Here is a 144,179-nt window from a genome sequence, read left to right as displayed (position 1 = left end):
GCGCCGAGGCAGGAGCCCCCAAACCACACACACCCACGAGCGAGTCCCGGCAGTGCTGCCGCGAGTGTGTGCGTGCGTGTGTGTGCGCGCGTGCCGGGGGGGCGGTGGTGCGCGCCCCGGGGAGGGGGGGGGCCCGCAGGAAGCCGCAGCCGGCGGACGCGGCCGCCGCATAAATACCCGGGCCGGGCGCTCGCGGGGCTGGAGCCGGGGCGCAGCGGCCGCCGCGGAGCTGCACGCGCCGGCGTGTCTCGCGCTTTCTCGGAGGCTCGCGCTGTCTCGCGCTGCCGCTCCCCCACCCCGCCCCCCACCCGGATCTGTGTGCGGGTCTGAGTGTGTGTGTGTGTGTGTGTGTGTGTGTGTGTGTGTGTGTGTGAGTGCGCCGGCGGGTGCGCGCTCCGGGCCGCGCGCGCGTGTTGCCGGCGCTGCACACTGTACACACGCGGCGCGCGGGGCCGCCTCTCCCGCGAGGGGCGGGGGCGGGGGCGGGGGGGGGGGCCGGGGCGCCGCCGAGGACTCCCGAAGTGCGGCGGGGCCACTTGTTTGTTTTGTTTCACTTTGCCTTGTCGGTGCTGGTGGTCGGCGTCGTCCCCCCAAAGTGCTCTTGGAAGCGGCCGGCCGGAATGCCCGTCGCCCCCCCCCCGGGCCCTCCCCCGCTGCCCCCGGCGCCCCCAACTTCTGGACGGGAGGCGGGGCGGGGATGTCGCCGGCGGAGCCTCCTGGCTGACGTCAGGTCCACCTGCTATGTAAACAAGTCGGCCGAGAACTTGTTTGTTCGGCGCCAGGCCTCGCGCCACCCCCACCGCCCTCCCCACCTCCAGCTCCGCCTCCTCCCGCTCGGCCCAGACGGCGCGGCAGCGAGGGGGTGGGGAGGGAGGAGAGAACAAAACCGTATGCTGTACTGGCAGAGCCGAGTTGTGTCTGCTGCTTCTTGGCAGTCCCCAAAGTACGTCCCTCCCAGCAGACGGAGCTGCTGGCAAACGGAACAGGGGATTCCACGTGAAGTGCAGAAAGCCTCGAAGGGGTGCAAAGCCCTCGGTGGCAGGGAGTGAAAAGTGCACGGCGGTCAGAGCGGGAGGCCCGCGCGGGCGTCCGGGCGCTCGTTGGCCTTGGCGCTCCCGGGGCAGCAGGGAGGCGGGGGGCCCCGTCCGTCTCTCCTCATTGTTGTCGGGGCTCCTGCCTCCCTGGGGCCCTGGGGGCCCGGGGCTGCCGCGCCGCCGCTCGGCCCGGGTCACCGGCCGGGGCGCGGCTTGGGAGGACGGGGCCCGCCGAGCCGGGACTTGCAGGGCGCGGGCTTTGCAGACGGGGCCCTGCGAGCGCCCGAGGGTGGCCGCGGGGCCCGGAAGGAGGGCGGAGGAGGCCCTGCCCGCGTCCGCTCCGCGCGCACTTCTAAGCCACCGGCGGCGCCGCCGCCGAGGGATGCGCGGGCGCGGCCTCCGGGTCCCCGGCGCCTGCGGCTGGAGCGTGACCCCGCCAGCGGGCCCGCGCGGGACCCCGGGGGTGACGGAGGGAGAGGCCGAGGGGGGACCCCCCACCCGCCGCCCCCCGGGGAGCTGCCTGCCGCTCGCCTGCCCGGCGCTCAGCGAGGCGTTCCGTCCCGGAGGGCGCGGAAACTTTCTCCCCCACGGCCGCCGCCGAGAGGCCGTGGCGCACGGAGCGCGGCCGCCCGGGCCGTCTCCGGCGGCGGGGGGCGGGGAGGGCGGCGGGGACCCGGGGGCGGGCGGGCCGCGCCAACTTGTCCGCTGAGGGTCCCTTGGCTCCGAGAGCCGCGCGCCCTTTCTGTAAAGGGCAGCTGCGAGCTCAGGCGCACGCTGGCACCAGCCCTTCCCTCCAGTCCCTCCAGCGCCCGCAGGCCTCCCGGGGAGGAGGCGGCCCGGGCCCCCGCGTCCCTAAACGCAGCGTCCGCTCCTCTGGGGGAACCGATGGAGTCTCTAAGGCCCCGGGGCCCCGGGGGACCAGGAGCCGGGGGCGGGGGGGGGAAGCTGGGCTCTGAACTGCGGGGCTCTCCCGTGGGCCTCCAGACCCCAGGTGGCCCCGCAGGGCCCTGTCGGTGACCTGCGTTCTCACTCTTTTTTCAAAAAAAAAAAAAAAAAAAATTGTCTTTTCCGAAAAGCAGGCTGCAGAGTGGACAAGTAACCCAGGTTGTTTTTTTTTTTTTTTCCATCCTCCACCTCCGTCCCCCAAGATGGGAGCAGTCCCGAAAAAAAAAAAAAAAGAAACAAATCACAAAACGCGAGACCCGAAGGGCCCTGCCTCGCCCTCCCGACACGTTGGGGATCATTTCAGGTGAAGTGATTTGCGTGTGGGCTTCGCGGACGAGGCCAAGGAAAAAGCGGGCTCTCCGAATTGGCCTGCGACTGGTTTTGGACGAGAAAAGAGCGAACGGCGTCGCAGTCCCGGGAGGGCCGGGCTGAGCCTTCCCGCCAGGTTTGCGCCCCGGGGGCAGGCAGGTCCCCGAGCCCCGCTGCGCCCCGTCCTCCCGCGCGCCCAGGCCCGGCCCGTCGGCTCTGCGCCGTGTGTCCCCCGGGGTCCCTGGGACCCGAGCGCGCCGAGGCCCATCCCGGAGGCGCCCCGGGGCCGCTCGGAGGGGGGACAAGTTCAAGTCCCCAACGCGGGGCAGGACGGTCAGGCTCTCCCGCCGCGGAGAGGCGCGGGTTTGGTTAGCCTCTCGCTTTTCTGTACCCAGAGCCACGTTTTGGGTGAGATTCGCAGCCTCTGACGTTTGTGTCTCGTGAGTACGAGTAGCCGGGAGCCAAGAGGTGCAGAAGCAGATGTCTGTCTGTCTGTCTGTCTGTCGGAGCGCCTCTTCCCACCTGGGCCGCGCGCCCTCGCCAAGCGTCCGGGCCGAGCGCGGCTGAGCCCGCAGCCCCCCCCCTCCCCCGGGGTGGGGTGGGGTGGGGGGGACCCCGCTTAACTTCGCCCCATTATCTCGTCTCCTGCTGCCATTTCCCGGGCCACCAACCCTCCTTCCCGCAGGAAGCAGAGAAAGCAGGTCCCGCCGGAGCCGCTGCCCCCCGCGGAGCCCGAGCCTGCAGCCAATGGGCTGGGCCCGGGTTCGAGAGGTGAAAGTTCAGGCCCGGGGCTCGCCGCTCGGGCCCGGGCGCGTCGCCTCCCCCCCGTCCCCGGCCCCCCCAGTCTCCCCCCGGCCCCCCGGCCCCCGCCCCTGGCCGCGCTGCAGACGCGGCCCGGCTACGGCTACCAGGGGCTGCCACGGTGGCGCGTAGTTTGTTGATGGGTGGTCATAAAATATATTTATTTGCAGTTCCTTTACCGCGCCCGGCACCCCCGCCCCGCGCGGCCCCGAACACTGCGGGCTTTGTTCGCCGCCGCCGGGGCCCGAGCCGAGCCCGAGCCCGAGCCGGCCGGGGGCTCCGCGCCCCGCGCGCGCTCACTCCAAAAAGTTGAAGCGTAATAATAGGAAAACCGGGTTTCCGCGGCCGAGGGAAACGCCGAGAGGGCGAGCAGCGAACGAATAGTTTTCTGTTGCACGAGCCACCGGGCGGCCCGCGGGGTCCTGGCCGCCCTGCAACGAAACCCTCCGGGGCTGCCCGAGCGGGGGGAGGCCGGGCCGCGACCCCGGGGCGCCGCGCAGGGTCGCAGCCGCAGCTCCCGCCTCCCGCGCAGCGCAGGGGGCGCCCCCGCCCCCCCCCAGGGCGGCTCCAGGGGCAGGTGGGACCGGTGCCCCCCCCCACCCCGGCCCCCGCACGACGCTCCCCGACTGCACCTCGAAGTTCTCTCCCCAACGCGTAATCGGTTTCAAGTTTATTTCCCGGGGAAACCGCAAATCAACAAATTCCGAGCCGCTGCCCCCGTCGCGGTGCGGGCGAAAGATAAATTCGTTTGCGGGGGGTCTCCGCGGGCGCCTCGCGCGTGGAACACGCCTCCCACGTGGGAGCAGGCGAGGCCGGGGCCGCGGGAGCCGCGTGCGCCCGTGGCACGTGCGGGAGGTGCCGGCTCCACGCGTCGCCCCGGTGGGCCGCTTAGGCTTGTGCTTATTTGTTGCAAAAATACAATTATTCGCACACGGGCGGCGGGGGGGGGGACTGTTTTCTCCAAAACTTTCAGTTAAACAATTGCATTTTCCCCCCCCCCGCTTTAGAGCCTTTGCACTGGTGTCATTGTGACTAAATACCCCAATCAGGCTGATGGGAGACCAGCGCTGGGAGAAAGGGGTGGGGGTACGTTTGATTAAATTAAATTTTCCCCGTTAGCGATACCATCTCCAAAGTTGTACCACTCGCTTCAAATAGCTTGAAACAAAAGTCGCCTTTAAACGCAAGGTAGAAAAAAAAATTTTTTTTTTCTTTCACGCAACTGGAACGGGCAAGTATCCGATTCCTATTTTTGCCCCGTTCCCCACAGTTTTCTGAAGATGAGCAAATAAACAGACCCCTTTTAGGCATTTTCCTATCACCACTCTCCTCCCAGGCACATTTTAGGAAAAAGAGAAAATTCTAGTTTCACGGAAGTCAAATCAAGGGTAATCTGTGTTACAAAGTCAAATTGAATGGAGAGGTTGCAAAATTGGTGGAGTTACACCACCATCTGTCGTTAAGCTTCGGGACTACAAAATTTGGGACCTGTAATAAATCTTAATGAGCTTTCCCAACTTTCTTTAAAAAAAAAAAAATCACGGGCTATGCTCTTCGTATTTTTGTAACATACACACTAAATTAACTTGAATCCTAGAGCAACATAGATGCGTTCGTGTACTCATGCTTCTGAGATTCTCCAGTCCTCTCATCTTCAGAAGAAGAAAAAATAAATACCCCACATCTGCCGGCCTCCAGAATAAAGCCTTTTCAAATCGGCTGTGGACTTCAGGTTTCCATCACCCCTTCCCATTCCCTTGCTTCTAGTAGGCTGCTGGTAGAAAAGATGGGGCCTCCAATACAGGCCCCTGCCCCCCATGTCCTGGAGCCAATAATAGACTTTTAATTCTCTCTTGAATTTAACCTAGTTCTTTGTTAGTATAGCTACTCTTGAAACATAGAAAAACAGCCTGTCTCTGCGAAGAGGTTGGCTGTGAGCATCTTTGAAAATTGTGGAAAGACAGCGTCAGGTTCCAGTTCCGGTTAATACTGTTGCAAAGACAAAGATCAGTTGCTCTGGGATAAAATCTTGCCAGGGAAGGCTTTATCCAAATGAATATAGAAAAGGGACAACTACTGGAGAGAGAATTCTAATGCTGACCCCAAAGCCTCTATCAAGCAAGGAGGACTCTATCTTCTTCATGCGACACTGTGGTGGTACAGTTTATATATATTAGACCTATTTTCTTAGGGATCTTGAAATATCTATCTATGTATAAGGTGGCATCCCTCTCCATGTTAGAGACTTGATTACCAAGTTTCTATTTTCCAGAAAATAACTAATTAAAAAAATGTAAAGAATGTAACAGCTTGCTTATGTTGATAAGGCATTCCCTGGAAATAACCACACTAAAGTGAATCATACTAAACTATATCTGATCAACCTTGAGCCACACAAATAACAATTTCATATGGCTCAAATTAATAGGACCTGGAGTTTTTTGAGACGTGACCTATCTCTGTAAGGGTAAGTCTAGCCAAATTGTCAAATCCCTGATGTTTACTTCCCTACATATTGATTTAAATATGTTGAGTTGCTTGTTGCGAGAACCTTTTGCTTGATGATGTTTCTACTGTTAAATTAGTCTCAGGTTTGTATGTCTCTGAGTTACAGTGAAATTTGAGACCGGAAGGGGACTTCAAAATACTCTCGTCCAGTCCCTTCATTTTAAAAATCATAAAGCAAAGATTCAGAGATGACAGCAAGATTATGCGGCTCATTAGTAAAACTGATAATTATTATTGAACTATTTCATATGTCTAGACATACAATCATCCTCCTTCTTTGCACTCCACGAAAGGCATTTTTGTCACACACCTCCATCTCTTTACATTTTCTTCACATCCATCGAAACTGATGCGGCTTAGTGATGGCAATACCTTTGGATGTCGGTACAGTATTAAAGATGGTTAACTGTCATGTCATGTCCACTGTAATACACAGGAGGGGAAAAAAAAGTCTGATGACTTGTTTCTCTTGAAAGTCAATTAAAGTCTGCAAGATTTCTTCAATAGTGTAAAGAGGTTCATCACTGTTGATTGCAAGTGTTCATTATAGAAAAACTGATGGCAAGAGGTGCTAACACAAACCACGGTTTATGATGTTTTTCAGGGTTAATGATCTTCAGGGACTCCTAGGGGGCGAAACCCATAATCTCAGTAGCAGCTTGTCTTCACTACACTCAAGAAATAAAGGCTAACACGAGGCTGTGAGACAAAATATAACATTGATTTTTTTTAAAGCTATGAACAAAAATGAACTATATCAAGATCCTGCATCGGTGTAGATTTTTATTTTGGTTTAATAACCATATGGCTCCAGTAGCCATAGGAGTTTACCCAAAGAACGTATTGAAGTGGTTAATTGTGACAAATCATAGAAAAGTTCAGACATCTGCCCTCTTCCCCTTCCCTTCTGATTCTCTTTTCTTCTCATTCTCCTTCTGTTTCTTTCTCCTTCTTTTTCCTCCCTTTGCCATCATCTACATCACCATCCTCACAATGAGAACTTCCAAAACGCCCCACAGATATTTATCTCCTAAGCTCCGGATGTGTTTAATCAATTGCTTATTGATGGCACAGTTATGAATTGTGAAAGGGTACCAATTTGCCCTCTCTTTCCTTGGCCAGCTACTCCTCATGCACCTGGTTTACAGTTAATAGCCCCTCCATCCAACCGGTTACTGAAGCCAAGAAAACCCAAGTCACACGTGCTACCTCCTCCGTGTCCTCACAATCTACGCATTAGGTTTCATTCATTGTCACCTCTTTCATCGCCCATGGTCCTCTTCCATCCGTTCCCATGGTGTTGCCTTACTTCAAGCCTTCACCACTTCTCACTTGGTCATTCTTGATAACTTCTTCATCGCCTTCCCTACTTTCAGTTTCTCTTCATTTCAGTTCGGTTCCTCACTGCTTTCTAGAACACATCTGAAACACGTCACTTAGAATTTAGGCCAAGCTTCCCTTAGCCGGTGGAGTTGAATCTTAAGTTCTATGGTCCTATATAGCAAATATGTCTAGCAAATATGAGATATTTAATCATCTTCCTTGGAATGAATGAATGAATGTCATGCCCCAGACAAATGCATTTTAGATGTTAAATATATTCTCTCAGAACATTGTCAGATATATTTTTAGCTGTGTATCATTTTCAGCAGATCTTTTCGTCTATTTTGTACCCAATCATCTGGCTAAACTAGTTATAACTGAAGATTTTCATTATTTTTTCATACGAAAGAACTGAGCAGATAGATATAAAAGTATATTCAGTCTGGCATTCCAATTCCCAACTGCATTATGTAATGACTCAACAAATATTTATATACTAAGCACTGTGGTAGGTATTCCAAGAATTAAAGATGTATATGTTTCCGTCCCTGCCCAGAACGTACACTCTAGTGAGAACTAAAAGATATATAAGTGGATTACTTCAATAAAACATGAAATTCATGCAGCATAAGATAGAGGTATATCCGGGATATGATGAGACCAGGGAAAATATTTCTTAAGGCTAACGGTTCTTGTTTATTTTTTTGTTTGTGACTATAACTTAAAAAAAAGATCTAAGAATACATCTTTTATTTTTTTAAGTTTCCATTTAAATTCCAGTTAGTTAACATACAGTGTAATATCAGTTTCAGGTATACGATATACTGATGCAACACTCCCATCTGTCACCCTGTGCTCATCACAGCAAGTGCACTCCTCAATCCCCTTTCACCAGTCCCCCCACCACCGACCTCCCCTCTGGTAACCATCAGTTTGTTCTCTATAGTTAGGAGTCTGTAACTTGGTTTACCTCTCTCTCTCTTTATACGTCTTTTAATCCAAAAATTAAAATTTACCAAATAGAAGCCTCAGAAAACTTACTATCTTTGGGTAAAAGCATGAAGTTGTGGGGGGAAAAAAAAAGTTCGATCATGGGTTTAAGGACTGTGAGGAAGTATGAGGCAGTTCCCTGAATATTCATGTTACTCTTACATAGGAACACGCTTTTATAAAAAAAAATTACTTCTAATTTGTCCTGATTTCACCACAGGAAAATAACTTCATAATAGACAGGAACTGAAAAAAAAAAAAAAGTAAGAGAACATAAATGTTCTCAGTTTAGGGAGAGAGTCACATGTCTTCCTCTCAGCAGCCCCTCTGACTCTCAGACGAGGAAAGCAGTTACCCTGGCCCATAGGGTCCCCTAGGGACAGTCATAGGATATTGCATTCTCCAATCTCTTTTTCCCATGCCAATCACCTTTTTTTCCCCTACCCCATCAAGGCATACTGGTTCTGTGCTATTTCTCCCTTGTATACACTATTCCCAATTCAGTAAATATAGCATTAGGCCATACTTTCTCAGTTACATTACCTCCACTCTAAATTTCTTCCTTTTTTCCCTTTTCTGATTCTTTTTCATTTAACTCCGGAAAAGCTTCCTACTAATTCTGTCTCTCTTTCTCCCACTCTTCCCAGAAAACACACACACACACACGCACACACACACATACACACACAATCATGGTTGCTATGTTTCAGAGCAGAGCTAGTAATGTAAAAAGTCAAGAGATGGGGAAACTAACATGAAAATAGAAAAAAAAATTAAAAACTAGTCCTATTAGCTTCTAAAACCTCCAAGTCCCCAGATAAAGGAGCAGTAAAATACTCTTAAGCCCCTCTGTGAGTTAAATTGATACGATCCAATTGGAAAGCAATTTGGCAACTTGTGTTACAGCTTTTTAAATTAGTCCCTAAGCTAGATTGCAATCCAAAAGAAATTATCTGAAATGCAGATGGAAAAGCTTCATGCAAAAGCTGTAGCTGTTTATCATAGAATTATTTACAATAGTGCATATTTAGAAATGATTATATTCAACAATATATAATATAGTCTAACCACTAAAATATTATCATGGGATGTTTTAATAACATGTAAAATGCTTTTGTTATATGGTGGAACAATAGTATATAAAAAAACGTATAAAAAAAAAAGAGACCAGAAAGAAACGTACCACTGCGATACCCCTCAAACAGGCCCACAATCATCTCTACCTCTTGATGGTGACACACTTATGTAGTCCCCTTCCACTTGGTGCCAGGGTCCATCTATATGGCACAGGTGATAGTATATCACTTCCGAGCTTGGGTTATAAAAGACTGTGTGACTTCTGTCTAGGGTTTTGGATCTGTCTCTTAGATCACTTGCTCGGGCAAGCTGCCATGTTGTGAGCAGCTCTGTGGAGAGGCCAACATGGTGAGGAAGTGCTGTCTCCGGGCAACAGCCAGAGAAGAACTGAGGCCTGCCAACAACCATGTGAGTGAACTTGGAAGCAAATCCTTTTTTCCCAATTGAGTCTCCTTATGATGACTGCACCCTGGTCATCAGCTTGATTCCAACATCATGAGAGAATCTGAGAATCACTCAGGCAAACCACTTCTTGATTTCTGACCTTCAGAAACTATGAACTAAAATATGTTTGGCAATTCAAAGCCTTTAAGTTTTTTTTTTTGGGGGGGGGTAATTTGTTACACAGTGACAGATAACTGTACAAACATGATGAGAAAGGTTATATGTAAGTAGTGGAATTTCAGGTGATTTATTTTTTCCTTTCTGCTTTCATATTTTCAAATCCTCTGCAATAAAAACATGTTATAACTGGAAAAAATTAAATAATTTTAAATAACTATTTCACATTTTATATTTGAAAAGACAGTGCCCTAGAGTGCTTTATGGAATTGCCACAAGTTTAGTACCCCCGATCAATATCCTCTAATAAAACTGGATTTATCTCAAGTATAACTTAAAGATAAAATCACATTTCAACTTTACTTTTTAAAATTTACCCAGTAGTCACATTCTACATTTTGTTAATACAAATAAATATCACATAAAAATATGTACATTTCATGAACTAGCAGGGTATCTGAACACCATTTACAACATTGTTTCTGAAAAAAGACATTCCAGGATTAGACAAAGCTTTTGCAACATAATGTATTTTAACCTGGCATCTTCCTATATATGCCAATCAAAAAATCATATAGGTAAAAGACCTTTTCTGTTTTGATGATATATAACAGGAAAACCGTTAAAGTATTTTTCAGTCTTGCTCCAGGTAAATGAATAAAAACAAACTATGAGCTGATAAAGTAAAACTAGATTCTCACTTTATATTTAATCATAAGAAACAACCATTGTCTCTTGAGGTTTTCCTAATTAGGTTATAGCACAGTTACAGTAGTTGAGTAGAGGAGGTCAAATCAAGTTCTAAATTAGTTTAGCAAAAATTAGCAAGTCAATAAGTGTGTTTTTATTGAATTACAATAAACATGCTAAAACAAATGGATTTCCTAATCTGTTAATAATAATGCCTTCTGTCTTCATATTATAAAAACCCAAAATAACACTTTTTATGCTCAGCTGATTTCTTAAAAAAAATTAAGTCATGGAAAACCATACAAAGCCATTTCTGGATCCTGATAATATTTTATGCACAATCAATTTTTATAGTATCTAGATTGCCTTGTGAATTTAAAGTTGATAAAATAAAATAGGTATTTAAAATAGTTTTCATGACATAGGAATATATACTCAGTGTGGTAATTATTTAGTTTTTTGGGTTATATTCTCAAGTAACTTGAACACCAAGCGCATTGTTGAGTTTACTTCAAGAAACTGTTATATAGAATATTATCACTGGGTTCATGATCATAAATAAATATGGTTCCTCTCATAAGAATATATCGTATGTACTAGACAGATAAATTTCTGCTAAAGTAAGATTTCATTTCCCTATCCAAAGATTCTCACATTTTCTGACTTATTTTTTGAAGTTAAAAAATCTTTTCATTACTTCTATGATCCTTTGTCCATCGTGTTGTTGATTCATCTTCTATAACAATCCTCTTTTCCACCTCCTCACTAAATTCTGTGAATCAGGATCAAAGACAAAGATGTCTGAACTGGTGAAAGAAATGTATGATATTTTAACCAATTGAAGAAAACTCATTGATACCTTCCATGGTTTTTTCAAATAACTAGGTCATTAAGGATCATAAATCATAAAGTATCTTTGCTAGAAAAAAAATTGGGTATCTGTTAAGCAAAAATCCATGTTCATTAGTCCGTAATCCTATATGCAATCAAGTTCAGGTAATTTATTTTTAGATAAGAGATACAAAAACTCTATGTTGGGACATAATAATATTGGAGAAAGGACACTCTAAAATAAACCACTGAAGGCAATTTGAGCTCTAAAATATGGTATTAAGATCAGCTCTACCTCGCAGATTTTAGCAGGGAAATGTGGTGAACAAATGTAAAACTTTCAAAGGAGAGGAAGTTCATACAGCTGTTTGACTGTGGGAATTAGATAACCTGCCGTCATAAAATATAGACCCTTTTACTTCCTGAATTCAATTCAGTTCAATTCCAGCAAATATTTATTGAGTCCACATTGTTTGTCTGTCAATATTTAATATCTTAGAATCATAATCTTTGGGTTAGATGGGGGCTTCTGGGTCATCTAATCCAAGATTCTTCCTAAAGAATTTGGGTATGGATTTTTGTAAGAAGTGGTGTTTCTTGGAGTCTTTTCATTAAAAGTAGTCAGGAATAGAGTCGAGAGGTGACAGGCTGCCCAACCTGTTTCCCAAAATTCTTGCATGTCAGAGTAAATGTCCTCAGTGCTTTTCTTGACTGCATATTGAGCAGTTTACATCCTGAAATTTGTAGCCAACACTGAAGCTAGCTATACTTATTTCTTGGAATATTGCCCTTCCTGCTCCCCCTGCCCTTCAGGCAAAAGTAGACTTCCACCTGTCAGCTTCCTCAACGCTGACTTCTTCCTAAAAGTTTATAATAGAGCTAACTCTTGATCCCTCCAGAAGAATCTTGGGTCAAACTTCCCTTAGGTGACCTTGCTCTTGCGTTGCCTCCTCATTATTGGCCTTGGATAGAGGATAAGGTAGACCCCTTATGGTTATCTTGCTTAGCAACCATCCTTTATACTGATTCTCCTGAGAACTCTAGTTCTGCTTTAATCAGGTTCAGCAAGGATTTGATGCCTCAGAAAAATTTTTCTAATGTCAAGAGCTAACTCAGCTGGAAGAGAAAACAAGTGCCATGCACACTTACTAGAACAAGCTTACTGGTCCTGTTCTCTTCTCCAGCGAAACCTCAGGAAGCACTTCCTTGAGAATATCCTGGGCTGCAGGGGTGTTTCCTTACCTTGCTCATTCTGTGAGCAGTGCCTGTTTCTAGGGCACTTGTGGCAAGAGCAGATCTTGAGGTGAATAAATAAGACAATCAGGTACATTTGTTTCTCCACACATACCTTAGCCATGAAGCATAAAATGAGGTCTAAGAGGCTTGTAAGAAGAAAGCTGTGTGTGGAGATTTGGTAGAACAGGCTCAGTTAAAAGCATTTCAGGTGAATCCTGTCTTTACCATTCATAGGCATTGAACAGAATAGGTGTCACTATAATTTTGCCAACTAGAGACCTACATTTCTAAAATACAAACTGGAAACAGCACGTAAGAAGAGACATAATTGAACATATTCATTGTTTTTTGGATAATGATATAAACAAAAATAATTTTACCATGAAAAATAGTTCACCTCAATTAGAGAGATTTGAGATTACCATATAATCGCTACTAAAAATGTACTGAAAAAAGTACTCATTAGTTGACTTGATGCTGCAATTTTTCAAAACACATAAGGAAAGTATATTATTAATACATTTTCATTTTTCTTGTGTGTAGTATGACGTTTTCTACAGTAAAAATAAATCTATTTTCAGTTTTTGATTACTGATTCTGGTTTTGGTAGTTTTCTGATTTTCAAAAAAAGGTAATAAACTTATAGGTGTTTAATGTATTAATAGGTAAATGATAACATGGTTAATCTGGGTAATACTTATTTAAAGTAACTTGTTTACTTATGAGATAAGTCCTTTTGAGGCTAGGTTTTGATGGTTTCATTTATTTACAAAGTAAATTGGAAAAGCATCCAGAAAAGGGAAGGTTATTACTTGGACAAAAGTACATGTATATACTAAACTGATAGCCTCTTATACTAAAAATCAATTTGTAAATTGGACTTTATCAAAACTTTAAAAAAAACTTTTGCTCTGTGAAAGAACCTGTTTAAGAAGGTTGAAGAGACAAACTATGGACTAGGAAAAAATATTGGCAAGCCACATATGTGACAAAAAAGATTTGTGTCAGAACATATAAAGGACTCTCAAAACGCAAGAATAAAAAAAAAAGAGACAGTTCAATTAGAAAATAGGCAAAGGACATGAGACATTAAAGAAGATACCCAAATGGCAAATAAGCGCATGAAAAGATGTTTAACATTTCTAGTTATCTCACACCTATTAGAACTGATAAAATAAAAAAAAAATAAAGGAAATGTCAAGTGCTAGCAAGGATGTGGAGAGGAATGCCTGGGTGGCTCAGGGGTTTCGAGACTGCCTTTGGCCCAAGGATCTTCCTGGAGTCCCGGGATTGAGTCCTGCATTGGGCTCCCTGCATGGAGCCTGCTTCTCCCTCTGCCTGTGTCTCTGCCTCTCTCTCTCTCTCTCTCTCTCTCTCTCTCTCTCTCTCTGTGTCTTTCATGAATAAATAAAACCTTTTTTTTAAAAGAGGGATGTGGAGAAACTGGCACTTTCATACATTGTTGGTGGGATTGTAAAAATGGTACAGTCACTCTGGAAAAGAGTATGGCGGTTTCTTAAAAAAACGAAATATACACTAATACAACCAGCAATTGCATTCATTACTGTGCATTTATCCCAGAAATGAAATGAAAATTTAGGTCCACCAAAAACCTATACAAGAATTTTCATAGAAGTTTCATTTTTAATGTTCTAAAACTTGAAACAACCAAAATATCCATCAATGACTTGGTGATTAAAAACTGTTGTACATCTGTAGCATGGATCGCATGAAACAAAAAGGAATAAGCAACTGATACATACAACAACTTGCTTGGATCAAGGGCATTTGGCTGAGTGCAAAAAACCAATCTCACAGGTCGCCTGCTGTAGGACTCTACTTATATAACATTCTCAAAATAACCAAATTGTGGAGATAAGGAACAGATTAATGGATTCCAGGGGTTAAGACCCTGGAGTTGGTATGCCTCCAGGGTTTGGGAGTTAGTATGACTACAAAGGAAAGATCATCACTGTGATGGAACCATTCTATGTCTTGTGTGGTGGATACACAAATACACGCATAATAACATGTCATAGAACTGTATACACACATTGTTAACACAAACCAGTGTCAGCTTCCTGGTTTCAGTGTTACAATATAGTTCTATAAGGTGTAACCATTGTGGGGGACTGGATGAAGAGTACATAGAACCTTTCTGTATTATTTTTTAATGTTCCTGTAGCAATATAATTCTTTTAAAATTAAAAGTTTAAAAAATGCGTATAACTGACACAGAAAGCCAAGGATTACAGGAGGAGATAATGGATTGTAATAAGGCCAGCAGAGAGAGCTGCTGGCACAGACTGCAACAATCTATTTAGGTCCCTGGATGGTATTCAAGAAAAAAAAATTCTCTTTCCTTATTAAGGAAGTTATGCTTATTTCTTGATGTCTAAGCAAATTACAGATAAGTTTTTCTTGTTCTATAACTTCATGTGAATTGACTTATATGTATTTTAGGTCTGGCTTCTTTCACTAGGATAATGATTTTATGTGCATCCACATTATATGTATCAATAGTTCATTCCTTTTTATTGCCAAGTGGTATTCTACTGAACAGATGTACTACAATGTCTTATTCACTTACCAATGACTATTTGGGTTGCTTCAAATTTTTGGAGGTTAGGGCTCTCCGAATTTTTCATTCTTCAAACAGTTGTGCTTATGTTACACTGTATAAAAAGCAAAACAAGGGCAGCCCGGGTAGCTCAGCGGTTTAGCACCGCCTTCAGCCCAGGGCGTGATCCTGGGGTCCCGGGATCGAGTCCCTCATCGGGCTCCCTGCATGGAGCTGCTTCTCCCTATGTCTCTCTCTCTCTCTTTCTCTCTCTGTGTCTCTCATGAATAAATAAAATCTTAAAAACAAAAACAAAATGAAAGACCACCAGCAGCAACAACTGTAATAACAAAACTCAAAGCAAAAAGAGAACCCTTGTGTCATTCAGGAATTTATTTGCTTTTAAGCAATAGCTTATTTGAACAACAGTGGTTTAAACCGTAAGGGCATTATTATGCCTTAAGAAATCTGAAGATGCATACTTCAGGGTTGGTCCAGGGACTTAAACATGTTATCAAGTGACCCAGATAAGTTTTTTTTCTATCAACATGGGTGTGTTAATTCTTCACTTTACATTTGTGACCTGACGCTTGCAAAAAAACTCCAGGCCTTACATTCAAAGCAAGAAAAGGGGGGACAGGCCAGTTTCAGAATGTTCTCTCTCATGCCTTTTTATAAGAAAGAAAGCTTTCCCAAAGCTCCCCAGCAGACATCCCCTCATGTCTCATTGCTCTGAACTATGCTACCACGAGCTCAAGAACAGCTGGGAAAGAGGCAAAATTTTAATGATTGGCTTCCCTGAAACAATCACATTTCATCACTTGGGGCTGAGTCCATTGCCAAGTGAGACAAATTAGGGTTCTGTTAGAAAATAGATTAGAAGGAATGGCTGATAGATATGGAACGAATGCTGTTTGCCACAATACCTTCCCTTGAGCTTATTAATTTACATTTCTTTATCATTTGAGGTCTCTTTTGACTTCTATCTTCTCAGGTAGTTTTAAAGCAATGCACTTTTTCCAGTGGCACCGTGACGAGTATATGCCATGTTACCAGAACATGATGAATTTTTACTCATTTGTTTGGTTTTAAAACAGACTGTAGATGAAAAAAATGTCTACATTTGGGGCAAAATATAATTCTCTAAATATTTTTCCCTCTAATTGTGATGTCTTGTCCATATTGAAGAGATGCTCTAGAAATAGAAAGATTCCATCTCAACTTCACTCTATCCCAGGAAGAAATGTTCCCAGTCCTCTGTTCAACTTTTCCATACTTTTTAGACCAACCATTCTTGATATAACTCAAAATCTTATATTTAATGTATACCAGCTGTATAAGAGTAACCTTGAATTTAAGATAGATAGACTAAAAAGAAAAGCTTTTATCACAACTTCCTATGTACATTTTCATCAACTCATATGGTGCACATCTGGGCCTTTGATAGCTATGTGTTAAAAAAAAACTGATAGACTCAAAATTAATTTTAAAATCCTGTGTTTTTCTCAATTCCAGTCATTTCAAAAGATAAATATTATTAACATAATCATAAAGCTACCTATGAAAGTAATTTGAAGATAGTGATAAAGGCACATTCTTAGAATCTAAATGTTCTATATTAAAAAACATAATAACCTTATTGAAAAAGAAGACAGAAGGAAACTAACAATTATTGAACACTTAAGATATTCCAAGCAGTAAGCTTGGCGCTTTGTACACTGCCTTTGATTTAGTCCTTCCCAAATATCTGTGAACTAGATCTTATTTGCCATTTCCAAATGAGAAAACCAAGCCTCACAGAAGTTAAGTAATTTGTCGTAGGTCATGTTAAAAAAATAAATTCAGTCGTATGGATTTATTATCCAGGTTTTAAAAACTAATAAAGGATGGGCAACCAACCAACTAATCAAAAATCTCAGACAAGCCAAATCAATGCAAACATTGATAATATCAGAGAACTCTTTATTTATGTTGGACAAATGAAAAATAGAAATTAGGAAACCCAAGAAAACATAAAATCTGAATGTGAAAAATTCTCCCACTTCATCATCCCTGCCATCGGTAGCAAGCAGTTTTTAGTGACCTAATCTCTACCAATGTTCATTTTTATTCCACTGAAGCACATGCCAGATGGATGTAGAAAGGGCTAATTGAAGAAGATTTGTTCAATAATCAGGCAATTAAAATGGGCAGGAAAAATACAGAGTACCAGAAAAGCAATGTGAAAAATTCACTAGACTTTGAATCCGGTGAAAATGTAAAACGAATCTAAAACAAAAATGTCATACAATTTGGGCAGAGAAAGCACTTGAAGAAGAATCATCAAAGGATTTAACCCCAGTGAATTTTATGAGACACTGTCAGGCAAAAAGGAACTGTGATAAAAGAAGAGACAATAAGAGTGAGAAAAAGGGTGAGGGGGAGTGAGAGTATATGTTGGAAAAAAAAAGAAGAAAGGGACTGGGCTGTGTGTATAATAATGGAAAAATGAAGCTTTTTCCTTACAGATGGTGATCAGCGGCCAGAGCCTTGAACACAAAGAAAGGAAGGGATGATGCAATTATAACAGAAAGTTATTGGATGGATGAGAAAGCCTCACTGTGGTCAGAGTAACAGGCGGGCAAAGTCACCTTGGCAGAGGCCTTTACCCCAGTGCACAGCCAAGGAGCAGGTCTCTGCTTTGCAAATTGAACAGCAAGTAACTCTGGACAGAAATCGGGGTGTGTCTGTGTGTGTCTGTGCGTGTGTCTGTGTGTGTTGGGGTGGGGGATAAGGGTATCTTAAGGCATAAGAGAAATAGGACACATTTTCTTGAAAACTGAATTTTATCATCTGGTAAATAACTGAAATATTATTGCTAATCATCTCATGCTTTAGAATGTAAAATTCAATTTTTTTAAGGTGAATTATTTTTCCCAGCTTCACTGATAGATGATTGACACATAACATTGTATTAGTTTAAGGTGTACAGCAAATCGATTTGATACACTTATTGTTGCAATGATCACCACTGAGGGTTAGTTAAGATTTCTATCATCTCACATAATTATTTTATTATTTGTGGTGAGAACACTTAAAATTTACTCTCTTAGCAACTTTCAAATATGTAATAGAATATTATTAACTATAGCTTCCATGCTGTACGTTATGTCCCCATGACTTACTTATAATATTTTGTACCTCTTGACCCATTTTTCCCTCTGCCTACCTCACCTCTGGCAACCACCAATCTGTATCTGTATCTATTATCATCCATTGACACTTAGGATGTTTCCATATCTTGGCTATTTGCAAATAATGCTGCATTGAACGTGAGAGTGCGTGTATCTTTTCAAGTTACTGTTTTTGTTTCCTTTGGACAGATATGCAGAAGTAGAATTGCTGGGTCATATGGTAGTTCCATTTTTAACTTTTGGAGGAACCTCCATACTGTTTTCCATATGGTAGCACTGATTTACATTCCCACCAACAGCACACAAGGATTCCTCTTCCTCCACATCCTTACCAACACTTGTTATTCCTTACATTATGGACATTTTCACAATATTAATTCTTCTGATCCATGAACACAGGATAGCTTTCCAGTTCTTTGTGTCTTCAATTTCTTTTACCAAAGTCTTACGGTTTTTCATGTACAGATTAAATTTATTCCTAAGTATTTTTTTAATGCTGTGGTGAATGGAGTTGCATAGTCAAAGAAATTAGCACTCTCTCCTATGGTAACGGAACAGGTTTGAGATCTGGAGAACATCCATCCATCCATCTGGCCATTCGTTCGTTCATTCATTCATTGGACACATACTTTTATGACTGAAAACAAATATGATCTCACACATAAGATATTGACTTATATGTATTAAAACCCAAATAGGTTGGGTAGGAATCACTATTGTGTTCAAAATTCTCCTATAGCTCTGCCTAGATGCAGGGTGAAATCTAAAATCTTCTCCTTAGCACAAAAATCCATTGCATCTGCTGCTTCCACCTCTGGTCAGGGTTTGCCCTTTCTATGCCTTGTCCCTTCTTCCTACCTTCATGCTCAGGCTTTTCCTCTTCACTATTACTGTCCTACAGTTGCACATGGTGTCTCCTTTGCCTAGATTGCACTCTATCCTGGCCAGCCTGGGGGCAGGTTTTTTTATTCCTCCCCAGCGCCCACTGCACTTTGTTTACATTCCATTAAGCAAAGTATCTCCATGTCTTTCTCTGAATAGTTTTCTCTTCACTAGATTCTAAGCCTCTTTAGAGCAGGGATCAATTCCTGCTGTTTCTCTAGTGGCCTCATAGATTGTATATCCTATATGGACTGAACCTAATAAATATGTATTGAATAAATGCATTCTAATGAATGAATGAGGCCATTTAATACTATATTTCAATATAGACATGGGATAAAATGTATTAAATGAAGCCTATTGCAGAAAAAAAACCACAATTCATTGAAAACTTTGTACTGAAAGAAGATTCATATGTACTGAAAGAAGATTCAGGTTAAAAAAAAAAGTCACGTAAGTATTAATGATATGCCACATTTTGGCCCAGAATGTTTTGAAGAACATTTAAAAAATTTGAAGCAGCAGAACTTTTTCCTTCAAATCAAATCCCACTGAGAAGTGTAAACAAATGAGATCAAAGAATGCAAGCTTCCTCAAACGCGTGTAGATGTGGCTGTTTTAGGGATCCAGAGAGCTCTCCTATTGGGAAAAGCAAATGAGAGATGCACTGTCAAAGGTACAGAATATGAAGATCTTACTTTTACATGAACTTTTCAGTTGATAGAGTGCTTTGATACGTGTTACTTGAGCCTCAAAACAACATTGCTGAGGTTGCCAGGCAGAGTAGACATTACCCCAATTAACTAAATCAAAGAAGGTAAAGGAACTCTCCCAAATCTCGCCAAGAATTGCCCTTGCTGGTTATATATTGTAGCTTCTCATTTAAACCAGACCCAAGGGCTCCACATAGGATGTATCCTCTGGCATACAGTTTCCATTTGAACACACACATACACACATGCACACACACAAATGTCATTATAACCCTGGGAAGCTCCCAGTGAAGTCCCTCAAGTTCCATATCCTCTGGACTTCCAGTTCTCTTTATTCTTTGCCCTGTTGGCATGAAGTATGCTCAAACTACTGTAAGAGGGACTGCTGTCTTGTTGACTCTAGGGCAACAGCATTTTTATGCAGGTGGGTTTGGGTTATTTTTTTTTTTGTAAATTCTATACAGGCTCAGGCCATATGCTAAAATCTAGTGTGGCCACGCCCCATGCCAAACAAGGACACTTTTGTCAGTTATGACATTGATTACTTCCTAGACACTGAAAGCAAAGGCCAGACCTTCGGGCAATACCAAATTCTTTACCCCACGGGCCACAACCAGCCTTTGGCCAAGGCTCTCTTACAACAAAACAATTACATTTGTCTGAACGTCCACATTTGATATAGCATTTATGGCAGACACAGCAATATTATCATCATAAATATGCCTAACATTTGGAGGAGACAGTGTGGGGGTAGGGATAGATTTTAAGAAAAAAATGAGTCTGGGCAGCCCGGGTGGCTCAGGGGTTTAGTGCCACCTTCAGCCCAGGGCGTGATCCTGGAGACCCGAGATCGAGTCCCAGGTCAGGCTCCCTCTATGGAACCTGCTTCTCCCTCTGCCTGTGTCTCTGCCTCTCTCTGTGTGTCTCTCATGAATAAATAATAATAAAAAAATGAATCCATCCTCTAAAGCTATTACATAAATCTTCATATTTTTGTCCTTTGATCTATCACTATTTGTATCTTTTGATAAATTTGTGAGGAACTGTTTAGGGTAGTTAAGTAACTGTTGGTTAGCTAAATGCAGTTCTCTCTCAGGCGAATCATTTCCCACCAGTATTACATCTGAAGGAGGCTTTAGCTGGTCTTCCAATACACTTGACAGTCAATCTAAGTATTATAATCCTACCAACAATGCCAGTGTCACAGTTATACAGTGAAATAAGGTGTCGAGAGGTATTAGCACATCACTAGATTACTACTTAGCCATTAGCAATTAGTCCAGTCCCTCATTGTACTGTATGACCCAAATGTCTCCCGGAGAGGTGCCGCTCGGGTCTGCAGGCTTCCATTCAACCTTATAAGATTCCCAAAGCAGAAGTGGCTTCAGCCTTTCAGATACTTGGCACAATTAAATTAAGAGATGATATCATCTCTTGCTATGAGCCTTTTGATGAGGCAATGCAATATAGGATTTTCCTCACCGAATAATCCATTTGTTCATTCTTCTACCCTTATATTCTTCCTTCTGTACATGTATATCTAAGTGGGTTATTTTTTAAAGATTTTATTTATTTATTATGAGAGATGCAGAGGGAGGCAGAGACACAGGCAGAGGGAGAAGCAGGCTCTCTGAGGGGAGCCTGATGCGGGACTCGATCCCAGGCCCCTGGGATCACGCCCTGAGCTGAAGGCAGACCCTCAACCACTGAGCCACCCAGAAGTCCCTATAACTAAGTGTTTTCGCCTTTGGAAGGGAAGTTAGGTGCAGCCGCTGTGGCAGTCCAGATTGCAGTAGCAATACTAGCCTGGCAAGTACCTCCTGCTCAGCCCACATAGAGTGAGCACAGAACTAGTGGACTATGGTGACCCCTGGATGATGTAGCCGCCTTGACTGTCAACCCAGGTTTGCCAGGTGGGATAAAGGCACAATATACCTCATCAGGCCTTAGGAATTCTGACAGAAGCTTTAAAAGGTAGAGTTCCAGTTTCTTACCTAGGGATCATCCTTCGTCCCAGCACCCACAGTGACAGCCCTGTTACTACTGCATCTGGTTGGAAAAGGGAAAGTTGAGGTGCTGTGGGGGGAAATGAGAGAAGTATAGTCATCCCAATACTCTCCCTCCAGGGGAAGGATTGTACCATCACACTAGTATCCTCCCCCGCTTCCCCTTCCTCAGATCCTTTGGAACAGCTGTGGAATCTATCTCCCGGGGATCCTCTTCCAGCCCTCCCTCATACTGAGTGTGAGCACACACTTGGGAATGTGTGTAAGCCTGCCCTTCATGTCTTTAGTTCCACTTTGGTTTGGGAACCTGCCATTAAAGAGGCCAAGCAGATAACAAATATTTCAGTTATCCTTTCTAATCCTCTATCAAACCATTACTTGAAGGATGACATTTTTTTTAAGCCTGTCTTTGGACATTTATGGGCTGTAAAGTGTGCTGCTTGGTCTGAAGAAATGTGACTCAGTCCAAAATGGTGCAGTATTTTCTGTTCCAGTCCCTCTATATATTAATCCGATGATTTGCATCTACCACCAGGTAGCCCAGTTCAGAATAGGTGTCTGTTCCTGTCAGGGTCCATTTGTAGCCTCCAGGGACTATTGGCATTAGTCTGACTGGACGCTTAAGTGCTGGGTTCTCCCTGGAGCATCTGCACCATCATCATTTGTAGTCTCTGTCTTGCTGTGAGACAGAACAATTCTTATTGGCATTTTGTGCCTCAGCAGGTATCTAGATTCAGTCCATCTATGCATTGCTGAATGTCCCCAAAGTCCATCATTTTATAAACCCAGGTAAGTACCTCAAGGGAGCACACTGGAATATCTGCTTCCTGGTTCCCGTCACCTGCCTATCTCAGAAGGCATTATTCTGTTGGGCACCTCCACGGCCTACCTAAATGCATCCCTTACATTCCCAATGTCAGAAAGAGTCTCATCCCACCAGAGGAAGGAGCTGAAAATAGATCAGCAGTTTTTTGGGAGACTTGATGTGTCCTGTGTCACACTCTTAAAGGTCCCCTAAGCAACACTTATAATGCACCTGTGATGATAAATTTTATTCTCTATGGATTACATAAAAGTGTAGCAAGGTGGTTCTCAAACTTCATCAAAATCATGTGCACAGATTCTGATTTAGTAGGTCTGCCGTGCAAACAGAATCTGCAAGTCTAAGTTCCCAGGGGATGCTGATGACGCTGGTCTGCAGACCACTCTCTGAGAACCATTATAGCACATGGTTTTAGAAATCATCTATTTATGTCTCTTTCCCTGCTGGAAGGCAAGCTTTTCAATTGCAGGAACAGTTTTATTCATCAAGATGCTCCCATGAACTAACAGAGCATTTAAGAAGAAATAAATATTTGTTGATTTAATGAATGGTAATGTTTCCTGCATTATGCTACTTATATTTATACTGCTTCTATTGGTAAAATCACATGCATATTTGAGGATGGCAATATGACTTTATTTTTCATACATGAAGTGTTAGTCTCTTATTATTAGTATAAATATTAATAATAGGACATTATTTTATTATACTTTAATAATTTCAACATGATACATTGCTAATAGTCTTTGCAAAAACGTTTTTGCTAAATCATTAGTTATGTGTGTGTGTATGTGTGTGCTTGTGCTAGGATTAGAATACTATTTTTCTTTTATTATACGTGAATTGACGATATAAAATTGTTACATGAAATATTTGGCAGCTGTATACCTTGCAGGCAAAATTAATGAAAAAGAAAAATTTATAGAATCTAGGCTAATTTGAAAGTGTGATGAAACATGTCCTCACAAATTAAAGTTTGGAGAGTGGTAGGAAGTACAAAAATGCATTGATAGTCTTTCTGAAGATTTCCCCCCATTCTCTCTCCTGCTCATTAATTGTTAAATTAATATTCATTTGGATTCTGGTTGGCCTCTTTAATGCCAGGTTCCCAAACTCAAGTGGAACTAAAGGCAAACTACCTTAATTTTCCCTCTTTAACATCACTCTTAAAGTTTTTAGACTAGCACTACTAATTCTAAGAAATTAGCAAACCAACTTACCCTGGGCCATGATTCAGTCCAATCTCATTAGCTAAGTGAGGCCCAACCTCAGTGTTGCTCGTCTTACTTTGAATATGTAATTAAGACGGCCAGTGAAGGCAAAACTGTGGTTGAAGGTAAAGCAGAACTTCCGTGTGCAATAATCAGAAACTCCGGCAACCAGGATTATTTAACCTTACAAAACAGAACTTAAGTAAATAAAATCAAAATTTAATTAAATAAAAAATTGAATAAAATCATGAAAGGTGTAGCAAAAGCTGATAAGTCTCTCTCCACCCCCCTTTTTTCAGGAGACTCCAGGACTCATGACCCTGAGCTCAAGACCTGAGCCCAAGACCTGAGCTGAGATCAAGAATCCGATGCCTAGCTGACTGAGCCACACAGGAGTCCCGGATTAGTCTCTCGTTTGAACCAATTCAGCAACATATTGCAAATAGTCACTGGAGGATATTAATGGTCCATACATTTTAAACCAATAAAAAGATGCATATGTATCAATATAGCACAAAATCAAACTATGAAATTCTTAACCACTGAACATTTAGTGTTCAAGTCTATGATTAGATTTTTTTAATTTTTTTTTATGGTTAGATTTTTAAAATTATTTTAAAAATTATTTTTAGTTTGAAGTAAAAACTCACAACAGATTGAAAACTAAGATTTAAAGGGTATGTGTTAAGTTTTGTCTACTCCAAAGAACTAGTTTCTAAACTGAAGATATTACGACTTTTTGATAATTTTACCTAAGGTGGAAAAACCCATCATTACTGATAGATAAAAGCAATGTGAAATGTGAAATATCCTGGGTATGTCCTATTTGAGGACATGTTTACCAAAAAAAGTCAAAACAAAAACCCTTGATATTACAAAATATTTTTTTTCTTTCTTGCTGGGTCTCCAATATTTAGACCTGATTTCACTAGGTAATTACAACATTGGAAAATGAAAACCATACCAGAATTGGGAAGGTGTTTTGCAATCTGGTCCTAGTCAAAACTGTGAAGTAGGTGCAGTTTTTCTTTGGGGCTAGCCCACTTCCCTTTGGTGTCCAATACAGTAGTCTCATTCTGTTTCAGGGTTTCCCACTTATGGAACAGGCTTCCAAATCCTACAGGGACCAGATCTCTAATAGGTGATGATTTGCTAATCCTGTGAAGTAAACTGTGCTGATGTGTGCAGTTCCTACCAATTGGATAGGGTGCTGGAGACTATGCCTTCCTAACTCAGCTAGTGAAAACTGCAGTCTCTGAGGACTGTAGGAGCCCTTGGGGGCGACTTTCCACACGGTGCAGTGATCTCGCCCAAGTACCTCTTCAGTAATTGTTCAGCAATGGGAAGTCTCCTACTTCACCAGGTGGAGCATTTTCAGATGTTAAACAGTTCTGTTTTATATTAAGCCAGAAGCAAGAAGGATTAGGGTGTCAGAGGAAAGAACATTAACTTCGGAGAAGGTCCAAGGCCAAATTCCAGCATCACCATTCACTATCTGTATGAATCTGAGTGTGTGTGTGTGTGTGTGTGTATGTGTGTGTGTATTTGTGTAACTTCTTGGAACTCAATGCTCTGATAAAAAGGAATAAAAGAAAAATATCGAAAGAATCATAACAATATTAAGTATTTGTAAAACAGCATACAGTTCTGGGTAAATAGTGAAAATTCAATACATATTAATTTTATCTTTTCTCTTATTGTCTGATTCTTCCTATGTGAAACATAGATTTGTTCTGTTCCTTTTATTTTGCGACAACTTTCCAAATATCTAAACCTACGTGTCATGCTCCTCCTTGGATCTTGTGGTGCAGTCCAGAAAGTCCTTTGCTATTCTTTATATGGCATCTTCCTCCAACCCTTCCCTATCTTATTTCTTTTGTGTAAGTGCATTCTATTTTATAAATATCTTTATAGAATTATGATGCCTATAATTTGGGATGATTCTGTTAACAAATGAGTTAAGTAGAATAATTTTTGAATTATTAACTTGTTTTCTGTTCACGACATCATCTTATCTTCTTAGTCCCTTTGCTGAGCTTTGTAGCACCATATCATTATCAGAAATATTTTCGGGGAGCCTGAGTGGCTCAGAAGTTTAGCACCTGCCTTCAGCCCAGGGCGTGATCCTAGAGTCCCGGGATCGAGTTCCATATCAGGCTCCCTGCATGGAGCCTGCTCCTCCCTCTGCCTGTGTCTCTGTCTCTGTCTCTCTATCTCTGTCTCTCAAGAATACATAAATAAAATCTTTTTTTAAAGGAAATATTTTCATTAGTTAGCTAATTAATTAATTCAACAAATATATGTGTGCTTATTATTTCTCTCTCCTATTTGAATGTAAGTCTCATGATGGCAGGGCTCTAGTCTGCTTTCCTTACCCTTATCCACCATTGAGAGAATTCTTCTCCAACTGCCAACTCTGATCGACAAATGCAAGAGACATTTCCCACGTCCTCGAATGCCAGAGGAAAGTATAGCTATGGCCACATGTTGTTTTTGTGAAATGGAGACTGGAAAACAAAACAGAACAAAAACATTGTAGAAAAGTACTTTATAATTTAATGAGGTCATTGTTCAAGGTATTAAGGGGATGATTGAGTATATAACAGTTAAAATAAAATATCAGTTAAAATATTTTTGGTATTTGTTATTTTAAAATCAGGCTTAAAAATTACAAAATGACTTAAAAATGACTTCAGTGAAAATCTATTCTTCTGTTACACATAGAAATAAAACTTCCCAATCAAATATTAGTCATACATTAAAACAATGTGTAGCATCAAAAAAAAAAAAAACCCAAAGAAGTGGCTCTAAAGTATTGATTAAAGAAAATATATTCTTGGCAGGAATCATCTGACCATGATTTCCATGTTTGCGAATGAAATGGGTTAATGGGGAAAGGAAATAAAAGATGAACTTTTAATTTAAAAAATTACATCAAAGTTTTATAGGCTAAGGACTAGTTTAGTCCAGGGGTAGCCAAGTCAAATTGTCTAAAGGTTTTTGGAGGAAATGGAATTGAGAAACTCAGCCCATCCTAGGGCAAATGGGGAGGGCACACTCCATGGAGGTAGCATAGGCACTGCTTGGTGTCAGGGTACTGTGCCAAGGAATCTAGGCTTGGTATTGCCCGGTCTTCTGACTTTTAAAGAGAGGCTATAAATCCATATTTTTACCTTAACCTCTTAATACTTAAACACTGGCAAAATATATCAGATGTAAAATAAATCACTGTATTCTCCCCAGTGTTCAAAATATGGAAACTATAACAACAATGAACTATAATTATGCATCAGATTGGCAGAAAAAAACACCTAAAATTGGTAAATTTTAGAGTTTGAGAGCACAGAGAAAACTATGCAGTGTCATCACATTGTTGCTGAAAGTGCAAAGAATAAAAGTTTTCAGAAGCTGAGTGGTAGGTGTCAACATTTAGAAAACATGTTTATATGTATATATAGTATGTACATATACATATACTATGTCTACCCATATACACAGAATTATGTATGCATATACGTATTACACCATATGTAGCACACATATGTACGTGTGTATAGTATACACTCTTAGACTAAGATTCTAGGAATCTATTTCAGAGAAAGACGCGATTGTATGTACAGCAGTCATAGTACTAGAAGGTCACTTTCAGATTTACAATAGCAAAAGAAAAGTGACATTTGTTGAGTAGTTAAGGAATTCAGTGAATGTGTTGCATCTAAATTATGAAATGTCAGACAACAGCTGAAAAAATGTGGAAGATTTATGAGCAAAGTGTAATATAATGATCAAAAAACAATATTGGAAGAATGGGTATAGTATAGTTATGAATACATGAAAACGATATTTCTGTGTGTGCATACGTATGTGTGTTCAATATATAAAGGGGTTAAAATAGAAGAGTGGGCATAGCACAATTGAGTTTTCAAAAAATATTTCTATGTGTGTGTTAGTTCTTAGCGACGGGACTGGAAGGGCATACAACAAAATCTTAACATATGTTGTCCTTCAGATGGGAACTCAGAATGGGGAAGTGAGAGGTGACTTTGATCTTTTATATCTCTTGCTTAAATGTTTTTCAGTGAGGATATATTCATGAATTGTTACATAAATAAAAGGAATAGGTAAGATAAAACGAAATGAAGCCAGTAAAATGGAGTTTTTATAGTGATGAAAAACAAAGCATTACCTGTTGGTTAAAAATAATAATTACTGATATGAAAGCTATGCTATTAAATACAGAGCTCTATATTGGAATGATTATTTTTAAAGGTTTGTTTGTGTATTAATTTGAGAGAGAGGGAGAGAGAGTGCGGGGGGAGGACAGAGGGAAACCCAAGTGGACTCTGACTCGATCTCAGTCTGAGATCACAACCCGAGCGGAAACCGACTTGGATGCTTAACCGACTCCATGACCCAGGTGCCCCTATATTGAAATGATTTCAAATACAGGCTCCCTTCTCTGTCTGGGCTCAAATCTAAGAGTTAGCTGTGTGACTTTTCCCAAGACTTGTGTATATAACAAATCCCTACTATAGCATCTTACAAATAGTAATAGGTAATGGAGGTAAGTAAGATGCTTAGTGTAGTTTCTGGTACACTGAGTAAATTTTCTAAAAGTATTAGCCATTATTCTTATTCCTTGGAAATTAAAATTGTGAAACCAAATTAAGAGGATTTGCTCTAGCCATGTCTAGACACATTTTTAATGATATATTTTTAATCAAAATTCATGTTATTTTGTAGCAGGTCAACAACGGTGCCAGCTATATGGCTATGTGAAAATTATATTTTCAAGATGATAGTTTGTGGAATTCCCCCTTTTCCTTATAGCAGCTGTCTTAGTACAGGCAAAATCTAGGAGTGAAGCGTATAGCCTGTTTTGGAGACTACTGACTTTGCAGCAGAAGAAATTTCATCAGTTGCTTCCATGCATTTTTATAGACATGCAACCTATTACCTCTAATAATGCAGCTCTAGAGAGAGGTCACTGGCCATTGAAACCAATACTCACTATTGGTTTTCTTGTCAGCTTTATGAGGGAAACAGATGACACCCAAACTGAAGCCTAAGGGTCCATCACCTGGGTATCCTAACAAACATTAGGTGGAAGAGCTCAAGGATGTATTTTGTGGGTACAACATTTCCATCACTCCTGGAGAAGCAACTGCTGAAAGACCATTTTGGCTGAACATAATCAGAAAACCAAACTTGAACCTATTTTTGATTCAGGAAAGAAAACCACAAGTGATGACAGATACTGGAAAAAGAGATCGGCAAAGCAAGTGGAACAGAAGGGACTCCAGAGAAGATCTAGAGCTCTTTGGCTGTACGGTAACTTAAAAGACTTAACAACCAAAATTTATTAAAATAAACATTGCTTTTGTTTACACAAAAATTTATTTCTGTCTTAACGTTCTAATATAGTAAAAGTCATTCTCACTGGCAGTTAAAAATACCTGTTTACTATCGCCACTCCTGATTAAAGAAAACATCATTCAGTTATAATAAAAGGAAATGTGTCTGCATTAACATGTCATTTTTCTTACTGTGGTTTCCCTGGCCATTATTTTGTTTTTTTTTTTGGCCATTATTTTGAAACTTATATTTTTATTGGTAAATGTAGAGCCTTTTAATTAACTAATTAATTAGCTAAATTTGGAAGGAGGAAAGCACGAGTCTTTCCCAGATATGTTAGATTCTGATCCGGGGAATATACCCAAATTGACCTGATTTTCTTTTTTCAGGATGTTGAAGAAATTGGAAATGCATGCCTCTGGAAGAGGCACAAATAGAACACCTGCTAAGCCCTTGTTTTCTTCTAATCAGTAGTTTCTGATGGAGAAAATTACATACACACACAATATGTAGGTATTATGTATTGAAAGTGTTCAAGATAATGTATTTTCACTTACCCGTATTGAATTTAGTTCTCATATTTTTTAGTTGCTTGAAGTACAGGCAAGTTTATTACCTTGAGGTAGTTTTGTGTTTCTTTTAGATTCTACAAAAGCAAAAACTTATTTGGAACAATACTGATGATTCCATTAAAAACCTTGCCATTCAATAGTATTGTTTTATATTTGTTACCATTATCCACTTAATAACTGTATTTATAGAACTGCTGCAGTGTCTTGCAGTCTCTGATATAGTATCTTAATCACACTCAACATTCAATAAACTTTTGCTGAATGATAATCACAAGGGACTGTGGTACATAAAAACGGTGGTTTTATGCTATGATGTCACTTTCATTTTTCGTTTTTTTTTTTTTTAATTTGAAAGATTTTATTTATTTATTCATGAGACACACACTGAGAGGCAGACATAGGCAGAGAGAGAGAGCAGGCCCCATGCAGGAGCCCGATATGGGACTCGATCCCAGGTCTCCAGGATCACGCCTTGGCTGAAGGCGGGTGCTCAACTGCTGAGCCACCCAGGGATCCCTAAATTTCATTTTTCATGCGATTTTTGTAACAGACACCTATTGCTAGACTATCACTTCCATCAGTCGACAAAACTGAAACGACCCCGTGTTCTGCTAGTCCCTGTCTACCTTCCTACACAAATAAACACTATTTGTCGGATCTGAATTAAGGACCCACATTTTCAAGGAAATTCGGGGTCGTGAAGAATGACATAGGTGCTCTGGCAAGAGAAGCTTCTCCCCACCCACGCCTGTAAATCTCCCTCTGTAATACACTTCTTTTCAAGCCGGAAAATGAGATTGAATGGAAGAGCCTGGGACCTCGAACTTGGAGTTCATCATCCCGCCTAGGACAACCTGGTACATTCCTTAAGCTGCCAGGAGAGGGAATGAGGCCGTGGTCGTATGACTTACTTCCAAGTCCTGGGCCTCGGGGAGCTTTATAAATGAAAATGAACCCCTAGGATGCCTGTTGGAAGCCAGAGCTATGCACAGAGCATCCGTATAATGTGCTCTGTGTGGCTGGCATTGCTAAACAGACAAGCTGTCACATTCTGTACTAGCTGAACATTCCAGCGCTTTTCCTCTGTCAGCCAAGGTAGAGGACATGGCAGTAGTCAAACCTTGAGGTGACAAAGACCTAGAGCAGTGTGGTGAGCCCTGTATTACAGAGGGAGTTCACAGGCGTGGGTGGGGAGAAGCGCCTCCTGCCCCAGCACCTGTGTCACACTCCAGAAGCATCCTTGGACCCAGAACAGCACTACTGAAATAAAGGCACACTCTGTGATGACAGGGACTGACTCTCCGTAGAACCAGATCCTACATACACGCACACACAACTCTCTAGAAAGGGCCGTCTTAAATATTCCTAAATAAAATTTTTTTAAAAAAATGAGTATTTCTAACACCGCCATCATTTAGTGGAAAAAACCGAGTAACATATTTTGAAATCCAACAAATAATGTTACCATGAGTTTATTAAACAGGCTACGTGAATACATTTGGACTTGCTAAAAAGGAATAATAGGAAGTTTTATTTATTTAGAAAAAAAATCGTAGTCTTCTGTGCTTAATTCTAAAAAGGGAGCAACTAATTTGTTTTTGATTTTTGTAAGTTATAGGCAAAGAAAGAAAGAATGATAGGCCTTAGATGGCCTGTGGATGGGTTTAATGATACAATCTATGAATTATGGCTATTTGGTGCCACCTAGTGGCAGAGGGCTTTTAAAATCCGTTTAAGTTAACCTCAGCTTTTAGAACATTTGTAACGAAAAATAATTTATGGATGGCTGGATTGTCATCGATGGGATATAAAAATTAAGACAAAATTTGTTTGGCAATCCTAGACATTAACTAAGATCGCCTCTTGCTCTCAACACTGGAGAGACTTTGGTTTGACTGATAAAAAGTGCTTTATGAGTAAAAGATATCTAGGGTTGACAGTGTTTAACTCTATTTTTATTTCTATTTTTATTTTTTGTTGGGTAGGCTTGTTGATTTCTAAAGTCAAGCCTATATATCCAGGATTTGCATAAAATTAGAGATGCTAGACCATCTCAGAATTAATTATCATTAATTGTAATATTACCAACATAATTTTAAAAGATATAATCATGCCATTTTGTGGGCAAAGTGGAACCTTATAGCATACAGAAGGCTTAAAAGTGCCAGATAAATTTTTTTTTTCAGATTTCAGGAATGATGGAGATTTCGATTTTAGTGGTCATATCAACATAGCCTCCTGACCAAGCCACTTTTTTACAGAGAATCTATTCTACTCAGAGCATCCAGAAGGAGTAGATGCACATCATTGGGGTCTAGTTGATTGGACCTGAATGGACACTGGGAAGAAACTGAAATATTCTGATTCTCCCTTGTGATCATTCATTCTGGGAGCACAGGGGAGCTTAATCAAATGAACAAAGGTAAGGCTTTAATGTGAAGAGTCATGACAAGCCAAAGATGAGGCCAATACAGTGGAACATTAAAGCCATTTTCAAGTTACAGAATCCACATAGAAGCAGAATAAGCCAGTCTTTAGAGAAAGCAGAATAGTAGGGCTACATGCAGGGAAAATCGATCATGAGGGACCGTATATATTAGAAGAGAAAAGAGGGATCTTAATTTTTGAGTTCACTTCCAGCCTTCCTGTGCCCAAGCTTCCACCCTTTAAAAAAATTTTTTTTTGGTCCTTTCTTGTCTCTGATAATACCTTCAAATAACTTCCTTCTTACCTGACCTAGGAGTTTTTGATCCTTCCAACCAAATGATCCCACACTATAAAGTTTGGTGAAATATACTTCATCAGATTGGGAATGACGTCTTTCCTAAAACATCCATGAATATCAGATGCCACCAGGAAATTATAGAATATTTGAGTGAAATTCTAATTCTACACTGAATTTATACATCTTTGTGGTTTTGATAATATTTTAAGATGTGTACTGTCCTCCTGTATTTTCTTTTTCCTTCCTACCATTCACTAAGTGCCTACCTTGTTGCCTCGTAGGAGAGGTATGGGGTGAATGTACCAGTGTAGCTGGGTTGGGTTTCCAGAAGCCCTAGGCTGGGCTGTGTTTGTAAGGGGGTGTGGAGTTAGGATTTTATGGAACATGACGTGTGAAAGACTTTTCTAATCTAGAAAAATGTTACTACTGAAAGTGGAGAAGAAAGAGGCTTGTAGGTCGTCCCCTGAAGACAGAAGGGGCAGGCAGTTCAGTCCGGCTTTTTTGAAAGCTGTGCTGTGGGAGGGGATGGGTCAGGGTGCTAGGACTCCAGGAAGAAAGAGCTGTTTGACAATAGTCTAGGCAGAGGTGGCCACATGCAGCCAAGAAAGTCTTCCTGCCTCCATTATACCTCAAAAGAACCAGCAAAGGGCTCTGGGATGTGCAGGGCCATGTGGCCGAGCCAAAAGCCCTGTGCTGATGACAAGGGCCAAATGGACCCCTTCCTGGCCGCCTTGCTCCCGTGTAAGAACCTAGGACTGTTCTCCCACGCTGGATTGGTTCCAGGAAGGGCTGAGGTAATACCTTCAAGATTTAAGCAGAATGGGGGGTAGGAGCTAGAAATGAAGTCGTTCTGCAAAACAATAATTCTTGGATTCTTCGGTGCATGAGCCGAGATTCCACAAAACAATTCTAAAATACAAAGGGCTCTCTTCCTATTTCACATTGACCAACATCTACTTTAATTTTGCAAACATGTTAGGGGGTATCTCCAAACACTAGCTGCTTTAACACCAACCAAGTGTTGATTAAACACATCCCAATTCCCGGATTGCATCCCAGATGTGCCACTTTCCCAGAGTCGGGGCTCAGGGGGAAATTGTTTAAAGGAAGTGCCCCAGACTTTCTGGATTCTAACCAGCCTGGGAACCAACAGTCTTGCTGAGTGTCGCCTTTCAGTCCGTGGTTAAGTCAGTCTTTACTATTGAAGCCTCTTTTGGTTAAGTACAGTTCGTTTGGAGCACTTTTTATACAAGAGAGGAAAAATTATTTTCCACAAATTTACTTTAAAATCACTGGTGTAAACCATGCATTCATAATCCCAGTTATTACAGGTAACGGCTATATGGCTACATGGACTTCTTGACATAAAATACTCTCTGAACTAGAGAAAAACCATTTGAGACATGAAGCAGAGCAGACGTAGATTTCTCCTCAATGGTGAGCTTTTCCTTCCAGCCCATCACTGACCTTGTTCCAACCTTGAGATTTGAATGCCAGGAAAGAGCATTGGGTGTTATTCGTGGTTCCAGCACCTCCTACCGCTTACCTTTGAGTGTTGTGGGTAAGAATTGGACGGCACGGATGATTTGAGGGCTACTACAGGATCAAGCATATCTTTGATACATTTTTTTTTTCCCCAGAAGGGCACGTTGGGAAAAGAAAGATGGAGAAAGGAGATAAACTAGCAAAACTATTGGCTCATGGAATATAAACTAAAAGTAGAACATGAGAACTCTTTTTAGGGCCAAGGGACTGGAGTGGGTGGGTCCTAATATGAGTCACCTCCCTGGCAGGGTGGGTGGTTGCTGCTGGCAGTGATCTCAGAGTGCCCCCCTCACAGCCCAGGCACAACCAAGACTGACTTAATACAGAACACGGGTAGCAGATGGGGACAGAGTTCAGTCTTTCGAAGTTTCGCTTCTAACCACAGGGTCTGGGTCTTCTCACTCTGTATTTATAATATCTATAAGGTATCCCATGAAAGTCTACTGAATGAAACGGAATATAGGAGCCCCCAGGAGAGCTCATTTTATTGAGAATCCGGTCACTACTTAGGCACTTGAGATACAGAGATGAAAAATCTAGTTTCTGTCCTCAAAACGAACATCACTCAAAGCCTCCCATCTAACTTTATGCATATCGTGCCAGAGTGATTGGCAAAGTACAGCGAAAGACCACTAAGCCCACTTGAGGGTTTTGGGAAAGTCTTTGGATAAGGCGGCAAAGAGAAGTGAGTGTTGGCATTGATCTGGAAGAGAATGGGAGATGCACCTACACAAGGCGTCTATAGGACATGAGTTCTATAGGCACAATGTGGAACTCTGACCCTGACTGGGTGAGGGACACTTAAGCCAGTGCGGGTGACAAACAAGGGCTCAAAGCACGGGTAATAAAAATGCGAAGATGGATCTAAGAAGAATTGAGAAGGCAAAACTTGTAGACTTTGGTTGGTTGGGTATTGGGGGGAGGGAGGTCTCTTAGGATGTCTCCTGATTCTGCCTTAGAGAGACAGGGAGTACCTAAGGCAAGAGGGAGATTTCAGGCAAAGACAAGGAGGCATCTTAGATAAATTTCGTGCAAGGTGTCTAAGGGACATTTATTTGCCTACAAGAGCAAGGAACTGGATACAGAGGTCTAAAGTTCTAAGTAGATGTCAGGGCCTCTGATACACATTTGGAGATTTTACGCATAGGTAAAAAACACGAGAGAGGATGGATTTGTTCAAAGAAGTTTAGAATGAGGACAGCAGTGGCTAAAGGGGCAATGCCTCAGTTTACAGCAAAGTAGCTGCAGGCTGAGAGGTCCCACATTTGCCTGCAAGGGTAACTCATGATTCTCTTGGGCGCTGTTGGGTGACATGGTCTTGGTCTGTACTTGGTCATGGTCTGCCTGCTTCTCCTGAACTCACTGGCCCCCCATGCACCCTCAGGTTGCCTGTACTGGTCTAGACTTTCTAGACTCCTAGACCGAGTCTTTTCTTGTTTGGCTCCATGGCACTAATACTCTACCTGTCCAAACACTGGCTTCAGTCTGTTGACTTTCTAGAAGTGGTTGGAATTCCCACCCAGGCTTCCCTGACAAACACAGGGAAGGACACATGGTGGAATGTATTGTTTTGTAAACTTTTTTTTTTTTTTTTAAATTAGTAGGGTCAGTGATTCAAATGAGCTCTAATAGGTGAGACATGAATCAGGGCTGTTGTTATTAAAGCCAAGCGAATGTCCCAGAATGATGCTTTCTTAGGTGCCCCCTTATCCCTGCAGCAGCTCCTTAAGCATCTCCTCAGAACTGTTAGAGGGCAAACAGAAAGCACTTTCTGAAAACAAGGGTTTACACTCTGATTCTATAGCTCAAAGGTTATTTGTCTTTGGACAGATTGCTCAGTTTTTCTGAGCCTTATATTCCTGGGCTATAAAATATAATTATTACGTGGGCTTGTTAACATCAGATGAGATAATGTGTCAGTGCAAAACTCAAAAGGGCATGGGAGTCTCAATAAATGTTCATTTTTCCTCCTTTTCACCATATCTAGGCCCCAGTTGGACAATTTATAGAATCAAAATAAAATCATGGAGTCTTATAGTGGGAAAGGGTGGAGAGTTTTCTAGGCTAACCTCCCTGGGGAGCTCTGGCCAAAATGTCCACATCAGGTGGCCAGTTAGTAACTGCCCGAGGGTTACAGAGACTGGGAGCGTTGTGCTCATGCGTGATGGATTCTGTTTTACTAATGTAGCCTCAGACTGAGGCCAATATCTGACCCGTTATTCTGAATTTCATTTTTCAGAACAATACATGTAATGTCAGTTACTCAAAATTTAAAGCCAGATCACCAAGTGCTGTGTACATTGCAATACCATTTTGGTTAAAAGTCATAGAAGTGGGGGCACCCAGTTGGCTAAGCATCTGCCATTGGCTCAGGGTTCTGGGCTTCCTGCTCAGAGAGGAGCCTGCCCTCTTCCTCTCCCCCTGGCCAAGCCCTGGCTCGTGGTCTCTGTCTCTCAAGTAAGTACATATAATATTTTTTTAAAAAGTTGTATAAACATACTCCCGTATGTATGAATGCATGTAGACAGACGTCTGTAGGATTTATATAAAAATTTACTAGTGACTGTGCTTTATAGAAACACTTGATAAAAAAAACTCTGTATTAAATGCTTTCCCCCTTTAATTAGCATGTGCTTCAAAGTTATGATCTTCTTACCTTTTTTTTTTGTTGTTGTTGTTTTTAGTGTCGAGCCTCATACCTATTTTTAAAGACAGGTAAGGGACATGTTCTCTGTATTCTGCACCAGCGTGTGCACGCGCGCACAGACACGCACACCTGGAATCAGGGGGATGAAATGATTTTCTAGGAGTGACTTTCTGAGTTTTATTAGGAACAGTGGAACAGGAATTAGCCTCGGATTTTCTCTTTTTCTTTTTTTTTTTTTCATTGTTTTTGTCAGTGGTTAGTCTAAATGTTCCAGTTCCTCAGCTCTATCACTTTTGACATAATGCTCAGACTTCTTATCATTCAGGTCATTTTGCTCCAAATGCATTCCTGACTGTTAATTTACTAATTAAAATGAGGTATATAAAAATTAAAATAATAAAATAAAATAAAATAAAATAAAAAAGGTATATAGAAGTGTGTGTAATATTCAGGTATAATCTTAAAAACACGTAATGGAATGTATTACCTTCCTTGATTAGAACATTATGCATTTATTAAACCATTTATTTATGCATTATAATACTCTTATTAAATACTCATGCATTTCAGCTAATTAGTATTTTAAATTCCCATTATGACTGTAATATATGTTCCCTGTGAGACACTTGGTAAGTATAGAAAAAATAATTTTTAAAAATTACTCGTATATTCCTCATAGTTTGTCTACCCAAAAATAACTTCTCTGAATCTTTTGTGCCTTTTCCTACCAAAAAGGAAGCTGTTTGGGGCAGGATTTTCATTTGTTTTGTTCGGTTCTCATTTGGCGCCTAAGATTAGTACCTGTAATATATTAGGAGGCATTTAATTAAAATTTGTGGAAGGAGCAGATAATATATGTATATACATTTATATTTTTGAGTATATAAGAGAATCAGTAAAATTTTGTACCTTCCCCTTTTTTAGTTCATATTAAGTTATTTAAAGCATTTGCATTTTTATGTTATAACAAATACTTTCTAACTACCATCATGATTCATAAGGCTCATGGAGTGAATATGCTGACTTTTTTTGGACACTGCAGTACTTTTCACATTTTGTTGCAATGACAAATAATGCTGCTGCAAACATCTCTTTGCACATATTTTCATGATTTTTGAGAAATACCTTTATATATTTTTTCAAAGTGAAATTATTGATCCAAAGATGTGAATAGTTCAAAATAAACACTCTTCTTCCCCCCCTCCTTCTCTGTTACTCAGATTTTGAGTACATGTTGAATGTGTGGTCTTTTTTTTTTTTTTTTTGGTCATTGAACTTCCAGCTTTTGTTTTGTTTTGTTTTTTTCACTTCGAACTCTACATATTCACCAATTCACGCATGTTAGGTATGTTGTTCAGGCAGGTACGAATGCCTGGGACTTCCCAGCCTATGACTACCTGTCTTTTCACTGCCCAGCAGCAACCACTTCTTTCTCTCTGGTCAGAATTAAGAGGCAGTTCCATTTTGCTTCTACTACCTTCTGAGAGATGAAATTGTCAGCAAGACAAGTCAAGATTTTGTCTGATGCTCAGCTTTTTAGTGTAATGAGATTTCTAGCAGATGTCTTTATGGTGGAAGTGCCCCCATTACTGTTACATCTTTTCTCTGTGACAGATTTTTAATCTGTGTTAGGAAAGCAGTGCCCATGTCTTTTGTTGAACTGGGCAGTCAGTCATGGGCTCTTCTACTGTGATCCTTTAGTTTCTCTTTCTTCAGATGGCTTTCGTCTTTCCCTGTCTGTAGATGTCAGTATAGAAGCCATCCTTGTTAAAAACAAAGCATAAACATTTTCCATAAAAACAAGAACACAATGCATAGTTAGGCCTGTCTTAGAGGTTGTATACACCAACTATGGAAAGCCTAGAAAATGATGAAAAGTTTAAAGAAGAAACCACCAAATAACCCATAATCCCACAATTTAAAGATGGTACTTGTTAATATTTTGCCATAATTCTTCTAGATTTTTTTTCTGTATATGAGTATGTGTGTGTTAGATGTTACTGGAATGGGACTGTATGTTTAACTCTTATTCTGAGATTATATTTGACATTATATTATAAGCACTTTTTTGACTTTAAAACGTTTTGGGGGAACAAAAAGGTTAGTCCAATGATTATGTAAATTTTATCTTGGAAATAGGTTACAGCTAATTTAATCATGTTTCTGCATTTTTTCCCATTTGTTTCAATTTGTCGCTAATAAGGACAACTCAGCCACAAACATCTCAGTAAGTAAATCTTCGTCTACACAACTGCGGTGGTTTCCCACCGACAGATCCCTCCATGTGGATTTGCCTGGAGAATGTGCCAGCACTGCTTTAGCCTGTGTCCGTGGGATCCTGTATTCCTGCACCCTTGCCCACACTCAGCTTTTGTTATCTTTATTCATTTTATAGATGAGATTGAAGTCTTATAGTTTTAAATCTTATTAGACTATTAATGAGGATAAACTCCTCTTTCAGGCCATTTTCATTGGAGATTTGTTACCCCACGTAGCAACTCGCTGTGTCTTTCTGCTGTTCAAATCTTTTTTTGAACAATTTTATAGTTTTTAAGTTGACTTTTATTTTACCACATCAATTCATGCATAGTTTAAGAAGTCAAGTTGAATTATAAGGTTTATCGCCACCAACAGCAGTCCTCAGCTCACTCCTACGTGTCATCAACTCCACTCGATCACGGCATCCTTGTCCTTTAGCTGTGTCACCTTCTACTGTCTTCCATATTTCCAAATCACTGAGACAGCTATTTCAAGTATTTACAATTCAGATATTATTGACTTGTTATTATGAAGTTAGCTATCTTATACACTCCCCACCAACACTACTTCCTCTCCACTCCACCTTTCAAATATAGTTATAACACGATTTTTGGCTAGAATCAGTAATTGAGGTTTTCACTCATATGGCTATACACATGTTGCTTAGAGTTGATCACGTTTCTTACAAGTTCCAATTTCACGTTTTGTTTTTGTTTAGTTTCACATCGTTCATCGTTAACTTATTCTCAAGTCATCTGGAACTATGAGACTCTTGTCAATATGATCAAACACACCAGATAATTTTTTTCTTCCTTCTCTCGATGGCATCCTTTGGGAGACCTTCGGGTCTCCTGCTCCCACTGAAATATTCTCTCTAATCCTGCTGCATGTTTTCACCCAAAGCTCCTTTTGTCTCCCTCTTGCCTTGGATTCCATATTTCTTTTTTGGCTGACTCCCTTCAGCAAGAGGAAACTGTATAGGATATGCAATTTTTGTGATCTTCCATATTGCTTAATTTACTCTTATATTTGAGAATAGTTTGTTTTTTAATACAATGTTTATTAGAAATAATATCAACCCCGAATTTTTTTTTAGAAAGGCCCCATTGTGCCCTAACTTCCAGGGTTGCTACCGAGAAGTCTGACATGTTTCTGTCTTTCATATTCCACCTGTATTTTCTCTCTACGGGTAAGTTCTGAAATCTTCATTTTACTCCCAGTGTTCTGATATTTCATCTTTTATTTATGGTAGGGTAAATCAGCCACCCCCTCAGCTGTTCCTGGCGTTCTGTGTCTTTAATGTCTCCAGAAAGTAAACCTCCTGTGTTCCTCTGGGTGGGGAAAGAGCAGTCACTTACCTTGGAGGGGTTGCTGCAAGGAGAAGGAGTGGTTTCTTCTGAATTTTATTCATTAATTTGTTGATTCATTCACTTATTTGTTCATTCATTTTTGCATTCAACAAACATTTATTAAATACTGAAAATGTGGCAAGCATGGCACCTGGCAATACAGGGAGACATGTTTTTTCCTCTCAAGAAGGGTCTAGTCTGGTTCCTTTTACCTTTTACTAGCATTCTGATTCTGAGTTTTCAGTACTTTTACTTAAGTATTACATCCTAATATATCTCTATGCTTTGATGCTCATTTTGATTTTACCCCAACCACTTGGTGTATCTTATTTTTTCCATAATCTGATTTAACAAACACTTCTTAGTAGCACACTGTGCACTTTCAGTGCTTGGGGTCAGGGATACATAGCAGAAGGATGAAATCTCTGCCTATACATTGCTCTCTGGCTCTCTCTATTTGCCTCTCCATGCTTCAGAATCTGAGAAAACTCTGAAAGAGATTTCCTTTCCTCTAGGGCCCCTGAAAGTGAGCCGAGAACAAATCTCTTCTTTTTCTAGATTCATAATGTTGGATGGGGTTTTGTTACCTCAGTCCTCTCCAATTCCAGGACTCCATCTCAGGGGGTCTTTTATTCCTCCTCCTTCCCTGATCAGATGTATATGGAGTGTGCTCGTGGTGCTCAGAAGGTGGAATTAATGATGGGTGCTACTGAAAACAAAAACAAAAACAAAAATTTCCTTAGATGATGTTGATGAGACTTGAAAAGGCAAAAATTTGACAACTTAGCTCTCTATTCCCCCTTGAGATAATAAAGGTCAGGTTCAGTCATGACAATGGGCCGTGTCCCAGGGCAAAAAAGAAGAGGGAAAAGCACATGGATCAATGAAACTCCATTTTTCTCTCTCAGTCACTCTCTCCTCTCCTTGGGCAGCAGAATTAAAAAACGCCTTGCCAATGACTTGGCCTGCTCTGACCTTTGCAACACTACCAAAATGTCCCTGATTCTTGCATTTTCATTCTTTCTTACATGGGCATAAGTTTGGGGGATTCTTGAATTCTTCTACTTGTCTACCAAAATTTAGAATGTTTTCTCAGAGAATTCTTTTGTGTATGTGTTTCCAAGGAACATTTGAGTTAGGATGATCTCATATCACAATCTGTGATCATCTCTAAACTAAAGAATCAGGACAGAATATATTCATTTTCATCACAATTCATACAATAGACATTTAGAATAATTTATTTATATCTGCCAACATTTTTATTTCTTCTAGCTTATTTATTTTTAATAGGGTTAACTATTCAGGTAATTTATAATTTCATATTTCTCTGTAAATGAATTACATGATTTATTAAATCATATTTAACACCAACACTCATACTTTCAATATCATTTTCGAGTTTAGTCTTTTAAAATCCCCTTTTCATCATGGATCTATAATGAGTTCTTTAGAAAATAACACAAAAATGGGGATCCCTGGGTGGCGCAGCGGTTTGGCGCCTGCCTTTGGCCCAGGGCGCGATCCTGGAGACCCGGGATCGAATCCCACGTCGGTCTCCCGGTGCATGGAGTCTGCTTCTCCCTCTGCCTGTGTCTCTGCCTCTCTCTCTCTCTGTGTGACTATCATAAATAAATAAATAAATAAATAAATAAATAAATAAATAAATAAAATTAAAAAAAAAAGAAAATAACACAAAAATGCAAAAGAGGACACAAGTAAATGCCACTTCACAGTTGTGAACACTGATACATATTTTGCATGTTATGCTCTTGCCAATTTTTGATGGGAAAAGTTCTATAGATTTTGTAAGTTTTTAAACAAAGAAATGCTCTTTGAAATTTTGAACTTAAGACATGTTTTTAAAAAATGGACTGTATATAATAGTTAAAGAATTTTATGTAAGGTGAAATAGGAAGGATGAGACAACTTCAAAAATTCTTTACAAATTTAGATATGACTTCTGATTTTTACTTAATATTTTAAAAGTACCTAATTATACAGTATGATAGTAATGGTTCTGTATTCCATAAAATGTTAAATATCTAAAATGTTAGCAGATATGTGATGATAGTACAAACATAGGGAAATGACTTTTGTTTTGTTTTTGTATTACCTAAAACTTCAGCTGCATTAGGCAGTAGTGTTTGCCCAGAGATTCTCAAACATCAGTGCTTTCATTGCAACTTAACATGGTTATAAGACTAAGTTTAGAATCTATTTTTAAACAGTAAACGTCTGTTATAGTCCTTCTTTATAGCTCCATACATTCTCCCCACACTTTCTTTGCTTAGAAAGTCCTAGAAACTTAGCCACTGCTTCTTTGTTGGATTCCTATTTATTCATTTACTCCAGTCATTTTAGAGAAGTAAATGTTCTCCAATGAATGAGAGCTATTTATTCCACACTTCCTTCTATTATATGTTTAATAACAAATGTTACTTTAGTAACCAGAAACATTGATGAATGTGATCTTAAATGTGGCCAATATTGAGTCACTAATATTGTTCCCCATGTTTTCTGGAATCCATGATGCTAAAGATCATTATCTACTTCATTACCAATTCTTTCCTATGTGATTAAGCTACCACTTTCAGTTGTTTTGCCTGTTTCTACAAGCCTTTCCAATGTCCAAAACCTTCATTTTTTTATTTAGAATTATTTAGAAATATAAGAAATATTTAAATAATCATACTCTACTGATCATTTTATGCCTTCGTCAACCTTTCTCAAACTGTTTCCTCAGATGGATGGTGACTTTTACAATTCTGTTTGGCACCTGCATTCATGTGTTCCAGTTGGTGTTTCATTAACACATTATAATTTTGAAAATGTTTTCTGGTTGATTATCTTTGGGAAATAACATTACATTTTAGTACCATAGTATGCATACTGGTTAGGATTCTGTGGTTGAAAGTTAGCAGAAAATAACTAGATTCAGTTTAAGCAAAACAAAGCGATTTATTAAGTGGAGGTATGATTTTCTCAAAGACTCCAAGGATAGGAAGGGGCTAAAACTTGGAACTGGAATATTGTTAAGAACTTGGTTTTCTTGGCTTTGCTTTTTCCCCTTTTGTGACTCTTTCCTTCTCCTCTTTCTAGCCTCTCCTCTTCTCCATCCTCCCGACCCCCACAACACCTTCTCCTCTTTCTTTTTCTCTGTTGGCTTCTTCTATTTCTTTATTCACAGGGAAGAACTTTGCCAAGCCGTATCTCCTGAGTATTTGAGTTCCAATTGCATTCATACACAGGACTGTTCCCTGGTTCTCAATTCTGGCTTCAAATTACCAGAAGTATCTGACTTGTCCAACTTGGATGAGGTGACACTTCTGATCCAATTATTGATAGCCAGGAAGGCCCAGGGTACAAATGTACAAATATGGCTGTCAAGGGCTCACTTTATAAAATGGTGATCAGGTCCAAGAAAAAGAATGGGGCATTTTGGGTTGAAAACCTGAAGGGTTATGGTAATATACTGCAAAATAGCAATTTCTGAATTGCTATATTTTAATTTAAATTAAATTAATTTTAATTTTTTCCATCATATCCAAATGTCACCATTATTTCTTTGAGTCTCCAGAAAACATTTAGGTTATGGTGATAGGTCAAGTTAAAATCAACCCTAATTTTCATTAGTTTGTAGGAAAGTTATTCACTTCTTAATTTAGAAGTAAATAGTTACCATGAGTTAATAATATATGTTAAGCATTTAGAATAATGCCTGGCACATGGTAAGCACCCTTTAAGTGTTTGCTTTTATTCTTATATCCTAATGTTTATTTATTCATTATGTGTTTCTTATGTGCCAGAAATTATACTAAAGGTTGGGGATATAAAGTTGCATAAGACTCTGGGTTTTTTTTTTCTACCTTCAAGGAGTTCAGTTTAAAATATATCTAGAAATATGACAATTAAGCTTTTGCCCTAAGGGATTTAAGTAAAATACATAAGACTTTATAATTGGTGATAGATATGTTATTTGCAGTGTAAGATGTGACTAAACCTTGTAAATGAAGCAAGATTTACCTTTGATGCCTCTCACATCATCGTTCTGCATGCTGCTTTCTTTTCAGATCTTCCTGACTCTCAGTACTAATTATTTGTGACTCCAAAGTTGCACACACAGGACTTGTTTTCTGCCTACCCCATTAGGAGTTGAACCTTTACAGAAAGCTTCTCTCTTTCCTGTAGATGTTGTGTTTCTAATTGCCTGGATAAATCACTGACTATAAATGGTTGGAAAAGGTATTTTGAATTTTAAAGTGTTGGGGTCCATTGCCCACCCTTCCACGTATTGGATCTGGTGGGATATGGGGGAGAAGAGGGTGGAAGAGTCTATCTGAGAATAGATGATGTTAGAGAATCGAGCCAGAAGCTCAAATGGTGAACTTGAGAGAAGAAAAACAGATGTATGTCAAATCACGTACTGGATCCAGGTGTCAAATTGATGAGCGTTACAGAGGAGAGCCCTGGAGCAGGAGTTAGATTTCCTGAACAAGTCGAGCTGACGTGAACACTGGTTTAGGTGGGAGAGTATGATGAGCACAAGGAGGACTGAATATATGCCTGCTCAAGACTGAATCGAAAACCTCTCAATGTTCTTCTGTGTCCTTTTAGAAGTTAAAGGCACTTTGCTAGACAAGTGGCTATGTTACCTGAATTTAGACACTTTCAAAAGGATAAGAAGAGGCCTACACTGCAAAACTGTGGTTAGGAGTGGATGTGATAGTTTACAAGTGGGCCTCCACTCTGGGAAGGGCAAACATTTGTTGGCAAGGCAGCTAGAGTTCCTTGCTTCATGATACATTATGCGTTTTCTACCTTCTAATGGTTATTCTAACCTACCATGGTTATTCGGTTATTCTCTCTGTGACCCTGTCTCCTGATCTAATTCTTCTCTACTTTGTTGTTCATAAATGCTTGTCTTCTGCGTGTTTCCCTAACTCGATATGCTTCCATTAGAAGCTTCTCGTGATTTACATACCTCCATGAAGTGATGATGCCTGTATACATACATCCCTCACTGACCCAGTTTGTTTCAGAGTCCTGCATCGGTGTGACGTGCACTTCAAATAGATATTCCACATGCACTTCAGATAGAAAAGGTATAAAAGTGAATGTGTACGTGTCTTTCCGACCTTCCATCTTAAGCTAAATCTCAGTCAACTAACCAAAAAAAAAAAAAAAAAAACCAACCAAAATTCTTCATGTTATATCATCTTAATGAACACTAGCACTGGCTATCCAAATCCAACATTAGCAATTTTATATTTCTGCTTCTTCCTCACTACTTATGTATGATAAATAGCCCACTCAAGAAATATCCCCTAGATATTTTCTCAGATCTGTATCTTATCTCCATTCCTGCTTCCCTGTTACAGTTTCCTTAGATAAGGCCCTAATAATTTATTACCTTAAATTTATGTAATGTTTAATACATATGAATATATAGCATCCATGTAAGTTACAAAATCGAATAATAAATCAACAATCACAAACCTATGCCCAACGTAAGAATTATATCACTACCAACATTTTTGAAGTTATCTGTGTTTTTTTTCCTAACCCCATCCATATACCTCTCTACCTTCATAGAGAGTATCTATTACCCTGAATTGTGGGCTGATCATTTCCAATTTTTAGTAGTTTAAAAAATCATATATGCAGTCGTAAATGATGTGTTGTTTACTTTTCCTTGTTTTGAACTTTAAAGCACTTTGCTCTATGTATCTAGTCTTCTACTACTTGGTTTTTCACTCAAAATTATCCTTTTATGACTTATTCATGTGTGTGGAGATCTGGTTCCTTCTTTTTCACTGCTATATATTTTATTATGGAATATGTGACAATGCATTTATCATATTCTTAAGAACATTAGAATTGTTTCTAGATTTCTGCTATTACAAAAACCATTGCTACGAATCTTCTTATACATTTTATTTAAGGCTTACACCCAAAAATTTCTTCAGATTATATGGCTTAGGAGTGAAATGGCTTCATTTAAATGATAGTGCCTATTATTTTCCAAAATAGTTGTATCAACTTACCACTGTATCTTTCCCAAACCTCATGTTACTCAACATATTAATTTTGTAAGTCCAGTGCTCTAAATGCTATGTAATTTTAAAAATTTGCATATTACATATATTTTAATGATGTTGACTACTTTTTCATATGATGGGCTTTTACTGCTCCTTTTTATGAAATATCATTTTTTCAGTTGCTACTTATCCATTGGGTTGCTGGTCCTTTTTCTTATTATGTAGTTTGTCTTTTTACTTTCTTTGTGATGTCTTTTGGTGACCAGTCATTTTTTATTTTAATGTGGTGAAGTTCAACAATAATTCTTGTTAGGGAGGCATGTTTTATGTTTCTGTTAGGATATCCTTGACCACGTTAATTTTACAAAGACGTTGTCCTATATTTTATTTTAGAAATTGTAAAAATTTGGCTATCACATTTTTTTCAGGAATTACCTTTTCTTGGGGTGCCTAGGTGGCTCAGTTGTCTAAGTGGCTGCCTTCAGCTCAGGTCATGATCTTGGGCTCCCTGTTTGTCCTTCTCCCTTTGCCCCACCCCCTACTCTTGCTCTAGTTCTGTGTGTTAAATAAATAAAGTCTTAAAAAAAAAAAGAATTACCTTTTCTTTATAAGGTGAAGTAGGGATAGTTTCATCATATAGATAACCATATGGATAACCCAACAGTGTTTTTAAAAGTAATACATATTTCCCTAGTGATCTGCAATGGCCCTCTCCCATATATTAAATCTCCTTAGGTGTCTGAATCTATTTTGGGGCTTTTTCTTCTGTTTCATTAAGTTGTATATCCTGGTATCTTTTACTTACCATGTCTTAGTAATAAGCCCTAATATCTGGTATCTTCCTCTTCTTCTTAAAAAATGCCTTGGTTATTCTTGCGTTCTTTGATGTTCATTTTAGAATTGCCATGTCAAGTTCTACAAAATACCCTGGAATTGAAAATGAAATTGCATAGGTTATACAAGTCAATTGCAGTGGTGACAGGTACCATTAGGTTATCAATTCCTCCTATTCATTAACATGATAGAGCTTTCATTAAGCCTGCTTTATCCTGTTCCAATAAAGTTTTATAATTTTCTCCATACAAATCTTGCATATATTTTGAGCCTCTATAGGTTATTGTCTATCCTATTTTAATAGCTTCCTAAATAGTTTCCTATTTTAATTCCTTAAATCCATCCTTTCTACTGCCTTTTATGATATTTTTATAAAATTTAAATCTGTTATATTTATAGGCACAGAAGAACGTGTGATGTTTCAAGTTAAGAACCATGTTACCAAAGGCTATCTACACAACAATCCCTTTTTGGGCAAATTGCATATTTTAATATATATTCATGCAGGAAAATGTCTAGAACGAGGAACACAAAATCAGAAATGTTAAGAGTAATGATTTCTGGGCATGGCGATTCAGGATGCTTGTTTATCTATTTGTTTAGTTAGTTTTAAGATTATTCATTTTTGAGAGAGAGAGTAGGAGCAGGGGGAGGGGCAGAGGGAGAAGCAGACTTCCCACTGAGCAGGGAGCCTGACCTGGGGTTTGATTCCGGGACTCCAAGATTATGACCTGAGCCAAAGGCAGACACTTAACTGACTGAACCATCCAGGTGCCCCTTCAGGCAGCTTGTTTAAAAATCACTTTATTATTTTGTAAGAACACACTACAGGCGTAAGCACCACACACATACACACCGTATGTATAAATTACATGTAATAATACATCATGGTCTTCATCTTGCTTATTATTCCTCTTCACTAAGAAAGACCAAAACCTTCAGTTAGGACAATGTCTATCCTGATCCTGTTCTGATTTTCTTCTGCTCCCCTGTCACTGTTGAGTGTCTCTCAGTGTGACATTTGCCTTGCTGGCTGCTCCTTCTTAGCTTCTGTCCCCAATGGCCTAAACCTCACACATTAATCATGGAGTCTTTTTTTATGTACCATATTCCACTTAACCAACTCCCTTTCTGCATTCAAAAATAAATGAAGTGTGCAAGAGTTCATATATACAGAATGGTGAAATACGTAACATAAAATTACATGTGTACCCTCCATTAAGCTAAGAAATAAAACATTGCAAATACAGTTATAAATTCTGTGTGTATTCTTCTCTGCTCATGCCCCCTCACTCACCTCCTAGATCTCCTTGTTACCAATATACTGAATACGATGCTGATTTGCACAGTTATTATAAATAGCTAGATTGTACGGGTCCCCAAATGAAAATACAATATTTAGCTTCATTGATGATATCATATGGTATCTAATTCTCTACAATTTGCTTTTTTCCACCTCAACACTTTGCTTGTTAGATTATTTCCTGCTGGTACTTAAAGTAAGAGTGCACTTAGGATATAGCATAATACTATTCATTTTTGCATAATATTTAACTATCTCACATTTAATCAGTTCTCCCCTTGATGGGCTTTTAAGTTGCTTCTAATTTTTTACTTTTATAAATAATAGTCCTGAAACATTCTTGTACCTGTCTCCTTGTGTTCACTTATAAGAGCTTCTCTAGAGTACAGGCCTAGGAATGGAATTTCTGGGTTGTAGGGTATGTGTACCTTCGACTCCACCCATTTTTGTCAAATTTCTCTCCAAAGTTTTATACCTAATTACATTCTCACAGATGGCATGGGATAGTTCCCATTGCTCCATGCCCTTTCTAGCTCTTCTTATCAGATTATTTCCTGATCTGATGAGTGTGAAATGGTGTTTCACTGAGGTTTAGTTCTGCATTTTCTTCAAACTGAGCTTCTTTTCAGATATTTATTGGCTATTTGGGTTTCTGCTTATGTCTATTTTCTTATTTTTGTACTATTAATACATATTACATTCTTTTTTTAAAAGATTTTATTTATTCATGACAGACATACACACACACACACACAGAGAGAGAGAGAGAGAGAGAGAGAGAGAGAGAGAGGCAGAGAGGCAGAGTCACAGGCAGAGGGAGAAGCAGGCTCCATGCAGGGAGCCCGACATGGGACTCAATCCCAGGGCTCCAGGATCATGCCCTGGGCTGAAGGTGGTGCTAAACCGCTGGGCCACTGGGGCTGCCCACATTCTTAGTAAAAATAACAGTGAAGGAAAAATGCAAGTAGAATCATGTTAACTTTCTCTACCATCCCCAGACTTTCTCCCTGCCACCCCCAAGTCCATGAGCCTGATCAAACCATCACACCTTCCCTGACCTGTGCTCTGCCTCCTTTCATTTGGTCCTCTGTTTATGCATCTCCCTCTGCTTGACTGAGCCTCCAAAAACTCTTTCAAAATGCCCCTTCTTGGTGTTTCTGTAGATCTGCTCTTTTAACGTATGAGGCACATTACATTAAAATGACTTATTTTCAGAATTACCCCATTCTTGGCTTTCCCACCTTCCTGCAGTGGACTTTAATCTCCAGGCATCAGGGGTCAAATGTAACCAGCTTTTGCATTCCCAGAGCTCATCACAGCATTGGACAAGCATTGAATTTACCTCTATGGAGAGGTGACTAGGATCCTAGGAAAAAAGCGTGCCAGCCGCACAGTTGCTCCTTCGTGACACAGCAAGGAATCTGTGAGCAGATGCCATTTAGTGATGCTACTGAAAAGGGTAATGCTGAGTAGTTATACTATTCATAGAACTAAGATTGGTCTAGGGCAGTGGTTCTCAGGCCCGGCTACACATTAAAATCACCTGGGAACTTTTAAAAATACTAACATCTGAGTTCTACCTCTGGAGATTCACATTTAATTGGTCACAGGTATACCCTTAGAATTGGGAGTTTGAAAAGATTCCCAGGTGATTCTAATGTGACCACAGTTTTTTTTTTTTTTTTTTTTTTTTTTTTTTTTAACAGCTGTTGTTCTCAGGGCACTTGATTAGAGTTGGCTACAAGGGCGGCTATTGGTAGCTGTCAAAAGCAAGGAAGGGCCACAGTGGCAGGCAAGGGAAAGGCCCAGAGGGGCTGCAGCTGGGACCACCATCCAGCGAGGCAGAGGAATTGGGCCAGAAATCCACGGCTACCAAAGGGACCTGCTGCCACCAGGTGGTCAGACCTCATTCACATGGCATCGTCTCTAGACTGGGGGGACCAAGGCATCAAGGTTTCTCCTCCTCTTCTATTCTAAGGAATAACACACAGCAATGAGGCAGATGAGAAAATCACATGCCTTCTCTGGTGGCAGTTTATCCTGAGACTCAGAGACGATCTGGAGGGTTATTTGAAACAATAAAAAAGAATTTAAATCTTAAGTCAACCTTCAGCTGTCCAAAGAGAGTGGATGAATTCGAGGAAAGTGAAGTACATTGAATGCAGGTTGAGTTGAATGCTTAACACATTCTTTTTTTTATATATATAGTAGTCAAGATTTTTTTTAATAAATTTATTTTTTATTGGTGTTCAATTTGCCAACATACAGAAATGTTTAACACATTCTTCAATAAATTTCATCTAGTCATGAAATATTCTCTTCTCCGCCATCTCTAGGCCTGTGTCCTTACCTAACAGATGGAGGGGGACAGGGGTGTGCTTTATGGTAAGGAAGGTGGCAGTCACTTTGTTGTTCTCATATATTGCTGAGTAATCACCCCAGAAATGGAAAGTCTTAATAACGGCAGTTTGTTATTCTCTCTCATGGTTCTGCGGGTTGATGAGCTCACCTGGGTGGTTCTCAATTGGACTCTCCTGGGGGATACCTGGGCTTCAGGCAGCTGGAAGTGAGGGCTGGCATCTCTGAAAGGCCTACTGGGCTGGATATTCAGATGGCTCCCTCACCTGCTCGCTGCTGGCTGTCAGGAGGGAGCTCAGAGGGGGCTGCTGATAGAAATGCCAACACATGGCCTCTCCAGGGGACCTCGTCTTCTGACAGCATGGCGGCTGAGTTCTGAGAGGGAGAGCCCTAAGACTGCGTGGAAAGAGGCGGGGACCCGAAGCTGCCACTGCTGTTTGGACTTGCGTTTGGAGTTCTCAGAAGGTCACTTTTGCCTCATTCTACTGGTCAAAACAGTTACAGTGTCCCCTCAGCCTCAAGAGTAAAGAGATATCCCCCCACTGATGGCAGATTTGCAAGGTCATGTTGCAAGTGAGCAGCTGACCATCCTGAGAAACGCACAAGAGCTCTGTTTGTAAATGTGTATCTCAGTTAAAACTTTGATCAAATAAATGCCAAAGCATTATGGGAGTGTTCAATATGAAGGGCTGAACCCACTAAGTGATTAAGACAGTATGTGAATTGTAATGCGTTGAGTTGCCTTCACCTTGTTATGAAATCTGGAATAATAACTCTTAAGCTTAGGAATTATATCTCGGGATCAATTTTTATAAGTGAATCTCAAACAGATATTTTATGTATTTAATTGACTAACTTAGAAATTAATTTCTTTTCAGTAACATTATTTAAAAAGTTATACTTATTATTAGCCTTTAAATGTTCAGTATATTATCTGGCACATTATGATGGCTGCATTATCTTTTTATGTGGGAATTGGGAAATCTGAAATGTTTGGTGGGGAATTTACTGCAAATATACTACTTTTTAAAAAGATGAACTAGGAATTGTAAACTGATTTATCCTCATGTCTTTAGACTCAAAGTTAAGCTATGGGATGGCCTCAAATATATCTCTTTTTTTTGGATGAATTATACACACACACACACACATATATATTTTGGAGATACGTCTTCTTGGTATGTAAGAACAAATTTGTTGGATTTATTAGGCCAATAATTGCTCCAGTAGTCAACTGACTAGTGCTCTGGTATTTTATAATTGATGGGAAGCTACAAAATTCCCACATAACTTTATGTTGTGATAAGATTGCAAAATGAAATACGTAATTGTTCAATGGACATTCCTACTTGTCACATTTTTCTGTCAAAAGAAAAAAAATAATGTAACTAAACTATATACTCCTTTTCCCACACCCTCTCTATTTTGTTAATCCTGATGAGTTAAAGACATTTTTGTCAGTATGAGGGGATGGGAATAGCATTTTGGCTATGAATATGTCAAATTAATGTGGTTAAGAAATGGCTGTTTATGAGACAAGTGGTTATTCTCCGAAGTATTTGGAATAATGTGAGAATTGGGAGCAGATAGGTTAAGAAATCTTTTCATATATGGCAAAAGCAGAGAAGTTTAAAAATAAGTTTATTTATAAGGTCTAGGTGGGCACTGCAGGAAGTAGGAGGCCAACCATAAAAACAATGAAATAGGAAATACCTTGGCTTTCACACCCTGTTTTACTCAACTGATTTCCCATTTCTTTCTCTAGCAGAAATAAGCTTCAAATCTTAATGAAGAGCTCTCATTGTCATCCCATGCATTGAGTATTCCTATGTGGGGCACCTTTGGGAATATCTAGAAGCTAGATGCCATGTAGATGTACATTCAAAGGTGTCATTACTCCTTCCTATTTTCAGAAAAGAGAAGCAAATGTATTAGCAACAGGCAATATCTGAAGAGCTAATAAGAAAAAATAATCAACTTAAATACAAGTTTGATAAGTTGGGTCAAAATAGTTAGAAAAATATTTATAGCTTTTAAGCATCTTTTTTTTTTACATTTCTATCTTTTTGAGGAGAATATTAAAATGAAATTTGTTCCTTAGGGTATTCAAATGGTTTGTAAATACATTAAAAATTTTAAATTATCATTGGTTTTAATAATAGTGGGATTGAGATATAGGTCATATACCATAAAGTTCACCTTATTAAAATTTACAATTAAATGCTTTTTTGAAGTATTCACAAAGTTGTGCAATCTTCATTACCATCAATTTTAAAACATTTTCACCATCCTTCCTCCCAAAACTCATACCCATTAGAAGTCACTCCCTTCCCCTGATCTCTTCTCCCAGCCAGAGGCCACCAGTGATCTACTTTCTGTCTTCATAGATTTGTCTATTATGGACATTTCCTATAACTAGTGTCATACAATACAGTCTTTTGAGACTGCTTTCTTTCCTCCCGAATACATACTATTTGCAAGGTTCACTGATGTTGAAGGATGTGTCAGAACTTCATTCCTCTTTATTGTCAAATAAGATTCCATTATATAGATATAGCACATTGTATTTATCTATTCGAGTTAAAATACATTGTGGCTCTTTCTAGTTTTTGGCCATTATGAATAATGCTGCTATGAACATTCATGGACAAACTTTTTTAATGAATATATGTTTTCACTTCTCCTAGGTATGTTCCTAGGAGTGGAATTGCTGGGCCACATGATAATTACATTAAATCCTATGTTATTGCTGTTGTAGGTAGTTATACAGCAGAAAAAAGTCCAAAGCTGGGAAACTGTAGAAGGCCAGTGGAAAGTGAGTACTGCTAGTGTCAGTGATGCCTGGAGAGGCACAAAATAGTTACACACAGTGATATATAGAATAAGAGAGAGACAGAGAGAGAGAGAGAGAGAGAGAGAGAGAGCCCATGATATATGAAGGGAAATTCTGGAGCTCAAATTATTTCTGCTGGCTAAATCTTAACCTCATGCATCAGTAAGCAGATTCTTGGTTTTGTTTTGTTTAGTTTTTCTCCTTTGGGAGCATGAGAAAAGTATGAGGATTATATGTCTATAAGTACAGGGCACATATCAAAGCTCGTTTGAAAAAGCAATTAAGTTTGTTCATTTATTCATTAATTCACTCATCTCTATATTCATGAACACTTATTATATGGGCAAATCATTTCTAGGTGATTGGGATACATCACTGAGCAAAACAGGCCAGTATGCCTGACCTCACGGAGCTTACTTACATACTCACAGGGAATGGAGCTATGTGTTATGTATGCATTCCCCCAAAATGGTTGGATGGAAAAAACAATATAGTTTAGGCAAATTGGTGAAAAAAAAAAAAGACAAAAAAACCCTTCTAATTAAGTACTCAGTTGTGTATTAAAATAAAATTAAAAGTACCCCATTCATCCGATGTTCCCCCACCATTCTACTCTGTTCCTTAGCAATGTTTGCTTCTTCACATTGTATATGCTTTTTAAAAGTATGAACCATGATTCCTTGGTTCGAAGAGGTCACCGATGATAAAAATACACCATTCAAATATTAATTATTTTAGCAAAAATATATCAATAAAAGAGACATTACCAGAATAAATGTCCACACTGATTATAAGACACATTTCAGGGGGGGAAATGCACTTATATTTTAATAAATATAACCCAAAGATGCTCACATTCTTCACCTTTATTGTACGTAGTGCAGGGAAAGCCCGTTCCCTTGCTGGAGTCACTCCAAACTATCTCTGTATTTTACTGTTGATCACCTCAAGCAATCTCAGTCTACCTGTTAGTAAAGATGTACTTAAAGCTTATTGGTCACTTTCTACGAGAAACTATGGCTTTCCAAACAGTCACTGTAGACTGCATCTAGGACCTACTGACTTCCTCTAGAAAGCTCTTTTTTTTTTTTTTTTTTTATCTCCTTGGTTTTCTCAGGCTCAGTGTCCCAATCTTCTATCTCTTTAAAGTCTACTGGGAAAATGACTACTTTGTAATGTCATTTAAGATCCTCCTTTGAAAAAATAAAAAGAAGATCCTCCTTTGATTCAAGTGCATTATATTGGGGCCTAGAAAGAGAATTCCAAACTGTAGTTAGCTTTTAAAATATGAATTTTCCTAACTTCCATGTATGAAGTTTTCTATTTATTTTAAAAACCAGAAAATGGAATCATGTAACTTATTCTGCTGTATGTATATTTTGTATAGCAAGATATGAGAAATTACCTTATTTATTTTATTTGGTTGTATAGCATTTTATTGTACAAATATCTAGAACACTAATTAATAGCTACTTAGGTTGTTTCCACTTTATTATAATATTGCTACAATGAATATCTTTTATACAAGCACATATGTAAATACGTGTGTGTGTGTGTGTGTGTCTTTGGATGCTAATGTGAGTGTATTGGTTGGATAAATAAATGAATTTATTCGTTGAATACATTCCTACAGGTGGATCTGTTTGGTCAATAAATAAAGATATTCAAAATTTTGATATTTTTGGCTAAACTATTCCCCATTTAACTCTGATAGCAACTCCAAAGTCCTTGGGTAGAATTCATAGCTGACATTGCCTCTTGCTTTGAAATATTTGTCAGGGACACTGCATTAGGTGAAAAGCATTAAATGTCCTTTCTTGGAATAGTAGTATGTTGGTGAAAAAATCACGGACAATGGGGTAACTTTGGTTTAGTGATTTGGAACATCAAAAATAAAGGTATTCTACTGGAATTGTTTTCTACTTGTCTGTGTTTCTAAGACTAAAGAAATGTTACTGTCATGGAAAAGTATTTGATAGATATGGATAACATCTAAGTGATTTGGGGCATGCTGGTAACAATCATGAGCAAAGATTCAGAGGCCATATTTTAGCCCTATCCCACTTATGGAACCTATTCTTATTGTATTTGTTGTGATTGTATACTAACACAAGACTTATTGATTCCATCTTTTTCTATTTTCAAGTAACCCTCTAAACATGCAGATAATGGCAGAAAACCAGCTTGACACAGGTATCTATGCTTTTGCAGTGCAGCATACTCATCAAGCTGACTGCTGAATTATTTCATGATAAGATAATTTTCCTTCAAGTCTTAATACCATAGAGGTCATGTGGTCTGGTGAAATTCATGAGGGAACTGTCACTTTCAGGCTCCTAATATCAGTCACTCTTCCATCTATATTTGGTTTATGGATTCAAGAAAGTCTGATAGCAGTTATTAGCTGCTCTTGGAAAGTTCTCTTGCAAGAGAGATTTATTTCCTGATTAATGATGGAAATGATCCAGTATTAATTTCAGTTTTTGGTATCAACAATTTAATGTTAACATCATTCTTGCTATGTTCACCTTTCAAATTACTATGATCATTCTAATGATTAAAAAGCTATTATTTGATTTAGATTCACTCTGCAATTACCAGCTGCAGCATTTCTGACATTTCTTACTAAATTTGGGTACTTGAGGTTGTACCTCAACTAACAAAAAATTTTCCTAATAGAAGCTTTTTTTTTTTTAAATGTGCATTCAGGTAAATTAAAGCATAGAAAACTAGGGAATTAGTATTATTCATAAATGTTATTCTATTTGAATATTATTTTTGATAGGTGCAGTGGAGCTTGTTTTATTATTTTTTACCTTTGAAATTAGAATACCTTATTCAATCTTTTGTTTGAATTTATAGTTTTCTTGACATTTGTTTTACAATAGCAATTTGTCTTTTCCATTACTCTGTTTTCTGAGGTGCAGTCTTACGCCATTTGACTTTTATTTTCCTTGTTATTCATTATGATTAACCAGCGTTAGATCTTTTAATTACAGCATAAGAAAAATATTCTCAACTAGTGCCCAAAAAATGTAATAATCACCTTAAGAATTCTTCCTTTTGGACATGTCCTGATAAAGTAAATCAATGAAAGCAGGAAATAATTTAAAAACTAGAAAGTACCGTACAAGACTTCAAATTCCCTTTTGCTTAGTAAATTCTGTAAATGTAAATGACAATATTTGTGAAAACTCTTGAAGTATATTTTTACTTACTGCACTTCATGTTTGTATTCTATTGCAAGTCCCTCCCCTCCCCTTTTTTCGGTAATACCTTAAAATCTCCTCCAACAAAGTATCTCTTTTCTATTGGTCATTTTATAAGGGTGAAGTCAAATTAAAAATGTTTCTTTTGTTCTGGCAATCTGAGGACTGCAAATAATGTTTATGAATATCCTCAGGTCATTTGCACTTTACCACAATTTTAATATTGGCCTTGTTTCTTTTGAATTTTCATACTCTGTTTTAATTTCATTAAATAGATCATCTACAGTGAATCTTCACTATGGGACCATCTGGACTAAATCTGATGGTTACTTTTCTTTACCTATTGGATTGTCATTGAATTGAGAATTTGAAGGTAACTCAATCAAGTTCCTTTGAGGTCAGTCTGAGTTTTGTGGTTAGATGCCCTTAAAGAAGGAAGGAACTAGATAAATAATTATAATATCATTGCGATTAGGAATAGAAAGTATTTTGGGGGAAGTTTGTTCTCTAATAGTATTTCTGTACGACAGCAATTGAGCATGCCATCAATGATTATCCTTGATTTTACTCAATGAGATCAGTGACACTGGTTGTTAACCCCTGAAATGTTCTCTGAATATTACTGTGAGAAATCATTACCTGATAAAAACTGGTCTCCATGCTAGATCAAAAAAGCCTTACTTTAAACAAAACAAAACCTGTTATGTCAAAGAGAATTTTCCATCCACAAACAGTAAAGGAAAGGCCAAACTTACACTCTGTCTTATTTGAGTATACTCTTCATCCCCTTGTAGATTTGAAAAGAAAGTGAAAATAGCAATTTAGATCACACCATAGAGGACAATTTAGAAAAGAATGCTTATTTAGTAAAGATATTTTTAATATTCAGAACTCTCTTTAGAGTTGATTGATTTCTGGAGTCCAGATCCAGAGGACATTATCCATCCTCTTACATTACACTCAGTTTATTGACTCAAAAGAATGGAATTGGAAATGATTGCAAAAGGTTCATAAACTTTAATAGATGACAAGCTGGGTTAGCTACTTACTGTTAGAGGCAACCCTGAGAATCCGTTTCCAGCTTCTTAGCCAAGTGTTCTATTACAAATGCTGCTTTGACTCTTTCTAATCTTTTCCTCACAAAACCTCCCTGGTTTGTTTCACACAATCCCCTGAATCTCCCTTTGCTTTTGTTTTTTTTTTTAGACATAATCATCTATCATTAGAAAGTACATTTAATGTTAAAATCCTCATGATGCTACTAAGTTCATTCTTTTTCCTTTTTAAAAAACTTTACAAAAAAACCTTTACAAATACTGGCAACATAAACTCAAATATCTTCTCTTCTTCCTTTGATCCAAGTGATATTTTATGATCCCGAACTTGCTCTACGTTGCTTTTTCTTTTAGGGATCTTGAAATAACTATAGGAATGTTATTTAATAATTTTGAATATAAAATATTTCATTCTTTTCCTTTTCTTTGTAAAATACGTATAATAGTGTTAATAAACAGCACCACGTGTATGTTTATGGTAAAAAAGACTGTTACATATAATATATTTTTATTTCATCTCTAGACTAAACTCTGGTTTATAGACTTTCTTCCAAATTTTGCTGTTCTCCACTGACAACAGTATGTCACAGATTTTTCTTTTAAATAAATGGCATTTCCTTCCACCAACATTTTCACTTAGTCCATACTCTGTGCTCCTTCAGAGAAGCACTCCACCTAGAAAACATTCCTTCTACTTTATAGGAATCCAGTTTTCTTGTCAATTGCTGCATTATGCTTTATAGAAAACATACAACTGTGGACTCCTCTGGTGACTCTAGCTTCTGCTCAGCCTCCTGTCGGAATCTATGTGCTCACCTTATACTGTGTTCACTGGTGCAGCTCGTAATGTTGCTTTATACACATACCTTTTCTTTAGGTCGGTACGAGCACCTCATGTGGAGTCCATCTCTTTGACCAGATTGTAAACTTTAAGCTGAAGAGTCACATCGTTATATGAGTTGCTATACTTTTTCTCCATATCCACCCTTCTGCTCCTTGTTTCATTACTCAAAGACGTTTGGCTTCAGTTCACTGAAATGTAACTAAGATTTTTCTCATTGTAGATCATTGCAGTTTGTCATTGCAGCAGAGGAGGCCAGTTCCACATGTGGGATAAATGGCTAAGACGAGAAAGAAACCATAAAGACGAACTGAGGAATTACACAAAATATCAATAGATAAGTATATAGAAACTCTATAATCGGTTTCCTTCATATTCAATAAGATACTATGGATTATTATTTTTAAAGAAAATATATGTTACAGAAGCAGTTTATCTTAGTTTTAAATGTATGGTGCTATTTCATTATTTCATTACATATCCAGCATCACTAGGAGTATCACTGCTAAAATTAAAAAAAAAAAAGGCAGTTTGCAGGGCTGGCTCGTCTGAGCACAGAGAATTTCAACCACAGCACTTGGTCTCCGTCTTGGACGTTTTGTGAGGGGGAGGCTGTGAGAAGGTGCCTGGCCCTGTGTGCAGGTGTGGCTGGACCAAGTGCCCTCCTCTTTAACACGTTCAGTTTCATCAGCCTCTCACCAACCTCAAAAAAAGTTGCCCGCTCATTAAAAGAAAAGTTACAGTTGTCACAAGGCAAGTTTTAAATATTTTATATTTTATTACATTTTACCACATTGATTTGCTCTTAAAGGCAGTAGTGAATATTCCTAGGTACTGTTAAGTCAGTTGTGGTCTATTAAACAGCTTGTGGGTACAATTGGCCCAGGTTTGAGATTAATTTTTACTGACATCACCAACTGAATGGCAAGATAATAATGAAGAAAGATTTTAAAATTTTACCTAACTTACCATCTAATGGCATAACCACCCTGTTTACTACATATTTATTTATAAGTAATTTTTATGCATTTTATTAAACAATTAACAGCACATGTTCTATGTAGGAGGATCTATTTGCTTGTGTGTGCTTGGAAAGCATTAATATTTAAAATTTAGTATTAATGCTCCTAAGGCATGCATTAAATTGGGCCCTTGTTAATTCCATAAATAACGGCATAGAAGATATTGAGGATAATTAAAAACTAAGTGTAGAATCAAGAAAATTATCTTTATATTTTTATTTTGTGTTATCTGACAAATAAAAATGACAAGTAAAAATATTTATGAGGAATAAATCCTTATGGTTATTGATTCTTATTTAATTAGAAGGAAATCATTTTAATTAAAACTATTTAAATGCATTGTACTCTACAGTAAGGTTTTCATCTATCTAGCTCATTTAAAACAAATGTTCCAAAGAGCTGTATACTGTTTGTATCTTAAAAGATATATATCTATACGCAAGGAGAAAGAAAAGGAATACAATTAAGATAAGATATAAAAATTATAGTTGCCTATATGATTAAATTTCCTATTAATTATGGCTCAAAAATGTTAGTTTTAGGTTATATAGTTAATAAAACCTTCACGGCAAAAACTTAAGTAGTTTTTCTTAGTCTTCATACCTTAGTGCTAATGATGATAACTTTGTTCCAGATAAAATATAGTTGTTTTTACATTTGAAAAATGTATTTTAAAATATTGTAATCTTAATAAACTATTAAAATAAGTTACTTTCCACATAGGATCCAGGAATTAGGAGTGTACTTGGTGAAATATATCCTAGCATATCTAGAGCAAGATTTCCCTAGAGAACCAAATAAATTTTCTGAAAAGATGTCACACTCCCATTGTTGTCTCCACGTTCTTGATTTTCTCTGTTGTCTAAAAATCCTTATAGAGAAAGTCATCAATGTGGCTGAATAGATACTCCAGTAATTCCTCTTCCCATCTTCACCTCCTCCCACGTTGATAAAGCAGACATGCAGGGAGATGTTGTGCCTCCCATATCTCTGTCCCTGGTTCTGGTTCTGGTGGAAGGGAAAGTAGTCCTTAATGTATGTAAATAGAAGCTAAACTCCCTTTATTTGCAAATCATGTGAAAATGGCTTTTGAATGAAGGCCAAAATGAGATAGAGATGACTTTCTGACAGAACTTCTTCATTTGCACTGTTTGAAAAACATTGCTTTGCAAAAAATTCAGAAGTGACACCAATAAATGAGACTCCAGAAGCCACCTGAAACTCCTCTTTCTCATGAACACTGACTGCTGCCTTTTTGATCATTTAGAAGTACATCTTCAGTTATATGATACAAATTATCTGATTATACTGGTTTTTCTAACAGTATAAAATAAATTTCTCAGTCAATAGACTGAATCTAAAATATTGTAGAAGTCAATTTTGAATACTAGTGATCTGCTTGAGCAGTAGGTCATCCTCTATTTATAACAGTGTTAGGTCAATGTACTAAATAGTTAGAACTACTAATGTTTAAAAAAAAAACACTCACCAGAACTAAAAAATTATAATACAGTAAGAATGAAGATACACAAGTTTTTAATTTTTTTTAGGTTTTTAATTTTTTAAAAAAGATTTTATTCATGTATTTGAAAGACAGAGAGAGAGAGAGAACAAGCAGGGGGAGGGTAGAGGGACAAAAAGACTCCCTGCTGAGTGCAGAGCCCAGTGTGGAGCCCAATGTGGGGCTCAACCCCAGGACCCCGAGATCATGACCTGCACCAAAATCACATCTGATGTTTAACTTATTGAACCACTCAGGCACCCCTGAAGATAAACAGTTTATAATGTTAGTCTTTCACATTTTTTTAGTCTTGGAAAGAACACTTCAGAATTCTCCACTGGGGTACTTGTGTGGCTCAGTGGCTGAGGGTCTGCCTTTGGCTCAAGTGGTGATCCCAAAGTCCTGGGATCAAGTCTCGCTTCGGGGTCCCCGCAGAGAGCCTGGTTCTCCCTCTGCCTGTGTCTTGCCTCTCTCTGTGTGTCTCTCATGAATAAATAAATAAAATCTAAAAAAAAAAAAGAATCCTCCATTAAAATCTCATTATTAATTACAAAAGGATTGTAGATGGATAACATAGCAAAAGGATCATATCCTTCACAGACATGTAGAACAAATGAAAACCATGGTTTCCATTTATGTATTCTTCACTACATAAACATGCAGAAAAATCCACATTTGTTTTATTTAGTTAAAAAAAAGTAACAAGAAAAAAAATTCTGTGAAAGTCTATAATAAGTGTTGATTAAACATAAAAGAATAATTGATGTTATTCCCATTTCTTGTAGGTACAACTATCTTAGTGCCGAAGACATTATCTACAAAGTGACCAGTATTGTGGTATGTATCAAAAATTTCTTGGAGAAATCGAGAAACAACTACTGCAAACCTTATATACTGAAGTGGTATTTGGTTTTGGAGTTTTAACATTTCAGGACACGAATGTGAGGAGCAGGAGAAAGAGAGACAGATGGACAGAGAGAGGGAGAGAAACAGAGTGAGAGACAGAGAGAGGGTGGGAGCATGGGGAGAGAAAGAGAGAGAGAGAGAGAGAGAGAGAGAGAGAGAGAGAGAGAGATGAGAGGTCCAGGAGGTTAATTTCATTTTTCAATCTTGAGGAATTAATGCCATCATTTCTCTCAACCGTGTCTATTTTGACCACTGTTAAACATGGAAGTGACTCATATGCTCTGTTTGCCCCCACAGTCTTATCACCCTCTATGCTGTGCCTTCTTTCTTTTAAAAATCTCATATTTTCCTGGTTTTCTAACTCTTTTATTCTATCCTAAAATTGCCCAATTCTTCCTAAGCTCCACTCAACTTCTATCCCACTTTGTCTCAGGGTGCTTTGAAACATTCAATAAGCCCCTAAAGACTCTTGGTTGTTTGTGTGCATGTGTGTGTGTGTGTGTGTGTGTTTGTTTTTTTGTCTTTTTTTTTTTTTTTTTTACATTTCACAGTATGGCTATTTCAGATCTCACATAAGAAGCAGTAAGAGAGAGTTTGTTGCTTTCCTCCTAATCCTTGATCCACATTCCTGCTTTCAGTAATATTTCTGAGAGGCAAAATTACTTTATCCCGACCAATATTGGGATAAATTCTAAGCTTCTTAGGATGACTTTGGAGACTTTGAAATGACCTTGAAGTCATTCACTCAACCAGTACTTATTAAGCACCTACTACGCCTAGTTGCTGTTCCTAGTACTTGAGAAACATCAGTGAACAAAACAGGGAAGGGTCCCTGCCCTCATGAAGATGACATTCTGGTGGTAGGAGAGAGATAATAAACGATAAATATAATATGTAAGTGACTTACCCAACATATTAGAAGAATATAGATGCTATAGGAAAAAAAAGTAGATCAGAAATTCTGGGAGTGGCTGAGGCAGGTTGCATACCCATGGCACGGTCAGGGTCAGCCTTACGAGATTTGAGTGCGTGTCACCGCCGCATAAACTCTAACTTCCCACCATACTTCACTCTCTTCCTTTTCACAAATAGCCCTTGTTCTGTCACTTGTTAGTACTTTGGTTTAACACAAAATATCCAATTTTTATGGGAGCCCTTTCTTTGCCCAGCCCATTTCTACTTCTGATTCCACATTCTGCTACAGCATCATTCCCTCCCCCAGTCTATCCCTGACGACCCCTCTACTCCCAGATAAGAGTTGATTGTCCCTCTTCTTTATTCATCTATATCACACACTTTTATATTTGTGATTGTTATTATTATCTGCTAGGTTATGCCGCAGCAACAAAATTCCCTAAATTTTAGTGGTCTATTTCTCATGCATCACATGTTGGTTGCAGCAACTGTAGGAAAAACTGCGGCTCTGATTCATGAATTCCCTCTGTTCCAGGGGTAATCTACTTCTGGGCCGTGTCTTTTTCATGGCAGAAAGGAAAAAGGCATAGTCGAACTAGGCAATGCTTCTTAAAACTTTTCAGGGATGGCACATATCACGTATGCTCACATTCTCGAAGTCGATGGGGTGGAAAAGATTCCTAGAGAGAGTCTCTGCAGGTCATGTGACAATGGCTGGGTCCTAGGGTCCTTTTATAGAAGCAGTAATTGTGAGCTATACAGTCTACCACACTTGTGTATCTCACACAGTGGGCTCCGTGTACCCTGTGTTCAAGTTCCGTGGCTTTTATCACCAATATATTTTCTAGCACACCAACGCAGCTTGGCAAAATTTCTTGAGAAATGAAATCAGGAAAAAAAAAAAAAAAAGGACAGGAGAGAACAGCTAGTGTCATTGTACCAGGCACCGCCACACTTTATTACTTCGTGTTATAGACTAGGCAAATGGGACTCCCAAGTAAAATAATTTGTGCGTAGCAACAGTTCTGAAATGAGAAATACAGCCTGTGTGACTCTACAGCTGCTTCCTGCTTCACCACCCTGCGCTTGTAGACGTCTATAAGCTACAGCTCTTATACAGTGATTTCTTAATATGAACATAAAGAAAAGAGACAGATATGATAGTGCTATGAATGGTGATTCTATTTCTGCACCATATCTTGCAATTTCACCTATTCTTATCACACCTCCCACCATTTTTCTATTTCAGGCATTTGTTACATCCCATTTAGAGTTCCATAATAACCTCTTAATTATTCTCCTCTCTCTAGGTTCCATTCTACACCCAAATACTGTTCCCAAAGCATATCTTGTATCATGTCATTCTTCTCTTTAAAACTGTTTCACGGTTTCTAATGATCTGTACTACAAACTTGAGTTTGTGCTCTTAATCTACACTGTCTCACTGTTCTTCTGCAAATCCCTCTGCTGAACTGGTGACATGTTTAATCTTCACTTTTACAAATACAAACTTTGCTTTCTCCGCTCACTCCACCTGGAATAACCCTCCTTTTGCCTTTATTTATAGAAATGTTTTTCAACTTGAAGGCAAATGCTGTTCATTCAATTAATATTGCTCAGGTCCCCACAGGAAAGAGGTCTTTCCTTCCTGTTTCCATGGTGCTTTGTAGCTGTAAGACAACTGGAGTTATTAAGAATGTTGAGAGTGGATGTTGATATGAAAACTATCTTTAGATATTTGAAGGATGGTCAACTGGAAGAAGGATAAGCTTACTCTCTGAAGCTCTAAAGGGAAGAACACAGACACGCAGATACATGATGGGGAATAGGTTGTATCATCTTCAGTATCAGCCTCAAGAAAGAGTAAATTTTTTTTTGAAACTAAATGTTACAATTTATTCCGTCTTCATGATTACAGACATTGCAGGGCAGGGTGGGTACACAAGGCAAATAAAACAGACTCTTGTCCCATTTAACCAGATGCAGCGTTTTGGCAGTTTAATGATAATATAGGTAGACCTAATTAATTGACTTGGGCTGAAAGCTGGGAACAGCAAATCTCTGCAATTTAGGATCTTATTCCATTGTTACTCCAAGGATCTTAATTCCTAAACTATACCATGAGCTCTGAAATGGTGTGTACTGCAACATTCTTCAAGCTTTCACACCTTACGCAGAAATCTGACACCTTTTAAGGCAAGGCACTCTTAAGGCTGTCTTCCTCTTGGCTAACCCGGTCCACCAGCAATCTTAAAAATTGTTATATAAAAATAAAACCGTACCCCAAGCATCGATTAAAACCATTGTGCTGGAATCCCTTTTCAGAGCCTTAGCTCCCTGAGAGAAGAGAGATCCTAACCAGTTGCTTCCATGAATAATAATAACCCTAGTACAATCTACCTAATGCCCTTTGAAGCAAACTCAAAAGGCCAGGCAACCCTGATCATCCTGACAAGATCATCAGTATTTACACACAAAGGATATTTAAAGCTGATCCTAGACCAAGTATTGGAACCATAATCCCAAGAAATCATTCAGTTTTAGCAGGTGAGGTTTCCGCAAGGTGCCACAGCACAAGTGAGAAGTAGTCTCAAAGCAAAGAGTGATGGTTCATCATCTTTTACAAGTGAGAGGAAATCAAGGAAAAAAGAAAATTCCCTCCTAAACTCCTCATCAAATCGATGGCTATTTTCACAGCCTTAATTGATGAAATCCAGTGTCCTCAATTTCCTGATTGGAGGAGTCTATTTTCAAGGTGACTGTCAAGTTCAAGAAGAGCTTTCAGGCTTTTCTTTGCCATGGGCCATGAATTCCAGTCCTTCAATGGGAATCTCCTTCTCCTTTATTGCTTTCTGAATACACTGCCGATAGCATTTGAAGAGGTCAGTGCAGGGGTCTCCAGAGCCATCCCCCTTAAGGAGCTTCTTGGCAAACCAGCTATTGAAGCACTGGTTGGTTGCGCTTCACGTCAGTGCAGGCCTCCCCTACGCTATTCATGCCCTAATTCTTTTCTCAAAGGAAGCGTTGAAGCAAAATCTGGATGCTCCTTGATTGTGGATATTATAGGATTTATGATTCAAGCATCATCGTTTATCGTTTCTGCCCATGGTGTTTTGTCTACCAGACTTGTTTGGTCTTATTTATATTTGTGCCTCTCGTCATATTTTTTGGATTGGCTTTGTTATGCAAAAGGGGTATGGTTACACATACCACATGATATAGCTATAAAAATATTTTTTTTTTAAAGAAAAACTTTCAAGCAGAAAAAGGAGAGTGCCTATCATCCTCTAAATTTTCACAATCCCAATAGAGGTAGGTTTTAGATTGGGCCTAGCTTGGCTGCATGGACCCAGCTAAAGGGGCCTTGGGGATAGAAGTGTTCAAGTGTAAATTCCCTGCTAGAGGAATTGGCCTGAGTAGGAAAAGGAGGAGCCTCTGGATCTCAGACTTCAATATCAACCTATTCTCACTGAAGTAATTCCTTGCTAAGTTATCAAAAGGGAGGGACAGATGAACATAGGGGAAGGGAAGGAAAAATAAAATAAGATGAAAACAGAGAGGGAGGCAAGCCATAAGAGACTGACTATAGGGGACAAACTGAAGATTGTTGGGGTGATGGGCATTAAGGAGGGCATGTAATGTAATGAGCACTGGGGGTTATATACAACTGATGAATCACTGAATTCTACCTCTGAAACTAATAATAGAGTATATGTTAATTAAATTGAATTTAAATAAATTTTTTTTAAAGGGAGGGAATGAATCATCAAGACACTCAGTTCTATTTCTTCTTATGCTCATAATGCCTTTGGCATGAAGACAAGTACTCCCTAACTGGTAATAAAAGAGAAAGAAGGTAAATGGATCTCTACCATATTCATATATTTATTTGGCACCAGAAGAGAGTAGAAAATGGAAAGAAATCTTTGAACTTTTGTATCCAGTTAGAAACTAATAATTCATGTGCCCAGTGGAAAGTGTGCGAATTCATCATCCATTGTAAGAAATGCAAACATATGCAAGTGACTGCGTGGCTTATTCAGTTAAGCATTTGACTTTTGGTTTTGGCTCAAATCATGATCTCAGGGTTGTAAGACCAATCCCAGAACAGGACTTAGCACTGGGCATGGAGTCTGCTTAAGATTCTCTCTCCCCCTCTCCCTCTGCTCCTCTCCTTCTCTCTCTCTCAAAACCAAACCAAAAGCAAAGCAAACCAAACCAAACCAACTAACCAACCAAACAAACAAACAGAAAACAAAATGCAAACCAATAACTACCTCACCACTGGGAAAAAAGGAAATGGGAAAGACTGGGAAGAAGGGCACGACCCACATATCTGGGATGACTGAGGGCTGGGCATGTCAGATGCCAAAAACCCGGCAGGAACAGAGGAATAGAAACAGAAAGCTAGGAGAGGGTTGGGGGAAGAACAGGCTGGTCAGCACTGATCAAGGCTACACCAGGGATGGAGCCTGAACATATTTTGCCAACTGAAAGAAGTCATACACAAAAGGCCACAGATTGCATGATTCCATACATGTGACATACCCAACATATGTAAATCCATTGAGGCAAAAAAGCATACCAGTGGTTGCCAGGGGCTGGGGAGTGGGGAGAGTGGGGAGTAACTGCCTAAATGGGTATGGATATGCCAAACACCTTCAATGCGATGAATATGTCTCGGAACAAGATAGAGGGGACAGTTGTACAACATTGTGAATGTACTAAATAGCAGTGGGTTGTACACTTTAAAAAATGGCTAATGGTTAACTTTATGTGGCCCTTGTAAGATTTTACCTCAATTACAGAAAAGAACAGACTAGTTGAGACCACTCTGGGAGGAATGGAATTTTAATTGTTCTTTATTTCTTTTTTTTTTTTTCTTTCACTTGTCCAAGATTACAGCTTCTTATTTCGCCCAAATTTATGTCATATACCTTCCTTCTCATTATATGGAGGCAATGTAAGAAAGTATCCTCCCCCGAGGCTTCCTAGTGGGAGGCAGGCCTAGGAATTTCATGGACCACCAAGATTACAGAAGATGAGGAAGATGTAGTTTTCCAAAAGTAACAGCGATGCTGTTAGGAAGGGGCAGCGGATATTGGGCATATACAATATCCCTAAAAACTCTCTATTGGAAGCCAAAAAAAATCTGTAATCAAGCATAAAACAATCTCTGTAAGCAAAACTAGTAAGATGTCTTGAAGAATTAGAATCCTCAGATATATTTACTACTATTTTTAGAATTCAACCTTTTAAAATACATGTGGTTGCTTTGTATGTAAAACAAGTGCTTTGGAATATACAAATAGTTAAAATAAAACTCTTTTCCCTTTGAGGGCATGTTGTGCAGAATTCGGAGGATAAATAGAACTGGCATTCAGTCCCTTTGAAGTCCACTGGAATGCAACACATATTTTGAAAACAGTATGGGAGAAGACACAGCACAACTAGTTCTCCGCTTTTCATTAATCAGAGTTCTTAGGATTCTTTGTGGGATTGCGTTTTTGTTAAAACTTGGGAACTTAGATGAATTTCCTTGAAGTGTTTGAAGAGGAATTCTTGAAACACAATAATAAATTGACACTTCATTTTTAGAAGGCAAGGGGTATAAGGAATGTACTTGCAGTTCATGGCTGGGTCTGTTCCTCTATCCAGTACGTACAGTGTGCAGCGTGATACTTGTTCTCTGGGGCAACTGAGAAGAGTTGTGCTGGAGGAAGCATTTAAACATTGTGCAAAATTGAACATGATCAGACCAACATGGTTGTCTGATGTATTAAGGAAAAAGCTTAGTTAGTCAAGATTCCTCTTTGTGATGGTTTTTATTGCAATGGGAATTTACCTGAAACACAGATGACCTGAATGGTACATTTTCTACCCTAATAAAATACCAGGCAAATATTCATTCAAACAGGGAAGGAATGAACTTCAATACAATTTCTGCTCTCTCTTTCTTTCTTTCTTTCTTTCTTTCTTTCTTTCTTTCTTTCTTTCTTTCTTTCCTGGCATACAGGTCAGAAAATGTATAGGCTTGGATATAATATAACAAAAGAGAAAGATCACTGGGTACGGATTCCAAAGACTTGGATTTAAATTCTGGGTACCAGTCTCTTTGTGAGGCCGGGCAGGCCATTTGAATTCTCTTTAACTTAGTTTCCTGCCTTACAGTGATGTTGTGGAGGGTATCAAACAAATGTCATCTATGATATATTTTCTTCTTTTATTTGATGGAAACTTTCTCAAGAGCCAGCTACATTTTCTCACAATACTGCTCATGGTTTTAATGCTATTTGAGATAAAACAAGGGACTACAGAAGCTGGTTAATGCCCCAAGTTACCAATTCTAAGAATAGTCTTATCTGTAAAAAATCTGTCTTCCCATTGGCATGTCACATATTTGTTTCCGTGGTGGGGGAGTAGGCAAATCAGACTGAGGATGCCTCTTCCTGCCAATCTTCAGCTCTCATATTCTCCTCACCATACACTTTAGTCACAGTGAGTTTATTTAACATTGGGTCTTAATTCTAGCCAAGCCATCCTCAGTTACCCAGTCCCTGATACGAAAATAAATAAAAACCAGGACACAGAAGCAGCATGAAATCTGTAGGTCACAGAGTACAATAGTAGGACGGTGGATATGGAATTGGTTGATATTAAATACTAACAGATGGAAGGTGGTCAGCATTCACTTATTCTATGGGATGGTGAGAAATGGGGTGGGAAATAGCAGGTGTGCGTGCAGTGGAGGGAAGGAAAGAACGATGAAGGAAAACAGAGAGACTGGCTGAAGGTGAGGAATGGGAGGACAAACAGTATCTGTATCTAAGCACAATTGGGTGTACTTAGATTCTATTTTAGATTATGTCAAATAACACTTTTCCCCATGTAGCTGTTGGGAACTGACATTTAATTAGTGAATGACAAGCGTGAAATAGCAAGGTGACATGGAACCACTTAAGAATAAAGCGATCATGATTTCTCTTGCAGTTTATACCTGCAAAAGTATTGTACTGTCCTTTATTAAACCTTCACAATATTACTGTGAGAAAGATAAATAACAAGAACTAGCTGTTCACTCTTCCTTGTGGACTAAACAAAAGGAATTTGGTTTAAATTGTAGTCAAGTAAAAACGTCTTGGCTAAAAAAACCCATATCTGTGCTAAAAAGGTATTTCTTAAATGAGCTACCCATTTTAGTCAATAGCTATGGAGTTTACTACGTTTCACTTTTATGACACTTGAAGCCAGGGTAATTACACTGGAAGACATACACATAGAAGGCAAAGTCAGCTTTCTACATGGGATCCTTAATACTCCTGTGCCCTCAAATTTTCTCCCAAAGGGCTGTCACATTTCCTGAAATTTTCACATTACTGGCTCTTTGAGAGGAGTCGCTGAGGACCTCTGCAATGGCAAAGAGTACATGGATTGTACCATACATTAATTTTAACCATTTACATTCACTTAGATAATTTTCTCAAGAATAATTCCCAATTATCTGGAAAAACTCCAAGAAGATGGAAAATGGGACATAATTTTCAACAGACTGGGAAGGTGACTCAAGAATCATTTAAGACAATAGTTACTGGCAGCAATTCCCTGGTGGTGGCTTGTGAACATGCAGATCCCTTAGTGAAGGAGGCCAGCCATTGTGACAACACAAGCCCCATCTAAAAATTGATTATTCATTCAACAAACATTTATGGAGCCCATATAATAATGCAACAGGCACTGTTCTTGGTACTGGGGCTAGAGAGTTAAAAAACAGACAAAAATCCCTGTCCTCAAGGACCTTAAATTCTAATGGGAAACACAGACAATAAACAGTGAGAAGTGAAAAGGATGTGTAGCCTGTTAAATGTTGATACGTGCTCAGGAGGAAGCTGGGGAATGAGCCATCAGATATCTGGGCAGAAGATCCTTCAAACAGAAGAAATAGCCAAAGGCACTGGACAAGCTCATGGAGATAAAAGGAAGGAAACATTCCAGAAGGAAAGATAAAACACTGACATTGCTTCCTTAATTGTTTTGTTTAATGTCAGTCTTGCCCCTTCGAATGAGCACACAGACATCAGTCCCTGTGCCGTCTGTCTTCCCACTCACTTGTCACCCAGCCCTTCCATGCTTTACTCAAAGTATCATTCCCTACTGGCAATCTTCTAGAAATCTCGTTTCTTCTCAGCCCACATCTTCATCTCCCTCTATCACCATTGACTCTTCATTTCTCTGTCTCGGGAGGTTGATTCCTCTGTCAACTCTTGTGACTCTACTATTGTTTCTCCAGCATCCTTGGTTTCCAGATCCCTTACTCTTCCGGCAGAATCAGTCTCTACCTGCCAGCTTCGTGATTAGCCCTGTCACCTTCTCCTTAGATGAGGTCTTCATCTATCACCTGGTTTATGGTAGTTTCCTAAATACCGACTCATACTTCCATTCTCTCTACAGCTGGTCCTAGCCCTTCTCCCCATGTACCCACGCTGGGCACTAGATGCATATGCTCGTATGTGTGTGGGGTGGAGGACCAGGTCAGGACCCCAGAACTGCTTCCTGTTGCCACATGGAGCTGCGCTCAGGCCTGGCCCTCCTCTGGCCAAGTAATGTTTCTTTCCGGCACAGTATCCTCCAAGCTGCTCCAGATCTTGGACTCAGTGACTTACAGGGAAGGAAATCTCATTTTCTTCTGGAAGTTTAAACTCTGTTCTCAGCTTTGTCGGCATTTCCAGCATGCTGGCTGACCTCAGGAATGTAGAGTTAGGGTTAGTGCCAGAATCTGATACCTACCTGGGTACAAACCCCTCAGAGGAAAGTAGGTAAAACTTTTCTAAATATTTGAGGGTTTTAGAAAAAAAAAAAAACTTTTCTAAATATTTGAGAGTTTTAGAAAAAAAAAAAAAACCTCTAAAAGTTTTTTCTAAAACTCTCAAATATTTTTCTCTAGATAGTGGGTTTGTTTGCCTGCTTTACCAAGGGAGAATGCCCTTAGGGATTCCATGGTAATTTGTCTTCCCAGGCGAAGTCTAGGTAGGCGGACTTGTTCAAGGATGCAAAGGGCCTTCTGTGGCAAAGCTCTCAGTTGAGAAAGTGAGAGAAGCATCCTCTCTTCTCCCACCCAAACATACAAATTTCATCTCTCATAGTGTGTCCAGCCTCACAAGAATAAAAATAAGAATTGTCCTAAGTTCTTAAGGAGTTTACAATCTAGTTGAGAAGTCTAGGGTTAACTTACCATAAGAGGGAGGATATCTGGGATCCCTGGTGGCTCAGCAGTTGAGCCTTTGGCCGGGGGCATGGTCCTGGAGTCCCGGGATCAAGTCCCACATCGGGCTTCCTGCATGGGGTCTCCTTCTCCTTCTGCCTGTGTCTCTACCTCTCTCTCTCTCTCTCTTTCTCTCTCTCTCTCTCTCTCTCTGTCTCTCATGAATAAATAAAGAAAATATTTTTTTTTAAAAAGGGGGAGGATATCTCTTTAGTCTTTAGCCAACACTCCCAGGTATTGCCGAGGTTATGGCTGTACAGCAACTAAAAGAAAGATGACGTATTAAGTTTCAGAGTTATAAACTATGTGAAAGTCCATTCAAGTGGAAACATTCAAATAAACAGGAAAGATAAGTGAGGCATGGGTGATTTCTTTGGATTTGAAATGCAGATTAGGGTGTTATCTCTACAGTGATGAGAGAAAAGTAGAAGGAATGTCCTGAAGGAAATTAGTTCTAGGTAAAGATTATACTGCATGAAGTTTTGATGTGTAAAAATAGTAATAATAAAAATTAATAATAATAAAAAATAATAAAAATATTTACTCCTCTGAAGTTATTTAAACCTCTCAACAATCTCATGGGGTAGATGGTATTATAATCTTTATTTTACAAATGAAATTCACAGTACAAGCGTTACTCTTCCAACATCATATAGTCGAGATCAAATTGGAACCTAAAAATTTGAACTTCAGAGATTATGCATTGAAGAAGAGGAACAATTGGTTGCTTCTGCAATTTTGTGTATTGTTGTATATTGTGAATTTGTTTTACGTATGTATCTGTGAATGTGAATATATACATATATACGTATATACGCATATATACTTGTTTAGTTCTGCTTCGGATCCTTTAACTAATCTTGTCCCTACTCGGGGGAAATTTTAGGATCCTAGGCTCACAGCACAGGGTCTCACGTTGTTGTCTATTCTTGATTCATTCAAGTGTTATACCTAATTTTAGGGACTGAGCTTTTGCCTTGTGATTCACTCCCAGGACCTTTTTATCCAGCTGTATTTCCACTTTGGTCACATGGGTAGCATCCCCCTTCTGAATGCTATTCTGTCTTCTGAATGCTATTCTGCTATGAAATTAAATATTCAAGCTGTGTGAACTTGAATAGTTGAATCTTCCAAGTATTTGAATTCACATATGGCTCAGCTTGATTTACCTCTCTACCACCTGAAAGCCGAAGTTCAAGACACTTTTCAGATGGTAATATCTACTGGCCCTGGTAATTGATTGCATCAGGGGTGAGGAAGTACTATCTACATTGCTACTATCATTTTCTCTCTAGCTAGATAGATGGGGTATTGGACATGAGCCTGCTGTACATTTCTGGCCTGAATCATTGAAAGAACGCTGATGCCTCCATATGGGATATGGAAGGAATTAATAATTGAAGATGAGGCCATGAAAATAATTAAGAATGAACCCAGTCTGATGGTTAGCTGGCTGCTGGTGCCATCGACTAAAATAGAAAATCTGGGAGAGAAAAATGTTTGAGGAAAGCGTAGTAAGTTATAAACATAACATAGATTTGGACACAGAAAGCTTAATATGCCTTTGAGATTGAAGGTAAATATACAACTTTTGAGTTTAGAAGAGCGTTAGCATTAGAAAGATACAGGAGTTATCCAAATACGATTTCACGTGTCTACAGTGGCAGAGCCACTGAATGGCTTGGGGAGAGAAAAGTGTTAATTCTTAACCATATTTTAAATTCTATCTTAAATAAAAAGAATGATCATTTTTCATGTGAAAGGTCTATGCTTTCTTACATTTATATAAAGGCCAAATAACATTTTATAAAATATTGATATTTTTTAAAATTGATATTTTATGGATTATTTTATAGTCCATAAAATACAGAGCAGTGTATTTGCTCTGGATAGTCAATAAAATAGAGAGCAGTGTATTTGCTTTGTAAATGTAGCTTCAACACAAGAGCCCTGGCTTAACTGGATTTCTGCCCTAAGCCCACACATATGTAGAATTTTGAAGCCACCATTGTATGTCTAATGTATACATTTCTGGACTCTACCTTCATTAATATATTCAAGACTTTGCTGGATACAAATTCAGTATGTTTTAAAAGGAAAAATACTGAATGTTTTTTTTTGAGATTTTATTTATTTATTCCTGAGAGACACAGTGAGAGAGGCAGAGACATAGGCAGGGGGAGAAGCAGGCTCCTTGTAGGAAGCCTGATGCGAGACTTGATATCAACCTTGAGGTCATGACCTGAGCCAAAGGTGGACTCTCAACCACTGAGCCACCCAGGTGCCCTGAGGAAGTTCTACTTTTATTTACTGTTGGACTATGTATATGATAACTAATTTTGCCCTAAAATCACAGAACAGAAGGGAAGTAAAACATTATGTGTTTCTGAAACTCAATCTTATGTCCACCATTTGCAGTAATGTTAGAATTTATAAAATGTCAATTTAAAAATATCTACAAAAACTTTCCCAATCTGGGAAGGGAAACAGGCATTCAGATCCAGGAAATAGAGAGATCCCCCCCTAAAATCAATAAAAACCGTTCAACACCTCGACATCTAATAGTGAAGCTTGCAAATTCCAAAGATAAAGAGAAGATCCTTAAAGCAGCAAGAGACAAGAAGTCCCTGACTTTCATGGGGAGGAATATTAGGGTAACAGCAGACCTCTCCACAGAGACCTGGCAGGCCAGAAAGGGCTGGCAGGATATATTCAGGGTCCTAAATGAGAAGAACATGCAACCAAGAATACTTTATCCAGCAAGGCTCTCATTCAAAATGGAAGGAGAGATAAAGAGCTTCCAAGACAGGCAGGAACTGAAAGAATATGTGACCTCCAAACCAGCTCTGCAAGAAATTTTAAGGGGGACTCTTAAAACTCCCCTTTAAGAAGAAGTTCAGTGGAACAATCCACAAAAACAAGGACTAAATAGATATCATGATGACACTAAACTCATATCTGTCAATAGTAACTCTGAACGTGAATGGGCTTAATGACCCCATCAAAAGGCGCAGGGTTTCAGACTGGATAAAAAAGCAGGACCCATCTATTTGCTGTCTACAAGAGACTCATTTTAGACAGAAGGACACCTACAACCTGAAAATAAAAGGTTGGAGAACCATTTACCATTCAAATGGTTCTCAAAATATACCCTAAAAACTATAAAACACTTCTGAAAGAAATTGAGGAAGACACAAAGAGATGGAAAAATATTCCATGCTCATGGATTGGCAGAATTAATATTGTGAAAATGTTAATGTTACCCAGGGCAATTTACACGTATAAGGCAATCCCTATCAAAATACCATGGACTTTCTTCAGAGACTTAGAACAAATTATTGTAAGATTTGTGTGGAATCAGAAAAGACCCCAAACAGCCAGGGGAATTTTAAGAAAGAAAACCATATCTGGGGGCATCACAATGCCAGATTTCAGGTTGTACTACAAAGATGTGTTCATCAAGACAGTGTGGTACTGGCACAAAAACAGACATATAGATCAATGGAACAGAACAGAGAACCCAGAAGGGGACCCTGAACTTTATGGTCAACTAATATACGATAAAGGAGGAAAGACGATCCACTGGAAGAAAGACACTCTCTTCAATAAATGGTGCTGGGAAAATTGGACATCCACATGCAGAAGAATGAAACTGGACCACTCTCTTGCACCATACACAAAGATAAACTCAAAATAGATGAAAGATCTAAATGTGAGACAAGATTCCATCAAAATCCCAGAGGAGAACTCAGGCAACACCCTTTTTGAACTTGGCCACAGTAACCGGAGAAGGACAGTGTATGTTCTCATTCATTTGGGGAATATGAATAATAGTGAAAGGGAATATAAGGGAAGGGAGAAGAAATGTGTGGGGAATATCAGAAAGGGAGACAGAACATAAAGACTTCTAACTCTGGGAAATGAACTAGGGGTGGTGGAGGGGGAGGAGGGCGGGGGGTGGGGGTGAATGGGTGACGGGCACTGAGGGGTACACTTGACGGGATGAGCACTGGGTATGTTGGTAAATTGAACACCAATAAAAATTAATTTATAAAAAAAATAAATAAAAATATCTACAGATGATAATTTTAATACTTTATTTACCAGTTAATCAAATACAATTTATGTATTTAGTCATGACATGCTTACTAAGTAAGGTAGTTTTACTATCTGCCTCATTTCCATTTATATCGCATTACTTTGTATTCAATAAGATGACTTTCAAATAAAAATTAGACCAGGGGTTAAGAGAAAGGAGACTCTTTATGAGTGGAGAATGATTATATATTAAATTTTCAGAATTGTATTTTGTAAAACTCTCCTAAAATGCTATGAAATTAAGGAATAATTAGTATGTAACTTCTTTCTTAGAAACTTCAAAATATCTGTTGAACATTCAATTAAGTCTCAGTGATCACTGAAAGCGTAATTTCAATAGTAAGCATTGTGCCAAAATATCATTTTGTACCTATAATCTTTCAACAAACTTTCCTGTACATATATTTGGTCATAATCTTTCAGCATCTTTCTTCTTATGGAATGCTGCCAATGGGACCCTCTACACAGCCGGATAGGTGGGACACTAGTATAAGGATTAGTCCTGATTTTACTATGAGATGTTTAACTTCCATCATTTGGAAAATTATTTTTACACTACTTAGTGGCTATAACTCTTCTTCTAAGATGTATTTGCCCTTATACATCTTTTTTTCAATAATATGTTTGTGTGTTGCTTGCCTGAAGGGAGTTCATCTTTTCATTTTTGGTAACACCTGGTACAATTCTTAGCGTGTAACAGGAGCTTTATTTTAAGTGTGAACTAGTGGAAGAGGTTTTTTTTTTCCATATTTATTGAGTATGATTCATGATTCTCAAGTTATCTTGTTGCCGTTGCTCTGTATTCTCTGGTGTTACAAAAACGTACCCACTTTAGAAAAGAACCACTGGCTATGCATTTTTAAACTGAGCCACCCCTAAGAATATTTTAACGAATATTCCTTTTTTCCTTTTAGATTCAGCTCAAATGTTATCTCTTCTGGGAAGCATAATTTTTAAGTCAGAATCAATCATTCACCTTTAGCTACTAGGCAAATGTGTAATGGGATCTATATGTTGAATATTATTAATGTGGCTTACCCTTTTTGCCTTTGTGAGTTCTAGTCCATTGAAGAGATCTTTCTGCTTCGATGTAGGTTAAGATTTCTTCCAAAAGGAATGAAAAGAAAAAGACAGAAGTAATAATTAGTATTCAAGAGTAGATGTACATCAAGGCACTAGCCTTGATTTCAGTGATTGAGAATTGGACTTTCCAAATTCCATTATGTCTATTGTTAGCACAGTCTTAGGGACCTAGTCCATAGATTTTTACATACATTTTCTAGATAGGAAGAGGACACAGAAAAAAAAGTCCCTTTCTAATCCTAAAGAAATGTGACAAGAAAAGAGAGAATGGGAGAATATGATGAATAGATATATCCCTTGTATGAGTAAAGATATCACTATGTCGAGCAAGACTTTGCCTGATTGAGACTCTGGGTAGAGGGCCTCTCATACTTTTTCTTGTACCATCCTGCCTGGAGCTCAGCCATAATAGAGTAATTTTGAAGGCATTGCCTAAAATTTTATTTTTCCAATTCACTCTTACCCTTTCCTGTGTATTATAGGCCCCCTGGGTAGCTAAGAATCTGATTGGCAACTTGCCAACACTTGGCAGTGTGATGTATTTCTATGAGTGGACCACCTAGGCTGGTACTGAATGGGATACTCAGCTTAGTGTTTATAGCAGCAATATGAGCAAAAGTGAGGCTGAACCTGCTAGGGGAGCAATCTGCACACTGGAGAAGTCAAAAGAATGATTCACCAGTTTCTTGCTCAGATTTCAGCATGGAGGGACCATAGAGTATCCAGAAACTAGGAAATTAAGGAGCACCACTAGGAGCTGGGGAAGTCAGACAACCCTACCAAAGGAATGCCCCACCCTGCCACCCCTGCTCTATACACAGACATCATGTTGGAGAAGAACCTGGGAGGTGGTACAGAGAGTAAGAAATCTGAGAGACTAAAACGTTTCCCAGGCTTGCTGAATATTACCCAAACATGTTATTTCAATTGCCATTTTGGCCTAAGTATTAAAATAGATTGGACAATTACTGAATGCTTCTCCCAATAAACCACAGATGGGGCCTCTTGAAAACCAGATCAGCTATAGACAAAAATAAAGAAACTGTATATTCTCTAGGAATTAAATTTTGTGACCCATCTTCATATCTTTATTAAAGTAAAAATTTATTCCTCCCATATATTTGTGCACTATTAGTTCTTTTCAATTCTTTTATAGAAAATGATATATGTACCTGTCTCTGAATTAGTCTGCTAGAACTACCCTAAAAGGATACTATAGACTGGGTGGCTTAAATAATAGAAATTTATTTTTGCACAGTTATGGAGGCTGGAAGTCCAAGATCAAGGTGTCAGCAGGGTTGGTGTCTACTGAGACCCCTCTTTTTGGTTTTTAGATGGCTGTTTCTCACTGTATTTTCATAGGATCTTTTCTCTCTGCATGTGCATTCTTAGTGCCCTTTGCTCTTCTTATAAGGACACCAATATTACTGGATTAGGACCACTCTTGTGACCTCAACTAATCTTAATTGCCTCCTTAAAGACCCTATCTCCAAACACAGTCACATTGAACATTAGGGCTTCAACGTATAAATTTGTAGGGGGCATAATTCAGTCCCTGGTGTCTCTATCACGGTGTCAGTTATCCGAAAACAGATACCTTGTCATTATATCCCTAATCCCTAGCAAGATGACTGACAAATAGTCAGTGCTTAATAAATGATGAGTAGTAGATGCAAAGGAAAGTAATACGTGCACAATGTAGTATAATGTGGTGAATAAAGGCAGACTTTTGAGACTTGGGTTCAAGTTCCAGCTATACCTCTTATCCAGACCCAGTTTCTAAATCTGTAAAATAGGCATAATAGTACCTCTCTTTTTTAATTATTAGAAGATTAAATGCATGTCTAGTAAATTATACATGTTCCATAAATATCAATTATGATTGTTGACATTTAACTGCTTCGTTTGATCAACCTGCTTGCATTTGCATATCAGCTAAAGCCAACACCTCCCCTGTCTGACTAGCAGGGTCAGAGCACCCCGGGTTACCATCAAGGGCTGCAGGCATGGCAGGAAAGTGAGCATGTCACAGAGACATCATCCCAGGCACTTGTTCTCTAGGGATTGTTTCTGTCTGCTTGGGGGTGATATTTTGGCCCTCGGGATGGGTAATATTCTTAGTGTTTTCAGGCAAACTTAGGCTGAATTAATTTTAGAACTGACCCACTTACATATTTTTAAACTTTAGACTACGGCAGCTGAACAGCTAAGTTGGACAATTTACAAACTGTATTATGGCTTATATGGGGCAGGCTACTCTCGAAATAGGACCAAGAGGCTCAAGAGTGAGTCCAAGTGAGTGGTTCTTGACAGATTCAAAATATCAATTGAATCCTTAACCCTTTGTCATCTGATGGAAGTCTGGCAGTTTAGAGGGAGGTGGAAAGAAAACATGATTGAGGAATCAAAAAATAAAAATTAAAAATCAAATCCAGACTATCATAGAATAGTTAAATAAATGGAAGTTTGGGCAAGTTCCCATTACACTGAACTATAATTATTTGCCAAATTTTTATTTTATTTTAATACCTGGATTAATTTGGTAAACTTGCAGGCCTTTTGAATGCCCAGGAAATGGTATAAGATTTATTCTTAATGGGACAACATTTGTGGAATTCCTCCATGAATCTTAAAACAATCCTTTGAACTACAATTCTCTCCCCTAAACTCCTGATTAGAACTTTGTCTGTATTCCTCACGTTACTTTTATCGTTCAGCGCATTTGGTTTGTTTTACCTCTTCTTCCTCCCTCACCCGGCTGCCTTTTTTGAGATAAAAGGTGGTAACTGCCCTATCTCTATATCTCCTGCAGTGATGTCAGAGTCCTACACATAGTAGGTGCTGAATAAATATTAATGAAATCCAGCGTAACCAGCATGTATTCAGAGTTTACTCCCTGCTTCTTGCTCTCATTCAAGATTCTACTGTAACATTTTCCTACTGAGTTGAACTTGGACTTACAATTTTTTTTTCAACACAGTGCTCCAGAGAGCTACTATCTGCCAGATATGTTTGGTATGAGAATGAAACATCTTTGCTATTTTGGCTCTTCAGTTTCCAGCCAAGATTTTGCCTTGAATTGTAGTCATTCATCTAGGCCCTTATTAAGGATAAATGAAGTGAGGTGTTCTAAAATGAGGTCAAAGCTATCATTGGTGGTTAAAAAATAACTCCTATATTCTATGTGTACTGATAAGAGGTCAGGGACACTATTTTAACGTGGGAAAAACAACCAGTTCCTATCAATAGTTGTGACTCAGAAGTGTGAAATAATTACTATCAAGTATTCTGAGTCACCTTAAGTCAAATCAATTGTTTTGATAGTGAAACGTAGGAATAGCCTTGTTTTTGATGGTTTTTATTCAGTTCAGTGTGATATAATTCCAAGATATTGCCCTACCACTCCCACTGGAAAAATTAGTTTATTGACCACTGTTTTAAAGATAATGGTGTTTTCCTTTAGTCTTTATTTAGTTTAAATTATTTTAAAAGGGGGCACGTGGGTGGCACAATGGGTTAAGCATCCAACTCTTGGTTTGGGCGTAGGCCATGATTTCAGGGTCATAACACTGAGCCCCATGTCAGGCTCCATGCTCAACCTGGAGTCTGCTTGAGATTCTCTCACTCCCTCTCTCTGTACCCCTCCCCCCCATGCATATGTGCACTCTGTCTCAAATAAATCTTTATAAAAAGATAAAAATGATTTTGGAAGCATTTGACACTATTATACGGTTTCTAAGAGTAGCTATAGACCTTTGCTTCAAAATAAATTATTTCACTCTTTTAAAAATTTGGACAATATTTATCTTGTTAACTTACTTTTATGTGCGTGGAGATCTATTTCTCTTATCGCTTCCTGGGGGAAACAGTTGTGATCATGTATGCGTGGTGAGGGGAGTTATGAACACTTGGCCACACTCAAGGACATACAGTGGAGGAAGCTCTTTGTGACTAGATTCTACATTCTCTTCTGATCAGAGTTAAGAAGACTACTCTTGTTAAAATTCTAGTCAGGAGAGTCTGTTTGGGGTTAAGTGGAGAAGACTGTGTAAAAGATCAGCTACTTTCCACATTCTGTGATGCCTTTATACATGTCGACCCGAATGCTACCATTGCTTTGATACAAGAAAGAAAGAAAGAAAGACAAAAGATTACCCGGTCAAGAAAGAATAATGAAACCAGAATAAATAAATGCTCATAATCAAATATGAAAGTAGTAGTATATCTTCAAAGAGCTGCAACTTACATAGAAAGTTCTATCCGTTTTTCTTAGAAGATATATTACACAGCAGAACTATATTAACTACATATCTAATATCACAAAGAACTACTGTATTTAGAAGGAAATTTAAAGATATTAGAATTTCGTCTCAGCAACCAAACTAAAGAATAAATTAACTTCATACTAGGATTTATTTATTGGCAAATAGTTTCTTCCTGTCAAAATTCTATCAGGATCTGATTTTCTAAGCCTATTAAAAATAATAGGTAAATCAATAATAATTTAGTGAACTTCTTTCCACTGCAATCTCCTTCACATAAAATGAATGAAAACATTCCATGTAACCACTTATTGAAAGAGAAAGTCATAATTTATTGACAGAATCAATGTCTCTTGTTTTGCCTGAGTCCTGCTTTTTTTAATCTAAAACAAGGAGATATTATCATGTGAAAATATTTTTATTTAAGTACCTGTATTTTAAAATTAATTGTAAGGCTTTCTATTCAACTAGAGGTAAGTCATAAAAGGGACACTTTATGGCTGCCAACATTTTGTTAATAGTGAATACTGTGGTCAAAAAACCTGAAGTCATACAAATGTTCCTCAGTGTTTATCAATAGTATCGAATTTATATCTGATTATGGGTTACATTTTGATAGCATGTTACTAGTAACAGATCTATATAGTTCTAATACCAAGAAAATGCTTCAAGGATGTGTTCGCAATTACGATGACTTACTATTTATTATCTATCTTGTGTGAGAAACATTTCCAAAATATTTATCAATATGGATTAAAACCATTACTCACTAATGATTGATGGAGAAAATTGCCTAAAACTTTACACTTAACAATGACCAAACAAAAATTGTGTAATTAAAAAAATGGAAGCATAAATTCCATTCAAAATGGAAATTTCTAAAGAAACTTATACAAACCCTTTTCCAAGTGCAGGCTGTTTTTGTTCCTAATAGAGAAATCATGGGATAATAATTCATTTCATTAAAGTATCAGTATCCCACGTCTTTAATCTCCCTTAGAAAAATAACTGAAAACTAAAATCGCAGCAGTTCCCAACTTTGTGTTTCTGTAACTGTTGAGAAGAAAAAGGAAAGTACTGCATTGCTTGTATGCCTAATGAGACATTGGGAATTTTAATGTATACTAGTTGTAAAGTACTATTTGATAATTATGCATGATATTTTTATAATTCTTTAGGTAGGTGAATGAAATGTATAAAAGACCGAAGGACACCAAACGACTTTTGCACATCAACATTCCACTCCCCTATGCCTGACACCCTGCCTTGCTTTAAGTCCCAATTCTATTTTCGGTTCTGTCTTTGTTCTTATGACATATTTCGAACTCCGTATGAAGACCTTACAGGGAGTCCATGCGTGGAGCATGCCTGCCACATGCTGGGCAAATAGAACTCACTGTAATTATCTCTATTTTATAAGGGATGAAACTGAGATGCAGAAAGGTTAAGCCATTTGTGAGAAACCACATATAAGTAAGCATTCTTTGAGATGGAGATAGAAACCTTTAATCAAGAAGAGGTTAAAATGTCACGATTCCAAATCTGAAATAGATGGTCTGAAATGGCAGATTCTTAAGAGAGAATAATTAAAGGAGTTGATGCCTCATTGTCTTTAACGATATTCCTTGCTGTTCCATCAAACCATTGAATAGATAAGAGGTGAGCAATAAGTTTCAAGCTGATCTTTTGTATAGCCAGATAATTTAGACAAAAGCTTATAGGGATGGTGTGGAAAGTAAATTCACCTACCTGGCCTCCAAACTCTAACTTTCAGTAGAGGGTGAATGAGTGACACCAGGACACATGGAGCAGAGTAAAATTACTCTGTATATTCTGGTTTCTTTTCTGAAATTTGCAGTGTCAGGCCACAGACCATGTATGCTATGATAACTGTAATAATTTAAGCCTTGGGAACAGATTGCTATGCTACTCCTGAATTTTAGACTGGACAGATGAACTTTGTTCATATTCTATTTTCACCCCATCTATGCTCAGAAGATTTAACCTATAATTATATAAGATGGTTAATCCTAATTCTTTATTACAGTGGCCATAATTTTCAGTGTTTAAAGGGCAAAAGAAAATATCACCTTCCAAGTAGGCTAACACATATCTTTTGACCCCTCTCTCCATGTCGGGAATGTTCTGGATAGGAAACCTTATGAGGCACTTCCCCACTCCAATTTAAATTCTGATGACTCTTGTGGGAACATGAAATAGGCCATTCCTAAATTTAAAATTTTTGCAACCAGGGGGAAGTAGTGACAGTATGTATTTATCACATCTCCTCTAATGGTTCTAATTCCCTGATATCAGTTTTTAATGGATCATTTCCCTCACATCTTTATATTTTATGTGAAACTATACTTGAATATGATCTAATGTTAGTCTACTTGTTCATGGATTCATAACTCTCTTTTCTTTTGTGCTCTACTGTTCTTTACGGTTTTTTTTTCAAGTGAGTCTGTATAACGCATGATACAAATTTATCCTATAGGGCTTCTTATATAAATGAATATTAGCAACTTCATATATATGAGAACTTTTATGGTGACTGTTAATAACTAAACAGACTAAAGCCTGTTTAGTTGTTCTTTTAAAGAGGTTATTCAGAAAGATACAAAACACTCTTTTTTTAGACTCCAGATAGGTGGTGGAGAAATCACCTCCAAGTGAGAATAAGCAGAGGGATGATGATATATCATGGATGTAGGACTCCTTTGTCAATTGAGGAATCACCTTTGGACTTTCTCATTGCCATGGAGTAATAAAGATCCCAGTGTGATTGCTTGGATAAAGAGGATAGATACCAATTCCTTTTAGGGGACTTGACTGATCCTCTGAGTTAAATTTTACATACTATCCCAGTCTTAAGTATGGATGCAATAAAAAAATTAGAAAAGAAGGGTTCAGTCACTTATGTTCAGGAGGAGTGGCACAGGGACACATTTTACACACTTCTTTTAATTAGCAAACAAGATCTACTTAAAGAGTTTGAGGAGGAAGATCACTGAATTGTGAGCCAGCTGACTGTTAGCTTTGCCCATGCTGCTAGCACTCTAATAAGAGGAGGGGGAAACATTGCCTTCTTCCTTGTAGAGGTTCTACAGACTTTCTACAATCCCTTCCAGCTTGTATATGCTCTAGTATGCAAACATCTTCTGGTAAGCCTCTCCTCTTATAGCGGTGGGAGACACGAAACCATATAAATTCTTTCCCAGCCCTTCAATAGGTAGCTCTCCTTTACTTCATCTGATGAAAATAGTATAGAAAGTTAAGCTGGAATGTTTGGCCAATCCTGCAATAGTATGCAAGTAATGAAAGGGCTCAATACTGCTGTCTGATCTGAATTTGGTGAGGACTATGATACTCCATCTTCATGGTCTGTTTTCTTTTTTTTAAGATTTATTTATTTATTCATGACAGAGAGAGAGAGAGAGAGAGAGAGAGAGAGAGAGAGAGAGAGAGAGAGGCAGAGACACAGGTGAAGGAGAAGGAGGCTCCATGCAGGGAGCCTGATGTGGGACTCGATCCTGGGTCTCCAGGATCATGTCCTGGGCCAAAGGCGACGCTAAACTGCTGAGCCACCCGGGGATCATGGTCTGTTTCTTGGGCACACAGATTGCCTGTTAAGAGTGAAATGCCATTCACCACAGCAGCCTGGTGTAGTTCAGCCAGATGGATGTGTGATGTACACAAATTACCTAAATAATGTATGGGAAGCTATCCAATAAAAGTTTTACAAGTAAAAGACACAGGCTGATAAACTTTTAAGAAAGTAAAAGGATGAACACTCCTCCTTATATATAAAAATTTTTGTCTAATTCACAATGGAGAAGTTACACTTTCTGTGATAAATTATGGTCCCCTTGAAGGCAAGGGCACCATCTCACCCACCCTGGCACAGGGTAAAGGTATTAATGAATATTTACTGAAGTGAAACTTATCAAATGGAAGTTTGGGGAGTCAATCGATAGTGCCTGTCCCAACACACACATTTACTCACATGATGAACAAACAGGCACAATTCAACACACAAGTTTAAGCACATTACAATAAACTTCATGGGGCATAAGAGTCAGAATTAGAAAATTAAAAAGAGACCTTGGGGATCATCTAATTGTTTTATGATATTGAGCTTTTATTTTAATGAGAGAACATGACTAGAAATCACATTCTCATTCTTTGGGAGCTAGGGATGTGAAAGAATTTATATTTAACCTTTCTGAGGGAATTACCAAATTAAAGTAAGTTTATATTCCAAAAATGTGGAAAGGATAGTATCAGATCCTTCCTATCCCTGCCTGCTTACCCTCTGGGCCTCTAGGAACATCTTGAGTGCTGTTGAGTGCTGCTGGGTTAGTTTGGTATGGTTTGGGGGGTATAGGTGAGTGTTTTTCAGATGGGTCGATGGGATTTGGGGGTGAGAGACAGAAATACCAGGAGTTGCCATCTTCAACAGAAAAAGACACAGCAATTACAACTCCTCTTTCTCTTCTGTGGTTATTCAAATACGAAGTAAACACTGTAAGCTACTGTCTTGAAAAGGAAGTTATAAAGCAGAAAGAGAGCATTTATTATAAAAGCAATAATATCTAGAGAACTTGTGCTTTGAAAAATGGGATACTTTACACAAGTTTAAAGTGATACATTACTGTTTTTTTCATTTCAGTATGTTATTGTGAACCGAACAACAAACTGCTGTTTGCTAGGCACTGTGCCTGACCTTTAAAAAAGATATCATCTCATTTAATATTCATAATGTTACTGTTATTATTTGTGCTGTACATGTATAAAAAGAAAATGAAGATCCTTTAGAAAAGTCAAATACTTACCCAAGGTCACATGACTGACAATGTATGAACCATATTTTAAGTAGAATTTTCTTGACTCAATTGCTCTTTTCATGATGTGCTTTCTCCCCAGTGGATGTTATTGAATTGAATTTGTAGTAAAGTGGTGAGGAGATGAAGGGTCCTAGCTTTGGGATTAATTCCATCCTCTACTAACTAGATGTGATGAAAGAATTTGGTTCCATTTAAGTTAAGCTCAAAAATGAGAAAACTAATCAGTGGTGTGAGAAATCACAATAATGGTTAGAAGATATAACTATTGGGAATGGATATGAGAATGGATTTCTGGCTGGAGCACTGGTAATCTTATTTTTTGGATTAGTTGGTGGTTAAATGACTAAGTTCACTTTTGGAAAAATTTAATGAGCTGTACACTAATGATTTGTGAACTTTTCTACATGAATGCAATACTTTAAAAGTTTTGGTTCAGTTGACATAATTCTTATGAAAATTTTGATTAACACAGTACATTTTTATAAGAACATCAAATGCTGCTTCCAAAATAAAAATAAAACTAAAACACAAAGACTAATATAAACTCGATTGTAGCACAAAAGCCTCTGACTTTTTATTAATTTTTTTTTCAAAAGTGGAATGTGCTACCTTATGAAGCAGTGAGTTTGCTATCACTAAATCTATCTAAGGTAAAGATAGCAACATTCCTATTAATAAATCTTAATGGAGTCATTACAGGGTGGAGGTGGACAGAATGATTTCCAGGGAACTTTCTAACTCTAGGAGATATAATTTTCACCTTACAATGAATAAACATAAGCTCCCAAATGTGTTCTAACAGATAATTTTCCAAACACTGTTCATCAGTGAGCAAATAATTTAAACTTTCGAGCTGATTCCACCTGAAAGAACATATATTTCTCACTTCCTTATATATTAGATAACTCTTTGTTATATGATTTAAAAATATAGATGACTAAGCTACTAGGCTAAGCAAGAGATTATGCCTAGACTTCTTTTTCATTCTTAAGAAAAATCTTTAAAAAATCCAGAACAGTTGACTACATTACTGGTAAAAGATGATTTGCCATAAGAAAATTTTAAATGATGCTAAACATACTTACTCCCTGTACCAGGAATGCCTTATGAAAAATTAAAGTTCTATTCATTTCTCACCTAAGTAGTCAGATCAGATATGCATAATATGTGTTCATATAACCATCATCATGTATATTTCATATTACATAGCAAAGGGATCTTTAGAATGGATACTGATTCAATTTGTGCTGAATTTGAGGTTCATGAAAGGGACGGAGTCTACTTTTAAGTCACAGGACTGTCTTCTCTTGATTGTCAAATCATTTGCAGATAGCAATCATTCTTAAAAATTTGGTTCAGAAACCTGGGAGGTAAATTTTGTACACTCAACACAATTAAATATAGCCATGCACAAACTTAACATATAATTTTAGAGAATTTTCAGGTCCTTTCCCACCCACTTACCCTGCAAGGTCAATATACGACAGACTCCAAGCTCCTAGCCCGGTAAACTACTATGTACAGTTGAGACAACTGCAACTAAGTAATGCTGACAGTCTTGCTGGCTTTGTTATGATATTAAACACTATTAGTCACCATGCCCTGCAAGGCAAATTCAGCCTGAGATTCTTTAAGTTGTAACCGGGGCATTAAGTATTCATCTTCACCTAAAATTGTGCCAAGCGTTGCATAAAGCAAATATATATCTCTGGAACTTTGGGAGAAATCCATAGTTAATGCTAGATTTTTGCCTATGCTAAGTAATCCAAATGGCAGAGGACCCAGAAAGGTCAATTAAAAATTTACTATTATTAGGTTATACCTGTCTTTGAGAAGCTTACATTTTCTTTCTAGGGCTAATGCTGGATTCATGCACACCCCAAGGTAAGAATCTAATTGACCACGTAGATTTCAGTGTTCTATATGAAGGATGAGAGGTTAGCCTTGATGCTTGCTTAACAACCTTCAACCTTCGAACTCTAGATTTCTTTAACTCTCTATTTTTTTTTTTCAAGTTCACAAAAGAACACTTTATTTGAGGCAAGAAGTCTGGATGAAAGGGTTACCGTTCCCGGCAGCCAAAATCCAGGTGTTAGTGGCACTATTTCAACTTTGTAGATTCAACTTAGTCAGAAAAGGGTGCCGGGGTCCTACGTTCCCCAGCTGGACAAGAAGAAGGCCAAAACTGGAAGAGGCTCTAACCTACTGAGACTGCTCTTGAGACCCAACAGCTCGTGGGCCGAGCACTCATGGGCTGTCAGCAGGTCACGGACCCACCACCGAGGGGCAGAGGCCACACTAGGCTACGTAGGAGAGGAGGGATGTGGGGCACCTGGGGAGACAGGCACCCACAGCTTAAGAACTCCCCAGTGAAGGGATAGTCCTTGTGGGAGGCATAGACCCTCCAGTTCCCATTGTAGTTGAGTAAGGCAGTCATGTCCATGCTGCTCAGCTCGAAGTCAAAGACCTGAAAGTTCTCTGCAATGTGCTCGGGTGTCACGGACTTGGGAATCATGACCAAATTCCCCTACATGGGGAACCGGATCAGAACCTGGGCTGTGGTTTTATTGTGCTTGGCTGCACAATGGCTGTACAATCAATGGCTTTGATCTGGGGATCCTCCAACAGGGAAGGGTCCTCAGGCTTGGCCCAGGGTCTGTCGGGGGGCCGAGGGGACTGTAGGCGGTCACCAGGATGCCTTTGGCCTGGCAGTACTGGATTAACTTCTCCTGGGGAAGGGTGGGTGGCACTCCATCTGGTTGATAGCAGGCTTATATTTTAAGACAGGTTGGTTAAGATCTTCCCTATTTGGAGATGGTTGAGGTTGGAGACTCTGATGGCTTTCACCAGCCCTTCATCCACCTCCCCCGTGTCCACAAAACTGGTGTCACTGGGAATGACATAGCCTTCCCCATCCAATGGGAAGTATTCCTGCCTGGCCTTGAAGCCCGTGGAGCAGTGAATGAGGTAGAGGTTCAGGGGGTCGAGCCATGTCACCCAGCATCTTCTGCAGGCCCCCTTCACCATGCTCTTCTCATGGTACGTGCGCTGCAACTCACTGAGGATGGAGAGGTCCTCACGCTTCATCCCCTGCCTCTTGAGCTTCTCCTGGATGGCCAAGCCCACTTCACGCTCGTTCTGCAACTTGTGAGTGCAGTCGATGTGGCGGTACCCAAGGTCCATCACGACCTTCACAGCCTCGGTCACAGGTGGCCAGGCCCATGATGGGCACCTTGGTGCCATTGCCCACCACGAGGTGGCTGGCCAGGACCGCTGAGCTCTGCAGACCTGCGCCCGGAGACCACCTAACTCTGTATTTATATGTTTTTATTTCAATCAAAGGAGTTTAAAGCACATTATTTAATCCGTAGAAATTAAGCACTTGGTGCTTAAATATTATACTAGTTTTTCTATTGTGAATTAAGCTAAAGAATGAGGATGCTACCTTTGGTGACAAAGTCTTCTGCTGTAACATGATCAATTACCTACACTGAATCAATCATTAATCTCTCCATGAGATAAATGACACATACCTTTAAAAATTTATCTTCATCTGGCAAGGTTTCCACTTTCTTCTGATTTATCTGTGCATCCTCTATTGGTAGATGTGCACATTTGCAAAACATTTTTTTCAGTAATCGGCATCTGATGAGCCAATCTGTGTCTCAAATTATGTTTGAAGTAGTGTCCTTTAACTAATAGTCCTTTAAAATACTAAGTATCAATATCAGTTCTAAAAATATCATATAATTCATTTTTATAACTTAATAATTCCCAAATAGGAGTATAGCAGAATCTCGGAGGGAGAGAGAGGACAGTGTAAGATATTATATTTACCAAAGGCAGCAAAGGTTAAAAAAGGTTGAGCGACTCTGTCATAAAGAAAAATTATCTGGACACTCTGGAGATCTTCCATCAAATGGAGAAAAGAAAGTTCACAAAAGTTAATTGATTTAAAAAAATAAACTGGATCTAGAACAAATGAATTTTAATGACTATTTAAAAAAATGATTACTTTGTTCATTTCTAATTCTAAAACTAAAAGTTGGTGAATGGGTGGGATAATATGGAGAACACTGGACTGAAAACAAGAGAGATCTGAGCTCAAGTCCCAGCTCAGTTACTAAATGATGGGGCCTTCATTGTTTCAGATTTCAGTTTTCTTATGTGAAAGTGAGGGGACCAGCCTAAATGATCACTAAGTACCTTAAAGTTCTACTAGTCTATGACTTTACTAAATTTTTATATCATTTTTTATAAAAGTATTTTATAGACTCTGTATAAGAAAAGCCCGGGGGTGCCTGGGTGGCTCAGTTGGTTAAGCATCTGATTCTTGATTGTGGCTCGGGTCATGATCTCAGGGTCATGAGACGGAGCCCCACATCAGCTCAATGTGGAGCCTGCTTAAGATTTTCTCTCTCCCTCTCCCCGTGCCCCTCCCCGTCACTTGTGCATGTGCTCTTCCTCTCTTTCTCTCTCTCCTTAAAAAAAAAAAAAGCACATAATAATTGAGGGATGATAGCTATGATTCTTTCTAACTAGACATAAGTCCCTGACTCCCTGGCCCTATAGCCAACAGACTCACAGATCATGCATCTTCACCAATCTTTACCAATCACTTGGGCAGTATCATCAATCTGGAAGCTCTGTTCAGTAGATCTGATGGTGCACCTGAGCCTGTGTAGTTAGAGCACCTCTCAGTGATTTTGATATGTATCCTTGGTTGAAAAATCACTCTTCCAGGCTCTCTTTTGACAAAATGTTTCTTGGCTTTAGATTGCAAAGACTTATGCCAACAAGGGAAACAAATGTGAAGTTATAATTAAGCTCAAAAAAGTTTATTTATTTCTTAGCCATCTGAAGATAAACTCAATATTTCTTTTTTTTTTAACACAATATTTCTGATTCATGACTTCCACTGGATCGGAGTTTATAAATGCAGATATTTTAAATTTTTTCTGTGACGGTCACAGGTAATAGGAACTCAGTTGGCATCGAGATAGAATATGTGTTAAGCAAGAGGAACACATATGGATATTTTAAGTTATATGTTTAAAAATAATATATAAGCACATAACAATAACCAAATAATGAACTTTTAACCTCTGGTATCTTTCTTTGCTCCTCGAAATTCACTTGCCATTTTTTTCACCCTTTTCCACCCTGCTGTCTGTGTTAGGAGACTGAATCATAATGGCCCCTGTATCCTCTAGCCAACACGTAGCCCTTCTAAGTCATCACAGGAAAGGAGAAGAATACAAATATGTTCAGTGTATTTTTGTTCCTGGATCTCTCCTGGCAAAAGTCTTATTTGGTTGGCTGTGTCCCTTGATCAAAGATCACTGTAGGGAGTTCATGGCACTCTTTGCTTTCAGGTTTGGATGATTGTCTCTTTCCTCATCCCTTGGAGGATGGTAACAAGAATGATGCAACTGGCCCCCAGCCTACTGCACTAGCCCTTGTGGCTTCTCTGCACTTATACTTTACAAACAGACCCTTGTAAATAAGACCTTCTGGAAGAAATTATCTTATTTTGAGCTTGACATCAATCAATTTCCCAGTTTCTGGGATCCTGACTGATATAGCCCTTTATGTTAAAGGTACATTTGAGAATCTTTGATTAATACAAAGAAAGTAGAATATGTGAAAACTTGAGCATTGTTAAGAAAAAAGCCCTAGTTCTGTAGTTCTGTTTAAAAAAAAAAAGGACGCCTAAGCAATTGAAGAAGAGTATTATGGTAAAAGTCATGTTAACACTGAGGTAGTGGTGAATATGAGAAAATGGGGTGTTGATCTGATCTATGATATAGAAAAGAACAAGGTGATGTGAATTTTAACTGAATACAAACACCAAGTCACAAGGCTGAAACCAGTAGTGTTTCTTTACATGCTCCAGAGACACTTGATTTGTGATATTGCATTCATCTGGGGGCAGCTCATTAACAGAATAATATAGGTAAACTGGAAGGAGTTCATGAGGAGTAACCAAATGATAAAAAGCGCTGGAGGACCGACGTGTGAGAAGAGATTAAAAAGATGAAATCACTGGGCTTTAGCTAAATGGTGACTAAGGGGGAACATTCAACTGTCTACAATTATGTAAAGGTTATAAACTTCAAAAGAGAGGCAGCGATTACCACAAATCAAGGCAGCGCTCTGTGTAAGGAGACAAATTAGGAAGGGAAAAGCTCAGTTCAAATAACAGGACCATTTTCTAATGTAGAGATATTTTGCGTCTTATAAAGTTAAGTGTTACATACTAGAGTCTTTGAAAAAATTCAAATTACAAATTACTTCAATATATATGTGGACTCTCCATAGTTTATTATCTATTGATGCAGCTTAGAAATCAGCCGTTTGCAAGCATATTTAGAAATAAAAATAATGCCTGTTACTATAAGTTTTGTGCTAGACATTTAACATGCAGCTCATTTAATTGTTAACATTGCATTTTAACAATTAAAGAAAATGAGGGTAAAAAATTTTGAGCAAAATTCATAACGTCAACTAGCTAGTAAGTGGCAAAGACAGAATGCAACCCCGGGGGGTCTTTATCTCTCTGCCTCCGCTTATAACACTGGAATACTTAGATTACTTTGGTAGATCGCTGTATCTATAAATTTTCATTCTTCTATTATTTACACAACTATATGGATTATTGACTAATCCTGTGAAGTATCTTGTTACTGATTTCCTTGAATACCTAGTGATTTATTTTAGGTACCTTGGAATATGGCCACTCAAGGTTCATGGTCATTAATTTTGCAAGGGATAGCCATTTTCCATTCTTGAAAAATCCATAAGGTCACCACTCATTCTTGCTACGTGGATGAGGTAAAGCCCAAATAATCTCATTTCCTTATTCTTGACACCACTCGTTTTTAATTTTAAAAAATAATTTCCCGAGCCACTATTTTATGCGATTAAAATTGTCCAGTAAGCTATAATGTATTTACAAAGCTGTAATTTTAAAGAAAGGCTATTAGGCAGCTCTCTTTTTCTTAAAAAGATCATCACCTCTCAATTTAACTTAATTGAAGAATAGGAGTCTTCTTTCCCCTATGACCCTCAACTTCTATGATCAGAGATACTGCTGCTAACCATTTCTTCGTGTCTCTCCAGGAATTTTCTATATACATATCTGTGCACACTTTCTTTTCTCACTTAGCCATTTATCTTGGTTATCTTTCTGTATCAATATATAAAGTGTTACTATAGCCTTTTTAATGGCTATAAAGCATTTTATTGCATGGGTGTCCCATTATTTACCCAGTTTTCTGTGGATGGATATTTGGATAGTTTCTAGAGTATTTAAAATAATTCTGTTATGAACATATAGATATATTTATCTTCGTGTACTTATACTGATAGAATAAATTTTTGGCTAGAACATTTCAGGGTCAAAGCCCATGTATGTTTACATTTTTTAATAGGCATTTACCTGATTGTCATCTCTACAGTGGGTTTTACATTAACACAAAAAATATGGTGGCCTAAACAGGCTACTCACACTTTAAAACTCACATCAAATTCCCAGGATATCATTGTATTAACTTCTGCTTTGTGGGCATAAAAATGGCAATTTGCCAAAGATGAACATTTTATTCTACATAAATATTTCACTCCTCAGCCAGACTTACCATTGCCCATTTATATTCTCAAGTCAATAACACATTACTTATGTATATTTTTCCATAGCTTAATTAAAAGAAACTTGCTAATGTTTCAAATAACGGATTTGACTAATTATTTGTTCTAGGCCTTGGCTCAGGCCATTTCTTCCACCTGGAAAATCCACCTCACTCCAGCCCTGCATGTCTATATCCTACCTACCCTTCATGGTTTATTTCAAGTGATACCTTCTTCATCTAAATCATGTTTCCTCAGGACTCCCAGCACCTCTATTTAACCCCTTAATAGCTCACATTTTACACTGTAAATCCCTGTTAAATAGTAGCTATCATTATTAGGCAAGAGATTTTTCTAGCTCTAGAAATGTTCTTTTTATTTTTTTCTCATGTCCACTCTTGTCTGCTTCAATGGATTGATTTACCTCAAACTACATATCAGTATTGTGATACTACTTTCATTTTCTTTTAAAATAAGAGGTCCATGTTTTTATTTTTAAGATCAACTGGTTAAAACATTTTTTTTAAATTCTGAAGTTTCAGATTTTTCAACATAGCAAAAAAAAAAAAGATTTAAAGTGTCTTTTTGGAACTCAGCTCATAAACACATGCAACTTTAAAAACTGAGAGTTAAATCTGAAACATACTGGTGAGAGTAACATGGATACTATATTAAAGGCCTTTGGAGGCAAGCTAGCATAGTTTACACGCCATTGAACCTATTTATAGAGCTGACTTCTTTCTGCAATGTCAACTGTAACATAATACTTATTTTAAGCTTCAGTATCTCAAATATCAGCCTCTACTTGTTGTACAGTCCTCCTTTATTTGATATCAGAGAGCCCAATGGAGCCTTCAGAAGAACCTAGTCAGATTAGCAAAGATAACTTTTTAGAAGTTCCTAATTTATCTGATTCTCTTTCTGAAGATGAAGAAGTTAAAGCTACTTTCAAACCTGGCTTCTCCCCTCAGCCTAGTAGACGAGGTTCTGATTCTTCTGAAGATCTATACCTGGAGACTTCATCTTCAGGTACAAGAAGAGTTTCATTTGCTGACACCTTTGGATTCAATCTTGTGTCTGTCAAAGAATTTGATTGCTGGGATTTACCAAGTTCTTCAACCAGTTTTGACTTAACGAAGGACATTTTTCACACAGAAGAATATGTTTTATCTCCACTATTTGATTTGCCTTCTTCAAAAGAAGATCTAATGCAGCAACTTCAAGTACAGAAAGCAGTACTGGAGTCAACTGAGTATCCTCCTGAGTCTACAAGTATGAAGGGCATTATTCGAGTTTTGAATATTTCTTTTGAGAAGTTAGTATATGTGAGAATGTCCTTGGATGACTGGCAGACACATTATGACATTTTAGCAGAATATGTCCCAAATTCATGTGATGGTGAAACTGACCAGTTCTCCTTTAAAATTTTATTGGTTCCCCCTTATCAAAAAGATGGCAGTAAAGTTGAGTTTTGTATACGTTATGAAACTTCTGTTGGTACATTTTGGTCAAATAATAATGGCACAAATTATATATTGATTTGTCAAAAGAAAGAACAAGAGCCGGAAGCTGTAAAACCACGGGAAGAAGTTCCTAATAGACAAATTAAAGGCTGTTTAAAGGTAAAATCAAGGTGAGGATATATCTTACATTCTTTACTCTTCATAATCCTAAAGTCTTTTTATGTCATTCTTTATTTCATGTGTTGTAAGAAATAGCCATGCTGTTTAAAAATATGCTGCTCATTATATATAAGACAATGGTGCTATGCTATATAACAAGGTCAGTGCTCTTCAAATAATAGCACCACGTTATCTCTTCACCAAATGCAAGGAAAAATATGGATATAATGTAGTAGATGGAGGAGCAGGGGAACACAATGTGCATACTGCTTGCCTAATGACTTACAAATTGTTAAGTTCAAACCATGGAATCTAGATTCTTAACATGTAAAACTTCATCTTGACATTTATAGTATATTTATTTTCAGTGGGTTTTAAATGTCTTTGCTGTACTTCAAAACATTTCTGATGAACATAAAACTGTGCTTCAAAATGCTCTTAGTGCTCAGAAGTTGGTAGGCATTCCCCCAGACTTCTTAATGATTGAGTCATATAAAGGTGTCTGGAGTCCATGTGAAGGTAAATCATAAGAGCTAGGACTTTAATGACAAACTAAGAGAAAGACAAAAGTACATGAGTAATGCATAAATTATGCATAAAATGTTATAATTACAACCAAATGTAACATTACAGAACACAAAGTAGTATAAATTAGTGAAAGCAAATGGAGCAGAATTTTTTAAAATGACCCAAATAGAAGTAAGTATATTCAGCTTTATAGATTAGAGATTTGGGATATGATTCCTCATTAGTAACCCTGCTCTCTTGTTAATATAAAAAAATAAACTACATTCCGCTCTCTCTATTGTAAAGTTGGCTAATTTCCATAACACTAGGTTAGCAGATAAAACATCCAGGAGGAGATAAATTCCTTCTGCTCCTCAAAGTGTCTCAGTGGGAAAGTTCACATTATTCCACAAGTGGGATTGGGATTGCCCTCTGGGTGGTCCATCCTAACTATTAGTGGACCTAAAGATTCTAGCAACTGTACCAGAAGTGGTGTAATAGGATGAAGAGGGAACTGGATTAGGAATCAAGACACTGAGATTCTAAGTGGAATTTAATGAAAAATGTAGGGAATGACACTGGAAAAATGTTAGCCTCTTTATGTTTTAATGCTTAGGTCTGTTATTTGAAAGTAAATAGTAACTACTAAGTGCATTAGTCTAATGCATTAATGAACTAAATATAACATAGGTGGAAGCAATTCAGTCATACAAAATATTTCTATTTTCATTATCCTTTAAAGTCTTTTGAAAGATTGGCTCACTCACCCTTGTGAATTTTGCCAACTTTCTTAGTTCAAATAAAACTTTCTCAGATTCTAACTGATGCTATTAAGGGAATAATATAACCATAATCTCTACATGTGCTAAAATAATAACTTAGACGTTTATGAAATTACTCAGCAACATGTTAGCTATATAGACAAGCTCAGTCCTATTTAACAAGCTAATTTATATACACAAACATACACGGTAAATACTTTACAAAAAGAGATCATCATCAGTGAATATCTATTATATGAGCTGCAATTTGCCACTTGCTCTCTCTGTTAGAGAAAGGCAAAATTCAGAGAAGTCACAGCCTTACTGTTAAAGAGCTAACAGAAGAAGGAGTATTTAACTAGGAGGATTTGTCTGAAGTTAAAGATGCAGCTTTAAAATTACAAGCAATACATTCTGAACTATGGTAAAGATAGGAGATTCCTTTGATAGACCAAACCTGACTGGATACCAAGAACAAAAACAGGCAACTGATAGGCCTAATCTTCTACCCCACTCATGATATTATTGGAACTTCTCCTAGTCTAAGATATGTATAACTATATATATCCATACACACATTTGTATTCAGAATAGTAATCATTGGATTCATAGCGGACACCATTCAAGTTTTAATATTGCTTTGGGGAAAAACCTGAGAAGAACTAAACCACAAAATGGTCTAAAGGCCTGTAAAGTTTCCTAATGAGTTATAAAAATGGAAAAAATCTCTCTCCTTCAAAACCACAAATACATTTTCTGCACTTCTATAACTTAAAAATGACCAACATAATTCAAACCACATTTTGAAAAAAGCATTTGCCTCTGGAGGAGGCCTTTTGTGCTGAGTTTCAGTCCAACATGAATTTTTACATCTGATTTATATACCACTCAAAATGGAGTATATAAAGGAAATCCTGACAGATCCTTAGAACAGCATGTGCCGTAATAGAATATTTATACAGCTTTTCCATGATATAATTTATATGCAATGGGGTTTCAAATATTCCTAAAACTCACACAAGAGAGCATTATCAAATTTCTAAATGAATATTGCAGTTGGGCTTCATTGTGAAGAATTTAGTTAGGGAAAAATAGCACACCTTATTAGTTTTATTTTACAAAACGTGTAGTTGGCTAAAATAAAAGTGAACTAATACTTATTTGATCAAAAAATTATAGTTTCTAAAACATCCTCCTCCCTCCAAAGATTTACAGAATTTAAATGGGTCTTTTTTGAGTATTTCCACACTTCCTCCGTGGCTTAATTTAGAGGTCACTTCTTCCAACAGATAAATACAGAAGAGAAATTTATGTGGATTTTTGCTTCATACATGCAAGCAATTAACAATAGTCTGTTACATAACTCGGAGTTAAAGTGGAAATAAACGGTCCAAATGTAGACAGTAACATTTACCTTGAATTCATCTTAATACCAAAGCTAATTTGCTGTCAGGGTTCTGGAGATTTTATCTTCTGAAAGTGTCAATAATCCCTTCCAATAAGTACAGGACGGACTGTGGGAACACATTTAGTGAGGTAGAATTTCTGTTACGCGGATCACTCTAGGCACCATGCTTTTTCTATGGAGATCTTTTTTCAGGTCAGAGTTTGTAAATCTCTACATTGATGTGGTTGTCTATTTTCTTTGATGTTTGTTAATCTATCCACTTTGACAGAAAGAAATGTCTAAAGGGAAAGGAAAGCAGAGTCTGTTACTTGCAGGCATGTGACTGAGAATGACCCAGAGGTATTTAATTGCACGGAAAGGCATGCATCATGAGATACTTGATAAGTGTCACTGCATACAAGGCACAGGTGTATGTGCTAGCAAACAAGCTAAGCAGATTTCTGATCTACATCCCATGGGCTTTATTACAAAATAAATGACCAAAAGAGATAATTGACATTGATATAAATGACATTAAATGTACATAGATAGATAAGCAAAAAATAGCATGCAGAAGCAGTTACAATTATGGGCTTCAGAATTCAACATATCTGGCTTTGAGTCCAAGCTCCACATGCTAGCTGTGTGACTGTGGGCAAGTTGGGCCTGGTTTCTTCATCTGTTAATTGGGAATAACAATAGGACTACCTAATAGGGTTATTTGGAGATTTCTGTGAAATAATACATATAAACTTTTGGCACAGTGTCTGGAACATAGTCAATTATCAGTAAATGTTAACCAGTGTAAAAAAGGCACAATTAATTAAAATTAATTTAGATGGATATCAAAATCCTTAGAAAAGCTCAACCTGCTCAAAGTCTCTTTCCTCATTCCTTTCAAGGTTCCTAAGTTTTCATCTTTGGAGAGCCATTTTTTGGCCTCTTGCAGAACTTTAATCAACAAGCAAAACTAATTAAATTGTAAATTTTCTTGAGATCTGTGTCATCTTATATCTGAAACATCTTAAAACTGGGTTATCTTAATGACTATTAAAATTTCCACATTTACTAAGTGAAAAAATGGAGGACCAGATGGGAAGGGGTAAAAAAAGGCATAAATTTTGGCACTGAACAGACATGCATATTAATCCCAGTAAAATATATACTTAATAGCTATGGGACTGTGGACATATTACTTTACTTCTTAGCGCCTCAGTTTATTCATCTGTAAAATAGGGGTGATGATGCCTGCTATTATGATGATTCAATTAACATAAAATTAGATATTTTTTAAAGCTTTAGTAAAGTGTTGGGCACATATAAAGTAGTCCTCAAAAGCCAACTAAAATTGCTTTCATCATTATCAAACCTTGTTTAATGTTTGCTAATTTCCGATTCATGGACTTCCATGATTTCTCCAGATATTATAGTCTACCTTGCTCAGTCAAGGTTCCAAAACTCATTCAACAAGTGTTTATTAAGGACATGTGTGTTGTTAGGCACCAATACCCATGAGAAACATGGCTGGAAACATGACCCTGTGAAGACAAGGAGAGGTCCAAAGGAAAAAGGCCTGGCAGGGACTGAAAGCAGAGAAAGGGACAGAGAAAGAACATCAACTTCAATTCTTTTATACCATGGAAACCATGAATAAAAAAATAAGAACCATTTACATTATGTTTCAGGTTTTCTAGAATATGCGATCTATAACTTGTGCCTGGGCTAGGGGAGTGGCCTTTTTTCTCTCTCACCAGCTGCTAAATGTATGTTCCCAACCATTGGGTACACAGACTGACTTCATCTGGTTTTGTATTTTATTAAGTGAAACCAATTTATTATTTTAAGTAAAGAAATGGCATGATATAGGTGTTGGATGGTATTTATAACTTGGCCAGGTGAATGCAAATAAATTCCTGAAAGACTTCAATGCTAAAGGAGAAAATTGATCGGTCTTCAATTTTTGTACCTGAGGAATAGAACCCAGGCACATTCAAGAAGGGAAAAGAGAGAAATACTTTCTAAAGCATGATTTTAAGATTACAGAGAGTTTACCTTTCAGGGTGGTACAAAATTGTTAAAACGAGGCCAAGAAAAGCACTGGAAAATGGAGCATAAGATATGGTAATGTTGCATGTTCCAGTCAGAGCCATTGGATCGTGAGACTTCCTTAATTTACACTTACAGTATAATCTGGGATCCTGGAAATAGTCCAAAGAGGTGTAAATAGCCCCATGAGGCCTTTAGGACTTAATGTATTCCATAACTAACTTGTTGTGAGTCCGTACTAATTGTGGAAGCCAGGTCTGCTTAAGGGGGGGACCTCTGGCAAGGCCATATGGAAACATAAAACGCAGCTGCACAGGACCTGTCAAGAGGACTGTTTGGAAGCTGCCAGCTGGCTGACAGCAAGGAGCCAAGTAGCTTAGTTTCCTTGGAGATCTACCAGGGCTTTGTGGCTTCCTGGTTTTCTACAAATCCATACCCCTAGAAGCCTAAACTCCATGGAGTAGTTTTGTAATCTTGTCTAAGAGAGGGGAAACGAGGGTCTCATCATTCAGGGCATTTCTCAAGCTCTAGCTGAAAGGAATCACTATGGATGCCATGTCTTGCATGGATCCTCTGGATCTCCATAAGCTTTAACTTCCCAGCTGAAGCCCATCTGCAAGCCCATAAAAATTCTCATAGGGTCCAAGCACTCTGAGCCAATAAGGCTCCAGGCAAAGAAAAAAAAAAGATTATGAATTGGGATACTTATTTTTTCAACTTCTTGCAACTTTGCTGACTTTGACTGTCCTAAGTTTTTACTCCAACACCCCAACAGGAACAACACAGGAGAAATAATCTCCAAAGAAGACACCCCAGGTAGGCCTGACTGCTTAGTGACCTGGCAAACTTAAGGGATCTTCTATGCTCTGACACTTTGAAACCATGACCGAAATTTTTATATATATGTACACACAAATACACTTCCCTTCCTTAAATGCAGACACATCTAGGATGGCAGGAGCTATCCTTATTTTATACTCAAATAAGGTTGTTGCACACAGGGGCTTTAAATTTGGATTGATCCGATGGAAATGACTAATTTTAGAGCAGAGAGCACTATGGGATACAAATCAGGTTTGAGTACAAAGTTGTAGTAAAGGCTCCAAAGAGGCATGAGGACTTTGGGGGCCTGGAGTGTGTGTGTGTATATTTAGGGGAAAAGGTGGATTCCATAAACAGTGAGGCATAACGGAAACAGCATACCCTTTGAGTTTTACTTACCCTTTTTGAAATCTGCAGTAGTAAAAAAGACAAAATATTCCCCAAATTTATATTTGTAAAGTATGCCAAATAGTCGATCCTTTTCTTAATTATGTGAAACAGATTTTATAGCCCATTTAACACTGATGGTATTCTGATTTGTTTTACAGATTTAAGCCATGACACAAATCAAATAGATTCTAACTCTATAAGAAAAACTCCAAGCTTATTTCCATCCTTAAAAATTACTGTGGATGTCTTCACACAATTGTGAATCAAATAGAATTGTGCAGGTAAATTTCAGCTTCATAAGCCATATAATGAAATGAAGCTGGGAAAAATACATTTTACTAATATCTCCTTCGGAGGATAAATACTTACAGATAATTTTATAATGTACTGTTGTAACTTAAATCATCTGGGTATTTACCAATAAAAAATTACACATTTTTTTAGAAGCCACATTCAGGTGCAGAAAAAAATGTAATCTTCAACATATATTCTAGTAGGTGTATAAGACTGTTGTGTTTGGTGTAAATAAAAGTTCAATCATTGTTTCCAATGTTAATAGAACGCTTGATTTCTGAATAATCTTCAATAAATCATATAGTTGCAGAAAAGATCATTTAATTTTTTTTAAAGAGAACTTTATGTATTTTTATTTTTTTAAATTTTTATTTATTTATGATAGTCACAGAGAGAGAGAGAGAGAGGTAGAGACACAGGCAGAGAGAGAAGCAGGCTCCATGCACCGGGAGCCCGACGTGGGATTCGATCCCGGGTCTCTAGGATCGCGCCCTTGGCCAAAGGCAGGCGCCAAACCGCTGTGCCACCCAGGGATCCCTAATTCTATTTTTTGCTTTGAGGCAGAACTATTTCAAAAAGTACCGGAGCCAAATGGTTACGTATTCTCTTCTGAATCATCTTCTGGGAAGATGGTGTTCTTCAGCAATGTATTCTATAAGGAATAATATGTCTTTTATGTGGCCATTCATACTGTTCTGTGTCTTTAATCTTGTCACTTATTTACTCTGATTCTCAGTTGAATTAAATGTTGGAGTCCCTATTCTTACAAAGTTAAGCAGAATCATATTGTTTCTGTGATTGATTTCTATTTTTTATGTCAACTAACCTAATAATTTTAGAATTGTGCCTGAGGTCCTAACTAGCAAACCAATAAACTAGTTTGTAGTATTTTAATGCAAAAGTAAGAGAAGAAAAAAACTCACTGCCAACTAGATTATCTGAGGGGGTGGATGGCTGATATCACTGTTACAAGGACTGTGCACTGCAGGCACTAACGTTCCGGGGCTGCAGGGAACAGCAGGCCAGCTAACAAGCTCTCCCAATCCTGCCATCGTTAGCTTGGAGTTCTGAGTACTGGAGGGATTGTTATGATTACTGTACTTCCTATGGGGGCCCGGGAAGTTACAATATCAAAAATATTTCAGAAGATTACTTAGTTTATTTCTCAAGTCTACCTAAAAAAGATAGCTGTTAGAATTTTTGAAACCCTCTTAGACCAATAATGAATAATTTACAATAGCTGTATATACACTATTTTCTAGATATCTAATTTCTTAAATACAATTTCACTCAAGAATGTAACTATATAAGACACTGAAAAGAAATTTTGAGTAGGTTTGTGACAATCAAATGTAATATAGAACAGCTCGAAGTTACACTGGTTGTTAAGTATATTATTTTGTAGAATGGTTAATACAGTATCTACAAGCAGATTCGCTGAATCTGTTAAATTTCTTGAATCTCTCTCTGTGTGTGTGTGTACAGTTTTAACAAAAAACGATTTGTTCTAATCAATGAGTATGTGCAGAGATCTGGGACAGCCAATCCAGTTCATAATTTATTTAGTAAATTGGACACAGGGAGCAGTTAAGTAACACGGCCCATCTACACTTGAATTATTCTTAATGCATTGCGTTTTTGTGTGGAAAAAGTACACACACACATCTGTATATGTGAGCCTTTTACTTATACCTTATCTTGTGTGTGTGTAATACATATAATAAAGTCATTCTTCAGATAGTTCATATGTTTTCTAACATTTTATATTTTCTGTCTCAGTAGTATCTCACCTAAAGCTAATTTTGGCAAACCAAGATTTTAGGCAATGCTAGTTATATGGACATCCAAGACATTTGTTTACAAATCTTGTTAAACTCATATAGTTCAACAGGACTCCTAGTCCTATTCCTGATTTATCCATATTATGGGATTGCTTTTGCTCTTATTTACTTTGTCATTCTTCCTTTAAATTATAATATTTCTGGTAGTATGTTTTTCATGGAGTAGTTACTTTAAGGATACAAAAGAACAGCTTTCTTTAAATGGAACGGTTGCTGTTTTTCATGTTTGCCTCTGATGCAATTTATTTATAGGCAAGAAATTAACATTTAATAAAAGATTTACTGCTTATCAGATATCTTCCTTCCAGACATGTCTGGAAGGAAGAAGATTTCCATCATATGGCCCTCTATACCTGTTTAGTCAAAATGTTTACAAAGGTGGCATTTATAGTGGGGGCCTTTTCCTGCACTTTTAAAAAACCTATGTATGTGTCTTCTTCCCAACTGGACTGCAAGTTCCTTGAGGCCAGGAATGATGTGTTTGTCTAAGCATTATTTCCCCACTAGAACTAATAAAATGATTTGCATATAAAAAGCTCTTAAAATTAATATTAAGGCAACTGGTTTTCTCTTCAATAACCCTGAGGCCTAGTAAAATCTAAAAGCACCTTCTGAATAATTGAAGAATGAATTATACTTGCTACAGTTTTAATGATAAAGGCTTTTATTGTTTTCACAAGCTTTAAAAATCAGATGCCTTCTGGACATCTCCATCTGGATATCCAGGTGGCAAATTAATTCCCTTAATGTCTCACACCAAAGTTACATTTCTCCTCACAACCTAACTGTTCTTCCTGTATTCTTTCTATATTTTGCTTAAAATCCTAGTCATCATCCCTGCGATGCAAATAAAAAACTTCATTATAATAACTGATTTCTCTTGTGTTGGTTCTTACTTATTCTATACCCATATTATATTCTATGGCCATGAGGTAATGATTGTTCATTTGATCAAAAATAAAAATTATTTTAAAAATTAAAAATAGGATAAAATATAGAAAGACTATATTTATATACCATAAAAACAGATAAAAAATGAAATTTGCTCTGCAATTATCACATTATTTATTGTCTAAATTGACTCAAAAAAATTTTTTTTAATATTTTTTTCTTTATTTATTTATGATAGTCACAGAGAGAGAGAGAGAGAGGCAGAGACACAGGCAGAGGGAGAAGCAAGCTCCATGCACCGGGAGCCTGACATGGGATTCGATCCCGGGTCTCCAGGATCGCGCCCTGGGCCAAAGGCAGGCGCCAAACCGCTGCGCCACCCAGGGATCCCTAAATTGACTCAAAATTAAATATAGAAATGAACACATGAACCATTATAACATCTTACAGTCTAAATTTAGGTGGTTACTTTCAGTTATCAAGGTATCAACAAGAGATCAATTAAGAAATAAATTAATATAGCCTACATGGGAATACTCTCATTATTGTCTTTCCTTCTATACTAAGCCTTCTAAAGAGCTGATTCATAGAGTCACCATAATATTACTTTGAAGTAAAGTCAAGTAATCTTAACATCTCATATAAAATAAATATTCACTGGTTAGCCCTTGGCTTTCTTCCTACCACAGTCCAAACCTGTAGGACCAGAACCAGAAAAACCTAACAAGCTGAATAATGAAAGACCAAAGGCAGATATTGTGCATCTACTGGTCAGAACAGAGTCATTCATTCTTTTTTTTTGCTAGGGCCAGGGGCAGGGCCCTTATTCATAGAGTGCTACTGCTGCTCATATGGTGCTCCCTGATTCTGATACATATGGATTCTGGGCCTGCCTACTAGCCTATCTGCTTTTCTTTACCTTAATATCTTCCCTTGACTGAGCCTTTTGCCCTTACCAGATTCCTCCCTGTGTATCTAAACTTAAACTTTACTGAGTCATACAGAACTGTCAGCTCTGTCTTGAGATTGTGTTCCTTCCCCTACAGGAAACCAAAAACCAAAAATATTTAAGAGGAGTAATGCAATGCATCTAAATGTTTAACCTTAAACCTACAAAAAGATAGTGTGATGAATCTGCTACTCTATTAAAGACTATCTACAATTTTGGGGGATATGATTTTAGATTTAAAGAAAAGTTTCAGGAAGAAGATGAAGACTTCCCATATACCTATATATATATATGTTTTAAAACTATGTAACAGATGAGTCCAGATGCATTGATTCTTATAGGCGAGAGCTTTAACTTTTGTTGGCAAATTGATTTTAAATCAAATATAAAAAATAACTTTTGAAAATATTAAGCAACGGTAATTTTCTAGTTTGTAGCTAATTGCTGATTTCGCAGATTCTAAAATACATTTAAAATTTCTTGTGAAAATAAAAGGGATCCCTGGGTGGCCCAGAAGATTAGTGCCTGCCTTTGGCCCAGGGCATGATCCTGGAGACCCAGGATCCAATCCCACATCAGGCTCCCTGCATGGAGCCTGCCTCTACCTCTGCCTGTGTCTCTGCCTCTCTCTCTCTCTCTCTCTCTCTGTGTCTCTCATGAATAAATAAATAAAATCTTTAAAAAATATATCTTGTGAAAATGTTAACGAACTCAAACTGAAATAGTAGCCATCATCAGACATTATAATGTTTTAATTTTTTAAAAAATTTAAAACTTTAAAATTATATTAGTTTTATTTTCATGACAGGAAGAATTGAGAAACAAACATATATTTTAGGAAATTAGCATAACTTATCACATCTTTATGGCAAAAAATATGTTCCCCTATACTGATAATAGCAATCAGTTCCTACATTACCACCCTCAACTAACATCTCATAGTTTCATTACGAGTTTTACTATAATTTTCCTAATATCCTAAAGAACTTTATTGTGTAAAACCTAAAGTCGCAACCCAAAATAAAAATGTATTGTTGAGGTAGGCAACGCATAACATTTGTAAATAGTTATCATTTTTCTTTCAAAGAAGTTTTTAAATGCAGTTGGCTGGAAATTAAAGTTTTATCAATTAAATTTGTTGTTTTCCACTTTCAATACACAAGTGGAGATGGGTTTCCACTGAAAATGTTATTTGTGAGACTGAATTAAACATTTCTAGGTAAGCCTTAGCTGTTGAGAAATTGGGGGGAGTTATTACTTTTTTAGTACAATAGAATATACTTGTCTATGATGAATTGTAACCTCTAAGGAAATTAATTTTTTTGGAAACCCTTTTCAAAATTATGTTCACATGATTGTAAAGGTCACTTGTGTGTGTATGTGTGTGTGTGTATGTGTACTTGTCCAATTCCCAGAGAATTCTTTGTCTACTTATAACATTGTAATATTGTTTAGAATTTAGCTACAAAACTGGGTGGGACTTTCATGTCATGTATATAAACTATACCTGATCGATAACTTTAATTCTATGATATATACGACTTTAATAGTTTACCTTGTTCTTTTATTTAGAAATGTCTAATTATATAAGCTTAAGGAATACATGTTTTAAATCTATCATTTCTTAAGTGATATAAACCATTAAATCACTTTTATACATCGTAGTAAGCAACACTAGCCCCATTTCACATAAGAAGAAATTTCGGCAAAAGGGATTTCTTTGATCAAGTCCAGAAAATACTTAAGAGGAGAAACTGGGCTTGTGATTTAAATTCTCTAATCTTCTATGGCTCTGAGCCATAATGCCTCACTAAGGCACTTATTGATAAAGAAATAATAGAGTTCTTATTTTATGTAGAACACTTCTAGGTAGCTTCTATCTTTGAGCATTAATTTGATTAATGGATAATATTTATATACATGAAAAGTTAACTATCAACATGATATGTGCCAAATGAATGACATATATTCAGAGCAAATCATAAGAAATACAAAGCAATAGACATTTAAGAAAGAACTATTATGAAGGAAGAGCATCACAGAGGAGTTGAACTTGACCTTGAAATGGTCAAACTTGAGTAGGTGGTAAAGAAGCAAGAAAGTATTTACAGAGAGTAAAAAATATGTGTGGAAATGGCAGCGCAAAGGACAACTTGGTGATTTTGTTAGTCAATCAGACTGCCTTGGATGGACAGAGTTGTGAAAGTCAAACTTGAAAAACAAAGTTGAAAAAGAATTGTATACTATTGCTAGGCTGAAAATTTGAACTTTAGTCGCCCCATTTGAGGACAAAATAGCATTTTAGTTGTACTAATTCAGGAAGTATTCAGAATAAATTAATGAAAGCTATGAACTAGATTGCTAACTACAAGAAATGATACTGATGTGATTGTAAATGTTGTGAGACTAATTTCCCCAATGTTTTTCTCTTAACATGCTTTCCACTAATCATTTTCTATGAAAGATTCTTTACTGCCTTGAAAAACTGCTTATGGCACTTATGAACACCATCATACTTCTGCTTGTGTTTTGGGAGTCTCATGGTTTAAAAATCTTTTCTATGTTTTTAACCTTTTTTTTTTTTACTTACTGTCACTTTCTATATTTGCAATGGTTAACTACAGGTTTTATTCTTTTCTCATTATCAATATTGGTTATTTAATTTTGGTATAGATCATCTTTAATATAAGAAGCAGATATGTAAGATGGCACGCATTTTTAGATATTCCTGTATCTATTTCATGGGTGACTCATTTTACTGCTGTGGTCATGCTCAGGGAAAATTTCTCTTTGTAATCAATTGATCCAAATTCTTCCTTTAAAAAATCTAAGGTTTATGTTTTCACTTAGTGAAAGATTAGTCCAGGCATCTCACTGTTTATTTTCATGGATGGGTATATGGAAAGTACACTAGTATGATTCCGTCTATAATACCAGTGACCTCAAGATTGAGAGTATGGGTCTTGGTTAACTTGAAAGAAAAAAAAATCATAAAAATATTAGTAGCAAAGTTCTTACTGTGCTCTTCACCTTGTGCACTGATAGAGAATAAACAAACACCACCAATGATGGGAGAATGGCATAAAGGATCTTCATGCTTTCAACAAGTGTTATTGAGCACATACTATGTATAACATACTGTTCTAAACACTGGGGATACATTAGTGAAAAAATGACAATGTCTTTCCTCGGTTACCTTATATTATAACGGGAGGGAAAACTAATAAGATAAAGAGTAACTAAGCTATGTTAGAAAATGGCAAATGAGAGTATATAATGCAAAACCACATAAGGGGACGAATAAAGATTGCACATCACTGAGAAAATCACAGCTGATCAGAGACTTGAAAACGGTCAGTCATGAAGAAATCTGGGGGAACAGGGTTCCACGCTGAACAAAGCCACAAGGCCAATACGTGAAGCAATTTCAAGTGATGGGCCTTTCCCTTCTGTTTGCATGAGGTTCTCATGCTCCTTATGCCTCCTGTAGACTCTTGGGTATATTTTCCACAGGACCAGTCACTACCTAGCCACAGGGTCTCATGCCAGAAAGGCATGAAAACAGATTCTCTTTGACACCAGAGCTTTTCAGTATCCCTTTCTCCCTTCTCTGGCTACTCTCTGGCTGCCCAGACTCTCATTTCCTAGCTTTCTAGGTCTATCTTTTCCACTGACACATCGAGTTGCAGTTTTATTTTAGTGAAGATGGAGATGTGCTATAGTTAATTAATCAAAGAGGGAATTCAACATTTGAGTTACTTGAGTTAAAAAAGCACTAAATAATTATACCTTTCAAAATTTTTATTTTAAGTTATTTGGTTATCCTGACTATAGACTACTAGTATTAAGGATATGGAGTAAGATTATGTAAGTTGAGACATGCAAAAAAGATTTTTTTTCATAAAATCAACACCATATGCATATAAATGAAGCAATCCACTGTAAAATGCTGATCCTCAAAGATAGCAAGTGCAATCCTGCAATCACCCTTATGTATCAGGTCAGAAAAAAAGACCAGAATATAGGTGGTTGTGGTATTTTTATATGAAACATTCTCTCACACGTGAAAAACTTCAAACACATTATCAGCATTATCCACAAACTTATGTTTAAACTATTACATGGCAAATTCTGCCTTTTTCAATACCTCATTTCTATTATTTTACTTCAAGACTATTTCTTGTATAGGATCCAAGCTACTAGTGTCCTTTGCAATACACTTTATGGTGCTTGCATTTGTAATAATTGTTTGGATAATTTGCTACAGTACAACTGGAAAACGTTTTACTAGTCCGGGACTAAATACTAAATCTTTACAGACAATATCAGTTTTATAATGAGAAATAATAGCTGTTAAAGTACAAATGATGAATGTCTCTTACCCTAAACAGCATATAGGTTTCTTTTTAGTTAAAAAGAAAAAAAGAAAAGTAAATTTAAATGCACTGAAGTATGGGTAATCCCCATGATGAATAAAAATTGTTTTATAGACCTAACAGTAGCAGAAGCACAATCTGTGTAAAATTTACATTGATGCTAGCCTGGTTTGCTTATGTATACCTTCTTTTCTCCCCACCCCGCAGAAACTCTTAATAGCAGAGTATTTTTACCAAAGGACTTAATTTCACACTAACCATACCTTCATGGAGTAAAAGCCAGTGTAGAATTGTAGCGTAAACCGGTGTTTCTCCAGCTTGACAGCACATGGGAAAGGGAACAATAAGCCACCCAGATGCAAGCCCCACTAGAGAGACTAAATTGGGTTGGGGCAGGGCTCAGGCACAGGTATTTTTAAAATGCTCCCCAGGTGATTTTGATGTGCCTCAGGATTGAGAATAACCGGTGTAAACAAAAGACAAAAACAAAGGTGTTCTGAATTAATTTTTTTAAATTGGAAATCACTTACTCTCAGTAAGTACCAAAAGAGTAATACTATTAAAATGAAAAGAAAATTAGTAAACCTAAACGAAATAACGCTTTTGCAGGAACGACATGTTAGGATTAAGAGTAGCAACATTAAGGACAAAGTGAATTGCTATTTAGAATGAGGTACACTTTTAAGAGTTTTAAAAGTTTTTATTCCTGAAAAATGTATTTTATGATTCAGAAAATCAAGCTTTTAAATATGATCTGCAATCAGATCACAGGATCTGATCTCCTTCCAGTCTGATCTCTCTTTATAAGCTCATCTATGTGCACAGCTGCTACTGCCTTCCCAGCTTCCCTGCCTTTCTTGAGTTTGGGATGGTGCTCCTATTTTTTTTTTTTTCTGTAGGACCCCGTGCTTCCCCAGTCATGAATGGTACAATTGTGATTTTTAAACTGCTGGTTTGTATTTGTCTTTCTGTAGACTGTAAACTTTATGAAGGCAGAGTTTGTTTCATCTTGTTTTGTGTTTGTGGTTCAACTTCTGGTATAATGCCTGCAAATATTAAATATTTGTTGAATGAATACACACAGAGTTTTGTCTAACATCATTCTGAATTAGCATGATGTCCAATAGAAGGTCTGAGTCCGTTAAGCCCACTTGATAGAAAGATTCTTCAGTGTTGACTGCAAAGTCCGCTGTCGCCTTGTTGAGAGTACGCAGAGGTCCTCGTCTTGGGCAACGCAGCCGCATCTCAGCAGAATTTGGCTCTTGTACCAGACTCCTTCTGCAATCCCAGTCTGTGACCCAACGTCTTCAGTTACCTACTCCTTGCCTTTTGGTTCATATCTGGTTCTCAGCTAGTCTTTCCCAAGCACCATATTGCTCTTGGACAGATCTCCAAACATAGTCTTATCTCATTGAGCTCTTCTTGCTTCATCTTCTTAGGATTTCCTGGTAATAAATTTTGCTCTATTTAATCAGGGATCTAAAGTCATCTTGGCATTGATGAGTTCCTCCCTGTTTACTTTATCTCTTCCAGCTTAGGCTCCAGAAAAAATAGCATAATATTTGTACTGTCAGCTTCCTAAATCAGTTGGACTTCTTTCCTCGAATCTACATGGTCATTTGCAGCATTTCTGAATCTGCTTACATCTACTTCAGTCTAGAACCTAGGTAGGACCCATAACTGTTGGATGTTTTCTAGCATTTAGTACTGAAATTAACATTAGCAAGAATATAAAGTATAATTAGCTGCTTGTGGTAATTACATTAATAAGGATTATTTATGTTAAAAATGATATTGTCTCCTATTTAAAGAGATTTAATCAAATAAAGACTATGTAGGAAGTGCCTGGGTGGCTTAGATGGTTAAGCATCTGACTTTGGCTCAGGTCATGATCTCAGGGTCCTGGGATCAGCAGGAAGTCTACTTGTCCCTCTCCCTCTGACCCTCCCCTTTCTCATGCTCTATCTCTCTGTGTCTCTGTCTCTCTCTCTCTCTCTCTCAAAAAAAAAAAAAAGTCCATGTAGGGTCTCTCCAAGACCTTAAAGCTAATAAAAGAATTACATTTCTAGGACATGATCCAAATTAAAAACTTTTGCACTTCAAATGACACAGTTAAGAAAATGAAAATACAACCCACCCTGGTGGCTTAGTCTGACTTCGGCTCAGCTCATGATCTCGGGTCCTGGGATCAAGCCCTGTGGTGGGCTTCCTGCTCAGTGGGGAATCTGCTTCTCCCTCTCCCTATGCCCCTCTGCCCCCCCCAGTCATGCATGTCCCTCCCCCCTTTCTCAAATAAATAAATAGAATCTTTTTTTTTTTTAAAGACAACTCACGTAACAGGAGAAAATATTTACAAATTGTGTATCTAGTGATTTATATACAGAAGAATTCTTACAAATGAATAATGAAAAGACAATTCAGTTTTAAAATAAGCTAAAGATCTGAATAGATGTTTCTCTAAAGAAGCTATTTTAATGACCTATAAGCACATAAAACAGGGCTCAACATCATCAGTCATTAGGAACATGCAAATCAAAACCACAGTGAGGTATCACTTCACACCCACTAGAATGATTATGATCAATAAGAGGTAATTTCCCTTCTTGTTGGCAAGGAAATGAAGAAATTAAAAACCTCATGTACTAATGGTGGGATTATAAAATGGTACAGCTACCTTTTAGGAAAATAGTATGACAGTTTCTCAATATGTGAAATATGGAATCACCATATCCCAGCAATTTCACACCTAGGTTTCTACCCAAGGGAAATGAAAACATATGTCCACACAAATGTAAGTGTTTATAGAAGTACTACATGTAAGAACCAAAAGGTGGAACAATCCAAATGCCCAACAACTGGTGAATGGACAAAGTGTGGTATATCTATGTAATGGAATACTACTGAAAGATATAAAGAAAATACTAATTACTAATACTAATACTAATTATACTAATAATTAGTATTATTTATACTAATTATTAATGTATACTAATACAACATTGATGAACCTCAAAACATTATGCTCTGTGAAAGAAGCTGGACATGAAAGAACACATATTACATAATTCCATTTGTATGAAATGCCCAGATTAGGCAAATATATGGAGGCAGATTAGTGTCACTAGGGCTGGGGGTGAGAAATGAAGAGTGAACCTAAGGGACATGAGGTTTCTTTTCCAGGTACTGGAAATGTTTAAGATTAGATTTTGGTGATGGCTGCACGATTCTGAAAATATACTAAATGTGCTAAAAATTATTGAGTTGAACACTTAAAGCAGGTGAATTTTATGGTATGTATAAGTGGATAAAAAGTTGTTAGTTTCAAAAAACATTATCGATTTTGTATGGAGAATTGATTTAATGATAAATAAATCTGTAGGCCTATTGCAAAATTAGGGTATATGGAATTTAGAAATAGAAATAGAAATTCTCCTGAAATTTAGTAGAGGAGATGTTGTGTTTTAGACAAGGTTAGAACAATAGAGTGGCAAGAAAATGAATATAGGTAGTATATAAAGTTCTACATGAAAGGGTATATTATAGCATAGTTTTTATACATAAAATGTGGATTAGGTTCAAAGGATACTTGAGTACCACTCCATGAATGCCGTAGGTAATTCTGCTGTAGGAATAAATAAAGTTTGATCCCCTTTTTATGGTATGTTAATTTAAAGAACAACTTTCACTCAATTACATTTTTCTTATTGTTTCAATAGGAAATATGGATGTAAACTTCATCTTTTTGCAGAGTGCAAAATGCCAACATAATAAGAACAGCTAATACTTATGGATTGCTTGCTGTATGCCAGACATTGAGTGGTTTAAATTCATTTCTTCATTTAATGTATTAAATTGGTGTGAATACTTACTCTTCTTACTTGGTTTAATTAAGCTTTTTTTTTTTTTTTTTTTTTTTCTGGTGTCTTCTCTCTTAGGCTTTTCTTGGCTCTCTTTTTCTCTGTCCCCTCCCACCATCAGTATAAATGATACTATTCATGTTTCAGAGTCTCATTTCTTAACAACCACTTTGTTCACGTTAGCCAAAAACCGATTTGACATTGGAGAAATATATCAAATCAGATTTTATGCTGAGTTTTTACTGATTTATTCAAAATGCTCAAGTGGTTTGTATATGTAAATCCAAGCAACGTGGGCTGAAGGGAAGGAGGTCTTTGTGAAACGGTAGATTCCACAGGAGTACAGAATCTTTTGTGAAGAAATCTGCAACAGAGGATGCAAGAAAGAAAACAGTTCACAAAAGGTGTGGGTGAAGGGTGGCAAAGAAAACATGTAACACAAAATGTGGACATTTGTGAGGGATGCCTCAGTGCATTGCATTAATAATTTGCATATTAAGAAGTCATGAGTCTTCACGTTAATGAATCCTTAACTAGTCTCTGACACAATAGACTGAACCGTCCCTGGAGGAGTCATTATGGCCTATCATGTCAATGAGCCGCATATTAATGACTCTCTTACATGCTCATCAACAGGTAGCCTAATAGGCTCCCATTGAGTTCTTTTTCATTTGCTTTTTAAATGTATCCTCTCCTCCCTTCCTTTTGTAACACTATTGTGAAGAATTGACAAAAAGGTGCATTAAGATGATTTTAGTGTGTGACGTAAGTTCACAAAAGCATTAAATTTAGAAATAATGCTTTAAGTCTTACTCCTCTGCCTAGAAAACTTTTCAAATGCAGTTAAATACAAATCCAGTTGGATAATAGGGCTCTTATTTGGATTTTAACATAAACCATCCAACCCAATTTACCATATTTCTCTTCCCTGATATATCAATTTATGCTGTGATTAGCATAAGTAGAATAACTAGTTTGGAAATATGTTTGTGAAACTGAATTGCTTGAAAATGGAAATGAATTATAACAGATTTCAGATCATAAACACTCATTAAATCTAAAAAGCAGTAGCTGATAGTATAAAAAATTAAAAATATAGAGGAAATAGCAGCCATATATTAATTTCATAGTTATAAAGAAATGAGCTAAAAAATGACTTTATAACTTTTAAATTGAACACTTCAAGGTAGTCACAGGAAGCGCTGAGTATTTTAACTTTTCTAACTTGCTTTGAAATGCCTTGACTTTTGTTGGTCCCAATAATTATATTTAAGATATCTGGTGGTTTTTTACGAAAAAAAAAGTTTTTTATAAAAAAAAAAAACAACTGAAGAATTGTTCTTCCAGTATTTCTACTGAATTAAATCTGATCTCTCCTGATTTACTCCAGATGAAGGAAAGAGTATTGACACATACTTGAAATTCTTTATCAAGAGACAGGAATGGGCAGAGGCTAGGGAAACAGTTGCAGAAGTTTCTTAGAATTTTGTTCCCCATAAAAACACAAACAACCACTTGTAAACATTGCTATCTTGAGAAACAACGGAAGGTAAAGATGCTCAGGTGAGCAACTGCAGGTTGGTGCTCTGACCTCATATTTGTCTCCCTCAGTTTAGCAATAATTCCTTCCGAGACGTGCTATTTCTTGAATGATGTTTTCAAAGTCTGGAAGTCTCATGGTCCTTTGTATTGACCCCATCTCCTAACCCTTCCAAACATACACTGGATATATCAATTTACATTTCAAATTACTTTTTTCTTAAAACAGTTTCAAAACAATATATAACACAAATGCTTTAGAGCTTGCATGTCAAAGCTCAGTATTTAACAGACCAAATAGCTTGGGCAATCTACTTACGTGTAGATTCTACAAAGAAAATCAGAGTTTCTGTGATTGCAATTATGTGGCTCACTAGTCATGACTCTGTGATAGTGACTGTACACAACCACAGATAAATCAACATCATTATGAAAAAAAGAATGCCTGCAACTTAGTATCCTTAGGAAAAAAATACACATGGCAATACTTTGATAATTTTTGGAAAATGGAGATGGTATAAAACTCTTAGCAATTACTTTGCAGGAGAACTCTGGAGAATAAGGATGCCAGACTTCTGAAGCAGCAGGACTCTCAGCAGAACAATCACTAGTTTCTTGTCATCCACATACTCCATGGGTGACAATTACTTCCTTTAAGAACTCAAGTAAAATAAGGTTTTGGGCCAATAAGTTTAAGAACTTTTTCTGATATCTCTCAGATGTGTATTCTTTAGTTTTCATAGTACTCATCGCTTAAAAACATTCACATTTCTCTTTCAATAGAATATAACTGGCAGGTTGTGGCAGTCATCTTTTGAGCCAGGTTCACCTATTAGTCCTCTTCACTTAAAATTCATGGATTCTGCTTATATCTCGTCCCAAAGCAACCTACAAATTTTGGTTCACACTTAGACCTCCAAGAGTCTAAATTCTTCACTAGAAGCTCGCGATGTAGTACCTCTTTAGAAAATACTCATTGCCACAAAATGGCACATGCTGCCCAGATTCAATCACAGAATTAAATCTGAATTGTCTTTTTTTGTCCTGATACCTGTAAGGTGAGGTGAGTAAGAAAAAATAGCACCCAGCAGTTTGACATGGCAAGGCAGATTTGAACGGGCAATCCTTAGTAGGAAACCAAGTTATGAAATGAAGAAACTTTGGAAAAGAAACTTACCAAAGGATTCCTCAACGAAAGTATGTTTTCCAGTGATTGAAATTTCTGTATCAAGGAGGCATAATATCATTGTTTTCAAGATCAAGCACTGAGGCAATGGGCAATGCTCTAATTGAGAAACAGAGGAAAAATTTTTAGGAATGTAGGAATTCAGCTTTATGGAAAACAGGAAAATGACTCAATAAAACCATCTGGCCCCTAATGACATGGCATGTGCTTAGTTTCTTGAATGCTTGAGCTGTTCACTAGTGTTTACTCAAGGGGCTTCTGGTGTGCCATGGTTTCTGATTACATTTTATAAGTAATAAATTAGCTTATATGATAGGTATTATCCAATATATTTATCCCAACCAGTTGTGACACAAGTAATGTTCCATTATTTGAATAGTTTTACTTGGATATAAGTAAAATAATGTAGAAATGAATGATTCTGTAATCTTTATTACAAATAATATAAGATTAGCTTACAAATTGTGCAGATAGGATTTCTATCAATTTGAATCGATAATGCTGACCATTAGAATTTACCAAGAGCTTATTTTTTTACTATATTGCAGTTTTAAGTTAGTAGCTGTTTCTATGGATTCTATTAGCATTTTTATTTTTAAAATATTTTAAGAAATTTCCTAATTAAACATTTCAAAATTATATTCATAGATACTCCTATTAGTTATATAAATATAGAACTCCAAAACTGGAAGGCATATTATTTAATAGCAAAGCTGAGGAGGGCAAGTTCATTCCAATTTGAGCAATAGAAAGGTTGATGGGTAGTGGCCTCCAGGCTGTGTGGAAAAGGTTCATAGAGTTGAATCTGGTCTCAGCAAGCAAATCCCTTGATCTGTTATCAGTGCTTGCCATGGGTGCTAAAGAGAGAGGCCAGCATGAGGGTATTATATTTGATATCCCTAATCTAATCCAGAGCTTTTGCTTTAAAGATCAGGAATGTGATGCCCATAGAAACCATGATCCTCACCATATTAGTTATTAGTCTCAGATTCAGCATTGAAGGGAATATAAAGTCATTTAAATGTTTTGATGTTTTTTCTTTTTTAAAAATATTTTATTTATTTATTTGAGGAAAAGAGGATGTGACAGAGACAGAGAGAGAGAGAGAGAGAATGAGTAGAGGGAGGGTAGAGGGAGCACAGACTACCCACTGAGCAGGGAGCCTGATGTGGGCTTGATCCCAGGACCCTGGGATCATGACCTGAGCCAAAGGGAGCTTAACGACTGAGCCACACAGGCGGCCCTGAGGTTTTTTTCTCTGAGATTACTTCTTGTTTCTTTCAACTCCTGTTAATAATGCAGAGTTGTCTTCATTTTATTGTCCTTTCTTTATTATCAAGGAACTGAATGTTATTTGTCTCTTCAATCTAAATTCCTTCTTTTTTAAAAATATTTTATTTATTTATTCATGAGAGACACAGAGAGAGGGCAGAGACACAGGCAGAGGGAGAAGTAGGCTCCACACAGGGAGCCCGAGGTGGGACTCGATCCCAGGACTTCGGGATCACGCCCTGAGTCAAAGGCAGATGCCCAACCGCTGAGCCCCCCAGGCGTCCCAATCTAAATTCCTTCTGCATCATGCCTTTAGTTTTTTTTTTCCTTAGATACTTCTGTTCACAATTAGAAATTTATCTCTTTAATTTGTTCTCTTTTGATCAAATATTTTGCTTCCGTTTTTGGTTTTACTCCTGATCAAGAGAAGACTACTGGTATTGCAACACCAAAGGAATAGATATTAAGCTCTAGTAGTTAATGTATTATGAACATTACCTCTCATTAAGTACAAGCTTTTGCTTTCCTTCTTCCTCTAACTCAGAAGTGGCTAAAAAAAAATAGAGTTCTGGAAAGTAAATTTTCAGGAAAATATCACCATAAAATTATGAAAATAAATAGTACACAATATGCAATTATTATCCGAGGAAAGCCTTTTCAGTATTTCTAGAGGTAACCATTTATCAGTGCCAATGTCAATGCTAGCACTCTTTTTAAGTGTCTTAAAAAAATCTCAAATGAGGTGATTTTTTTTTTTAATTTAAAAGCTCTCCATTCATTTATTTTCCTGTCTTTCTTTAAGGCAGGAGGATAGAGGAAACAAAATGAGACCACAGGCTTTGAACGAAGAGAATAGGCTGAACTTCTTGAAGAGTTCAACATTTATTTAGTTTTTTAGCTGTTTATCTCAGAGTGAAAGGTGATCTCCAAGAATTTCAAGTTTGGTTCTCTTTGAGCAATGCCGAGCACTTTGAAGCAGTGTTAAGGAGACACAAATACAAGTCATGACTCACTTTGGCAATGATCCTTTCGTATGCCAACTTTTTTATTCCTCTTGGAACAGAGTCATACTTTTGCTGCCGACAACCTAATCCTGACATTTACCCTGAGTGGTTGGGTAATTCCATCACATCAGACTCGTTGTGTGCAACAGGTCTCTGAGAGGTTTCACTCATATTTTAAGAGACATATCAGCTTTTAGCACAATGGCATTACAGGACCTTGGGAAAACCATATTATTACTTATACAAACACGACTACATTTTGGCGGTGTTAAAATTAACTCCAAAAGCAGTAGTGCCACGTACCCAGAAACTGCAGTAGTACAGTAGTATTAACACGGTGCCTAAATCCTGACACTGAATAAATCAGTTGGGTAATAAAAGAAAGTATGGATTAACATTCCCATCCACACTGTATATGGAGAAGACACTTTCATTTATTTATTTTTTATTTTTATTTTTTTTGGAGAAGACACTTTTAAATAAAATGTTATATTCACTAGAGATCTAGTGACTTTTCTTTGGAGGATGGTCCTCTGAAAAGGGCATCGGAAAGACAACTAAGCAAGTATGCTATCATGGGCTACAAACTGACTCTTGAAATTAGCTCGTGAATTAAATATATGAGAGAATATAACGTAAACATTAAAAACTACATGGGACTTGGGTATCATGGTAGTATAGAATGTGTTTACCACATTATAACAGTTGTGATAATAATAAACTTATTAAACACTTCCACATATTGAGAACTACCCTAAATAATTGCCCTATATTGGAAGGAGGCAATATTTTAGAGAAAATTGAGGCATAGAAAGGTTGAGTATCATCTGAGGTTACATGGCTAGTAAGTGGCTAGTAAGTGGTAAATAACAAAGAATGAGATTTGCATCTGGGTCTTTCTGCTCTTTTTCATTCTGGATTGACCCTCTGAGAGGACATTGACCTGGTGACCAAAAACTTGAATATAGTTCCAGTTTAGCTACTAGGTAGTGTGTGTGTGTGACTTCTGCCCCATAGTTTAACTGGGCTTTGGTTTCTCTCTCTGTAAAAAAATGGCACAGGACTACCCAAGTATGAGGCCTCTTATGGATCCGAGATCCTATGAACTGGAGGAGGGTGGCACACAAAGTGAGAGAAACTCTCTAAAGTTACGTGAGGCTCAGAGCTAGAGTCTGTAGAACTGACTCAAGTCTTGAGTGATAAACTGCTAACTCAGAAACACACATCATGGCTTTCCTGTTAATTTATTAGATAGGTTGCAAATACCTTTCAATTCCTACCTTGTCAAGGTTTCATCATTTTATTCTCTAAACACGTAGACGGGTCTGTTCTTCCATGTATTTATTTTTTAAGTATATGCGATACATAGACAATTATTTTCTTTTGTGCATGGAACTGCAGCCATTCTTACATAATTGGATGTGAATTGCTGAAAAGTCAGAGACATTAAGGTGGCACTTCCGGATTCACTTTCCTGGATTCTTAGAGTGTCTTCCTGTAGCCTCGATATGAGCAGTTAGAGCAGATGTTTTCAAACACTGGAGCATCTCTGAAGTTCTACTAAAAATGCAGATTCCTACTCCCCCCAGCAGACATGCTGATTCAGATCTGGTTTGGGGCCTCCAAAGCAGCATTTGTAATTTTCATTTAGGAGGTCATTTTTTTTTATTGGAGTTCAATTTGCCAACATATAGCATAACACCCAGTGCTCATCCCATCAAGTGCCCCCCTCAGTGCCCATCACCCAGTCACCCCCACCCCCCGCCCACCTCCCTTTCCACCACCCCTTGTTCGTTTCCCAGAGTTAGGAGTCTCTCATGTTCTGTCTCCCTTTCTGATATTTCCCACTCATTTTTTCTAGGAGGTCATTTTAAGAAGCAGTTAGGATTTAAGTTTGTGCCTCTTCGGCGGGCTGACACCAATTGATACTTTGAATTTTAATCTTTCATTCTTTAAAAATTGTACCTTAAATTTCTTGACATATTCAGAATAACTTTTTTTACTGATAAGGCATTTGTACATGATGCCTTAAGCTTAGAATTGCTGCTCCTCTCTTCCCTAACTAGTGTTGCTTCTTGTTGAGGTTTCAAGTTAGAGGCCAGATCCTCCTGGGAACTTTTCCTATCCCATCCTACATCCCACTGAGCACTTACTACACTGTGGGGTTATTGCTTTATTTAGTTGTCTGCCTTCTCCACTAGTTTGTGAGCCCTTTGAGGGCAAGGACTCTTTCTTATTCGTTGTGATGATCTAGCACAATATTTGGAAATTTGTAAGTGCTCAAATATTTGTTAAATGATGATTGATTGAGTTAATTAATATGGATTGCTATGTATTTTAAGTTACTATTATATTTCATAAGTTTCATTATCAATTAGAAACCATTAATTTCCTCATATATTCAAAAACACATTTATGATCTACTTGAGGCCACCGCATAAAATTTCAATGTTATGTCCCATTTCTTTGAAAAGGAAGAATATTTAATTTTTTAATTTTTTATTTTTTAAATATTATTTATTTATTTTCATGATAGACATAGAGAGGGGGTGGGGCAGAGACATAGACAGAGGGAGAAGCAGGCTCCATCCCAGGAGCCCAATGCGGGACTCGATCCCGGGACTCCAGTTAACCGTCAGATTTAGCTCTTTCTTTCTTAGGTCTTCAGAAGGAAAATAGTAGATTTCTAAATCTCATGAATGCAATCAAGGTCAGACAGAGAAAGTCATTTGTAAAATTTATCTACAGGGAATTGGTCAATAAATTATATTGTTGCTGCATTAAAAGTTGTAACTCACATTTGATTTGATCTCTTCTGTCTTCATTGCTTCATTATTTTGTGCCTGAAATACTGCAGTCATCTCATGGCTAGTGTGCCGGACCTACCTGGCTCATCCTACCCAGTTTCTCCTTAGAGACCCTAAATGTACCTCCAGAGACTGGTTCTGAAGTGGCTATCTGACCGTATCTCTCTTCCATTGAACTCCCTTTCTTTACCACCCTCCACAGTGGTCAAAAAGTGCATTAAGAATTCAGCCCCACTTTCCCTGGCATGCTAAGCCCTTTAAAACCTACTCAAAACCAAACCGATGGTTTCTAACGGGGAGGTTGGCTGGCAGATGGGTTAAATAGGTGATGGGGATTAAGGAGGGCACTTCTTGTGATGAGCACTGGGTATTTATTGTATGTAAGTGTTCAATCACCAAAATTGTATACTTTAAATTAGTATTACACTGTATGTTAATTAACTGGAATTTAAATAAAAACTTATTTTAAAAAAACTACTCAAACTAACTCCAGTTCTGTTCTTTGGCATTCTTTCCCCCCAATACAATCCAAACCATCTGAACATCTCATTTCTGAATGGCTCTTTCTTTTGCGCTTTCTTACCCTCAAATCTTTTACCAACTGTTATTGCCTCTATCTGGAATGACCTTGGCATTCTTCTCTAATTGCCAAACTCCTACTTTCCTCAATAACTCAGTAGCTCAAAATGTTACTTCCTCTGTAAAAAATACCCTGATTCCCCTACAGAGTAACCTCCTTGTTTCTGTTCTCCTTTCTTTTTTCTTAAAGAATATGTATCATATTCCATAATTTATTATAATACTTATCACTTAAAATGATAATAATTGCCTATTGACATGTCTATTTCCATCATTATGTTTTAGCTTCCTAAAAGAAAGGCATTATTATGTGATTTAAGATGCACTGGAAATAATCTTTCTCCACAAAATACATATCTTTTTTATTTTTTAATTTCTAAGTTTATAAGATTTTAAAATGCTTAATTATTTGAAGTCATAATTGAAAACACAGCCCTGAGCTTTGGAAGGGGTGAAATTTTAAGCATTATGAGACAAAGAGAAGGGAAAAGTAGAAAGGATTCTGTGCATTTATTCAACAGCATTTTTTAGACCACTAGTATGGGTCAGGCACTGTGTTAGCCACTGGGAATACAATAAATAAGAAACTTCCTTGCTTAAAAAGGGATCAAGTAACATAAAAGGGAGAAGGGAGACTAGAAACATTAAATAATGCTTTTTATTTCTATGATAATTGTGTATAGTTCTTGGCCTATCATCATCAATCATCAAGTGCTTTGTCTTTTTCCTCAATTCTTCTAAAGTTGTTTCAACTATACTCTTTAGATGTAATTGGTCATATGATGGGCATTTTGAATTTCAGAAGGAGACTTTATCTAAAGACATCCTCTAATCTGAGACAGAGAACAACTCATTTGTCTTAATAAATTATCTTACGGATTTAACTAGATATTTTAAATAATGTAATATGCATCTGCAAAACTACCATTGAAAACAACCAACTTCTAACCACTTCCTTTCCTCATCCCTTACCCCAACTTGCCCCACCTGATGTAACCATATCTTGAAAATCAAACTTCCTTGTTTATATAGCTTTTCAGTATATTCTCTTTTCCTCGTGTATGTGTGTGTGTGTATACACACGCAGTATATTGTATATATAAAATATATACATATATATATATAAATACAAATCATTTTAGTAGTTTTAACTTATAATAAAAAGAACATCCTCTGATATAATGTTTTGGGACTATTCATTTAATGTTATGTTACTAAGATTTATCCATATTGTGATATCCATATGTATGTATGTCTCTGTGGTGTATTAATTTTGAGTGCTATGTAATATTCCTTTTTGTGATATGCTATGGTTTCGTGTCTACTCTTCTGTTGATGGGCACTTGAGTTGTTTCAAGTTTCTATACTTGATAACAATTTTTATCAATTAAATAGTTATTAAAATAATCTCATCTTGTAGTCTCGATTCACATTTTTCTGTCCTCTAACAATACTGTCTGTCCCTTTATGTGCTTACTGGTAGGCTAGATGAAACTTCTCTTCTATGAAATGTCTGGCCCTCTGGTTCTACAAAAATATTTGTGCTTTCTTATTGATTTGTAGGAGTTCTTTATATATTCTTGATTTTTTTGTGTTGATTTTGTGTAACACATGCATTTTCTCCTAGTTTGTAATTTATATTTTTCTCTTATAAATCTGTCTTTTAATGAACAAATTTTAGATTTCAATATAGTTAAACTGACAATGTTTTTTTTCTTATTATTTAAGAAAAAATTTCCTACTTTGAAGTCTGTAAGATATTTATACACATTTTCCATTCAAGGTTTTGGGGTGCCTGGGTGTCACAGTTGGTTGAGTATATGACTCTTGGTTTTGGCTCAGATCATGATCTCAGGGTTGTGAGACACAGCCCACTGGGCTCCTTGCTTAGCCTGGAGTCTGTTTGAGGATATCTTTCCCTTCCCCTCTGCTCCCCCTTCCACTTGTGCACTCTCTCTCTCTCTCTAAAATAAATAAATAAATCTTTTAAAAAAAAGAATTTCAAGGTTTTTGATATTTCAGATCTTAATCCATCTGGAGTTGATTTCTGAATATATGTTGTGCTAATTTCATCTTTTCTCATTGAATCAACTGTTTTCCCTATCTCCATTTATTGAACAATCCCTTATTATTTGCTATGTGACATACTACGTTTGCCATATACCCAAGTTCTAGATATATACAAATCTATTACTCAGGTCTGTCTCTGCACCAATATAACTATCTTTCATAACTAAAACTTCATAAGGTATCTTGATATCAAGCACAGCAGATTTCTCCTCACAGCTACTTCTCAGAAATATTTCATCTACCTTTAGTCCTTTAGTCTTCCCTTTAAGATCATATTTTCAAATTTTGTAAAAAAAAAAAACTGTTGTGGAATTTTGATTAGAATTGGGATGAATCTGTAGATCAATTTGGGAGAGAATGCTTTCATATATCTTCTTCTTGTCTATGAACATGGTATGTATCTCAATTTTTCTACATCTTTAGTATTTCATGATACAATTTTATTCTGTTCTTATAGGAGCCTTACGCATCTTCTATTAGTTTTCTTCATAGACACTTGGTATAATATTTAAATTTCAAGTATTTCAGCTCCTCCTTCTGGTATTTATCCCTGAATCTAAGATTTTCCTCTTATATTTCTGTATTTACATGTTTTATAAGACACCAATATAATAATACACAGTTTAGTACCTAATTATTTGTCCCTCAAATTAGTTAAAAGCAAGTTTATTTACTTTCGGTGCAATATTTAAAAAAAAATTGAAGTACCTTAGAGAATTAGAATAGAAAAATGATTGATAGTATTTTGGCTAGTCAAAAACAGAAGGCTTTAAATGGCTATGATTTTCCCTCTATAAATGAGATTTTTAACACTGTTATGGGGATAAAGAGGAAGCAGGAACAGCTAAATGATATTTAATGGTTTATACCTGTTTAAACTCCTTTACATCATGTATGTGGAAAAGAAAAAAGAAGCATCAACTTGCAGTTGGATTCCTCAAAAATAAATCTTTGCATAGTTATTGGCATTAAACAATATAGATTTATAGATTAAGTCAGTATCAATTATGTAAATACTATATTTCCCCAATGATATTATGTTTATGTAGAAACATTATTTTCTTTCATGAACCCACTGATTAATACCAAATATTTATGGTAAAATTAAGCATATAAATATATACAAAACTGAATTACCTTCTTTTATAATCCAGAGGAAAGAATTTGCAGTTTTCTCATGGACCTGTTGAAAAAGATTGGCTCTCCTGGGATTTGGATCAACATTATCCATGCAACAAAGAGTAGACTCTGTTACACAACTGTATCAGCTATCGCCAACCCTCTAGATGCATTTTTTTTAATATTTTTATTTATTTATGATAGTCACAGAGAGAGAGAGAGAGAGAGAGAGAGAGGCAGAGACAGGCTCCATGCACCGGGAGCCCGACGTGGGATTCGATCCCGGGTCTCCAGGATCGCGCCCTGGGCCAAAGGCAGGCGCTAAACCGCTGCGCCACCCAGGGATCCCTAGATGCATTTTAATGAGGAAAAGAAGTCATTGAGAAAAGTCACTATAAGAAAATTCAGCTGAGACAATATAAGAAAATGTGGACACTGGGCCAATTTCTGATAGATTGATTTATTTTTTTTAAATTTTTTTTTATTTATTTATGATAGTCACAGAGAGAGAGAGAGAGAGAGAGAGAGAGAGAGAGGCAGAGACACAGGCAGAGGGAGAAGCAGGCTCCATGCACTCGGAGCCCGACGTGGGATTTGATCCTGGGTCTCCAGGATCGCGCCCTGGGCCAAAGGCAGGCGCTAAACCGCTGCGCCACCCAGGGATCCCCGATAGATTGATTTATGACATAACTATACACAAAGTGGACTTTTTCACTAACATTTTTCTTGCTGTGTGTCATGGACAAATCTAAAGTCTAATGATTCCACAAATAAACCGACAAATAGTACATTTGAAAGAAAAATATGCTTAACTTTCTTAATCACTATGCAGAAAATTATCATAAAGGAATTATAACCCAAATCATTTTAAAGAAAGAAAATATATGCTTTTATATGAGCAATCTGAAGTCTTGGTTGTAAAATTAGCCTGTGGCAATACACACATAAAGTCTTTGAACTGAGTATAAATTTAGCTGCCTTTCAGTTTTTAGTAAGTTTGTTTTTTTCTCCTTTCCTGAAGAGAGAGAGTTAATGTTATATTCATCCAACTGAAAGAATTCTGAGTAAAATGGAACACAAAAAAATTAATAATTGGAACGTTAAAAAGCAATTTCTATGACCACAAATGGACTGTCAGTTCATAAAACTTTATCATTTAAACCAAGAGAAAAATATTCTCACTTGCAAAGATTAAATTCATGAATGATGGAATAATAGACATTTACATATATTTTTACTTTGGTTGTGTAAGTTTTAAATATAGGCAACATAATCTTATTTAGAAATGTGGCATTGTGGAAAGTATTTTTAAATTTTTCTGCTACTAATATTTACCATTGAATTATTCTAAGAGATGAAATTTTATTTAAAAACCATACAAAGTAATACAAGAAAATACTAAAGGTTATATAGTATTTATTTGACTTGTTATTCATTTGAATTTTCCTCTGTACAAAAATATTTCGATGAGGTAGTCTCAGAACACATTTACAACATTTTGTTTTAAATTTCACAGTAAGGAAGACTCATTAGCAGCATCAGAGGAGAATAAATTTGAGAATTCAAGGATTACAGGTAATATTTTTTTTCATTTTTTTCAATTTAATTTTTATCAAAATCTGTGTCTTTTGTTAAAAGCCCACAATGATAACAATCTTACAAAGATACAATTGTATTAACTTTGCAGACACCTATATCCCAACAATTGTTTGTTCTCATGAAGACAAGGAGGACTTGGAAACCAGTAATCAAAATGTAAAAGATGTAAACAGGGAACATGATGAACATAATGAAAAAGAATTAGAGTTGATGGTAAGTGTTCTGGTTGCCACGGCATTACAGACGATGAATCCATTTATGCTTCAAAGATGCTGCTATGCCTGCCTTTCAATAGTTTGAACTAATATAATTTGCAAATGTGAAAGCACAGCCTATTCTGTCCTTGCATCTCTAGCTTGATCAACAAGGCACTTTGATTTCGGTATGTTGCTTCTGGTCTCTGCAGTGGTAAATTAATGACATTCATTTCTTATCTCTTTACCAGCGGCTCTGAGTAATAGTTTGTAGGAATTATAGAAGAGGTAGCACTAGCCTGATGTGCATTTCTAATCTTTGTGACAAGTGTACACTTAGCATAAACTCATCTGTAAAATGAGAGGGCTGGACTAGATGATTGTTAGAGTCTGTCCAGCTTTTCAAGTCTGATTCTTGCATTTAGCAGCATTTTTTTTAACGTACTTCCATCTTTGTGAGAATCTCACAGTTCTATATCATTGGAAAGTATTAAATTACCAAATGAGGAGAAAAGACGGCCTGTGCTATATTTTTTAAACAGGAAACAAATTCAGTACTGTACAATTTAGTATTAAATTTGTTATCATAAATTTCACACTTGGTGAACATTCAATCTATTTGGAATTTTTGGGGGGATGGTTTAGATAGCATTTTTATCACAAAGGAAGAAATGGGAGTAAATGAGTCACATAATGCAATTTATCCTCTACTGTATTTGGTTGGAGCTCATATCATTAGGATACATGGATTCATAATCATCCAAGATTAAAATGACATTTGCCTCTTCAAGTGTCAGTGCTGAAACAGAAAAGAAATAGAGCTCATCTTTTCCCCCACATTTTCCACCTTTTCTATAGTGATATGGAAGCTGCATCACTAAAGTATGCAATTTACTTTGCTCCAACTTTAAGAAACTACAAAGTTGTCACCCATTGTGAGAATTCTCACCAGCTGAAAGTTAACATCGCCATTTTTTTTTCAAACCACAGAATATAATGAAAGGGGCCTGAAAAATCACATACTTCACCAATACACCTCATTACAATGAGCAGGCTCAAATATAAAAGTTTGTTTAGAAGTTACTGAGATTGTACATCCAATAAATGAACAGGGAGCTGTAATTTAGATGCTAATTTGCTCCATGCTGACGTTAATGCATAAAACAATGAAGCTCTATAATAGATGGAAATACAACCAAATCTGTGGAACCCACAGGCATTGGCTTACAAGACAGCTGTGCAGTTGACAAGTAACATGAGCCTTATGTGAGAAGAAGGGGAAAACGTAAGATTTGCATATAATTATTGAGATCATGCAAATGTCAGTTATGAGGAGAAAAAAAAAAACACAGGCATCTCACTGTTAAATCCTGACAGTTGGCATCACTGAAGAGCTCAAATACATTTGAGTACCAGTTGGCAGAGGGTCATTAAAACAGAATTTGCAGAGACATTAACTCCCTCACTTTTCTTTGAGTGACGTTTTGCTATTAATAGTTTGCAGAGGCTTTGCAGAAAACATATTAATAAGAGAAACTGTAATAGGGGCACCTACAGCAAGTGTAAATGCAGCAAGGGGCACCCAGGAAGCTGCTCTCTAATTGATTAGCATGGAGCTATCAATGTGTATATCCTAAGTGAGGAGAAAGTGCAATGACAAGCAAGAATAGTTGAATAATACAATGTGATATTTGGAAGCTAGGAAGGAGAGTGATTAATTTTGGTCCCTTTTCTTATTAATCCCATTCCCAAGTCATAGCCTACAAGGATCCCCCCAAAACATCCGGCTTCCAGAATTTATACAGAATCCACAAATGAAGTGAATCAAGAAAATCTACCAGTTAATTGCTAGCCCTGTTAGCGAAATCTATCTAATTCGTTTTGTATATTTACAATCATTTGAGAATTATCTGTTTTGTTTTGTTTTTTTTATCCCTTAAGATAAATCAATGCTTAATAAGAAGTACTGCCTCCAGAGATGAAAAGAATACATTTGCAATAGATCCGGTCAATTTTCCAAATAAAGCTGAGGGGTTAGAGAAGAAGCAAATCCGTGGTGAAGTACACTCTGACTTGTTTAAAAGGCCTTTGTCTCCAAGTTCATCAGCAGAAAGCTTCTTAAAGGGAGATTTTTATTGCAATGAAAAATATTCCTCAGAAAATAAGTGTAGTCATCAACCTTCAGAGGAAATTACTTCAGATACAGGAGAAATCAAGCCACCATTGGGAGATAGTAGTAGTGACAAATTAGTGCAATTACATATTGGCAGCAAAGAAGTACTGGATGATAATGCTAATCCAGCCCAAAGGAGAGGCAGAGTACAAATATCTTGTCCCTCCTCAGATGAACTAGTCTCAGACAACCTTAATAAAAAAAGTGAAAGAAGAGCTGAGAAAATGGAAACAAAAGGCTTGGAAGGTTTAAGAAGAGATTTCCGTTTGGATTTCCATTCAGAAGAACCAATGGAAAAAGGATCTTCTAAGAAAGATTATGGCAATGGTAAGGCTGAGGAGGAGGAGGAGCAAAGAATACACTTAGGTGTTAATGAAAAACAAAGCAAAAATTTTCATTCAATCTTAGACGACCAAGAAAGGAAGATGGGCCACTCTGAAATCAGTATGGAAGAGACAGGAACTAGTCACAGAGACGTAACTGTTCTGCTGAATTTTAAAGATTCCACAATTCGCAACCAGGCAATCACAGCAGATACGTTTCATTCACCAAGGATAAGTCTAAGTTGGGAAGAAACTGTGTTAACTACGCCAGAGCGCGATCGCTTGACTAGTGAAGGCACTGCATCAGGAGGGATGCCTGGTCAAGTTTGTCAACCAAGAAATGGAAATGTTTTGAGGAATGATTGTCTTTTCCAAGTTAAAGAAGAGAAATCAGATTGGATTAATCCTGAAGATCAGAATAAGAACGCACAACAGAAACAAAGTTGGAATGTTCTAGAAAGTCAGAGAAAAGCAAGAGAGAGTAAGACAAACAGAACAGAACAGATCAAGGAACAAGCAGATTGTGAGGACGTGTGGGGGAAAAGAGATAACACAAGGAGTTTGAAAGCTACTCCTAAGGAAGAATTGTTTACCTGCCAAGAAACAGTGAGCTGTGAACTGTCTTCTCTAGCTGATCATGGTGTTACTGAGAAAGCAGAAGCAGGTACAGCTTATATAATTAAGACAACATCAGAAAGTGCTCTAGAAAGCATGTCTGCTAGAGAAAAAGCAATAATTGCTAAGCTACCTCAAGAGACAGCACCAAGTGACAGGCCCATCGAGGTAAAGGAAACAGTGTTTGATCCACATGAAGGGGGAAATGATGATTCACATTACACCCTTTGTCAACGAGATGCAGGAGGTGTAATCTGTGACAATGATTTTGAAAAGGAATCACGTTTAGGTATTTGTACTGTACATGTAGATGAAATGGAGAGAGAAGAAACCATATCTATGTACAATCCCGGGAAGACACATGACAGGAAGAAACGTGGCATTGGAAATATCACGTCTGTAGAAGAATCCTTACAGGTCATTACAGGCAATCAAAGAGCAGCCTCAGAACTGGATTTACACTTGGGAGTGTTACCAACAGACAAAAAAGCATTTCCAGAAAATAGAGATCATAAACAGGTCCAAGAATCATCAAAGAAAATGGATAGAGATGCTATTATTCATTCTGCTTCAAACTCAGACACTCACAGAGCTTCTCAGAATGACTCTCACGTTTCCAATCACCATGCTAAAGCCTCGGTGCCATCTCATGAACAGGCAATTGCTGTAGAGAATATAATTACTACCATGACTCTCCAATCTATTTCTACTAAATCAGAATATAATTGTAATCCAACAAGCGAAATCCAGGGTATTGAGAAGCACCCTCATCTTGGGTCTATACCTGAAGAAGTCTCCAAAAGTTTGGGGATACAGACTTCAGGTAGTAGCAGAGAAAGATTTACAAGCCAGATTCCTCAACAAGAACTCGGTGTGGAAAAATCTCTACGGCCAAAGATTTTCATCAGTGAAGCTGCTGAGAACGTGGAAGAGGCGAGGCGTGAAAATGAAGGATTAACCTCTGGACAATCACTGTGCTCTTCAGGTGACAAGGAATCTGAGAGCTCTGCTTCTGCTAGTGTCCCGGCCCAGGAAGGTCAAACTGAAGGCAGTGAATCTCTGCTTTCGAAATACACCAACTCTAAAGTACCGTATGTCCTTTTGTTTCTGATATTTCTTGTAACCATCTACCAGTATGACTTAATGATTGGCCTGGCATTCTACCTTTTGTCATTGTACTGGCTATCCTGGGAAGGGGGGAGACAAAAAGAGTCTGTCAAAAAGAAGTAACCTCACCACTATTATTATTTTCTCATAAAAGATAAGCTTTTTAGCCCCCAAACATTTGGATTGGTGAAAGAGGCTATTCATTGTTCAAAGAGCCAGTGCAGTTTTTCTCTTGAAGGATCATTTAAAAAGGAATGCGTATGAAGTTTGCTCCTTCATATAAGTAATTATTCTATATAGGACCATTATGTTTGGATCATTAAATACCTATATGAATATGAGATCTGAAGCACGTCAAGTTGAAATTAGGTACAGCTGTTGCTCCTTAGCAGGCTATGAAGTTGCAATGCTTCATGTCTCTTCACTACTTAAAGTGCCATTTCTTGCATTCATTTCTTTTGCAGTAAAGCTTCACTTTTTTTTTTTCCCTGAGAGTATTTTTCCTTCTATGGTTTTTAAAAAAATAGATAAAACACGAACAATGGCAGAGGACTTTTTTTTGGGGGGGGGGTGTCTTTTGGTATTGACCATGAAATTTGCATTTATCACTTACCAGCACATTTTGCTAGATCAAATCTTTCAACTTTGATTTCATATTTTTAACAATATCCATTATATTGAAATGCATAAACTTAAAGACCTTGTTTGCTTGAATAATACTTTACACACAGATATCTCTTACCTGCTTTATGCCAACAAAGTCAGAGCACTAGCAAGCCAAATCTGACAAAGACTGAAACAATTGGGAGATATTCTTTCAATCTACAAAATTTTGGAGGTGGCCTTCTGTAAACAATGTTCTTCTTTTATAAGAAGAGAAAGTATAAAACAGCTAAACAATTTTACTGTCAACTATTCAGTTGAAAATTTAAGTTAAACGTTCCACAAGCATTGCTTCAGAATGAATTTGTACCTATAAAGCATCAAGTATTAAATAATGATAATAATTTAAAATTTTTTCCAAACTATTTTACTTGGTAGTATTTTTTTATCTTGCAACAAATTTTTAATCTTTTTTGTTATAAGATAATGAATTATTTCCCAAGATGCCTATACGGATGAAGTAATCATTAGTGATTGTTATATAATCATCAGGTAGTTAGATGATAACTGAAGTTTTTAGTGGGGAAATAGGTAGATATGGAAAAATGAATTTCCAGTATAGCAGTGACTTTGGCTGCTTCTATCATCTATGGCTCAGTATGTGAAATAATGCAACTAATCATTTTGGTCCCATATGGGGAATACAAAGATTTTTATACAAGACTTCAACCATTTGTTAAATGACTGCTAGATGCAAAAAGCATGTGCTCTGGTCTATGGCCCAGCACTTCCTTTGATAGCCCGAATGGCAAGTTTTCAGGGAGGAGGCATAGGTATGTAGTTCGATACTTTTGACTTGGTCAGGAATATGGAAGAGAGTAACACTGAGGGAGTCCATTTGGGTGATTTCTTTTTTTTGTAGGAACTTCCTTCATGGAGCATGTAACATTGATCTTCAGAGAAAAAAGATAATCTATTTACCTGTAAAGGTAAATTCAATGAGTCAAACTTGCATATATCATCCCATACTTCTAAGAAACATGCATTTATAGGAAGAAAAAATGAGAATGAACCATTTAAACTGACTTTCATGTGGTAAATGATTTCCCTAATTTTCATTAGGTACACAACTATTTCTAAATTTCTAATTGTATGCTTGTCTCAAGTCCCATTGAAATTGAATGCTTGAGTTTAACTTTGTAGTTGAACAAACACAAACATCCTGAAGTAGAACTTAGGGCAAATATTTGATTGCTTAAGAAAGCACATTTTCATTAAATACAAGTGGAATACTATAGGCCATACCTAGAATACTATCTCTAAAATTGCTATCCTGATAATTTTGTTGACAGGTCTAAATTACACCGGAGTTAAGGTTAGTATTTCTTCAGATCTTAATGGCTTGGTTTTTGCATTCTACCTTTAAGAGTTTCGGTCAATATGCCATATCTTATTAATGCAAAGAACACTACATTACCTTATTAACACAGGTGCCCGAAATATAATTATTCTCTTATACATAAAAGAATGTAGTTTCTTTTATCTCTTTTACTTGATTTTTGGTAACATTAACTTACTAAACCTTCTCCTTGTGTATTTGTAATATGACAAGAGACATTTCAAAGAATTTAAAATATTTAATTGTGTACTTCTCTGCATGCAATGAAGAAATAATTGGTGATTTAACTGACTTCCCAAACATTTCTTATGAAGAATTTGAAATAAAGTCATAAAAACTTAGGAAACTATTGCTAGGTGGAGAGGTAGATTTTTGCAACCCATTTTGATCACAGCAGTCTGATGAGCAAGAGAAATGGATCTCAGAAAGAACTGTGAGCCTTTGGCTACTAAAGGTTCAGCTGTGAATCATCATGACAAGGTAATCTTTATAAGCATAGCTGCCTTCAGCGTGTCCTCCCAAGTATTGGTTAAGGGCCAAAAGAGGCTGTGGCATGAAAATAAGCAAAGAGAACTGCATTGCACATCTGCCTCCTATAGTGGCTAAGAAATGTGATATAACTATTACTTTTTATTTTGCTGGGCTTCTGACCATTAGAAACAAAATTCTGAAAATTAATTGGCAAGTACAGGTAGTAAAATCAACTATCTTTAAAAAAATCACATCTGTATAAGTCATCAATATCCCAATAGACTTTCCATGTAAAAGGAAATGAGTCAGTGAAATGACTCACCCTGCAGCATTTGAGAACTTTGGGTTAATGCAGTTGTACTTCCCTGCTGAGTTCTAAGATTTTGATAATGTAATAGCGATTGTCACCATTTTGTGAGACAAACAGGGTCATCTTTTACTTACTATCTTAAACCAGTCAGCTGGGGAATTGGAAAACTTAAAAATATCCAGACCAAATTTGGGGGAATAAACTACTTTATTTTTCCCAAATAACCTTCATGGCACTTTCTTAATAATTTTTTTCAGTCACGAATATTATTTCATACCAGCAGGCTTGTTGCCTTTTGTATTAGGCTGACTTTTGCATATAAGTAAATCAGAAAGCATACAAACCAAAACAACAAAAAATCAGCAGGAGAACTAGTAAAAATGCAGGCAGGAGGACTGTCATCCCCAGGGCCAGTTCATCCACTGATTTCTGTTATCAAGATCTTCTTTCAGATTTTCACTGAGTGAATACAGAAATTGAACTATGCAATATGCACTGTCTTTTGTTATTTGAGTCCTGTCTCAGCCAGTTCTTGTGGAACTGAGGAATAGGGTCAAATTAGATTCGACAACAAGGTATGAAAGAAAAATGGGGGGCCATGCTCTTCCAGTGTCTTCACAGTTGTACACAGGTATGAAGAGAACAGCTAAGAACATTTTATTTATTTAATTAAATTAATTTGCCTATTTTTCTATTTTCAGAAATAATTCAATAAAAATCATAGCAATATAATCTACTTTTCATCTTTTAAAAATAGATTTGGTCATTAATCTATTTCCATAACTTTATCCAAACCTCTTTAAGCAGCAAATTAAATTTTCACTAGCCTAGCTTTGGACAATCATATGTTTTCAAGAAATGTCATCATTGTAGTATGCTAAAAACCTATTAAACAAGCAACTCTTATAAAGTTCAGCATTTTTGTTTTGTGTCATTTCTATATTTGTTAAATGCATATATATTACCTTCATTTTTTTAACTTAAGTAGGCTCCACGCCCAGCATGGAGCCCAATGTGGAGGCTCGAATTCATGACCCTGAGATCAAGACTTGAACTGAAATCAAGAGTTGGACACTCAACTGACTGAGCCACCCAGGCTCTACACCTTCATTTTTTCAACGTGAAACAATATATTACGTGAAATTTTAAGGAAGAGTTCCCTAAGTTTTTTCCTAATATTCAATTCTCTATATTCATGATAATAAAGAGTGGTATGGGTAAATCAATAATGGATTACAGAGAACTCATTTTTATTTGGCTGAGATGCCTCCACAATCTGATTTTGCAGCACATTTCATTCAATGTCTACTCAAGTTATTAGCCGTAAGTCCTCTGTCAGCCAAGCAAGTCATATCATCCCTAGAACATGCCATGCACATCTGTTCCTCTGTGGCTGCTCATGTACACCCTTTTGTCTAGGTCATTTCAGGTGCCTTTCCTCTTCCTATCCAATTCTGCATACTTTTTCTATGTACACTTTAAGCTCCTATTCTTTTGAAGTCTCCTCCTAGTTCAGTTTGTGGGATCTCTGTTTTCAGATCTCTTTTGACACTAACCTTCCTGCATGCAGTGGGCATTTGACTAATTATCCTAACTGGACTGCCTGTTTGTTCCAGACAGGGACCATGGTTTCTTCTTGCCTCATCAACTCACAAGGTCTAGTTTGTAGGAATCTTTAGTACCCATGGATAGAATTTAATTGCAGTGATGTCACCTTCCTATCCTATTTCTAAAATGTAGACAAGATAGTCTGAGGTCTGATTTTAAAATGAGTGAACCTAATCAAAAAATTAGGATGGTTTCATTAACTGCCAAAGACCACATAGAAAGGGATAAAGAGAATGACAAAATGGTGTAATGCAGTGGGTTTGGGATGTGGGAAGACGGAAATATCCTTTCTCTCCATTTCTCTTACTAATTAAATTGATTTTCTATATTTATGCATTCTTCTTAGTGAGATAACATTCCCTTCATTCTGTTTCATGGGAAATAATATACATATTTTACACTAAAAGAATAGTAATGCATACCTTAATTCCCTAATGTCAAAATTGATAGAACAAGACCTGCTTTCAGATAAAGTAATGCAGGAGCTTAAAAATCAACAAACATCACAAGGTATAAAGTGTAAGAAACTCAATCTTCTCAACTGCTGCCATGCCCTTTGAAAATGGCTGATCTGTCAATTTCACACCTGTTCTGCATGTCAAGTTTTCGAGTTGAGCAAATAGCACAACCAGCAAAAATAGTTACTGGATTTTTTTTTAAAAAAGGAAACATTTACCTTATTAACATATAAAAGAGTATATATAGATATATATATACACACACATATATATATTCACAAATATACTCACACAAGCATGCAGGCACATGCACACACACATACATGGTATTCCAACATCTGAAAATGACAGTAAGCAGTGAACTTAGACTACTAATACAATGTATAGTGACTCAGGTGATATAACATGTAAGAGGTTTATCCTTTCCTTGAAGACACTCATTTTATCACATTAGATATGAAATTAAAATGGTAACCACAAAAATATGCCTATTTTTTGGCAGAGTCTAAAGGAAAGCAGCATATCCCTTCCCTAGAAATGTACTATCGTGTCATATAACAGCTTGAGACCATTAGCAATTAGTCTCTTAAGACTTAAAGTAAAGTAAGATACACATCTTCTGTATTGTAGAATTCATCAGTGTCATGTATTGTTTGATTTGGTTCTGAGTGGAAACATTTAAAATTTCCTAAAGACACATTCTATAAAACATAATATCAAACAGCAGAGAGGTAGTGCTTAAAAGTTGCCATTACATGGTTTCATTCATTCCAGGAGTATAAAAAGTAGTGAAAGGGATTAAAGGGGAAAGGAGAGAAAATGAGTGGGAAATACCAGAAAGGGAGACCGAACATGAGAGACTCCTAACTCTGGGAAACGAACAAGGGGTGGTGGAAGGGAAGGTGGGCGGGGGGATGGGGTGACTGGGTGATGTGCACTGAGGGGGGCACTTGACGGGATGAGCACTGGGCGTTAGACTGTATGTTGGCAAATCGATCTCCAATAAAAAAATATACAAAAAAACAGTTACCATAAGAGGTTAGACATTCACTTTGTAAACACTTAAATAAACAATAATCTCCTTTTAATAATTTTATGTGGAGGCTTTTATTTTTTAAAAAAGATTTTATTTATTTATTCATGAGAGACAGAGAGAGAGTCAGAGACATAGGCAGAGGGAGAAGCAGGCTCCCTGCAGGGAGCCCTATGTGGGACTGGGACTTGATCCCAGAACCCTGGGATCACACCCTGAGCTGAAGGCAGGCACTCAACCACCAAGCCACCCAGGTGTCCCAATGTGGGAGGCTTTTAATGTTCAATTTATAAAATACTTTTAGCATGGAGCATTTGTGAAAATATCACAGATTTAAATAATGTTTATACATATACTCTAAAACTTATATTAATATCATGTCTTCTACACATCAAATACCTTTTCCCAATCAACCACAAATTTTTTGGAAGTTTAATTATCATTTTCATTATGTATGTAAAATCCCCATGTTCAAGTGAAAAAGCTCTGAGTCCTACATAAGGAAGGGAATAAAGGTTAAAGAAAAGGTAATTTATTTCCTACTTTCACAGATATAAGTGGAAATATTTTAAATACATTTCTATTCTTTGAAAGTTGAAAAGGGAAATAGGAAGTGAAGGTAAGAGATTATAAATGTCCTTCATATTTATTTCATAGTCTTTAATATTTGGTGTAAATCCTATAGATTTCAATTTAATAAGTTATCTTCTCCCATGTGAATTATTTGGCTTACCTGGACTTATTCCCATTCTTAATTTAAGTGCAACTTCTTGATTTTTCATTACATGAATGAAAAATCATTCTTGCTAGGTTACCCTGTTAGTCTGGATATTTGAGTATAATACCTACATCTGTATCTTTATTGTGTGCATGTGAGGTTCATTCTTTAACAATAATAGTAGTAATAATATTTATTATTATAATTATTATAACATGAGTTACAATTATTATAACAATTATTATCAATAGCCAACTCTTAAGCATTTACAATAATTGGGCACTGTTTTAAGTCCTTTATGCGCAACAACTCATTTATATTTACAACTCCATGAGGCAAGTACATACTATTACCTTCCCATTTTACAGAGAGAAATGGATGCACAGAGAATCTAGCTTTTCCAGGGACACACAGCTAGTAAGTGGCCAAGTCCAAATTCAGACTCCAGTAGACTTTCTCCAGAGTTGACTCTCTTAACTATTGTATTGTGTTGCTCCTTCAATTCAGATATACCAAGTTATCTTATGAATCACAGTTGTACACCAGCTACATGGTGTTATACTAGTATATGAAAACATTACATGTAACATACCATCCACAGACAATCCAATCTTTACTAGTGCTCTTAAAAAAGAAAGTTCCTATAACTATTCTGTTCTTTTAAATTTATTCAGATGATCGCAATTAAAAAAATATACATTGATTCCTGTCCAGGCCACAAGAAATGTGCCAGTCCCAGGTCTTACCTAGCTTGAGTGTAGCAAAGGAGATGGAGACATAAACCAGCAATTGCAATATCTTGTGAACAGTTCAATAATAGAGGTAAGATTCAGGAAGAGAAGTGGCACAAAGGAAGGACTGTTTGGTCCTGTAGATACTTCGTTTCTTAGATTTCAGAGATGTACCATCTTTTTAACACTACAGTTTTAGGCAGCAAGGAAACCACAATAAGACCCTCCAAATGCCTCATTATAACTAAGTTTTACAAACATAATAACTACAATGAAGATACACCTTGATGTGGCTGGCAGAGTGCTTATTTTTGCCTGATGTCCCATTCTAATTATTAATAGTACTCTTTTCACTTTCAAAAGTTACATGATTTGAATGAAAAATGGTAAGGTCAGCCTAAAAATCCAATAAGATATCCTAGCCAGTAGGTATAAATCACTCTGTGTCACATGAATAAAAAGGGGAAGCTTCTAATGTGGATACCTCTATAACCTACAGACAAAATTCTTGTCCTTAGGGTTGTCAAATATAATTCAGATATACCAGTCACTGGTCAACCTAGGTAAAGAACTGCAACCTTTTTTTGCAGATTCAGTAATGCTGAGGGCAATGATTAAAAAACAATTGCAGGGACTTATTTAAAGAATACACTGGTCAAAAACCATTGGAAAGAAGTCATTTACATTACTGACAAAGACAATTATAACACTGTGCAACCAGATACTATAACCTACACCCTATCCAGAGGGCTTAAGATGTGCTAACTCTATTATACAGGATAGCCAAAGTGGAACTATCCAGATAAAAGAAACTTTTGCAAAAGCTGTGGTGACCACTGCATGTTACTTAAATTACAAGAGTCTATGTTGCTGGAAGCTATATTATGAGTATACATTCTGCTCATTATCTGTAAGAGGAACAAACATTTTTTGGAAAGAAATTAGATCATATTACTGGCATTTAACAAACATGAGGTAAGACAGTAACATTATAATAGTAAAAATAAATTAAAATATAAACAAATGACCTAAATTATTCAGTGAGAGACATACATTTTTCTCGCAAGTAAGCGAGAGGGAGCATGAGTAGAGGGAGAAGCAGACTCCCCATTGAGCAGGGAGGCTGATGTTGGGCTCAATCCCAGGACCCTGGGATCATGACTTTAGCTGAAGGCAGATGCTTAACTGACTGAGCCACCCACTCAGGCGCCCTGAGAGTCAAAGACTTTTTAAGATAGAACCAGTGTCCCTCCACCTAGTTTCGGCCTTTGCAATAACTTTAACTTTTGACCTCAATTCACAGGTGTGCTGTGCTAAGACTGTGAATGGCAATGGATTCAAATGGAAGAATTTCCTGCACTTCTGCTTAAGAAAAGTGTGTTGGCAATATTACCCAAAGAACTACTGTCATAATTTAAGATCACAAAATATGTTTCTACTGAATGAATGACAAAAGGCTAGCGCAGTTGCCTTAAAAGCCTTTAGCTGTGACTTTACTGACTTCAACCCAACCTTACCCACACAAGACATAGAGGAGCAGTTTTGAATACTGACTTTTCTATGCTCTTTCCTCATTTGTAAATATCACTGGGGTCAATTTTATGTATCGATAAAGCTGTTCTATCACTGAAGGTGTAGAGATCCCAGTATTTTATAAAGTTGACATCCCCGTTTTAATTGTTAAGGCCTATGGAAACTTGATAATAAATCTCATTCACTCAAAGTGGTTTGTCTGGAAATAACCAAAACCCCTCATAGTATTTTAAGGGAAAAAAAGAACTACATACCATAAGGAAATAAGACAAGTACTCTAGGGCTAGAGTGAAAAAAGGCATCAATAGGAACATGAAAAGCCCATCAGAAATCGAGTTTCTCTTGGCTTTTACGTTTTCCCATCTTTTTGTGTATGTGTGTGTGTGTCCACTTTAGTTTTCTGTTTTGGTTAGTGAGTTTTCTCTTTTGACTTACTCTTCTAGATGTATGGTTCCTAAAATAGAATTCTCCAACAGCAGTATTATATCCTGATTATAAATGTCTAAAAGTTAAGTGGTTGAGAGTTTTCTGGATATTGGTTCTAAACTCCTAGAAGAGTGAAATTAATTTGGTTCCGTCTGAATAAGATGTTCATTCCAGAAGGAATCCATTGTATCCCAGTAACTGGAGGCAGAGAGTGATGAGGACTTGCCGTATAGGAAATGTTTCCAAGTTCTCAAGGGCAGGTAGGTATATTTGTAATGTGTATCTGTAATACACCAATTCTCATATTTTTGTGGATATGTTTCTGCCTTTTTCCTTTTGTAGATCCATAGAGCACTAATTTCTTTTTTTCTAAGTTTTTATTTAAATTCCAGTTAGTTAACATACGGTGTAATATTAGTTTCAGGTATAGAATTTAGTGATTCATCACTTAGACACAACACCCAGTGTTCATCACAAGTACTCTCCTATAAGGTCTTAATTTCTATAGCTTTACAGTAGGTCTTGATATCAGGTAGGGCAAAGGAAATCTTTATGTCAGTGGGGTAAGGTTACTGTACTTTGTCCTATACTGTGTTCTTTAAAATTCTACAACTCTTGACCCTTTGCTCATCCATCTGAATTATAGAATCAGCTTATCAAATTTCATGGAAAACTTGTGTTAATGGAATTTTACTGAATGTGTACATTAGAGAAGAATTGACATTTAAAAAATATTGAGTCCATCTATAAGAATAGTGTATTTTTGTTTTTAGCTATGATTTATAATAATCTCCATGAATACATTGCATATTTACTAGATTTATTCCTATTAAATAAAATACTAAAAAAATAAAGATTTATTCCTATGTACTTCATGGTTTTGGTGCTTCTGTGAATGAATTATTTTTTCCTATTATATTTCTTTTGTAAATTAATATATTGTAAGACTTATTCTTACGTGTCACTTATCCAATTACTTTGCCAAACTCTATCACTAGTTCTACTAGCTATTAGTTTGATATTTTGGTAGTTATGCCAGAGGTGTACAAGAACACTATTGATTTTTACATATTCTTTTTACACATTTTGCAGAAACTAATTAGTACAACCAGTTTGTATTATTTTTAACCCTTTTTTTGTGGTGAATGTATACCTCATTTATTTTTAATCCTTATTCTTTAAAAAAGTTCATATAATACTATAAAATAAAGCTAGCATTTTTAACTGCATTGAACTGGTTTTGAGATGATTATATCTCAAAACATATTTATATTATAAAATATAAATATATATTAAAATTTTCCATTCACTTTCTAATCATTTCCTGTTTCTCATAATTACCACTGTAATTTAACAGATGAATATGTTATTTTTTTAAAGATTTTTTTATTTATTCATCCATGAGAGACACAGAGAGAGGGGCATAGACATAGGCAGAGGCAGAAGCAGACTCCTTGCAGGGAGCCCAATGTGGGACTTGATCCTGGGATTCCAGGATCATGCCCTGGGCCAAAGGCAGATGCTCGACCGCTGAGCCACCCAGGTGCCCCACATGAATGTCTTATTTAACAAAACATTTAATTTCTTTATGATCTCTGATTATTGGTGTCAAATTATATTAGGCTATTATCATAGAATATGATTCACTGCCAATTATTTGAACTATGATAACACTTCCTTTGTGATCTACTACATTATCGATTTAATTATTATTCTATGTATGCATTCATTTTTGGGGTACAGAATTCTGTATATATTTATTAGGTTGAGCTTCCTAAGTTTGCTGTTCAAAACCATATTCTAACTAATAGTTAATCTGCTTCAACTAGCATTCCTTGAAAACTTGTACTAATATTATGGAGGTATCTTCTTTTTGTAATTGTGCCTGTTCTGCTGTAAATATTTCAAGTCTCTTAGTTCTTAGTTGCAAATAAGCTCAATATTGTTAACATTTCTTTTGAGTTTTCCCTTTCATCTTGTACATGGTATCCTTATTAATATTTTGCCTTAAATTCTATGCCATCTTATATTAATATTGCTGTGCTAGTTTTCTTATGGTTAGTATTCATATAATATAGCATTCCTCAACACTCTTACTAGAAACTTATAGCTATACTTTAAAAAATCCTATCTGTAATCTGTCCTCTAATAGGCGAGTTCAAGCCATTAACAGTATTTTAATGAACTAATATATTTGAATTTATTTGTACCATGCTGTTTTGAGTTTATATTATATAGTTTCTAGCTCTTTGTTCTCTATACTGCATTCTTAATGAATTCCTTAAATTATTCTTCCAGTTTACTGGTTTTCTCTTTTATTCTAATGTGGAAATTACTTTTCAAATTTTAATAACTATGATTTTTATTTAAACATATAGAATTTGTTCTCTTTCATGCCTCACCATTCTAAATTTTCTTCTTTTTTAAAAATAATTCCTTGACATTTAAAAAACAGAAGTATTCTTTATCAGTTTGAGAACCATAATTGTAGGTATTCAAAGTCTTTATTGGAATACTTCATAAAATTAATTTAGGTTGGTATGAATGTGCCAATTCTTGATTAGGTTACCTGCATTTGGTGTTTGGTTTCTTTGCGTGCTTTGGAATTTTTGTTTGTTAACTCATTGTCACTTTTTTCTCTGAGTTTATTTCTCCCTGTCTCGATCCTAATTTGTAGTTGTTTTCACGTGGCTTGTTGATCCTCACATGCAGAACAACCTAATCATATCATTAGATTTGGAGGCTCTTGCACTGTGGGGATAATAGAAACATCGCAGAGGCTGTCAATTCCAAAGTCAGTTGGTTGTTTTTGTGCTACTGTCAGCAGGGAGTCTATATCTTTATTCTTCTTAGACTTACAGCTTGTTAAAGTTGCATTCTAGGTTTTAGTCTGTGTTTTCTCTTGAGAAGGGAGACCCACCTCCAATTGTTGGATTCAAATTGTGAACGTCATCAAATGTTGTTTGTATGTGTCACATCCCAGGAAATGGCAGGAGTGGGAACTGGAGGGAGAAAAATTCAGTACAGCATATTAGCACGAAAGAGTATTAAAGAGGAAGGAAAAATATGCGTACTGCCTATCTCTGTTTTAATGATGTCCACTTAGGATTATCTCACAGTCATTTAATGAAATAGTTTACTCTTCAGAAAGGCTTTGTTTAGAAGGCTTGATCGATCAATGCCAGTTTGAACAATAGCAACAGATATTGGTTGGGATGCTGTATTTTTTTCTTTGGTAGGTGCTAAAAATTTAATTAAGAATTTAGAATTTTATGTTTGTACTGAAATTAAAATAAAAAATAAAATTAAAAAATGTTTAAAAAGAAGCTATGGGGATCACTGGGTGGCTCAGCATTTTAGCACCTGCCTTTGGCCCAGGGCGTGATCCTGGAGTCCTGGGATCGAGTTCTGCATCAGGCTCCCTGCATGGAGCCTGCT

At 37.5% G+C, this 144,179-nt stretch overlaps 2 protein-coding genes and 2 pseudogenes across 14 annotated transcripts in view; 1 reads left to right on the top strand and 3 right to left on the bottom strand.

The window, feature by feature from the left end:
* The window catches only part of FOXP2 (forkhead box P2), a 560,309-nt gene extending 560,083 nt beyond the window's left edge, over positions 1 to 226 (bottom strand). For all 9 annotated transcript variants that reach the window (XM_055314791.1, XM_055314793.1, XM_055314790.1 and 6 more), the window contains exon 1: positions 1 to 226. This exon is cut by the window's left edge and continues 46 nt beyond it. The gene's annotated coding sequence lies outside the window, so the exon portion shown is untranslated.
* A 65,485-nt stretch (positions 227 to 65,711) lies between these two features.
* Positions 65,712 to 65,940, bottom strand: LOC129502727 (TP53-regulated inhibitor of apoptosis 1-like; annotated as a pseudogene).
* A 22,809-nt stretch (positions 65,941 to 88,749) lies between these two features.
* Positions 88,750 to 93,944, bottom strand: LOC129502753 (aldo-keto reductase family 1 member B1-like; annotated as a pseudogene).
* Positions 93,945 to 94,937: 993 nt separating this feature from the next.
* Positions 94,938 to 141,571, top strand: PPP1R3A (protein phosphatase 1 regulatory subunit 3A). Of its 5 annotated transcripts, none has more exons than XM_055314840.1 (6): positions 94,938 to 95,754; positions 126,957 to 127,015; positions 127,128 to 127,252; positions 129,175 to 131,435; positions 133,407 to 133,429; positions 140,086 to 141,568. In XM_055314840.1, exons 1-5 carry the CDS (start codon positions 94,967 to 94,969, stop codon positions 133,426 to 133,428), a joined length of 3,255 nt encoding a protein of 1,084 aa, XP_055170815.1. In that variant the 5' UTR covers positions 94,938 to 94,966; the 3' UTR covers position 133,429; positions 140,086 to 141,568. The 5 variants fall into 5 exon arrangements, 4 of the variants coding, with proteins under 4 accessions (XP_055170815.1, XP_055170817.1, XP_055170816.1 ...); XM_055314842.1 differs by lacking the exon at positions 140,086 to 141,568 and adding an exon at positions 135,223 to 136,274; XM_055314841.1 differs by lacking the exon at positions 140,086 to 141,568 and adding an exon at positions 135,220 to 136,274.
* The last annotated feature ends 2,608 nt before the right edge of the window (positions 141,572 to 144,179 follow it).

This window comes from Nyctereutes procyonoides, unplaced genomic scaffold (genome assembly GCF_905146905.1).
Source record: "Nyctereutes procyonoides isolate TBG_1078 unplaced genomic scaffold, NYPRO_anot_genome, whole genome shotgun sequence".
Classification (NCBI taxonomy): Eukaryota; Metazoa; Chordata; class Mammalia; order Carnivora; family Canidae; genus Nyctereutes; species Nyctereutes procyonoides.
Note: the sequence above shows the minus strand (reverse complement) of the source record. Positions and strands in the feature narration are given on the sequence as shown.

What these genes read in the sequence shown, in the direction of transcription:
- PPP1R3A (XM_055314839.1), top strand. Translation starts at nt 94,967, where the DNA reads ATGGAGCCTTCAGAAGAACCTAGTCAGATTAGCAAAGATAACTTTTTA. An exon ending in TGTTTAAAGGTAAAATCAAG is followed by an intron (nt 95,755 to 126,956) that starts GTGAGGATATAT and finishes TAAATTTCACAG; the next exon opens with TAAGGAAGACTCATTAGCAG. An exon ending in AAAAAGAATTAGAGTTGATG is followed by an intron (nt 127,253 to 129,174) that starts GTAAGTGTTCTG and finishes TTATCCCTTAAG; the next exon opens with ATAAATCAATGCTTAATAAG.